General features: G+C 42.0%; 1 protein-coding gene and 1 pseudogene across 2 annotated transcripts; both read right to left on the bottom strand.

Annotated features, from left to right (window-relative positions):
- Window positions 1-3,551: 3,551 nt before the first annotated feature.
- Window positions 3,552-73,747, bottom strand: LOC308610220 (putative helicase senataxin; the record flags this gene model as incomplete). Its single annotated transcript, XM_081259442.1, has 25 exons — window positions 73,659-73,747; window positions 64,971-65,154; window positions 63,521-63,731; window positions 61,443-61,552; window positions 57,708-57,927; window positions 56,581-56,700; window positions 53,750-53,921; window positions 53,528-53,615; window positions 49,866-53,030; window positions 40,272-40,371; window positions 33,138-33,311; window positions 30,587-30,819; window positions 29,359-29,526; window positions 28,534-28,684; window positions 23,264-23,365; window positions 22,958-23,073; window positions 21,688-21,759; window positions 19,840-19,989; window positions 18,555-18,662; window positions 15,103-15,290; window positions 14,390-14,482; window positions 12,538-12,702; window positions 8,993-9,091; window positions 8,300-8,387; window positions 3,552-4,304 (listed from the first exon to the last, which is right to left on the bottom strand). The coding sequence occupies exons 2-25, from the start codon at window positions 65,145-65,147 to the stop codon at window positions 3,552-3,554; spliced, it is 7,023 nt and encodes a 2,340-aa protein (XP_081115568.1). The 5' UTR covers window positions 65,148-65,154; window positions 73,659-73,747.
- Window positions 73,748-81,116: 7,369 nt separating this feature from the next.
- LOC308610218 (transcription termination factor 1-like) lies at window positions 81,117-104,189 on the bottom strand (annotated as a pseudogene). The gene is made up of 11 exons: window positions 103,852-104,189; window positions 102,753-103,418; window positions 101,197-101,423; window positions 99,901-100,086; window positions 98,885-98,963; window positions 95,472-95,602; window positions 92,145-92,379; window positions 89,328-89,417; window positions 87,670-87,735; window positions 83,351-83,436; window positions 81,117-82,469 (listed from the first exon to the last, which is right to left on the bottom strand). The product of its transcript is annotated as a transcription termination factor 1-like (transcript).
- Window positions 104,190-111,905: the final 7,716 nt, after the last annotated feature.

The following is a 111,905-nucleotide window of genomic DNA, read 5'->3' as shown; positions in this document are numbered from 1 at the left end:
ACTGCAGACACCATTTATGCCATTTGACTTGGCAAATGCCTTCTGTACAGCAGGACAGGGTGACGATAACTCAGGTCCTTTCAGAGTTATGGAGGGACCCCCTGTGTACAGAACCAGCCTTCACGGTGCTGCAGAACATTGGGAATTCTATTTAAGCTGAAGCTAAATTTTAGTTTCCTCCCTGAATTATTTATTCCTCAAAAAATAAATGGTGAACCCCAGGAGATGGTGGTGACAGTGCGTGTTGCTCAGGAGGGACTTTAAAAATCACTGCTCCAGCTGCTGCAGTAACAAATTCCACAAATAAAATGGCCATCGCAGAGCACTCACCTCCCATCAGGTCACTTGGCAAGCTGATCTCGCCCCAGAACACGTATGTCACTTTACGCTCGTGGGTGGTTGGTGCCTCCATCTGGAATGAGTGGGAGGCACAGCGAAGCTGATGGTGCCCATGTCCTGGCGGAGCACAGCACATCTGACTGCACCCCCTGAAGCCACTGCTTTTATAACACGAGTTGTACTTTTGTAACCAGCAGTGGTGACCCCCAACTTGGCCATCTATTCCCTGCGCCCCCATTGGCGCCCCGGGAGCTCCTTTCGTGGGTCACTGTTCATCCATCCCTCCTCTCTCACCCACTCCCCAATCTTAGCCTGGAGGTGAGCGTGCGTTTCTGGACCAAACGTCAACGTGTAACTGACACCACAACTAGCCACAGTGCACCCTGCAACCTTACGGGTAAGATTCCAAGAACAGCTGAGAAGCAAGGAGAGCTGGGGTTGTGGACTGGATGAGAAACCTGAATAAAACAAATCCCCACCAGATAATTGTGGCATAAAATAAATCTAATGGCAGACTAAATGGAGTATCTGGGAAGTACCTTGAACCTTCATTCAAAAACACATAACTCCTAAACCACGTCAGTTTTCTTGTTTCCACTTTTAATTCTGCCATTTTCCCTTAATGTTCAGGTTTTAACAAAGACAACAGGGCTATTGCTTGCCAAATTCCAGCTAGGAATTCAGAGCATAGAACAAATCAAAACTACAGCCAAAAAATTATCAATCTCTACAACTAACTTTAGAAAATAGTTTAGTACAATTTTGTTGTAAAACTCATTTACAGGAGGTTAATCACATGTACTTATCAAATTTCCTCCTGATAATACATGAAAACAGAAACTCAATAAACTATGCATAGTAGATCCAAAGCAAATTATATGCAAAGAAGCAAAATAAATTTTTAAGTACAATATATGCATGTTCAAAGAACTAAGACTGAAAGAAGGCCACTTTCTTTAACGCCAGGGCAAGGACGAAACTAACAGCTGCATTTTTCACCTGCAGTAAGGTTAACCACCAATCAACAACACTGCTATGACAGCCACATCAGGAAAGGCCACACTGTACATATGAAATGCTTCATGCAAATACATACATCAACAGGAACCACCAATCGATTCCAATGCAATGTCAGGTATGACTGTTTCCTGCTGGGAGAGGCTGTCAGGACACAGGCTTGCTCATTACCAGAGATGATGCACTAATTCTCACGTTGCCAGACCAGGTGGAAGGTGGACCAAAAGTGAACACAACGTGTGAGAACAGGCACCAAACTTAACTGGAAATAACATCGTTTGGGTGGGGCAGCAAAGTACGTACGGTGGGGAGCACTTACTTCACGTGTTGTGTGAGCGGAGTGGGAGAAGTTCCTGACCCCAGCTCTTTCCAGCATGCCTCTTCTCTAAGCTTACAGGTTTTAGATTCTCTACATTGTCACTACAAGTGTCTGCTAAATGAAGCATTTTACCAAGATAGCAGGAAAGTAAACTTAAAGAAACAATGAGCTTTCTTGCCAAAGGCCAGGCAGGAAGCTTACGAAGCCCCTACCCAGAGTGGGGCTCAGCCCGCCTCTGTCAACAGGGAGCAGGGGCTAACTGTGGGGACAGAGCACGTGCTCCCCGAGTGACAGGACTGTTCAATCCCATCAGCAGAGGTCTGGAAACCAGAGGGAGGGACAAGGGTAACAAAGAAGTAGCATGCTTAAACCTTTGGCAACCAAATGTTTTTTTTTTGAAAGCTCTTAATAACCTGCTTCAGTAGAATTCCTGATGAACACAAAGCCCTTTTTGCTTAAAAAGCAGATGACTGAAAAAGTTTCAAATGGTGCACATTCGTCTTCAGGAATGCATGCTTTCTCCCCCAAATTAACTAGGGCTGCAAAGCATTCACTACAAACCGCTAGTTCAAACAATGGTCAACTGTTACTAACACAGATTCTCAGTCTGTGATACCTCAACATCAGTGTGTGTGCGCTTGGAAAACTGGACTTTGACATTAGGCAGCCCTGCCCTCCATCAAGTCTCTCAAATCACCACCCACCATGGCCACCTCCTTTCACAGAAGCACAACCCCTCTAACCAGATCTTCCACCACAGCGGTGTATTTGCGACACTTACGATGGTTTCCAAAGATGACAGGCAATCTGTCAACTCTCTCCCTGTTCTCAACTCCCAAGCATTTGCACTCCTCTCCCATCCTTCGCTTTTTAGAGGATGTTTCTCTCCTGCCTAAAATATTGTATCTGGTCTGCCCTAACTGGTTCTCAAGCTGCCTGGTGACCAGTATCCCTTGGGAAGATGTTAAACATCCAGATTTTCATGAGTTGGATTCTCTTGGTGATCCCCAGGCTTCCACAAGCCACCCCAGCACTGCTCCAATACTTGGCAACCACTGGATTTGTAACCCACCAGTTGCAGGAAATTCACAATATGCTGGGGGGATCTGAATGACATTTCAAGAATTATTCTTTCATTTCACATTCTTCTATCTCACGAAGAATGAGAATTTTAGCTAGAGAACTACGTGCTGACTACAATGGGCAGACAAACTCATCACAGAAATGTAACATCCTGTGCCAAGGTGCCTCGTCTAAAAAGGTGCAGGAGTGGAACTTCACCTAACAGAGCTCTGCTTCCCAGGGTCTTGCCCAGGACACTCCAGTTGGTTTAACAGGACTCTGACCCAACGCATTGACTCACTTCTCTCAGGCCACCTGGGCTGTTAAAAACGTCTGTTTGCTACAACAATCTCTGAAAGGAACTGCCCTGCTCCCATCTTTTTTTTTTTTAAATATAAGGTTGGTTCCGTTGAAAATGATTAACATTTTAAGCAGGGGAAAGAAAAGCTGTCTACCAGATTAAATTTTAAGAGGATTCTGTTATTTGCTATACAAATATACATTCCAACTTTTACAGCATCCTCTTAAAATCCTCCAGTCTGACCTTTCCTACAGAAGAACAAGAGATCAACATTTTAAGTCTTCGACTTCGAGGACATTATTACTGATACACAAATGCCTTCTGAAAGCTTTTGCAACTGACAAAATGTACTGAAGATGACCAAGAGGCCCATGTGTTAGGATACATTTTCTGTTTTCCAACAGCACACAAACTCCTTTAAGGAAAAAAAAATAATCTTATCTGGACAGTCCTACTAGCTGGTCATCTGAAATGTGCAGTAATGCTTGTGGCTGACAGTCTCATTTGGCTCCACTACAAAAGCTTCCTCTTCTTCAAGCTACTGTCCTCCTCCTCCAGTCCTCTCTCGTCCCAGCCTGAGTTCCTCTTTGTGTGGTGGCTCAGAGAGCCACGCCTCTCCTGATCCCCCTTGGTGAAGGCCCTGGTCTCCCTCCTGTGGCTGAGTGCCTCCCCTTCCTGGGCACATCTTCTCTCACTCGTGGAAGTATTGGTACTAGCAGCTGGAGGATCACACTGCATATGAGGTCTGTGGTTGTTCACAGCAGCTCCCTTGGCGGGGGCCTGCTGCCTGATACTGGTCAGATCCTGGTGACTTCCGGGGGAGCCTGGCTCTCCAGAGGGAGGCGTTGCTCCAGGATACCGGGGGCTCGAGGGCTGCAGCTCACAGAGGCACTTCCCTTTGGCTTCACAGCCCAAGCCCATCCTCCTAAGCAGTCGTGGGTCCTGAAGCCAGTCCTGAAGGGGTGGCCTTTCAGGGTCCTTTGCGGTAACAGTGACAGTGGCTTCTTTGGACTCAGAGGGTGAGGGGTACAGGGAAGAAGCAAGAGACATCTTGGCAAATTCACTGTCTACCTTGTTGCTGGGCACTCTGCCCTGGGGTCTGGACACCTCTGGGGTGATAGCAGGAGGGTGAGTCAGACTTCTCTGCAGTACGGGCCTGCGTTTCAGAATCTTCATTGCATCGTGTCTATAGTTTTTGTTGCAAGTCTTAATAATGGCACCCCGCTTCTGCGCATCCTGAATCAGGTGGTTCCAATGCTGGTTTTCCTTGAAACAAAGAGAAGGAAGAAAATTACATCCCAAAGAAACACTCATATGCTTGGGAAGCAGAGGTTCCAGCTTTCACTTCTGAACAAATAGTAAGTATACTTTCGTGAACAGATTCTCAAGAATCCATTACTTTTCAGACAAGGCTGAAAGGAAAAATAAGGTCAAATACAAAACTATAAAGCCATGCTGCTAGAACAGAACACTGGGAACCACCTCTAAGAAAGTACTTCCCTCATTTTACCACTGATACTCAGGCCACGTGGTGAATTAGCTGTCATGCAAATCTGTACCAACTGCCAGTAGCCTCATGTAGCTCTTTAATCTTCAATTAAATAAAATTAAAAATTCATTTCCTCAGTTGCACCAGCCACACTTCAAGTGCTCAGCAGACACATGTGACTAGGGTTAGTATCCTGGACAACACAGACACAGAAGGGCTCTGTCATCCCACCAAGTTCCCTTTGACACTGCTGACCCTAGAGTCTTGCCTATCTCCGGCCAAGGCTAACATTCTGGAAGAGGAAGGCTTGGTTTCAGAAAGCTCTAACTCTTGAGTGCATGCTGACTGTTCTAGAAAGAGGACCACAGCTTGCATCAAATTCCCAAAGGCTTCCCAAACTCCCAAGGGCTAAACCATCTTAATCTGCTGAGATAACTATTCCAAAGATGTCGTCTCACTTGTGTCTCTTTTCTAGAAGAGCTTAAATTATGAAAAGCACATCTAAACGGAAAAACAAAACAAAAACCCAACTCACGCATCTCTCCTCTCTTCCTTTTAGAGTTTCCTCAGCAATAAATTGCTTCTTTACAACCATCAGAACTTGGGCCTCTTTAGACAGAAGAAAGAGAGAGTATGAGGGAGGGAAAAAAGACAGAGACTGAAGGAAAGAGAAGGAAAGGATAGCTCCCCTCATGGGGGCTCCTGCACTATTCATGAAGGTGGGTAAGGGTATAGCAGTGAAGCTGCATACATAGTACTGACCTGCTGTGTGACCTTGGTCAAATCACTTGACCTCTCTGAGCCTGTTTCCTCACTGTAAGGTATGAATAGTATTTTATTTAAATGACTCTAAAATGTGCGTTGAAATAAAATAAAATAAATAAAATGCACTTTATTTTCACATTTTACCATTTCTGACTTTAGGGTGCCTCTAGGCCAGACAGCAGTTTCCATGTATGTAATCCTGGAGGAATTCATGGCTGGGCGACTACAACCGCTTGACTTTTACTCAACAAACCACTTCTAAAAGGAATGAGTCCTGGCTCTTGCCTGAAAAATCTTTCCACAGACATCCTCTGATAAGACAAGAAAGTACCAGCACTACAACTTGGAGAATGGAGATCAGAAGTTGGAAAAAACCCCGGGACCACAGTGGGGCCCTCTCATGACATGCCTCTGACTGCACAGGGAATGGTTCGAGCATCAGCAAGGGTACATGGGATGGTGAATGGGGACGACCAGAGTGTTAGTCTGAGAGTGAGATGCTTTCAGGGGTATCTTAGTCTACCTATTTTGCTGTTTTTCCTAGGTATGAACAAGAGTGATATGACACTGGGTTGGCCAAAAAGTTCATTCAGATGCTACAGAAAAGAAACAAATGAACCTTCTGGCCAACCCAATAAAAATCTGTCTAAAGTCTAAAAGAGTTCTTTCAGTCACTATAAGACAAAAATTCTAAGTGAAAATAAAGTGTCACAGTTCAATAGTGGAGCATAAAATAATGACGCACATTATATAACTATTGGCTTCTTGGATTTGATAAACTATGGTGGCAATGCAGACCTCACAGGGCCTTTTAAAGTAAGTCACGTAAATCAAGTGCACGGTACGGTGACCGCATGCATCAGGAAGGTGCATGTAAGCAGTACCAGGCTCAGATCTCCCTGACTCAGGAGAGCTCTTGAGAGTCCTACCCTGTGGCTGGAAAGCAGATGTAAAGCAGATGGCCTTGCTGCTATTTCTGCCAATTCTACTGCACCTAAACTTGCTGTTTAATCCAATCCCTAGATCACAAAAACAGTTCTGAGAAGGGGCTATTAGTCTTGATTTCTCAGAGGAAACCGAGTGCCTTAATCACTGATTCTATCTCCATAAGGGAAACTTGGCTGAAAAACCAAAAAAAAAAAAAAGAGGCTAGGGAAGGGGGAAGCCCAAGGACAAATACGCAAGTTGGATTGCGAAGTCCAAATGATAAACTGGAAGTTTTTCTACTCTGTTCTGTCGGTCTCTTTTTGCCACACTGGCTTCCCAGAGTGAAGATAATAACGTCTATACTGCAGCTAGACGTCAGTGGTCTTCAAATCTGCGTGACGGTGACTCTGGGGCTCACAGAGACTTACTCGGGGGGATGTGAGCACGTTTTCTAGGAATCAATTTCCAAACCTCAGCTTCCAAACCCCAGTTCCCTATGTCCTCCTGGGGCTTTTCTGCCCTTCCACTCCATCGTTCACAACCACAAGTCTCACCTGTCCCAAATCTGACCACAGGGCACACAGCTAGGGGAGGTAAACACGCCTGGGTGTCAAATAGAGGGGGTGGTAAACAGAGGGGTGCCCATGAAGGCTCCTGCAATCAGGGCATCTAAGAGACACAACTCTATAAACATTTTACTTTTCGGGTTTGAACATTATCAAAATTCAACTGTGTGAAAAGAGTAATTGTTAATATGTTACTCAACTGACAAGATATCATTTGTTAATACTCAGATCCTTATGGTCACAGGAAAAATATATTTTTTTAAAAAACTCTTCGAGGTAACTATACATTCATAGGAAGTTACCAAAACAGTCCAGAGGTTCCACACACCCTTCACACAGTTTCCCCAAATCGTTATGAAAACCAATTCTTTAAATTTTCAAATTTACATGTAAAGTTTTTGTGGCAGAAAAGCCTAATAGTCATATTAACAGAAAGCCTTTTAATTATGAAAATATATAAACTACCCCCACTGAATTTTATCCTAAACAGTATAAATGGCAATTCAATTTTAAAGAGCAGAAAGAATAGCACTGCTCTCTATTCCACTGGATATATTTAAGAGTGGCATAATGGATTTATTTTTAATAGCTTTCTTTTAAAATGTCAAATATTTACAGTACATTAGAAACAAAGTCTTTATCAACACTTAACGATGAAACATTTTCAATATAAACTTAAAAGCGGAGGATACACAGCTTTTAAACATTCTTTCAAGGGGGTACACAAACAACAAAGGTTGAAGACCACAAATCTAGGTAAGAGCTGAATGAGAAAGACTGTATTTGGGCGCCCTCTGGTGGAACTAACCAAAACAGGGGAAAATCCTACTGAGTTGGCACCTCTCCTGAGATAAAACAATGACTCTGTTATATACAGAAATTAGAGAAACTGAGTTATTACACCTAATGAGGCAGGCAAATACATGCTTTATCTAGCTGTGGTTCACCAAATTAAGCTGTACTATTACTATTTGTCGACTACACATGTAAACTTGCCCCTCCTTCTACAGGAGTATCTGTATGCATGGCTGAGCTCTGATGCCACTCACCCCTCAAGGGAAACAGCAAGCAGTGCTGCTCTAAGTGCCAAGACAGAAATGAAGATCCAAGCACTTTCCTGCAAATTCCCCCTCTCTCTGGCATTAAGCTAGGCTAATAGCCACATTTACTGAGTGTTTACTAAGTGCTAACCAATCTTCTAGCACTTTACATATATGGGTTTACATGTCTTCTTAACAATTCTACGATGTAGATACAATTTTTTTAAAGCTCATCTTGAGAGTACACTACAGATACCTGGGTCTTGGGCTAAGAAAGGGTGAGCGGTTTAGGCATTATAAAAGCTCCCAGGAAGAAGCTGCTGGAGGACAAAACAACCAGTGGGAAGAGGCTCATTATTGTTTGTAGCCTCAAAATCATTTCCACTTTGATGAAAAATAAAAACAAAACCTCAACCCGGTATCAGTCATCATGAGCAAACTCTGGAGTTCCCCGGTCCTCTAGAATGTACCTACCATCAGGGTCCTCAAATGTCCCAGGATGAAGAGGCTGTACTTGGCTCGTGTGATGGTGACATTCAATCTCTGCAAACTTGCCAGAAACCTAAGCAATAGAAGGAAAAAAAAAAGAGTTACTTCTTTCTTCAGAAAGACTCGGCATGTCAGTGTAGGTGAGACACAGGCATTTCAGACAGCTTTTCTTGGGCTCCTGCTTTAAGCTCGTGGTGCAGGACCCGACACAGAAGCAATTCCCATTAAGGACAGCAAACAAACAAGAGGCCCAGTGCTTTCCTTCAAAGTGATGCATCTGTCTGTCGATTTCCTATTTTGACTTGGATGAGATATTGGAAATTTTAATGGTATGATTTTTAAGCCTTCAAAGATCCTAAAAATATGATAGTAGATCAATTATGACACATACCATGGAGAGGAGCATGCCCCTGCAAAATATACTGGATTCAATAATCTGTTTCACTCTTATCAAGTGAAACAACAGATTCACACTGTGACATGGGTTAATACACAAGGTACCAAGAGAAGCAGACCTAACAGTGGATCAACTTCACAACTTAAAAAAGAAACCTTCATGATATTACTCAATTTTTTATATAAGAAAATAGAGCAAATGATGGTATTCTCTAACAGTGATTAAAAAGATCTAACTCTGGATCATAAACAAGCAAAGAATCAATGATGACAGTTACCCACCCAATTGAGCCTTGCATGGCATTTGCTCTGACACATGTAACAATAATACAGTCTTTCTCACGACCCTGGAAGGCATCCACGGTATCTACTTCTGCTGGCCTATTTACGAAGAGAGAAACATATTTGCTGAAAAAAGATAATTATTAAATATATATATTTATACAGTAGTATTTCTTACTTTTGTAGTGCTATCTTTTAAAACTGGAGTAGAATTCACATAACACAGAATTCACCATTTTAAAGCACACCATTTGGTGGTGTTGAGTCCATTCACTACAGTGTGCAGTCATCACCGCTATCTAATTTCATAGCATGTCCATCACCCAGGAGAGAAGCCCTGTGCCTATCAGCCATCAGTCTCTATCTCCCCCTCCCCAGGCCCTGGCAACCACTAATCTACTGTCTGTCTCTATGGACTTTTCTACATGGGAAATTTCATATAAATGGAATCATAAAATATGGGACCTTTTGTGTTGGGCTTCCTTCACCTAGCATAATGTTTTCAAGGTTCATCCGTGTCGTAGACTGGTAACAGTACTTCATTCCTTCCACGACTGACTATTCGCTTGTACAGATACACAATTTACTTCTTACCTAGGTACCATTTTGGGACATTTGGGTTGTTTCCACTTTTTGACTATCATGAATAATGCTGCTACGAACATTCATGTACAAGCTTTTGTGTGAACCCTTTCTCAATTCTTTCAGGTATGTACCTAGGAGTGGAATTGCTGGGTCACGTGGTAATTCTATGTTCAACTTTAGGAGGAACTGCCAAACTGTTTTCTGCAGTTTCTCATCAGCAATGTGTAAGTATTCTAATTTCTCCACATCCCTTCCAAAACTTGTTATTGTTTTTTTTTTTTTTTTTGTAATGATAGTCATCTTGGTGGGTGTGAAATGATATCTCCTCACTGTGGTTTTGATCTGCATTTCCCTCATGACAAATGATGTGGAGCAGCTTTTCATGTGCCTGTTCGATTTCTGTTTATCTTGAGAAATGCTCTTCACATCCGTTGCCCGCTTAAAAAGTTAGATTATCATTTTATTAAGTTGTATGAGTTCTTTATATATGCTGGATATGACTTGTCAGATAAATATTTTGCAAGTATTTTCTCCCACTCTGTGTGTTGTCTTTTCACTCTTTTGATAGTGTGTCCTTTGAAACACATAAGTTTTTAATTTTTATGAAGGCCGATTTACTTCTCCTTTGGTTACTGGTGCCTGGGTATCATATCTAAGAATCTGTTGCCTAATCTGAGGTCATATAAATTTACCTTTGTTTCCTTGTAAGTTTTATAGTTTTGTCTCTTAGACTCAGAGCACTCATTCATTTTGAGTTAATTACTCTATACAGTGTGAGACACGGGTCTAAATTCATTCTTTTGCGGGTGGATATCCAGTTATTCCAGCACCATTTGTTGAAAAACTATTATTTCCCCAATGAGTAGGCTTGGCACCCTTGTTGAGTATCAACTGGCCATGAATGTATGGACTGATTTCTGGAATCTCACTTCTATTCTATTGGTCTATATTTGTCTACCCTTATGACAGTACCAGTGTTGATAGCTTTGTAGTAAATTTTGAAAGAGGGAAGTGTGAGCCCTCCAACACTGTTCTCTGTCAAGCTATTTCGGGTCTCTTGCACTTCCATGTGAATTTTAGAATAAGCTTGTCCATTTCTGTAAAAGAAGGTAGCTGGAATTTTGACAGAGGTAACAATGAATCTGTAGATCAACCTGGGGAATGGTGCCATCTTAACAATATTAAGTCTTCCGATCCATGGACATGAAATGTCTTTACATTTATCTAGTACTTTAAATTCTTTCAACAACGTTTTGTCCTTCTGTGTATGAGCTCACACTTCTTTGGTTACATTTACTCCGAAGTATTTTGTTCTTTATGATGCTAGTGTAAATGGAATTTTAAGAAATTTTCCTTTTCAGACTTCTCTAGAGTGTAAAGAAATACAACTGATTTTTGTATACTGATCTCGTACCTTACAACTCTGCTGAACTTGTTTATAAGGACCAGTAGTTTGCATAGATTTTTTTTAGGTTTTTCTAGATGTAAGAGTATGCCATTTGTTTTATTTTGTAGTTGTTGTTAGTTTTTTGTGTTTTTTTTTTTTTTTGGTTTTTGGATTTTTTGTGGCCACACAGCATGCAGGATCTTAGTTCCCTGACCAGGGATCAAACCCATGCCCCCTGCGGTGGAAGCATGGTGTCTTAACCACTGGACCACCAGGCAAGTCCCAGATTATGCCATTTGTTAAGAGACACTTTTACTTCTTCTTTTCCAATATGGATGCCATTTATTTCCTTTTCTTGCTTAATTGCTCTGCATAGAACTTCTAATACAGTGCTGCACAGAAGTAGTGCAAGTAGAGAGAGTAGAGAGTGGCATCCTTCCTCATCATAGGGGGAAAGCTTTCAATCTTAGCATCAAGTATGATGTGTTAGCTGTGGGTTTTACATAGATGCTCTTTATTAGGTTGAGGAAGTTCCCTTCTCTTCCTAGTTTGTTGAGTATCTTTATCATGAAAGGTTGCTGCATTCAGTCACATGTCTTTTCCACATTTATTCAGATGATCACCATCATGTGGGGTTTCCCCCCTTTAATACGGTATATCACACTGACTGATTTTCATATGTTGAACCAACCTTGCATTCCTGAGATAAATTCCACTTGGCTGTGGTAAATAATCCTTTTAATATGCTGTTGAGTTCAGCTGCCATTATTTTGTTGAGAACTTCTGCATCCATATTCATAAAGGATATTGGTCCATAGTTTTCTTTTCTGGTGATGTCTCCATGGCTTTGGTATCAGGGTAATAATGGCCCCATAAAATGAGTTAGAAAGTGTTCCCTTCTATTTTTTGGAAGCATTTGCATAGGACTGGTGCTAATTCTTAATGTTGGACAGAATTCACCTGTGAAGCCTGATCCTCTGTTTTTCTCTGTTGGAAAGTGATTACTAACTCACTCTTTTTACATTTAATAGGTCTATCCAAAGTTTCTGGCTTTTCCTAGAGTCAATTTTGGTACTTTGTGTGTTTCTAGGTGCAGAAACTTTTGAGTTAATGGATTTCTAATATTTAATTTTTTTATTTTACTGTTGAGGCATAAAGGAGACAAAAACATGATCTTCACCCTATACATGAAGGCACTAAAAGGGTTAAATAATTTATTGTAAGTGAAAATGTGAATACATGATTCTCAGTAGAGTTAGAATTCAGATAACAAGTCATCCAACTAAAGGTAAAGGCCTGAAGAATTTCTCAGTCACTTCCATTGTCAAGTGTAACGGTGATGACATTTGAACTGGCAGTAGGCACTCCATCTGCAGGGGCTACACGTGTAACCACACTCCCTCCCAGCACAAGTCTATGGAGCCAGGGTCCTAGTCTCCTTGTTCTATACTACCAGGGTCTAAGACCACCCCCTAGAGTTAAGTTTCCTTTGCTTCTTTCCTTCTATCCCCTCTTTCTTCTTTTTAATTCAACAGAAAAACTCAAAATCTCTGTAAAAATAGAGATGCCTCACCCTTTTCTATCAAACTCTTTGTCCAAATCCTTCTGAATCATCGTCTTCTGAGCCTTGTAATGGGTTATTATGCCAATGTTTCGGAAAGTAACATCCCTTCTTCTGTCTTTCATAAGTTTAATTATTTCCATTACCAGTTTTATTTCTTGAACATTTACATATGAGCTAAATAAGATGAAAACAAAAAAATACAACACATCAAAACTAATAGCAGTCCAATTGCTAAGTTAAGTTCCACTTGGTTTTCCACTACAGTAAAGGGTACATAGGTAGGTTTCATCTTTATTCAGTCAGCAGTGATTCAAAGAGGCTGTTATAATGACCATTAATATTGTACATATGAATAAATATAAAAATAACTGCCCAGTGAAACACAAAGTTGTAGGAGAGAAAAGTGGTTCGAGTTACGTGATGTTAAGGCACCAGTTTCTTCACTTATTAAAACAGGGATAGCCACAGTGAGAACCAAAGTATTCATAATAATAATGAAGATATGACTAATGAATAGCTAACATTAAGGATTGACTATCTTCCCAACACTGAGAAAAGTGCTTCAGATGTACTACCTTCCTGCATTCCCCACCACAGGTCATGCAGATCATGCACCACATGACCGAGAGGATGGCAGCCACACGGACTAAATGTGACCCGGCTCCCAGAGATGAACAAACACGGGGCCCTACAGCAGGATCACGTCCTCTGTCCTTGCTGGCCTCATCCTGCACTCCCAACTCATCTCCTGAACTACAATGCGTTCCCTCGTCACCATACCAAATGCAACATGTGTGCACACTGGGGGATGCCCTGCACGCGCAACTTTATTCCCGAGGCTACCTTATCTGTCTCACTTTAAAGCCTTAAATATTCACTATTCTAATTTCAAGACTTACTATACGGACAAGCCAGTCAGCTAGCTTTCTTTTCCATACCTGAAAGCTTTATTTGGTCACCTCTCAGGCCAACTCTCTTCCCGTGAACATCCATCTCCATAATACTTATGCGGTAAACTCTCAATCCCCTGCTCCATTCCAACAGACCCTACTACAACTTCCACAGTCCCTCTGGAATAGCAACCCCCCAGCCAACTGCTCCGTATTTCTAACTTCTTCACTGAGGGGCCCCTCCTTCCACCACTATTAACTAATATCTTATTCTCATGGAGGACACCACTTGCTTTGCAGCTCTCTCTTGACACAGAGGTGGAATTTCTATTTCTTCATACGTCATGATGCAGGGGTGGCATTTCTATCTGTGCTAACAAATGCAGCCTCCGGGCTCCTCCTCCTTTATTCTCTCACAAGAAGCCCCGGCTCCTCTGAGGTGCTTGCTAATTAGCAACCACTGCTCCTTTTGTGCTGTCATTCACAAACCACCTGATTCACAATCCAACATGCTGGAAGTATTGTCCACCCTCTGCCTCACACCTTGATTCAACTGTATCTGTACTTATCCGTCACAATACTTAACCCAACTGGAACCATTAATCACCACGGTGATGGCCTGGTTAATGTCTGTCTCGCCTGTTGGACCACAGCAGCCTTGCACTGGGGCCACGTCTGTTTTACTCACAGCTGGGATCTCAGCATGGATCTACTGAAGTGCTGACCGCATTTTAGGTAACATAACCCCCATTACCCAGTTAAGAAAAAAAAAATCAAGACTGAAATATATAAAGACATCAGTAATTTATGATTGAAAAGGTGAAGTTATCAACCCAGCTAAAAGAAAATGATTGTGCACTGGCACTAGGCAGAGAGATTTATATGGAAAGTATTTTGAATTTAAATATGAACAGAAACAATACAAAAATTCTGGGACCATCAGTGGGGACTGAAGAAAAAGGAGAACTTACTCATTATCCCGCTTTTCTGAACCATCTTCAACATCAAACACGAGGTAGGGTTGAAATGGCCAGTCAGATGAACACCGAATGGTCTCTGTCATTCTACAAAAGAGCAGCCACCATTTAGAATGCAAGTCAAATTACAAGAGAAAATGTTTTAGAATTATTATTACTATTTGTTCTTTCTGTGGAAGAGAGCAAGGGAAAGTTAAGAGGACAAGAAGGACCTTCTTTTTAAATAAAATTCAATACTTGTAAATAACATATTTTAGTGAGAGGTAGCAGGTGAATTTCATTTCTATTCTAGTACTAGGGAGAATGACCCATGTAAATTAAAATATAACAATCATGATTGGAAAGTTACTCATAATACAGTAAGTGAAAAAAGCATGCTACAGTATACTATGTAGAGCATGGTGTGCTTTTTTCCTCCAAAAAAAGGAGAAAAAGTAAAAAAAAAAGATGTGCATAGTACAAGGACTGGAAGTAGATATAACAAAATGTTACCAGTGATTACTTCTGGGTAGTATCAATAGGGGTTGGGTTTATCCCTTTCTTTTCATTTATCTGCATTTGCTACAATCAATAGGACTTTTGTAATTAAAATTATTAAACCTTTGTGTTTTTAATAACAAGACCTAAAAGCACAACAAAAGAGCTATTCTTCCTAAGCAGCCAAACCTACAAATAAAACAGGTGAACATGCAATGAACAGAGCTCACCTATTTGTTTTCAAGTTCCTGTTATAAATGTAATTAGAAGGGAAGAGACATATGTCTGGGTGCATCCTGTACTGAATGGTGAGCTGTAAGACAGGCAGCCTGCCAATCACGTTGTGCTCCACGTTCTCTTCCAGAAGGTTGTAGAAGCGGGCCATCATCGACTGGTCATAGCCATACTCCTGGGCCTTCTGAAAGGAGGAAAACAAAACAATAATCTGCAAGAATTCATGTGTACTTTTCCCACTATTAAAAAAAAAACAAAACAATCACTGAGCTCTCAAATGTACAAGGTATTACCAACAACCAAAGATTCAGAGAGAGAAGATATTTCCGACTCCAGCCCTAGAAAAGCCATGTAGCTTGACTACAAAAGTTAAGGTATTTTCCCCTTATTTAGAAAACCCACATACTGCTTATGAACGAGATGTGATCTTGTGAATGACCACAACTCTCGCTATTTTATAGGTGCTAACAGGGGTCCCCTGAAAGAATCAATGATAAAAGCAGCAAAGAACTGTAACCCAGATTTTAACAATTATTTCTGGGCTATGCTATCACAACTAGAAATAATGAATGCCATTGTAAATAAGCCTCTGAAAGACCACTTTCTTCATCCATCCATCATATACCAAGCAGCTAAAATTTGGGGTGCTGACAGTCTACAGTGAAGATCAAATGTCACAGAGCTTACATTCTAGTGGAGGACACAGGCAACTAAGTTGATTTCATAAATCCAAGAAAGGGTTACAAACCTGTGATCTGAAACACAGTGACTTAATTGACAAACGAAGAAAACTGTCTTAATGTTATCACGGTCGTGCCTTGGGATATACTTTTCAATGGTAGCATCATATCAAGATTCAAAAAGTATTACGTCTTAAATAATCTAGAAGCAAAAAATGTGCTCTGGAAAACCCACTAGGATGATGCAATCTTTATGAGTGACGTTGACAATATGAGCGTTGAAGATGTATGTGCAAAGTTTTAATAAACCTGTTTCACAAACTAGCAGAGTGGAGAAAACAGGCGTTACTTCTTATTTATACTAGTTATATATGTGATTATTTACATATGTGATATTAAATAGGTTTGTATAATTAAAGAGAATATTTTTAGTAGACATTTGGCAATTTCATCTATACCCCCCAAAGTTTATCTATTCAAGTTAGCTAAAAAACCTCATTTATTTCACTCTGTGAAAAAAGAAAGAGGTTTATATGAGGTAACACATCTACTTCCAGAAAAAAAAACTGAGTCCTTCCTACAAAATGATGGAGATTTTTATGTTTTGACATGAACATATATCCCTGATCTATTTACTGACTGGAAAAAAAGGTAATTTGGTACAGACTGATTCTTCCACCTTTAAACAAGGTCAAAACCTACATACAGGGCTTCCCTGGTGGCACAGTGGTTGAGAGTCTGCTTGCCAATGCAGGACCCAAGGGTTCGAGCCCTGGTCTGGGAAGATCCCACATGCCACGGAGCAGCTGGCCCCATGAGCCACAATTACTGAGCCTGCGCGTCTGGAGCCTGTGCTCCGCAACAAGAGAGGCCGCGATAGTGAAAGGCCCTCGCACCGTGATGTGGAGTGGCCCACACTTGCCACAACTAGAGAAAGCCCTCACACAGAAACGAAGATCCAACACAGCCATAAATTAAAAAAAAAACCTACATACATATACACAAATTTATACATTCCCTATAGCCATCTGACATTCTGAATCTAGTAACTTATTTACTGTCTGTTACCCACTAGAATGTCAGCTTCATGAGGGCGAGGATTTTTTTTCTGTTTGTGGTATGCGGGCCTCTCACTGTTGTGGCCTCTCCCGCTGCGGAGCACAGGCTACGGACACGCAGCCTCAGCAGTCATGGCTCAGCCGCTCCGTGGCTTGTGGGATCTTCCCGGACTGGGACACGAACACGTGTCCCCTGCATCGGCAGGCGGACTCTCAACCACTGTGCCACCAGGGAAGCCAGAGGCCAGGGATTTTTGTCAATTTTCGTCACTGTCATGACGCCAGAACTTAAAAACAGTGCTTGAATTAGCCTGGCACTCAATGAACACAGACTGAAAAAAAGTCAACACACACATGCCCACAAACTGTTCAAATACTCACTAAACTGTTCATAGTACTTATCCCTAGGGTTAGAAAGGCATGCTGAGAAAATTAACTTTGTAATTATTTTCTGAATCTTCTCAATAAGCCTCTATTATTTTTGCAACAATAAGAAAAGCCCAAATGGATTTTTCTCATTTCTGCTGTTTTTAATCAATCACCAAAGGAGACAGTGAAGTTGAGGCCTATCGACAACCCTTTTCACTTACCACGTGCTAAGGCCCTTCAGGAAGTTAAATCAGTAGGTTTCTGAAATACTGCAACTATTCAAGGAATGCAGGGCAGAGCTGGCTCCTCCTAGGTCTCCACAAGCAGAACCTCCCACAGCAGCTCTGTCCTATGGACAAGGTTTTCACTCAGGGACATGGGCGCTCCTAGGCTACTCCCTTGAACAGTCATGCACGAGTGTTCAGACGTCAAAGAACTGCACTATCATTTTGATGATTCCAAAGTCAAAAACAATACTAACCAAAAAAACCTGCTTTCTTTCCATAACGTAACAGAAATGCTGTGAAAATGGTCTGTTCTCTGGGACAGTTTATGCAGCCACTACTCTATATTTGTACAAATAATCTATGTATCAGTAAAATGCTCAAATTTCATTAAACTTCAAAACCGTCATCTAGACCTATGAAGATTACCCAAAACATCTGAATCCTGATTCTGCTGTGCATTTCTAGGAGCCATCTTTAGTGAGATTTAAGAAACGAAGTGAAGGGAACCACAACTTTGGTGCTCATCTTCCCACAAGCACAGCCCACAACCTCTTTCCTTTCACCACCTTCCCTTTCAGAGGATGTGAGGGACACCGGCATTTTCCTGTGCTATAGGATACAGAATCCTAAAATTGAAAACGTTACTGTAAGAATAATTTCTCTTTATACTGTTTTCCTCAAATTTGCACATATTGAAAGATAAATCAGGAGGTTGGATTCTATTCCCTGCTTTTAAAGTTTTTCTTTTATTATTGTTTTGGTGTTTATGTTACTAAAATAAATCAGATACAGCCCTTAGAACAGCTGCACACTGCCTTTCCCAAAGGAGCAGCCCACTGCACATGGGATATCCTCCTCCTAAACTTCTGGTCTGTGACACTCACACTGCTCCTGTCACACACACATTAGCACATTATGAACAAAGGAGCATTTCCGGAGACTTTCACTATGAAGGCTCTCAACAGTGGTTCTCTTTTCTCAGCCATTCCCTATTTATCCTTGCAAATAAGAGATGATGATCCAAGAAAGACCGCCCCACCGCCCAAAACAAACAAACAAAAAAAACAAACAAGCCCCTTCCACTTTAAAGCAACACGAATGTGAAAAAACATACCATAGAAATGACTGTGGGAGGGAGCTGCTTAGGATCTCCTACAAGGATGAGCTTGTTGCAACGATGTATGAGTGGAGTAAGAGTTTCAACTTCACAAGACTGTCCGGCCTTGGTAAGAGAGTACAGAATGGAGACATAATCAGAATTATCTCTATTATTTATTTATCCATATACAGTCTATCCAATTCACAAGTGTCCTAACCATTCAGAAACATACACTTTCTCCTTCTGCACCAAAGATCAAAAATAAGAACTTCCTTTGGTTAGAAAACAAAACAACAAAAACATTCTAAACGCCGAAGCGGGGGAAAAAAACCCACACACGTTTTGAAGTCAGCCACCACTCAGGTGCCACTACCACCTGGGAAGCAGCCCATAAGCAAGAAGGGCCATGTCATGTCCCCAGTTTGTCTTCTTTGTCCCTGCTGGGCACATGCCTGGGGGGACTGTGTGTCTGTGTGCCCCACCCCCTCTCTCTTCCTTGCTCCTCAGTAGGCCGCTTCAGTTGCAAGACTCAAGCTTCTTTTCAATTCAATGACATTTCCTTCAATTATTTCATCACTTCCATCTTTTCTATTCCTTCGTTTTGGTGAATACTGGATCTTGGATCTCCTGGATGGGTTCTCTGTACCTCATTTTCCATCTCTTTTGTCTTCTGGCTCTACATTCTGGCAAACAGTAGGTACCCAATAAATGTTTGCTCAATGAATGAAGTAGAAATAAAGATGTTAGCTGAAAATACGGTGGCTCAGAGCTGTCCAGAGTTATATTAAAAATGCTTCAAAAGGTCACCAGAGGGCTTCCCTGGTGGCACAGTGGTTGAGAGTCCGCCTGCCGATGCAGGGGACACGGGCTCGTGCCCCGGTCCGGGAAGATCCCACATGCCGCGGAGCAGCTGGGCCCATGAGCCATGGCCGCTGAGCCTGTGCGTCCAGAGACTGTGCACCACAACGGGAGAGGACACAACAGTGAGAGGGCCACGTACCGCAAAAAAAAAAAAAAAAAAAAAGGTAACCAGAGATATCCCAAGCAGGAGCTAGAATAATCCTTGGGAGGGATTTTATGAAGAACAATCAGGAATCTCTAAGACTGCAGTCCCGATACTGAAAAAGAAATTTTCATCGTGGTGGGTCATTAGCAGCGTATTTCAACATAAGAGAATACATATGTAATGGCAGGTCAAAATCAGATGCAAAGACCACTTTGTCAACATCTCGGCAGCCACTCTTCATCTAAGACTTACTCCTTACTCCTAGCAAAGCTGTATGGCCGACTGCTTACTGACCTCATCAACAATGACACAACTAAAGGGGACACCCCCTTGCCCACGGAAAGCAGCCTCGAGCAGCAAACCACCACTCGTGCTCAGTGTGCAGCAGATGATGTGGGACTCTAAGATGATGATGTTCTGTGTCTTTTGTGGGCATCCTTGAACCTAAGAGAATAAAAGTTCATCAACATTCAGTTGTATATAAATTCTTAACTACACTTATTATGTGGCAGAATAATGTCTAGTAAATGTTAGGTAGGAACCTCAAGCCTAGAAAAGAGAAGAAACATTCAAGATAATCAGAAGCCACCAGAAAGAACACTTTGCAGTGGAGTCTAATCTCAGAACATGAGTTAATAATAAGCACATTAAGAAAAATTTATTCAGGTTTAATTTGGTCGAAGTGGATTACAATTCTTACAGCCTGACGTATGAGGGAAGGTATCAGAATAAGCAAAGATTAAGTAATTCTACTGAGTTGTGAAGCAATTATCTGAGTAAAACCAGGATCAGAACTAAGCCTGAACATACACTTTGCTGTTAGTTTTTAAGTATGTAATATTGTTCTTTTATAAGGGATAGTACCAACAAAAACGCCTGTGAAACTGACAAGCATTCTAGTTCCACAGTGGAATCCAACAACCTTGGTCCAGACTATAATGGAATAAACTGTGATGGAGACTAACAGTATGAATGACACCTCACAATGCATATCATTCAGTGTTCAAATTAATAAACTAGTACTCTCATCATAGATTCAGGTAGCCTATCTCCCCTCCTGAAAAAGCTGTCGTGAATCATCCCTGAACATGTGATAGATTCAACCATGGAGGCCAAGGCATGTATGTGAAGAGAGGGTGGCAACTGTGGCCTTCTGGTGCTCACATGTTAACTGTCACATACCTCTCCTCTCAGCTATCTAATGAGTAAAACTGCCAAGGACAATTAATTTAATGGCCCACAGAACAATGTGATCAGCGGCAAAAACCATAATACAGGTAAACATGGACTTCATCCTTAAATGTGGGAAGATTAATTTTGGGCTCAGCTTAAAGTTTTAATAAAAAGCTTTCCACATAACTTTTGATTTAAATAAACAAACTGCTAGTGGAAATACACATTAAGTTCAATTATATTTATTTAGCCACACAGAGAAGGTCAATAATACATTCAAGAGGAAAACCACAGCTCAAAAATACAAATACCATTACCGGTTGAGTATTACCCTCTCTTTCCCTGACCGCCAATTCATTTCATTAAGGGCTGCATGCTGGTGATGGGGTACACACCTGGCTCATTCTAGCTTTGACCAATATAAATGTTAGTTGATATTTTTATATCCAAAGAAAACTGGGAAAAGTTATACATGTTATAGAAGGATTTTTTGTGATCAGAAACAAGGAAAAGGAGTGTATGCTTTCAGCCAAAAACTGAGAAAAAAGGTGCTTATATTTCTTGGGCCACATCCCAGCCACTGTCACTCTACCTGAATTCAGATGTGTATTTTTTTTTTCCTGTATCTTCAAATAGTTACTTATTTATTTATTTATTTGGCTACGCTGGGTCTTAGTTGTGGCATGTGGGATCTTCCCGGCAGCGTGTGGGATCTTTTAGTTGCAGCATGAGGGATCTTTTAGTTGTAGCATGCGGGCTCTTAGTTGCAGCACATGGGATCTAGTTCCCTGACCAGGAATCACACCCACACCCCCTGCAATGGAAGCAGAGTCCTAACCACTGGACAGCCAGGGAATTCCCCCAAATTTTTAAATGTAATTGAGAAAAGACCACAGGTTGTCTGAACTATTTCATAATTTTAAAAAAGAAAAAGTAATACCAGTAAAGTGCTACAGGTGAACTACTTACCTCTTTAATTTTAGAAGAAAGCTCCTGCCTTTCTTGTGAAACTTTGGCCATTTTTTCATCTAATTCTTGCCTCTGGAAAAAATCAGAATGCCATCATTAAAATTAAATTAAGCATTTTAAAATGCTTTCCAATGGACTGCCTCACATTTCAAAAGGGTGAGCCAGTACTTTACCAATGAAAAACTGATTCACCCAGTGTGTTTTCTCTATACCAGTCTTTCTGTATTGCTGTGTGTCAGAGTTTAGCTAAGCTACTCCATGGTACTGATGCCCTGGCATCCATTTTGTTTGGCCAAGCAGCCTGCAGAGACCCCAAACTAACACTAGGCCCCTTCACACACATGCACGCCCTAGATGGCAGCCCGTGGAGTCACCGGCCCACCAGCCAACATAAGCTCTTGTGATCAACAGTCTCCTCTGCCATCCAGTGCCTTCCCCTTATATGCCCTTTAGATAAGAGACCCTCTAAGCTACTTACCAAAACCCTGCTCTTTCAGTTAAAATTGGCCAATCCAGCCCTAGCCTGGGAACCCCAAAGTACTCCACGCATGGACTCTGATAATGACATGTGTGCCAGGGCCTGTCTCTCTCTGTCTGCACTCTCCCTTGACCTGCCTGTCATGCCCCACGAGACATGCCTTATACCTTCCTCAAGACCTGTGAAAATAAACTTCTCTATTTCGCTTTCTCTTGTGGTCTGTTTTTAAACATCAGCTCATTGTCCAGCTACCCGACAACCAGCACCCCATGCTTCAATCAGTAGGTGCTAATTTGATAAATTATTTTATTTTTTGTGGCCCCCCTGTGCAGCATGAGGGATGCTCATGAGGAACTAGGGTTCCCTGAGCAGGGATCGAACCTGAGCTCCCTTCAGTGTAAGTGCAGATTCTTAACCACTGGACCACCAGGGAAGTCCAATAAATTCTTAATAGTGTGTATGATTCAGTTCTGTTCAGAGTACTGCAGGTACGCTTTCTGCTTAAGCAGGCCAACCCTTGGGGCATCACTTACGTGTTATCTACTCTGCCTTCATGCTATTAACAGTGGCGTTCAGTGGCTAAAACAGACTGCACGTGGCCTGCAAAGTCTGAAATACTTACTATCTTGTTCTTTTAAAAAAAGGTTAACCCCGAATGTAAGGCATACCATCTCTGTGTACATTTTTGTACACAAATTATGCTATTCCACAATGAAAGAATGGCATCAAATACTCACCAACTAGTTTATCTATGAGCTTTTAAAAAACACTGATCAAGACATGTTTAGATACCTGTAGTTCCCTTCCACCTCGGCATAAAGCACGCTGGCGAGAAAGTTCATCTAGTTGATGATCTAGAAATTCCTTTCTTCTGTGAATCTCATGAATATGAAAAGGTAAGTCTTTTTCTTTAAAAAAAAAGATAAAAAGCTGTTGATTCTAACAAATACACACATATGCATACAAATGAGAAGAAAAACTAGCTTTCAAAACTAGACTACTTCTAGGGTCTCCAAATTACCTTTAATGCCCATGCCATTTTCTACCATACAAAAAGAAACAGAAATCAATTTATATATACCTTTATTCAGTACTTACTCATTCTGTGGTTAACTTGGCTCTCCAAACTGAATTTTAGGACCTCAGTATTAATACACTTTTCTGGACCTAGACGTACTAAATTTATATCTCCACAGTTTCCTGTTGATAGAAGTCACACTTAGAGGTTAATAAGAATGCTGTCAATTTCTGTACATAATAATTATTTCTAAGCAAATATATTAACAATCAGAGAAAGGAGCTAACATGAACTATTAATCAACCAAATACCTGGAACTGCGCTAGAGGTTCCACACACATTCTTTTAGATTTGCTTCATAAGAATCCTATAAGGCAAGGATTTATTTCCACCTAATAAAAGCTACTGAGGTTGCACAAGCAGTACACTGCAGAGTTGAGATTCTATTACACTAATGCTTCTCAAACTATGTTCTATACATCACTCCATGGTAAAATGTATTTGGGAAATGGCGAGTGAAAATAAAACAAATTTCTTGACCATAGGATATTTCGAAGATGAAGACTTTTCTCTATTAATGCAGGTCTGAATTCCCCAAACAGAATCTTACAGGACCATCAAATGCTTTTCTGCAGAATACTGAGAACCACGGTTTTGAAACACTGTTCCACATCACAATGCCACTCCAGGATCTAAGGGACACAAGATGCTGGAAATTCTGGAATATGGTAATTCCAAAAACTGTCAGCATCATTTAACTGGTTTATTAACCACATTTTAATTTTAGGTTAGCACATTTCAGATATTATTTAATCTAAAAGTCTCCCACTGCTTCACTGAACTACTAAACTATAGCAATCATGCAGCGTTTATTAGCACTTATCCCAATCTGACACATCACATACTTGTTTGCTATCTCCTTCCACTGAATCCAAGTCCCATAAGAACCAGGTTTTGTTTTGGTCACAGCCTAGAAGCGCAGCTGGCACGTAAGTACAATAAACATACACTGAATGAATAAATGAACTCATTATACAGCTGTTCACACATATTTTTGTTCCTAGTTCAGCTCATTCTTCTAAAATTTGAAGCCATCTTCTCTGACCAACATTTACTTGAAGGTGTCAAAATTGCTAACTTGTGTTTCTACCAGAAAGGTGGATGAGATTTATAGCCACTATAAGCATCTAAAAATGCTCCAGAAATTAAAACAGACATCCTTTAAATTGCAGGGTGAGCTCAGAAGGATGTAAGAGAAATTCCTAGGGGCCAAAAACAAAGAGAAAGGTGAAAAACAGAGGTGAAAGCCCCTGAGCTGCTGTGGCTTCCCTGGAGGGAACAGGGTGAGGGCTGGTCACTCTCTAGATGCTTAGGTGTTTGTTTTTTCATTTACATACAATCAAATGCAGAGATTTAAAAATCCTTAGTTCTACAGAGTTTGACAAATATCTACATCAGCAAAACTACCATTCCAATCAACATATAGAAATTTTACAATGGGGGCTTGGATTTTAACGTCCACTAGAAAGCAAGAGGGCATGGAAGAGGTGGAGGGATGAAAACGACATGAATCTATCTTGGCCTGGGCTTAGCTGGGAAAAAAAACTCTCTTCTAGGACTTTCCAACTATAGGCCCATGCCACATGTGGACTTAGAGCCTAAACACATAATACAGAGAATGACAAAGGTGACCCAACCAAAATACAGTTGAGATTTTAAAAATGAGAATACAGTGAACAATGTTATACCAATATATTTGAAAACCTAAGGTGAAGTGGAGATTTTTCTTGAATAATATGAATTAGCAAAACTCACTCAAATGTAGAAAACTTGAATAAACCAACAATTAAAGACATTCAGCACACAGAAACTTACCCATCTGTCAAAAAACAGACAAAAAACAAACAAACAAGAAGCCCCCCAAAAAACAACACTAAAAACAAATTAACCTTCAAGTAACAGGTAATTCCCTGTCATATATGAAACATCCCAAATAAATGTCTGTATAAATTCTTTTTTTTTTTTTTTTTTTTGTGGTTCACGGGCCTCTTACTGCTCTGGCCTCTCCCATTGTGGAGCACAGGCTCCAGACGCACAGGCTCAGCCGCCATGGCTTATGGGCCCAGCCTCTCTGTGGCACGTGGGATCCTCCCGGACCAGGGCACGAACACATGTCCTCTGCATCGGCAGGCAGACTCTCAACCACTACGGCACCAGGGAAGCCCTGTATAACTTCATTTTTAAAGTCTGTATAACTTCAATACTAAAACCAAAGATATGACAAAGAAAAATTATAGGCTGCCGTCAGTTAAAAAAATCAATAGCAATCCAGCAATGTGGTAAAAAAATCATAGTACACAACCAAGCAGACCTTATTCTAGGAATCAAAGATATTTTCAAATTAGTAAAGCATTGTAGGGAATTCCCTGGCAGTCCAGTGGTTAGGACTCGGCACTTTCACTGCCATGGGCCTGGTTTCAAACCCTGGTCGGGGAACTCAGATCCCTTAAGCCTCGGGGTATGGAAAGAAAGAAGAAAAGAAAGAAAAGAAAAGGGGCTTCCCTGGTTGCGCAGTGGTTGAGAGTCTGCCTGCCGATGCAGGGGACAGAGGTTCGTGCCCCAGTCCGGGATGATCCCATATGCCGTGGAGCGGCTAGGCCCGGGAGCCATGGCCACTGAGCCTGCGCGTCCAGACCCTGTGCTCCGCAACGGGAGAGGCCACAACAGTGAGAGGCCAGCGTACCACACAAAAAAAAAAAAAAAAAAGGAAAGGAAAAGAAAGAAAAGAAAGAATGAAAGAAAGAAAGAAAAGAAAAGCAGAATTCCCTGGTTAGGACTCTGTGCTTGCACTGCCATATGGTGAGGGGGAGGGGTATATGAATGAAAAAAAACTGCATGCAGTAAAATTCAACACCCATTCATTAAAAAACTCTAATTAGGTGGGGACTTTTTTAACCTGATAAAAGCGTATATACCAAACCCCAGGAACAAACATCACACTTAATGGTGAGATGTCCAAGGTATTTCTGTAAAGGACACCCAGGACCACTGGACATAGTGAAAAGAAGCAAAAATGAAAGTACTGAATAAGAAGAAAAAAGCCGTCTTTACTGACAAGAGATGTCATTTTCTCTCTAACAAAAATATTAAAAATCCAACCTAGACACTACACTTGTGCCACCTTCGTCCCAGCCTTCTCGTGTTGTCAGCCCACACCTGAAAAAGGGCTTATTACCCTCCCTCAGTGAAAGGAAAGTGAAAACCACGCGGGAACTGTTCTCGGTTGTATAATTTGATACAACTACTTTGGAGCAGAACCGGGCACTATCTAGAATCAGCACAAATCCTTCAACCCAGCATTCTCATTTCTAGGTATATATACACTAGACCAGTGTTTTTATAAACTCTTTTGACCGTGATCTATAGTATGAGGTACACTTCACATTGAAAGCCAGCACACTCATACCTCACCAATAAAACAGGTTTCACAATACAATACTTTACCCCTCACTACCTACACTCTAATCTTTTCTGTTCTCTTCTGTTCTATCTTATCTTGTGTAAGTATGCTGGTTCTGATCTCCCTAAACTGATTTCACAATCCACTAACTGGTCACAAGCCACAGTGTGAAAGCACTGCCCTAGCAGCCTGTATGAATACTCAGGAGACGTGAGTAAGAACACAGTACTCCAGTGTACTCCCTTCAGCTGCTGTACAGTACAACACAATACAACTCAGTCACTGCAGTAAACGTTTTCATCCTGCACTGGAGAAACAGGCACAAGTACAGGAATTAAGTTTGAAATAACAAAAAAAAAAAAAGGGAAAGAACTTACATTTCTATCAATGGATAACGAATGAACTGTGCACTCATAGATGAGACACCCTATAGCAGTTAACATGAATGACCGTATCCATATACAGCGATACATAAAGTCATAGTTCTCACAAACATAATGGTGAGTAGAAAAGTTGCCGTTCACAATGCATTTTCAGTTTTAAAAGCAAATGACCTCTAGATGTAGCTAATACATGTGCAATAAAAGGGGAAATATGTGTGATCCCTGCGAAGACAGACGACACATCCTGGCTGCTCCTGCAGCTGGTGTGGCCACGGGACTAAGTTCTGGCCAAAAGGAAATAAGCAGAGGTGCTACTGGCAGCGTCTCAGAACTTTCCTTAAAGCACAGCTAGTATATCTGTCCCTTTTTCCTTGCACTTGCTAGATGGGACTACTGGTGCTGGAGCAGCTGTTTCTGACCATGAGGTGCACTAAGGAGTGGGGGGGTCCCACGTAGTGCAGCAACAAGGTAGAAAGACCCTAGGTCTCTGAAGACTCGGAAGTAGAGTCATCACGCCAGTATCATCCCTCAGCTGCCCATCTCTGGGCTTCTGAGTAAGAAGGAAATAAACTTCTATCATAGTTAAGCCACTGTAGTTGGAGTGTCTATTATTTGAAGCCTAATTGAATCTTAACTGATTTAGGTCACTGCCAGGTAACATCAAGGAAAATAAAATTTGCTTAGGGAAGATGAGATACATGTGCTTAGAAGAGCAGCCCGACCCAGAGCCATAACCACGCCACTCAGGATGGCTGGTGTGAGAGGAGGTGTTAAGGTTAAGTGCACAGAAATGACTTTACACATTCGCTCAAGCATTCCGAATCCTCGGTGGCAATGCTCTTCAATCTGTCAACTGTACTGAAAAGACTTGTCCCTGTGGTATACTTTACATCTCAACTCCTCAGCTTCTCCGCCTATAAAATGTAGATAGGTTATTTATTGCATGGCTCAGAGGATTACTCTGAGTACTGACACATAGTGAGCACTCGGTAACCATAAGTGATGACTGCTCTAGCTTTTGTGTCACTAAACATCTACTAAGTCCCAACTGAGTGCCAGGCACTGTTCCAGGCACGGGGGTTACTACAATGAACACATTTTTAAAAGCCCTTGCCTTGGTGGACCTCGTTATATTCTAGCTAGACTGAACCATCCACGGTTCTCTGGCTTCTGGTCCTTTTTATGTACAGTAAGTTCCACCAGAGTCCTCTCCCCACTTCACTTCCTCATTGCTCTTCCAAGTTTCATCTTAGATATCATTTCCTCTAAAAGTCTTCCCTAACCCCTACACAACTGAATCAAGGGCTGCTCTAAGGTGTTTCAAACGGCACAGGGCCTGGCACAGAATAAATGCTCCAAAATATTCAGTAAACAAAGCAGTAAGTACACATGGGCCACAGCCTCAAGTAGAAAAAATGACCAGAACTGGCTTGCTCTTTGTCATTCAAAGTTACCACACTAAACACTGAAAACAAAAACAAATGAAAAGCCCACATAAGTATCATACCTAAAGGATTCTTCTTGTCTTTACACTTCTCGTTGAATTCAAGCATAATTTTTTTCGTAAGTTCATCAACAGCTGTATTGGAAGGTGCACACACAAGGACACGGTTTTGTTTGATTTTGGCATTGGAGTTCTCATCTGAATGCCCCCTCCTCTGGTTCGACAATTTGCAACAAATAAACAAACAAACAAAAAAACAAACAATACTGATAAGCTCTATTGTGCAGTGTTATAGTTCTTCTCTACTGTCACATATATTTGAAAGTTCCCCTAATAAATAGTTAAAAGTAAATAAAAGCACCTACATCTTACACTGATGTTAAAAAATTACTCTGGCTGGGAATTCCCTGGCCAACGAGTGGTTAGGACGCAGTGCTCTTACTGCCAAGGGCCCAGGTTTGATCCCTGGTCGGGGAACTAAGATCCCACATGCCGCATGGTGTGCCCGAAAAAATAAATTACTCTGGCATAAAATCTAACTTCTCTGAGCCTTACCTTACTATCCACTTATTTTATTCAATGTTCAATCCAAAATGTAACCCAGGAATACATTCAAGATTGTCTCCTGGGATTAGCCGTGACCTATAATAAAGCCCGAAGACCACTATTCTAGCCCTTAGAATTAGTTTCACACAAGATAACATTTTCTGTTCCTTTTAGTTCTTATAACCTTCTCTATCTCTGCTAACGCTTTATCTGATATAGTTCCACACAGTATCAAAAAGATACACAGAAGTGAAGGGAAAAACACACTTTAGTACTTATTTACACGTTAAAGTAAAACAACATACTCAATTAAGGGCACAGATGCCCTCGTGCACACTCTACCTCTGTCAGTAGGCGGTACAGGAGGCCCACAATGGTTTTTGATTTTCCTGTCCCGGGTGGTCCATGAATCAGACAGATCTTGGCAACTGCTGGGGAGTGTTTCACCATGGCATATGCAGTTTCTATCGCTTTCTTTTGGTCTTCATTGAAATCTTTTAGGTAGGCGATCTATACAAAAGACACTAGTGAGAACGAGCGGTTCTTCCTGGGATGGCACAGGAGAGCGAGAGAGTGGAAGACATCTGTTTGAACTGCTGCTGACCTTTGTCAGACAGAAGCTTTGGTGGTGATCAGGCAAAACCCCAAAATGACCCTTAATCTAAGAACCACTTTCGCTACTGGAAAGAGCTACTGATGAGTCTACAGGCCTCAGTCCACCTACAACCACAACAACTATATTTTTATTTGTGATTCTTATAAAGATGATCACAATAAACTGTTTTGTACTTTTCTTCTTTTTATTCCGTGGTTCTTCCCATTTTAGTCAATCCTCTCTTTAGACAGTAAAAACATTCCAAGACTTCCTTTCCTAACACAAGTGATACAGTCAAAACAACAGGGATTTGGGGTCAGATCTGAGTCTACACCTCAGTTTCACTCAAACGCTAGGTCTCTAAACTCCTAACCTCTCTGGGCTTCAGGCTTTGACAATCATTAAATCTGGGATTCCTTAGAGGGTGGGAACTGACTGAGAAAATGCATATGAAAGTCCTAACACAAGACAGGGGTTCAAATAACATTCCTTTCCTTCCGCCTGTCTCTGTGTTAATTTCCTGGAACTTACACCCAACTCTTACAACAATGAGAAATATGTGTTCACACAAAAATCACAACTTCGTCGTCACACTGACAACAGTACCAGTCAATGCTCCACTGATCATTCAAATGCAAAAGTCATTCCATTAAACCTCCTCTTACTCCTGTATTTAATTACCTAACAAACACTTAAGTAGGATGTTCACCTCACATTTTAATGCTGCTCTGCAAGCATGTTTTCAATTCCTTTTTGGACTCTACCTTTTTTCCTGAGGTAAGCTGACTAACTTAACACAAAGAACTACTTTGCAATATTAAAGAAAACTAAGCACTAAAAACGTCACTGGGCACACATGGTGACTTTGTCTTTGTTGTAGACAACAGGGAATGTGTGACAGATAAAAATAACATGCTTTAACATCTTGACATGAAATGTTCTGACTTTCCCTGTTATCAAATGACTGTCACTCACAATTCTCTCAGATGCTGTAGTTAGTAAATCTTTTGTACAGAAGTCCATGGGGTTTGGATTCAGAACGGCTCTGGCCAGTTGGTTCCGACCACTCAGCAAAGACATGGCTTTCAACTTCCTCTGTGTAGTCACCAGAGAGCTGATTACAAGACATTTCACGAATTCATTTAAATTGACTGGTAAATTATGTTGAGTCTGGATGGAAAGGGAACACTCAGATTTCCCATTACGCACTATTATCAAGAAGGAGAAAAAGCAATTTCAGTTACCAGTGAATAACAGTGTCCAGTTAAAAAGGTTATTCAGAACAAGGTGTTTTGTAACATTTTTTTTTTGTGGTATGCAGCCCTCTCTCAATGTTGTGGCCTCTCCCGTTGCAGAGCACAGGCTCCGGACACGCAGGCTCAGCGGCCATGGCTCACGGGCCTAGCCACTCTGTGGCACGTGGGGTCTTCTCAGACCGGGGCACGAACCCATGTCCCCTGCATCGGCAGGCAGACTCTCAACCGCTGCGCCACCAGGGAAGCCCTGTAACATGTTTTTTATACATCATTTAAATAATTTTCTCAGTAAGTATCTACTGACTGCCTCCTAAGAACCAGGCAACATTCCTGTCCTCTGGAGGCTTATTTTTTAGAAGAAGGGGGCAGATAAGCAAATAAACATGTCAGGTGATGGTAAGTGCTAGGAAGAAAGCTGAGAAGGGGGATGAGGAAGTGATGAGGGTTGTGAGGGAGTGTTGTGGTAGACAGGAGAGTCAGGGGAGGTTTTCCTGATATGATATTTGAGCAGAGCCATGGCATTAAGTGAGTGAGCCATGCCCGTAACCAGGGAAAGTGGGTTACAGGCAGAGAATCAGCAACTGCAAAGACAATGGGGCAGCGAGGTGCCTGGATTAATTTCACAACAGGGAGAAGGCCAGAATGGCTAGAAGGAAAAGCAGGGAGAAGCGAGATAGAAGACCAAGACGGTAAATGCAGCTACACTTCAGAGGGCTCTGCAGTTAACCACTCTGAACATGACTCTGAGTCAGGTCAAGAGCACAGGACAGCTCCGCGCAGGTAAGTGACACACGCTAAGTCACACATTAAAAGAATCACTTATCGCGAATGAAGAATAAACTGCAATGGAAAAAGCACAAGAAGACAACTTAAGAGGCTAAAATCTAGGTAAAAGTGAATGGTCACGTGGGCCAGGAGGCAGCAGGAGAGGTGGCACTTGGATGTAGGATATATGGCCAAGGAAGATCCGACAGGACTTCCTGATGCATTAGATGGAGCGTGCGAGGGAAAGCAGGACTCGAGGATGACTCTGAGGTTTTGGGCTGAGCAACTGGAAGAATGGGATGGAGGTCCCACATGCTGAGTTGGGAAAAAACGGAGCAACAGCAGATGTCAGGCAGTAAATCAAGTGCTTCCTTTTGGAGTAGGTTTGAAATGTCTAATAATCTCCAAATGGAGACGTCAGGTAGTTGGATGCATGAGGAGTTCCGGGAAGGAGACAGAAACCATTGCTAAATCTTAGAAACAGAACTTTGGCAAATGTAACCACTTGTAAGAGTTGAAAGCACAGATGAAGCTAGATATCCCTGGTGCTCAATGCATCTTGCACAAAGAACTGAGCTCTGACCACACAATAGTGGACATGGCACACCAGTTATGATGCGGCACGATGTTAAACTCTAAGAGCTTTGTTGCTATTTTTAAGATATGATACAAAAAGGGGAAGGAATAATGATCACATATTCGCTTCCCGTAACAGAGACTAAGAGAGCAGCAATGTCAAAAAGGCAGCTTGGCATATATCAAGCATGTGGACTTCGTAGTCAAACAAAATTAGGTTTCAATTCTGGACCGAGTGTTTAATAGTAAGGATGCCTTTGGATATGTTACTTAACATCCCTGAACTCTGATTTCCCAATGAGCAGGGAGCAAACCATTCTGCTTTGCAGGGCTCTGGGAAAAGATGATAAATGTGTACAGGAAGGACAGGGCACACTGGCTGGCACACAGTCAGTAGTCCTTAAATTCAAGCTAACATAATTTTTGTTATGCTACCTTAGGGAGAGAAGTCCCTACACCACAGTGGATGGGAGTGATGAAACAGTAAACCCCTCCAGTTGCCTTACAATTAGTTCTGTGTTTGGTCTGCTCATCAATAATTAGCCCCCAAACCAAGGCTGGAATGTGATTTAACAAACAGATGGTTTGCAAACTGTCTGTTTTATAACAAACACACTGACAGATGAAGGAATTTACTAGAAGGAGAAGACATTACAAAAGAAAGCTTTAAAATCCTAAGTCTAAAGCAGTACGTGCTGGGCCTTTTCCAGCTGAGTCTAGAAAAACTAAAAGAGGACTCTGAATGGTAAGTAATCAACCTAGCAAATACAGTCTGGTAAACATAGAGCAAACATACATCTGGTAAATGGACAGCAAATAGAGGGCTGGTAAATGTATAGCAAATACATGGCTAGTAAAGCCTAATTTAGAGGGAGATGAAAAGATGAGCTGCTGACAGATTTCTCTTCCATGTCTCATTAGGTACTTACTGACTGAAGTGCGGCGGAACGTATGAACATAGCCACAGTAATGTTCACGGGGAACTTGCAGGCGATGTCTCTCTATATCCTTCTTCTCTCCATTTAGTCTTTCAGGAACCAAAAACACCAAATCATTTTCCTTTGGATGAAGCTGTTTAGCTAGTTCACATTCCTCAAGATAAACTATAACACAAGAAGAAGCCAGCATTTATTCTAACAGAATTAGTTTACATGAGATTAAAGGATATTAAACGCTTGTACTAAGTTCAAGCAAGTATACAGCACTAGCGGACTTTGTACATACTTCAAAATGATAGTCTAAGCTAGTCAGCATTGACAAATATTGATTACACAGCATTATAAAAGTCTTCTTAAAACCTGCTACAAAGCCAAAATAGATGAAGTCATAATATTCAAAAGTAGCTAATACATTTCTTTTCCTTGAAGTTTACCTTAGTTTTTAATCAAGGAATTTTCACTTTTGTGCCCTGCTTTCAAAATCCCGAGAGAAAATCTGGAAACAGATCCATGTACACGTAAGAATTTTGAGCCTACTAGTGGCATTTCAAACAAGGGGGAAAGGACAGTAGTAAAATAAATGGGGCTGGGAAAACAGAGCAAGCTCTAAAATTAAAAAAAGTTCAGTACCAACTGCCAAATCCAGCAGCAACATACTGAACCAAAGCACGAAGTACTAGGATTAAGTAGACTGAACTACTAAGTCTAAAAAGAATTTTAAAAATGCATCATGTAAGAAATGTCTATTTGAAGGCATCAGAGAGCAAATACAACAATGAAGAATCACTCTGTTGAGATCCAGAACAAGGTGGAGATCCGTAAGGGTCAGCCCAGTATTTTCCCTAGAAACATCTGAACTCTTCAGGGAGTGGCAGCCAGGAATTTGAGCAGTACCTGGGATAGCCTTGTACAAAAAAAAGAGACAAAAACTGGAGTCCAGGGCCTGCATAGATAAAGTAGGCATCCTGGTAGCCCTCAAGCTTCAGGTAGGGACCATGAAGGACTACACCCAACAATGAAGGCAGCTTCAATTCACCCGAGTACTTCAGGAAAGCTCAATCCTTTAAGCCGGATTAAGATGATCCCACATTGCTAGTACTCCCCGAATCCTGGCAGAAGCAAAGAAAAATCCTCTCTGGAAGAGGACATCCTATCATCCTAGGCCCCTGATTATTTTTTAAATAGCTTTCCAAAGACAATGACCAACATATTAGAAATAAGCAAAGCACCAGGAGAGAATACATGAACTACTAGAATCAACAAACAAACAAAAAAGGGCTGCACAAGGCACTACACAGAGTACATTCCTTGAATTGGTTCTAGGACTCCCGCAGGCACCAAAATCCTCAGATGCTCATGTCCCTTATGTAAAACGGCATAGTATTTGCATATAACCCACGCACATCCTCCAGTACACTTTAAATCATCTCTAGATTACTTATAATACCTAATACAATGCAAACGCTATGGACATAGTTGTAAATCCAACATAAGTGGTATGTAAATAGGTGCTGGTGCATAGCAAACATGTTTTTCTGGAATTTTTTTTCCCTGAATATTTTCAATCCACGCTTGAATCTGATGACGCAAATCCCGCAAATACAGAGGACCAACTGTATGTATAACACAGTTTAAAATATAGAGTTAAAATACGTAACAATAATAATATACAAAGTGGAACAGATAAACAGGGTTAAAGTTTTTTAAGATTTTGCCTTATCTATGGAGACACTTAAAGTATCGATGAAATCTGTAAACTTTGAATCATGTACGCTCTAAGTTTTCACCTAAACTACTAAATGGCAAAAGAGGTACAAGTTGACGTATAATTTCCAAACTAAAAGAAAAGAAAAAATGAATGGTTCAAAGGTCTCACATATATGTAAAGAGTACACTCTAGTTCTATCAGTTTTTTCTTTATATATTTTATTAGGTATTCAAAATGGTCCTATCTTCTGTTCACTGAACTTGCTATCATTGTGAAATACTCGCTTTTAATCTCAAATAATGCTCTTCTGCCGTAAAGTCTATTTAGTCTGGTATTAACAGAGCAAAACAAGTTTCTTTTAGTTGGGTTTGCATGAGTAGCTTTCTCCAATCTTCCTCTTCTAACCTTTCTGTATCCTTATGTTTACATGTATTACTTGTAAACAGCATGTAACATGCCAATACTGATCTTGAAATAACTTTTTCTACCCAAAGATACTACGGCTACTTAGAAAATTGAAAGCTCACATACAGGATAAAACATATAGATGGTATCGGTTACATCAGGTAGCAAGAAAGCTCTCAAAGACTAGCCTGTCTAAAGGGCTCAGGAGCCAACTTGAAGAAACCAATTACAAAGACTTGAAACAAGTGTATTTAAGTCCATGTGTTCATAACGAAAAAACATTTTTTTAAAGTTCACTGGTCAACCCAGCACTTGCAGAGAATTAAGTCATTATTTTGAAAACTGGTCAGGAGCCAAGTATCAATACTTATTCTACCCTTCTTTATAAAGTATACTACTGAGTAATCAAATAAAATAGAGCACTTTTTCTTTACAGAACTACAATAGCAAATAAATGAAGAAATGATCAAATAAAAATATCACCATTTTGTATCCTTTAGTAAAATAATTAATCTAGGCATTAAGGATCAACGGTTATAAGTATTACAAAAAGAGAAATTAGAGATCAAGCACCTCCTGATAAAGGAACACACCAACCTCAGCTATGAACTAGTTTTGCCAAAAATATTAGGTCAAATGAAACTGATCAAGCCTCTAGATCCAACTATCAATTTACAAAAAGTACAAAGGACTGAAAAACATACTAAACACCACCAGGGGGATGCTATCAGCAAGACACAGACACAGACCCTGTAATTCTACAGGGTCAACAACACAATTTCTTCAAAAAATAAATTACAAAGCGGGAGGGATCCATGAAGGAGACCATTGTAATTGAAGAAGACATATTAACAATGTCAGTGAGTGGACCTAACTTGGATCTTAATTCAAGCAGGCTGAAATAAATTGTTCTTTATGAGGAAACGGAAAACTTGAACACTGTCTAGCTATCTAATATTAAGAAATCATGGTTCATACTTTAGCAACAAAATAATGAATTATCAGCAAAAATACTATGAATTTTTAGGTCCATCTCTATTAGAGATAGTCACTTAAATAATTATGACACCAAAAGAAAAAAAATCTAACCAATGATGATCTGCAAAACCTCTCCCTAGAAAACTGTAAAACATTACTGAAAGTAAACCTAAATAACTGACAGTATGTATCGTTTTCAAATCAGTATTAGAAAGATGTCAATTCTTAACAAATGTCCACATCTTTTTTTTCTCTAAAACTTACATGGTAACGCAAAGGGACAAGAATAGCCAACGTACTCTTAAGGCCAAACAAGGTAAGCAGACTTGCTCATTAATGTTTATAATAAAGCTTAATTAAGTAAAATTAAGCAATGTGATATGGGCAGAAAGGTAGGCAAATGATCCAACAAAGAAGAAAGGAGTCCAGAAAAAGGCGAGTGCATTAAATGGACATTAGATTTGTAACAAATATGACACTGCAGACCATGGAGAAAGGATAATCTTTTCAATAAACACTACTGGGGTAATTACATCTCCATTAGGGAAAAAAAAATGAAACATGGCCCCTACATCTTACTCGTGTACAAAATCCATTCCAGGTCGGCAAAACAGCGAAGCCTCTAGAAAAGGGATTGGCAAACTTTCTGTAAAGAGCCAGATTTCTCTTTGCAGGCTACACATGGTGTCTGTTGCATATCCATCATCATGTTTTCTTCAAAAGCTTAAAAAAATGTAAGAACCTTACTCTTGGGCAGTATAAAAACAGGATACAGGGTAGATCTGCAAGCTGTGGTTTGCTGACACCTGTTCTAGATGTTAAGATAATATATTTATGACCTGCAGCAGGGAAAGGTTTCTTAAACCTTTGGCACAGACCATTAACCATAAAAAATACACAGATGCATTTGTTATGTTAAAAAATAAAGTCTAAACAAGAATAAAATAAGAATTTTAAAGACATCACTAAGAGAGACATAATGCAAGCCAAAGTGGGAGGATGGTTTATATCCAGATTGCATAAAGAACTTGCTACAAATCAGTAAGGAAAAGACAACTAACAGAAAATGAACAAGAGTCTTTAATAGGTGCTTCCCTAGAGAGGTTACTTGAGCATCTACTAAATATATGAGAAGGTGCTCAATCTCACTGATAGCCAGGATATTACAAAATAAAACCACAAATGGCCATCAATACACACACACTACAATGGCTAAAATGAACAGCACAATCAACACAAATGTGTTGGCAGACACATGGAGCAACGTGACTTCCATACGCTGGTGCGGTGTGTCATTCTGCATGACTAGCTTGGCATTATCTACTCATGTTAAGCTCATGCATAATACCCTGAGACTCTGAGACCCACTTCAGGAGACAGACTCCACAAAAATGCCCTCGCATGGGCTTCCCTGGTGGTGCAGTGGTTGAGAGACCGCCTGCCGAGGCAGGGGACACGGGTTCGTGCCCCGGTCTGGGAAGATCCCACATGCCGCAGAGCGGCTAGGCCCGTGAGCCATGGCTGCGGAGCCTGCGCATCCGGAGCCTGTGCTCTGCAAGGGGAGAGGCCACAACAGTGAGAGGCCCGCCTACCGCAAAAAAAAAAAAAAAAAAAAAAAATGCCCTCGCATAACACGAAGAGACACATGAATGACCATAGTAGCATTATTCATAAAATGCTGTGTGTAGAAGAAGGCCTGAGGCTGCTATCATTAGAAAGGCCTGCTTACAAGGTTGGCCCCCTTGGAATCTGGGAACTTGGTTTTCCAGACAGCTCTCATCATTTGCTGATGACAATAGCTCACTGTACCTTACCTGTTTGCCAAATTTTTTCTCTACAGCTTACGTCAAACACCCACTTTACTTGTGAAAGTCATGAATGTGGGTTAGGCAGAGGGTGTTTTAGACACTGGGTCTCTAAGCTTCCCTGGTAGATAATGTGTCACATGGGTTGTCGCAGCCCACTACTGGGAAAATTAAGTGTGTCCTGTGTGACTTCGCTGGGAAATGACTCTTGGAAACTTGCTCCTGGTTTCCTTTTTCCCTTTGCTGATTTTGCTTTGTATCCTTTTGCCATAGTAAGTCACAGCCATGAGCATGAATATAATTCCTGTGAGTCCTCCTAGCGAATCACTGAACATGGGCATGGACTTGGAGAGCCCTGACACACAGGCCTAAACTGCTGAAAAAATGTCCATTAACGGGAGTTCTCTGGCGATCCAGTGGTTAGGACTCGGCGCTTTCACTGCTGTGGCCCGGGTTCAATCCCTGGTCGGGGAACTAAGATCCCACAAGCTGCATGGCACTGACAAAAAAAACTTCTTTAAAATAATAATCATAAAAATGTCCATCAACAGTAAAATTGTGACACAGTCACATATTGAAATACCACCACAGCAATGAAAAAAATACCAAAGATGCACACAAAATTGATGAATTACGAAGACATGTTACGTGAAAGAAGTCAGACACAAGAGTAAATGCTATGTGATTCTATCATACCATCAAGATAAATGGATGATAAATCAGTGATTTAAATATTAGAAAGAAATATAAAACTACTACAAGAAAATATGGAAGTATTTATCTGATTTCTAAAACCAACTGAACAGTAAAGAAATAAATACGGTATTTTTGAACATGTGAAGATAAAAATTGTCTGCCTCAAAAAGTGCATGTGAAACTGAACAGCAAATAATGAAATTGAAAAAAAATTAACAATGCATACATGTAAGAAAATAACCTCCCTAAGAGAAAAAAAAAGGACAAAAGGCATGAACAGACAATTATCCGCCCCCCCCCCCAAGAATATAAAAGACCAATAAAGATTTGAGGACAAAAACTACAACTTCAAATGAGATACATGTTCCATATAAAACTGAGGGATAAGTTTAAACTAGCAAATGAGAAGAGATACATTCTTACATTCTTATGTCAGAAGTGAAAATGGTATTGTTTTTGGTAGACAGAGGCAATATGAACCGAAAGTCTTAAAATGCACACACTGTTTGATCTAGCAAAGGGATTTATTCAGTGTAACAGTAAAAAATCATAAGTAATGTACATGTCTAACTAGAAATTACTGGTTAAAGAGAACTATGGAATACACTTACAATGGAATAACTACAAACACTGAACATGCTATTATTATTTATCTCTGAAAAGACATTTATAATAGACTAAATGAAAATAAGTCAAATGTAAGCTTCACGAAGGTGGAATTTTATGTTTTCATCACAGCTACATACCTAGCATCTAGAATCATACACTATCAGGTAGTATAAAATCAGTAAATATTTGCTGAATAAATACATGAAAAAAGTCACTTAGGTAAAATAACCCTACCCACCCACCCTTCACTCAGATGAATAGGAAGTCTAGCAGTAAGATATACAATACTATGTTCATAAGATGATCTCTGAATGATGGGAACTGTGAGTGATGTTTATTTTACTATTGGCTAATATTATCTGAATAATCTACAGTGAACATATAATACCTTCCCCCCCAAATATATGTACACGCTTTTTTTCTTAAGTGAATCTATGGAGTGGGATGGACTGCAAGGGGGAAGGAGACAGACGGAGAATTTATACTTTTTATTTTAAAGGGTTCTAAATGCTTGGTTTATTTATAACTAAGACATAACTGTGACACCTGCTCCAGACAACTCATGAAGTGAGAGCAGAGATGGCAGAGAGATTTACTCAGAATCTGTACGCACGATCATGTCAACACCCCCTCCGCCCCCGCCAATCAAACTCCCTCACTCACCTTCTCTCTCCCTTGCCCAGCATCTAGGGACACTTTGGCCTGTGGTATTCTGCTAGCACAATGGTTAAAACCATGAATTTTATAACTGTCCCAGTAATTATCCTCATTAAGTAAAGACTTTAAACATACTCTTTGTAAGAGCTTACAAATTCACCTCAGGAAACCTATATCCCAGAAAATTCAAGCAATTATTATGTTCCCTCAAATAGCAATCTCCAATTATTATATGATAGAGCCCAAGTTACATAAGAAAGAACTTACCCACAAACTCCCAGTATTTTTTATAATCAGCAGGAAATTTTCGTAAATGCAACTGATGGAATTTCTCTTTGTTTGGAGAGCTGTTCCATTCCTGTGCCACCTACGCAAAGCAAAAAAAGCAACTTAAGAAAGCAAAAACATCTGAAAAGCCAATGTTAAACGGCAAAATTTTCCAAAGTAAGCAACCATAAAATCCAGAACCTAGAACTCCTGTGTGACACAAACATTAAAAATTAATTTGGGACTTCTGGTTTCCAGCTTGGCATGTAAGGAATTTAGAAGTCGCCACTCCATCCTAACAAGTAAAAAGAGACAAAAAGGTGGATACAGACAATCACAACTTGCCAGCGCAGAAAACTCTTAAGTAGAAACCTCCATGCCAGGAGGAAATCCTGAACTGGATGCGACAAACTGTTGGAGGCTCAGCATGACCTCTCTTAAAAACTCTAGGGGGACCCAGTCATAAAAGGGACTCCACACTTTGGTGAGTCTTACCTCTAGGAGCTCGAACAGGCCCTCACAGTGAACACTGGAGAAAATTCCCTGTGTGCTTCCAGCGGGGGTGGGGGGGTTGGTGGGGACTGGGGTAAAGGAACCATTGTGTAATACACCAGAGCATTCTTGACCTTCTTAACAAGGCCTGATCTATGAGATGCTATTTTACCGGAGTCAAAGTTGCTGGGATTTTATCAGAGCTTAAACTACTTGAGGGAAGAAAACCAGCTCCAGCCCATTCTAACCATCCTGTCTCACCCAAGGAGGTGGGGCGAAACTAAGAAGCATGTGGTGTAAAGTTCTTAGTCCAGAGGCAAAGGCTCACTAAAAGAGTGACACCTTATCATAGGACTATGGAATGGTCTTCCTTCCCCCATACCTCATTTATATATCACTAAAGGCCTATTTACTGCTGTTCCTTTTATTTAGTAGATTACGTCTGCCTTGCAACAAAAAATTACAAGGCATACTCAAAGGCAAAAAACACAGTTTGCACAGAATAAAGAAGCACTAAAACCTGTCAGATATGGCAGGAATACTGGAATTACCAGACCAGGATTTTTTTTTAAACTATAGTTAATATACTAAGAGTTTAATGAAAAAAGGAGGCCATGAAATAATAGATGGGTAATGTAATGAATGAGATGCAAAGTAGAAAGAATCAAAAGGTAATGCCAGAGATCAAAAACACTGTAACAGAAATGAAGGATGCCTCTGATGGCCTCATTACTACACTGGACATTGCTGAGGAAACAATCTCTGAGCTTGAGGCTACAGCAATAGAAGCTACCAAAGCTGAAAAGCAAGGAGAAAAAAATGGGTAAAAAGAAACCCACCCCAGAATATCCAAGACTGTGAGATAATGACAAAAGATGCAGCATACACATAATGGAGATACGAGAAGAAGAGAGAGCGAAAAAGAAGCAGTATTTGAGGTATAATGACTCAGAGTTTTCCAAAATTAACATCAGACACCAAACCACAGATCCAGGAAGCTCCAAGACCAAGCAGAATAAATGCCAGAAACTACACCTAGGCATATCATATTCAACCTTCAGGAATATGAAATATCAAAGATAAAGGAAAAAAAAATCATGAAAGAAGCCTGTGGGAATAAACACCGTATTTATAGAGGAGGAAGGATAAGAATTACATCTAACTTCTCCTCAGAAACCATGCAAGCAAGGAGAGAGTAGTGAAATATTTAGACTGTTGAAAGAAAAAATCCTACCAATCTAGAATTCGGAATCCTGAAAAATTATCCTTTAAAAGTGAAGGAGAAGGGCTTCTCTGGTGGCACAGTGGTTAAGAATCTGCCTGCCAACACAGGGGACACAGGTTCGATCCCTGGTCCAGGAAGATCTCACATGCCACAGAGCAACTAAGCCCGTGAGCCACAACTACTGAGCCCGCATGCCACAACCACTGAAGCCCACATGCCTAGAGCCCGTGCTCCATAACAAGAGAAGCCACTGCAATGAGAAGCCCGCACACCGCAAAGAGTAGCCCCTGCTCGCTGCAACTAGAGGAAGCCTGTGCACAGCAATGAAGACCCAATGCAGCCAAAAATAAATAAACTAAATTTATTTAAAAAAGAAAAAAATAACTCAACAGTAAGAAAACAGACAACCTGATGAAAAAGATGTGCAAAAGGCCTGGACAGACACCTCACCAAAGTAGATATACAGACCGTAAATTAGTATATGAAAAAATGCTCCATATCTTATGTCATCAAAGGAATGCAAATTAAAACAACAAGATACTATTACACACGTATTAGAATGGCCAAAATCTGGAGCACTGACAGGACCAAATGCTGACGGGGATGTGGAACAGTAGGAACTCTCATTTATTGCTCGTGGGAATGTAAAATAGCACCATTACCTTTTTTTTCTTTTTTTTTGCTGAGCCACGTGGCTTGTGGGATTTAGTTCCCTGACCGGGGATCGAACCTGTGCCCCCTGCAAGTGGAAGTGCAGAGTCCTAACCACTGGACCACCAGGAAATTCCCAAGATGGTACCACCACTTTGGAAGACTGTTCGGTGGTTTCCTATGAAACTAAACATATTCTTACTGTAGGATCCAGCAATAGTGCCCTCACTATTGATCCAAATGAACTGAAAACTTATATTTACGTTAAAAACCTGCACATGGATATTTATAGCAGCTTTATTCATAACTGCCTAAACTTGGAAGCAACCAAGATGCCCTTCAGTGGGTGAACGGATAAACCAACTATGGTACAACCAGACAATGGAATATTATTTAGTGCTAAAAAGAAATGAGCTATGAAGCCATGAAAAGACACAGAAGGACCTGAAATGCACATTACTAAGTGAAAGAAGCCAATCTGGAAAGGCTACATACTGTGTGATTCCAACTATTTGACATGCTGGAGAAAGCAAACTATGGAGACAGTAAAAGGATGAGTGATTGCCAGGGTTGAGACTGTGGAGGGGTGAACAGGCAGAGCAGAGAGGATTTTTAGGGCAGTGAAAGTACGCTGATATTAGAGGACTGCTACATGTCATTATACGTTTGTCCAAACCCTTAGAATATACAAATCAAGAGTGAACCCTAATGAAAACTATGGACTCTGGGTGGTAATGACGTGTCAATGTAGGTTCATCAGTTGTACAAATGTACTACATTGGTAGGGGATGTTGATAATGGGGGATGCTATGCAGAGTTTCTCTAGCTCGCTGCAACTAGAGAAAGCCTGTGTGCATCAACCAAGACCCAACCCAGCCAAAAATGAATCACATAAATTTCTATATATATTTAAAAAAGATAAGTACTGAGTACTATCTCCAAAATTTACGCCCAATGAATTCACTTCTCTTTATTTCCATAGCTACCACCTAGATCAAGCTACCATCATCTTTCTCCTGGGCTATTATAATAGCCCCCGACAGGTCTACTGCATCTATGCTTACCTTTCTACAGTTATTCTCTAATGAGCAACTAAGAATGTTTTCTTTAAAACAAAAAAGTAAACTATTACATATTGCTACTCCCCCAGCCTAAACACCAACCAACTAAAAATCCTCCAACATCTTCTCACTGTACTGAGAATGAAACCCCAACCTGCACTTACAGGGTTGTATACCATCCAGCTCTTGACTGATTTCTGCAATCTTACTTCATTTCCCTTTACCTCTAAGTTACCTCACTCCAGTCACATCAGCCTAATCTCTTTGCTCACATATGCTCAGTTAGGCCTACTTCAAAGCATTATAGTCTTGACCCTCCCCCCTCCTCTGCACAAAACCCTCCTCTCCTGGCTCTCAGCCCGATCTCAAAAGCAGCCTCCCAATGTCGCTCATAATATCAACCTGTTTTGTTTCCTTCACAGAACAAATTATAACAGGAAATTAGCTAAAAATGGTGCACTCTCCCTATAAGGGGTGTGGGCACTAAGAATCACAGCTGGTACTCCAGAAGGGTCCCCTTTCTGCCTGCTCCTTGTCTACACAACCTAAAAAGCAGCTGCCAATTACACTCTGCATACACGTGCATGCACACACAGGTAACTGAAGGGGACTGCAGACAGAGCCAGCAAACCAAAACTTTAAGAAAATAGAGTATTTGCCAAAACTGACCAAAAAAATTGGTCCCTGTCAAAATAGTGCACATTTATCTAATATTTTTGTGTGTTAAACGTAAGGATTAAAAACTAATATATCCTCTATCAGTCACATCAGTACACAAAAGACTCATATTTCTTTTTTCCCCACACACACTGTATTTTATTTTTACAAGAGATAAATAAACCGACACCAAGCATTGCAAATGGATGACCACAACAAAAGCAACAATGATTGCAATTACCAAACACGAAACAGACTCATACTATGTCATAATATTGACATTCAGTCCAGGAATCCTCCACTGTAACAGCTCCTTTACTTTGCTGTGAAAATTGACTTGTATACTTTTTGCCTCTGAGTCCTGTGGGATTTTTTTTTTTATTCAAGAGACTCATATTTCTAAAAGTTGAATTTGCTCGTTTGCCCTTTGGGGCAAGGGATAATTCTACGCAATGTCATTGCATTCCACCTGCAATAAGACATAAGAACTGGATAACCAAACACTGCGTTTCATGTCCTAAATAGGATACCAACCACATTTCTGTCAAAGGACTCTAAACACACTTCAGCATTCCATTAACAAACAATATTATGAAGTCAAATTACATCCAAATGAGGATAAGAAGCCTTGGCCCAAGACTGTGGTTGATGCCACAGTCTCTGGCTTATAAGAAAGAATAAACATTAAAAGTAATCAAGGTATCTGAGAATTCTCTGGCAGTTCAGTTGTTAGTGCTTTCACTGCTGAGGGCCCAGGTTCAATCCCTGGTCAGGCAACTAAGATCCCACAAGCCACACGTTACAGTGGGGAAAAAAAAAGGAATCAAGGTATATTAATAATACCATTAATAAATGTTGGCCTATATAAACTAGAAATGCTAAAACAATGCTGTTTCACTACATGGTTAAAGAAAAAGAACAAGATTGCAAAAATAAGAAAAAAAGAACAAGATAAAACTTCACGGTAAAGATGACAGATTGAACACAGGCATTTCCTTTCATTCCCCTGAAACCCCACTAAAACACCCAAGGGATTTTTCACAACAGGATTAATTCATTAGGATGAAGAGAACAGAAGACGAGGCAAGAGTATCAAAATCTGGGAAGCTGGTAAGCAGATGGATGAATGGTTAACTAACTCAGCAAGTCCAAGAAGCTGAACTCTAAGAAGGAAGTGTCTGACATACACCTCTAGGAGGAGGGCTGAAGGGAGACTGCCCATCCCTGTTCCTAGCAAAAAGCTAGAGTGGTTTCACTTCTATAAAGTGTGACCGTCTCTGCCTGTGGGGCAGCAGATAGAGAGGGGATACTGTACTTAAAAAAAAAGAGGTGGGGGGGCGTCCCTGGTGGTACAGTGGTTAGGCATCTGCCTGCCAATGCAGGGGCCACGGGTTCTATCCCTGGTCCAGGAAGATCTCACGTGCCATGGAGCAACTAAGCCCGTGTGCTACAACTACTGAGCCTGCGCTCTGGAGTCTTTGAGCCACAACTACTGAAGCCCTCGCCACAACTAGGGAAAAGCCCACGTGCAGCAACGAAGACCCAACACGGCCAAAAATAAATAAAATAATTTTAAAAATAAAATAAAATAATTTTTAAACAGGGAATTAAGCAAATATTTAGATACTGAATGCCTGGACCTTTCCCTCTGCCCCCACCCTCACCCCACAGTCAGCTCCCCATCAAGCCTATGCTTTCCAGGCAATCGATCTGAAGATTCTTCTTGGGGAAATCTGACCTCACTAAGAGGGGAAAAGAAAAGACTAAAAACAGTGACATGAGGGTGGGGATGAGGCTTCCCAATAAAATGCCAAATGGTCAACAAGCCTATCCCTTTCACTCAGAGCTTCTAATCTGTTTTAAAATCTTACATGTAACAAAATATAGATTATAACTATACCTAAGCATGTAATCTTAATATAAAGAATGAAACTAATTTGGATTTCACCATGTGATGGTGTCCTTCAGATCACATTTGACTTCCACAGTGCAAATAATAAAGGACCATTTTAGTAAAAGTATCTCTTTTCCTAAGCATCTCTTTTGACCTGTCATTATTTAAATGCATCCTCTTTTCTTATAGCATTAAAAAGTTGAGATATAGTTCACAATATAAAATTCACCACTTTAAAGTGTGCACACTACAGTGTGTTTTTAGTACATTCACTATTTTGTGTAACCATCACCATTATCTAATTCCAGAACATTCCCAACATCCCCAAACAAGCCTTATACCTATTAGCAGTCAGTCCTAATTCCCACACCCCTCCCTCACCCATCCCCTGGCGACTACTAATCCACTTTCTGTCTCTACGGATGTGCCTATTCTGGAAAATTCATATAAATGGAATTACACAATGTGTGGCCCTCTGTACCTGGCTTCTTTCACTTAGCATAATATTTTCCAGGCTCATCAAAGAACAGGTAAAAGTACATAGAACGGGTCATTCCTTTTAATAGTAGACTAATATTCCATTGTAGGCATATACCATGTTTTGTTTACCCATTCATCTCCTGATGGACATCTCGGCTGTTTACAACTTTTGGCTATTATGAACAATGCTCCAATCTGCTTGTTAGTATCCTGTTCTTAAATGTGAGTAAACCAACAAAAATCATTAGACATGTGAAGAAAGGAGTTAACATGAAAGGTCTGTAGACACTAAAATGAATAGGAAAAAAGCAACTGGGAAAACAGGGACAATGAAAAGAGAAGAAAACTTTCAACTAACTTTAAACTTATCATTAATTAACTTCAGGTAGTAAAAAATACTGTGCACATGAAGAAAGCACACAATCCTATAAAAAGGAATAATGAGAGGACAAGAGTACTGTGAAACTAAAAATATGCTCAAAAATTGTTTCAATAGACTTGGACGCTGAGAAAGTCTCCAAGAAAGGAGAATGACGATGACAACAACAAAGACAGAGATGGCAAAATAGAAAGAAATTTTAAGACATGCAAAGTTTCAAAATTTATCTCCTACGCATTCTTTTCTCAGGAAGCTTGAAGGATGTGCCTTACTAAAATGAGAGGGTGACAAAAACAGACAACCCTGGGTACAGGAGACAAAGATCCAACACAGGAAAGAAGGAAATGCAAGCCCTAGGATGAGGATGGTGAGCATTTCAGGTTAACCATCCTAAACCAAGAAGATGAAATTTATCAACTATCTGATGTGCCTGATCATACTGAGAGACCTAAACATCCAAGAGACAGCCTGAAGCTAAATTAGTAATAAGTACATAGAAAATTAAGTAAACAATAAATCCAGAGAAAGCAAAGAGTCGGAAACGAAAAGTAGTTACAACTACCACATGACTTAGTCGCGGACACTTTTGTTTTTAATTCAAAGACCTTATTCTCTTTTGTTTAAATTAATTTATTTTTGCTGTGTTGGGTCTTCGTTTCTGTGCGAGGGCTTTCTCTAGTTGCGGCAAGCGGGGGCTACTCTTCATCGCAGTGCGTGGGCCTCTCACTATCGCAGCCTCTCTAGTTGGGGAGCACAGGCTCCAGACACGCGGGCTCAGTACTTGTGGCTCACGGGCATAGCTGCTCCACGGCACGTGGGATCCTCCAAGACCAGGGCTCGAACCTGTGACCCCTGCATTAGCAGGCAGATTCTCAACCACTGCGCCACCAGGGAAGCCCAGTGGACACCTTTTATATCGTCAAAATAATAACAAATACTGACCTAAAAATTACAAGACTACTCCATAGTGAGGATGGGGAAACAGGAGAGGTGTGTGTGAACACAGGGCTGGGAAGAGAGGGTACTTCCTGTAGTGGGTAATTACAGAAAATGTCTAGTACTGAAAAATTAACAAGTCAAAATAGTGGCATGTTATTTAGAAATATGGAAGTAAATAACAAAAGGATCCCTCAAGGATCAAAAATAATTACTTGAGGAGGTGAGAGTGGCTGATTTTTTTTTTAATAATGGGCCTTCCACAAGTATTTGACTATCTTAAACTTTGTGTATATACAAACAGAACTTGTGCTCATTCTGTTTTGAAAAGGTTCTGGCTACAGAAATGTCCTGAAGGAAGAAATCTTAAAGATAAACATATAAATACTTCTGAACTAAGGGAAAAATAAAATCACAAATGTGTCCTAAATTTAAGGGCTATGAATGGCCTCTAAGCAATTTAGTGTTTTCTGGAAAGGATAAACGTTCAAGAAAAATATAAGCTCCAAGATGAAGAAAATCTCTGTATATTCCCCAGCTTATTTAACTGTATACAGTGTTCACTGAACTAACGATTTTGTAAGGTAAGAAAATCATTCTTGTAATACTATTTCACATTGTTCTTAAGGAGAGAGACTGAAGAGCCTTTATCAGTTAGTTGTTTCTAATGGTTCTGAAACACTAGTAAAATAATTCTTACGACAATGGCTGAAATTTAGGGCATAAATTGACACCAACTTGCCTCTTTGTGCAGTACATCTCCTTTGCCTTTAACAATTCTAAGCTGGATCTTTGCAGTCTCTCTGCCTGCGATATACTTCCTATGGCCAACTCCTTCTGCTCACTCTGGTCTCGGTGTGAATACCAACGCCACAGAGGCCGTCTCACCTTTCAGTCTCAAGTGCCTGCTCCCTTTTGTTCTAGATCATTCTAGAGCACTCTAGAGCCTTTTGTCCCGATCTGAAATGATCATTCCCAGAAGGCAGAGGCCTTGTCTGTCGTGTTCACCACTTTACCCCCGCCAGGTCTGTGATAGTACTGGGCAAGTATCAGGCACCCGAGGATCTGCTGACTGAATACGTGGGTATTTACCTCAGTGCTCTTGGTTTTGAAGAGTCTTGTTGCACACTCACCTTTTGGGTTTTTGTTTTTTAACCAATTTGAAAAAAAGGAAAAATCGACCTGCTGTGAGAACACCAAAAACATCCTTCAAAGTGCAGGTGGATGTTTACACTAAAGAATTACTGTTTTTCTGAGGTTCAAATTTAACTGGGAATCCTATATTTTTCTTGGCAATCCCAGTCAGGCAGTAAGAAAGTGAGAAGAACCAGAATGGGATGTGTTGGGGTAGGGGGGCAGCTAAAGGCTGCTATGAGGCCTAAGAAGATGGGAAGACAGATGAGAAATTTGGGATTTACTGCTTTGTGCTGACCAGTGTAACTTGCCCTTTGCTACCTCCTCAAGAAAACTTCAGTAAAGGTTTACACTACTTTTCAAAAAAATAAACGCAGATGAGAGACTATGTCCTCTGAGAAGTCTTCCCTTATTTTACACCGAAAAACGTTTCCTCCTCCTGTGCCACCTCTGGACTTGGTAAACTAGCACTCTGAATTGTGTCTGTAAGCTCCAGAAGGGCAGAGTTTAAGGGTTTCCTCTGTATCACCGGCATCTAGAACACTGTGGGGCACAATGTCTGTTCAACATGAAATCTACAAGCTACATCTAAATCAAAATGCGATCAGTTATTTCAGCCATACTCAGCATGGTAAAGAAACGTAATTTCAAAGTCTGAAGGTATACGATTAGAACATATACTTACAGTTTCAAAAGTATTCAGGATCATCAAAGGGAAAAACACATTAAAATAATCTCTACCATCTTGAAATCTCACAGGCACAGGTCTTGTGATGGACTGACAAAGAGTTGAAGGGGGTCCGCACTGATCAAAGTCCACAAACATTGCGTATTTCCATTTTAAGACCTCTTTAACGAAGGTGTCAGAGATGGACTGTGCTGACAAGAAAACGTTTACCGTAGAGGAAGGTGAAAAAGATCTGTTTTCACAAAATGGAACTTTGTAGCCTTGCCTGTTGGAATTATTTGGAGTATGAGACTGGAGAACGTTGCACAAACCCTTCATTTCAGCCACTGGCTTCTGAGACACCACAGAGACTGGCTGTGGTACTTTCAAAGCAGATTGTACCCCACTTGACTTATTTTGCAGAGTTGGTAAGAGCGCTGACGTATTTACCAAAGACTTGTAAAGACCAGCAATTCGTGAAGTACTACTGGAGGTAAATATCTTAGCAGTGGGAGGTCTCGAAGGTTTAGATGAAGAGAGAGGCAAGCCAGGTCTACGAAATGTATCTTCATCTGTTGCTTTAGCTTCAGAGTGTTTGGAACAGTATTCACCGTGGTTTTCCAGTGTTTCCACACAATCTTTGTATTTACATTTTGTGCTACTCCAAGATTCCAACTGAGGCCGACTCACAGAATCTTCTTCTACCTGGACTCTATCTTTTCCATGAACTACTTCAATGAGTTCATCATTCTCTTTCTCCATTTGTGAACATAAATCCATATCTTCTGGATCACATTGTGTTAAAAATATATTATCCTCCTCTATTTCACTGTTGCATTCAGATTCTCCCTCCTTCAAAGCTGCCTCTGCTGCTTTTTTAATGACCTCTTCAGGTACATAAGCTGGACCATAACCCCAATCATCTGTGATATCCTCTACATGAGTCAAGCACGAATTCTCTTCATTCTCTTGAACTGAATTCTTGTTGTCTGGTCTCTGATCTTGCCGAACTGAAAACACTTCACATGGACTTTCAAACTCAAAAAAATGAGAATCCGATTCCTCAAACCGCAAAAGGGACCTTGTATTTTCTTCCTTTATTACATTCTGTTCCACATTTGTCTTAGCTATTGAAGTATGATGCTCTGGACATCCTATCTCAATGCATGTCTTACCCTGTTTAATGTGTTTCTTAAAACCCACAATTCTTTCATCATCATCATTATCTTCATCAGATTCTGAAATAATAATGACGTGTCCAGAGCAGGTTTCCCTGACACTATTTTGGTTGGCTGTCAAACATCTTCTATCATCTTTAACTTTTCTTTGTAGCTGGGATAAACTTCTTTGGGTTGAACCTGATGGGAACTTAATAACACTGGCTTGAGCTATTAAAGATAGTATGTGGAGGTCTCTCTCTATCTGAGAATCTGTTAAAGGGTCAGACTTAGGACTGATGCTAAGGACCTGTTCTCTTAAATCAGAAGAAAACTCAACAGTACTCTTGCTAATTCCCATATCTCTTGATTCAAGTCCAGTCACAGGATCTTTAAAGGGAGGTGTTTTCTCCACAAAAATATTGGTCATTTCTGTGAATGAGACCAAATCTTTATTACCAACATGACATTCTAGTATTTGACAACTGATATCAGGGGTGGAGAAAATGCCCAACTCTTCTTCCTGTACTTGTTTCTTTTTCAGCAGTAAACTGTTTTCAGGTTTTTGTTGTCCATTTTTATCATCCAGAACACCACTAGGGCCTAAAGAGAGATTGTGTATGAAGCCATCTCCTTTCTGAGCTCCTGTATCTTTCTTTGAACAGAAACTTTCAATGCTAGATACAGTCAGGTTTTCCTCTAAAGTGGTACTTTTCCTGTCTTGCATTTTCATTACATGCAATAACTTAGCACAGATTTCATCTTTATGTGCCTTAGTGTTTGCTTTTGAGGTTTTGCCAAGAGCATCATCCTTTAAAGAGAAATCCTCATCTGATGTGGACACTTTTTCCAGAGAGTCATTGCTAGAATCAGTCAACAAACCTGTTGATGTGATTATTCCTCTGTCAAATACCTTTTCTGGACCATTTCTTGAAGTACAATTCTGTGGGGTATATGAGGAATTCTCTTTTACAGACTTATGCTTCCCTGTACTTACTTTAACTTGGCCTCGAGCTCTTTCATTCACAAGCCTTTTACTACTCGGCTTCAAGCACAACTCAGCTGAGAGATGGTCTTTGAGTTTCAAATCTTTTAGATAAGTTTGCTCATTATCCTCTTCTATGGCATTATGTGCCTTGCTGAAAATACTCTCTTTCACTTGACATGCATCAGCTTTCATCGGTTCTTTAGAGAATGTTGGGCTGGAGTTTTCCAGACAGTGCCTTTGTTTTTTAGACTTCTTCCCTGTTTGTTCACTTTCTTCTTTATTGTAAGATGCAGGAGGTGTTTTACATGGAGGAGTCAGATCCACAGAAGTGCTACACTGAGGCACTTTGAATTTTATGTTTCTAATAATTTGCTTTAAACAAGTTTGTAACTCATGGGTTTCCTGACTAGTCAACTGCCAACCTAAAGATATATTTCCTCGTAGGTATAAGTTGAGCTTATCCCAGAATCGCTTACAAAGAGTCTGCTGCCCAAGCTGATAGCCTTCTTTAAGGAGACTTCTGATCAGCTGCACACAAGCAAGTTGTACAGAGTTAGATGGCACTGAATGCAGTGACAGAGATATCATTGTTGTGCCTTTGGAGCAGTTTCCAGATGACTTCTCAGAACTCCGAGCAAACGCGGTGGTGGGAAGCTTGGCACATTTTACGATGGCTTCCACCCACTGCTGGGAACTAACCCACAGCAAATGCAAACACTTTTTATTTCTATGCAGTTCAATCACTGACACCAAAATCAGAAGGAAAAACTCAGTGACTGTGTCACACACGGCGTCCGTCTGGTTGAGGACGTCTTTGACTTCAGAATGCAGATGATGAATAACCTCCACTATATAAGCCACACCCAGATCCTTAAGATCCATGAGGGACTGCACAAAGGGGATGAACCACAGAAACGTGCTGTTATGAACACGCATGTCTTGACCGATATCTGACTGAAGCACATTAGCTAATGTTTCCATTTCTTCATACATGTTAGGACAATAATCTGGGCAAATGGCTGATCTCCAACCTGAATCCTAAAATGAAAGAGATACTGACATTCAGATAAACAAGCACCATTCATGACAGGTTTAACACAAAAGTTGCCAACAAGAAAATACACTGCTCAACTTTCCTGTGTTGATGTACATATATGGACCCCCAAGAAATTGAAAACAGTCCAATTTTGAGGTGAAGCTTTCATGAAAAGGTTAAATTTACAAAACCTCCATGTACTCTGGACCTCTTTCCTTCAGTTGGTTTTGATTTCTAGTCATGTGATTTATCTCCCTCATGCCATAAATGTTCTACCCTTCCAAAATGTACTTAAAAATTAATCTCCCAAACTGTGCATGCTCTCATTACAGACCATTTTTCCTCATGAGCTACTGTTCAATCAGAAACTGTTTTATGCAACAGTTGATTCAGAATAGCTACATATCATAAAATCAGCAATGCAACTAACCACATAAAACACTGACTATACAATATAAAGGCAATACAATATCATCTGAATTCTCAAAATGTTTTATACCTTTTTGGTCTTTTCAGGGTTATAATTGTATACCATCTGGCTGCAAGTCACCATATCATCTAAATATGACTCCGGTTCTGACTTGGTCCTTAAATATTAAGAACAAATAGAAATTACTGAAATGAAGGGTAAAAAGAAGAGAAAAATCCTACTGTTAAAGTCAATTATAGTAGACTTCCTCATACAGATTGTTGGAAATCCTGACACAGGAACTGAACGAACCTCACAGAGCTGTTCCGTATGTTCTGGATCTCTTTCCTGTAGCTCACATTGTTGATAATGGTTTGAAATGCCTCAATAGGATCAATCAGTTGACCCCAGACCTTAGATCCAAGACGATCCAGAATCACCATGAAACAGTGTAACGCTGGCCAGAAAGGATCCACACTATCATCTGAAACACAATGGAGTAATTTGCCAAATTACAACACAATTAGAGAAAGGGACTAAAATATATTGAGAATTAAGCATTCTTTACCTGGGTAGCAACAAAACTGAAAGCAAAGCAGGAAGTAATTTAAAGTAAAGTGTTGTCAACTACAGGTTTTAGAAACCTGGCAAACTTTTAAATAATGTCTGCATTTTTTTTTAAAGCAATACACCTCTGTTAAGAAATCTTGTTGTGTGGAACAAACTGAGATAGTCCAGATAAACTCAACTTTCTCACCCTATTTGCCAACCTGAAAGAATCGTTCCTCCTCTGCTTCTTCCAGACCTTTATACTCCCATCCTTCAATAAATAACAGAGGTAAAGTAGAAAAAAAAAAGGGAGAGAAAGAAAAACTTGGTATTTTCAGATCTAAACAAAGTCCATGATATGAGAAATCCTGAATTGTGTGTGTCATTCGGTTGGAATAAAGGACTGAACCCCTCATCCACTGGATAAGCAGAGATACATACTCTTTATCCATCCATTCTCAACATGGCTTTGTTGTTATCTCCATTCCATCCAACTGGCAGGAATTCCCATTACTCACACACTCTTATGCCCGGTCCTTCCCCTCTTCTCTACATGCAGGGGCAAAACACTGCCCTGCTCAAAGACCTTCACTTGCTCCTTAATGTCTTCTAAGGAAATTAGAAGCCCTCAGTCAAGCATCTGTAAGATCTTACTCTATTCTTTCTTTCCAGATGTATTTTTGACACTCACATAAAGATACACCACCTACAGAAAAAAACAGATAGCTGGCTTTTTCCAAGTGAGAACCAGAATGGCTTCACTGTTAGCACCACCTGTCATCTTCCGCAGTATTCTTAGGAGGCAAGTGCTCTAACTCACCCAATTACTGTCAACCTTAGAACTTTCTGCTTTATTTCCCTCAGGGCTCTTAGAGTCTACTTTTTTTTTTATCATAGTCGTTCGTGTAGAACTGCTCATATACTTTTTTATCCTCTACTGAAGCTGTCTTATGTCTAGGAAGCTCTCAAATAAGGAAGAAAGTCATTAGTTAGGTGAAGACAATTATGGAATGTTTCTTAAAGAGGGGACTTCCCTGGTGGTGAAGTGGTAAAGAATCCGCCTGCCACAACATAGGCAGAACACTCTATGACATAAAAGACCCTTTTTGACCCACCGCCTAGAGACATGGAAATAAAAACAAACAAATGGGACCTAATGAAACTTCAAAGCTTTTGCACAGCAAAGGAAAATATAAACAAGATGAAAAGACAACCCTCAGAATGGGAGAAAATATTTGCAAATGAAGCAACAGAGAAATGATTAATCTCCAAAATTTACAAGCAGCTCATGCAGCTCAATATCAAAAAAATAAACCCCATCCAAAAATGGGCAGAAGCCCTAAACAGACATTTCTCCAAAGAAGATATACAGTTTGCCAACAAACACATGAAAGGATGCTCAACACCACTAATCATTAGAGCAGTGCAAATCAAAACTACAATGAGGTGTCACCTCACACCAGTCAGAATGGCCATCATCAAAAAATCTACAAACAACAAATGCTGGCGACGGTGTGGAGAAAAGGGAGCCCTCTTGCACTATTGGTAGGAATGTAAATTGATACAGCCACTATGGAGAGCAGTATGGAGGTTCCTTAAGAAACTAAAAATAGAACTACCATACGACCCAGAAATTCCACTCCTGGGCATATACCCTGAGAAAACCATAATCCAAAAACAGTCATGTACCACAATGTTCACTGCAGCTTTATTTACAAGAGCCAGGACATGGAAGCAACCCAAGTGTCCATCGACAGATGAATAGATAAAGATGTGGCTATACATACAATGGAATATTACTCAGCCATAAAAAAGAAACGAAATCGAGTTATTTGTAGTGAGGCAGATGGACCTAGAGTCTGTGGTACAGAGTGAAGTAAGTCAGAAAGAGAAAAACAAATACTGTACGCTAACACTTACATATGGAATCTAAAAAAACAGGTTCTGAAGAACCTAGGGGCAGGACAGGAATAAAGATGCAGACATAGAGAATGGACGTGAGGACACGGGGAGAGGGAAGGGTAAGCTGGGACGAAGTGAGAGAGTGGCATGGACTACCACATGTAAAATAGCTAGTGGGAAGAAGCCACAGAGCACAGGGAGATCCGCTTGGTGCTCTGTGACCACCTAGATGGGTGGGATGGGGGTGTGGAAGGGAGACGCAAGAGGGAGGGGACATGGGGATATATGTATATGTGTAGCTGATTCACTTTGTTATACAGCAGAAACTAGCACACCATTGTAAAGAAATTATACTCCAATAAAGATGTTAAAGAAGGAATCTGTAGACCCCACTCGCTGCAACTAGAGAAAGCCCATGCACAGCAACAAAGACACAACACAGCCAAAAATTAATTAATTATTTTTTTCAAAAGTAAGTTAACTTCCTTGGGCTTCAGTTTCTTCTTTTATGAAAGTAACGTGCCGAGTTAAACTCTAAAGGTCCTTTCCAATTAAAAATTCTGACTCTGTGACCAAAACCATAAAACGGTCATTCTTTCTTTCCTCCACATCATACACCCAAGTTCTTACAGTGACACTAGTATTTTCAAAGTGCACCATCATCACAATAGTCAGCAAATAAAGTTTATTACCATCTGATTGCCTCTCCATGGCGTGAAGTATTGATTGCATAAAATCATTCTGTTTGTTTGAGCCCAACAACAGTGAATCCATGGTTTGCTCCTCAAGAATGGTCAGCAACATGCAGATACCTGTAAGATCACGTATAGTTTTCTTGAATTGATTAAATAAAGCTGTTCTAATGTCTTCTCCAGTTTAGTTGGCAAAAAGAATAACAAGGCAGTAAGATGAAACCAAACAGTATCCAGTGCCTCAGACATTGAAGTCTGAGATATTCATATACAACTCCTCCTCCTAAGAACAGAACTTTAGACTGAATAAAAAGGGAAACTGGCACGAACCTGGTTAGAAAACCATTTCCAAAATGACTACCACACAATTTGCATCTCATAATATCAAAGACCCCTTAAATTTTTTTTTTTTTTTTTTTTTTTTTTTTTTTGCGGTATGCGGGCCTCTCACTGTTGTTGCCTCTCCCGCTGCGGAGCACAGGCTCCGGACGCGCAGGCCCAGCGGCCATGGCTCACGGGCCCAGCCGCTCCGCGGCATGTGGGATCCTCCCGGACCGGGGCACGAACCCGTGTCCCCTGCATCGGCAGGCGGACTCCCAACCACTGCACCACCAGGGAAGCCCGACCCCTTAAATTTTAAGATCACTATATTTCAAGTACCAGTCACTGCCAAATATACACATGACTGTAAGACTCTGAATCAATGAAGTAGGACAGAACTACTTTAGGTCAATATACAACTTGATGAAAACCAAAGTTAGTATCGCTTTCTCCCAGGAAATATTTTACAGATGGGAAAAGAGGTATTAAACCTCTGTTTCAAGAGATCAAAACCCTATTAAGTTCAGCTGCTGTGCTAATACGGTAACATCTAATACTGCCTTAAATAAAAGATCTATTTGCCATACTTGAAAATGTACCTCTTACACAGATGATTTCTAGGATAAGAAATGTTTAAAGACAAGATGTTGTAATAGTCAATTTAATGACAGAACAAGAATTGTGAACTATGAAATCCTTTATTTAGCACTTTTGATCAGATTACCAGAAGAGATCCCTTCCCTTGCAGGATAATCATAAGAAATATTGGAAAATACTAATTATATGTGTGTAGGAACAATACTCACCTAACCAATAGTTTTTGTAGTTGGCAGTATCATACATGTGTGAAGGCAGAAGAATCAGTTTACCCTTCTCAAGGACAGAAGAAGTATCAATGTCTGGACTTTCGAAAAGCCCCAACTCAATAACTTTAAAAAGGCAAGTCAAAACCTCCTGTAAGTCATAATAATCATCTCTGTTCACTTTCCCCAAGTTTCTTGCTGTCAGGATAGCCCAACGTGAAACCTAAAAGTGTAACACATTCATTACTTCATTTAACACACAATTGTCTACAGAAAGAATACAGTTAAAATAAGATTCTCTACAGATTACAGAGGAAACAAGATACATCAAATACTTTAAAAAAATCATTGCACCGTATATCTTAAACTTATACAGTGCTGTATGTCAATTATACCTCAATAAAACTGGAAGAAAAAAACTATCATATAGAATAAAGTACTTTAGGAAAAATACATGATTTTCAGACATTTAAAGGAAATAAACCAAAAGGTCCATGATGACAGAAAAAAAAAAAAGACGGAAGATACTAATTACAATTGAACTTTGAACAACACACAAGGGTTAGGGGCACCTACCCTCTGCGTAGTTGAATACACTAATATAATTCGAATATAACATAGTTGGCAGCCCTCCATATCCTGGTTCTGCATCATGGATTCAACTAACCTCGAACTGTGTAGTACTATACTACATGCTATTAAAAAGAATCTGTGTATAAGAGGACCCATGCAGTTCAAAGCCCTGTTGCTCAAGGGTCAACTGGAATGCGACATGTGAACCTTACTTGATCCTGATTTGATCTAACCCTGATAAAGCATTTTTGAGAGAGTAACTTCCACTCAAATACTGACTAGAAATATATTATTATTATTATTATAAGTGTGTCGATGTAATTGTTCTTTTAAAAGAGCACTTACCTTTTTGATACACGAACTAAAGTATTTTATGGATGAAATGCTCTGATGTCTAAGATTTGCGGTAACTAAACAGGAGTAGAATACTGACCACATATTGATAACAGATGAAGCACAGTGATGGATATATGGGGGTTCACTACACCAATCTATTTTTGTATGTTTGTAATGTTCCATAATAGAAAGTTAAAAAAGGAAAAATGAAAAGAGAAACCTCAGAAGAAATCAAAGGTCACCTCTACATGGCGATATAGCATAGGGAAGTGATTTTAAATTTATTCTGCACTACAAACTGAATTTAGTGATCACAACCAACCTTAAAAACTAAATAAAATTTTAAAAAAAAATCAGTGGGCGTCCTTCATAGTAACAGTAAGTACTGTTTTGTGAAATGTTTAGGTCACGTATGTCTATATGTGTGTGAACTCGATGAAGAATATTTTTACTTAGGTTATGGGCAGAAAAGTTTGCAAAACATAGAACTAGTGGACAAAAGAATGGGCTCTATGCCAACATAATTAAGTAATGGATTTTAAGCTATCGAAAAAAAATACAAAGGAATCAATGAGTCTATAACTTATGATAAACAGATGAATAAATGAAGAGCAGGGAAAATGGCTCTTGATTATAGTATAATCAATGTCAAGTGCTGACTGGTAAACGTGTAAAGTGCTGGGGTTGAAACTATTTTGCAATCTTAGAAAAACTGGCTCAGGGAAGAACCATCAGGTAATGCTAAATTTAGGAGAACATTTTGGTGAGGAGTAAGGTATTTATGTGATCTTAGAGTACTTAAGAAATAGACATTGTACAGTGAAGAAACTGGACAACACCTCAACTAGATGATCAAAATTAACATCACCATGAGAGGCCGGATGATATGGCATGCCGTATATCTGACAGCCTGAGAAGGACATAGCATCCTTCACTTATGTAGTATTCCAGTTGGAACGTATAACCGAAGCCTAACCATGCGCAAGCATCAGACAAACCCAAAATGAAAAGCATTCTATTTTTTGTAAATGGGAGGGAGGCAGAAATGACTATTCTTCAGAAATGTAATTGTCATAAAAGACAAAGATAGGCTGCGGAAATGTTACAGATTAAGGGAGACTAATGTAACACAACTACATGTAAATCCTGATCCTGGTCTGGATACTGGAGTACAGGGGGAAAATGCTACAAAGTACACTGGATCACACGACACAACTGGAAAACAGACCTTACTGTGTCAATGTTAAAGTCACTGAAGTTTATAATATTGTGAGAATATACTTATTCTTAGGAAATATACACTGAAGTATTTAGGGGCAAAAGGCTATGATACATGCAACCTACTCTCAAATGGTCAGAAAACAAACAGCTTTGTAGTTAACTGAAAGCAAATGATAGAACAAATGGAGTGAAACATTAGTAATTGGTGAATACAGCTAAAGAATATACAGGTGTTTTCTACTTTTATTTATTTTTGAGAATTTTCTGAAAATTTTAAAGTATTTTCAAATAAAAACTTTAAAAAAAGCATTAGGGCTCTGGATCAGGCTGCCTATATACAAATCCCAGTCACCATACTAGCCTGTGTAACTGTGGTTAAGTCTCCTGACTCAGTTTCCTCACCTACAAAAACACATATATAATGAAGAATATAGTCATTCCTGGCCCTGCAGACCCAGTCACCCAGTCTGCAAGTGCTTGGCCCAGGTCCTGGTTGCTCAGCTGGACCTGCTTCCTCTACTGCTTTGCAGCTTTAAGAAAGCCAGTCCCGGAGAGCAGCTGGCTGTACTTTCTGTCAGTCTTCTTTCACAGGCAGGAAAGCCCCACCTTTATTTTAAGCACAGGCCTCGACTCTGGTTCTACCCTTGCCTGGAGTAGACTTGTAATTCTTATTATCATGCACAAACTCAGTCCCCTGCTACCTACAGCCACCCAGGCCGACATACAGGTTTCCACCATGTATCACTTTGTATTTCTGTTCCATTACTGGTCCAAAGAAACATTTACCCTTTAAAAAGTGGGACTATACCTTTTAGAATTCCACTTTTTGAATTCTTTTCTATCATTGTTTGGGTTTGGCACAAAGGAGACAGAAATTCACCACCATTCTGACTGGAAACCCCATTACCGTGTTCTTTCTTCGCCACTTAAAAAAAAAGCCTCTTTACTATCCTTCTATTGGCAGAGCAACCCTTCGTGGCTATTGTCTTAACGTTGTAACTCAGTTCTAGAGGCCAATGTGCACAGGTCCTACTGCACACGCTGCCTCGCCACATGATGTTAAGTCCTCAAACTCGAGCAATCAGCTCAAAGTCAGGTTCCAAGCCTCTGGTGTTGCTCTCTGCTTCTGTCTACCTACTGTTCTGATTCTCATGTTCCTCTTCCTGTTTGGCACCTAAGAACTGAATCTCCTTGTTCTCCCCTCTACCCCATCACCTGTTAAAAATCTCATCTATTAGCAAAATAATTATTTCAAGTGTTTTGACTGGTATTTCCATGTGCTTGGAGTGGGGCAGGCAAGCAAGAAAAGCAAGAGAGAACTCTCCTTCTTCGTTAGTTCAGGTCAACACACTGAAAGTTCAGGTTATTCCCTCATTTGTCTTTTAAACTGAAGCATCACCTGTCAGAACTGTTTCCCTACTCTTTTAACCCTCTTCTTTGAGCCCCCCAGCACCCCCTCCTGAACTACAGTAATGTTACAACAACAAGAGAATAACTTTGGCAAATATTTTAAACAAAGTACACATCAAAAACCTCTATTATAGTTATCTGTAATATAGGTGCAAAAATAAAATATCCCCTCTTCCACTGCCTAACACTCACACTCATCATTTCATTGGGATGGACCAAAAACAAATAGATCCCTGGATGTTTGTCAAAAACCTGAAAGGAGCAGTTAGCTTGTTCCATCCGGCAAAGTGCTTCAACGCATAATTCATCTAAATAGAAAAAATAAGGCAGTAAACATAAGACATAAATCTTATCAACGTATCAAGATTCCCTAAATTTGGCTCCTTCAGTTGCTCTGTAAGTAAATGAAAAGTTGCTCCTTTTTTTTTTAAACTGAGGCATAAAAATGCTGTAAATGTAGGAATGATATTTAGCTGCTGAAAGACCGGTAGGTTGATCATAGTGTGTGCCTATGAATTGCTCTGACTTTCCTAGTACAAACATCTTTTTTCACACTGGGCATAATTATCTCCAGAGAGCACCTTCTTAGAAGTATGGCTGTAGGTCCAATTCCATTAGCATTTTACATTTTGATCCATGAGGACTTTATCTTGTACCACAGGGATAAAATCAGCTTTGCCCCACAAATGGCTATTTTGTCCTACTCTCAGTTACTGAGTAATCCATTTTCTCCACTGGTTTGAAATGCTATCATCAGCAAAGAGTAAATTCCCCAAATATATTCGGTTTACTTCTGGAGTCTCTACACTGCTCCATGAGTCTATCTGTACCAGCACTATCTTAATCCCTGTTGCTTCATGGAAATTTCTTCATCACTCTTTCAAAAGTATACTGAATAGACTCATACGTTTACCATATCAGATGAATCAACTTTATTTTGTCAAGCTTCAAAGAATATTGTAGTGACAGTGGTTAGCTTTGGGAAGGAGGGACAATGACTGGAAAAGTAAGAGGAGAGCTTCTGGTGTGTTGATGATGATTTGTTTCTGACCTGGGTGCCAGCTACACAAGTATGCTTAGTTTATGAAAAATCAAGCTTATATAGTTTTCTGGATATGGTACTCTTTAATAAATGTTTGAAAAATGACTTGTTCGAATTTAAAAATCTAGTTATTTTGAATTTATTTAGAAAGAACTGATTTATCTAATAAATCTTTAGATATACTTTTCAATTTACTGAAAATACAGAGGATAGAGAAACAAGTCAAATAACATGACAAGGAAGAAATCAGAAAAGTCCAGGAAGCACATTATTCTTTAGGGCAACCATCTGGTCTCAGCAAGTCAAAGTTATGACAAAAAAATCTATCTATCTATCTATCCATCTATCTATTTATCTAACTATATCTATACCTGTGCACACATACGTAAAAGTAAACTATTCTGGATTAAAAGAGATGTAAGAAATATGGAACCAAATGGAACCAAATGCACAGTCCCTGATTGGACTCTAATTTAAATAAATCATCCAAAAAACACATTTTGCAACTACTGGGAAAATCTGAATGTGGACTAGATACAGTAGTGGGTGCCTTAAAGGTACTGTTATTTCGTTAGATTTGACAGATCAGGAAAATGTCTTCAAGAGATTCATATTAAGAAATGCAAATATAAATGGCCAAAATCTAGGCAGACATAATATGCTATGCCATTGTGATTACTGAAAACTACTACAGACCAGTGGTTCTCAACCTGGCGATTTTGTCCCCCACTGGCCCTGACCCCCAACTCCCAAGGGACGTTTGGCAATATCTGGAGACAATTTTGCTTGTCACAACTAGGGTAATGGGGAGAGCAAGTCACTACCAGCATCTAGTGGAGAGAGGCCAGGGATGCTGCTAAACATCCTACAATAAACAGCATGTCCCTCAGGAACCAAGATTTATCCAGTCCAAAATGTCAACAGTGCCAAGTATGAAAAACCCTGCTACAGACAAATTCCAAGAATGAAAATTAATTGAATGGATAGAAGAATAAATATGTGATAAAGCAAATACAGCAAGATATCAGCAGCTGTACAATCTATGTGGTGTGTATATGGTATTCACTGTGTAATTCACTTTTCTAGGTTTGGAAATGCTCAAAATAAAACGTTTGGAAAAAAAAGTATCCTAAGTATATGTTTAAGAAACAGATTTTCAATATAGATAAACCCAAATTCTTACAATTCTTAAAATATAAAAATGATACAACTGTGAAACACCCAAGATACTCACTAACACGCTCATGTAAAAGCAAATAAGGATATTTCAGTATTTCAAGAAGAGCAACTCGAAGCTTATTTTTAAAGTCTTCGCCAGTAAGGTCAAACAGCTGTGCCTCTCCATTGTTGTCTACTATATATAACTCGTCATCGTCTCCAATTTCTCCCTTCATGGCCTTTTCAAAGTGATTTATGAGACGTGAGGTTTCTAATTCCCATAAAACCTACAGGAAAAGAAAAACGGGCAGTGTGCTTTATATCTTATTAGCAACAAAATATACTGGATGTGACGATCCTTCTAGAAAGCCTTTTCCTAAGCATAAAAATTCAGAAGTTTAAAGAAGTACCAGGGCTTCCCTGGTGGCACAGTGGTTGAGAGTCCGCTTGCCGATGCAGGGGACACGGGTTCGTGCCCCGGTCCGGGATGATGCCACATGCCGCAAAGCTGCTGGGCCCGTGAGCCGTGTCTGCTGAGCCTGCGCGTCCGGAGCCTGTGCTCAGCAACGGGACAGGCCACAACAGTGAGAGGCCTGCGTACCAAAAAAAAAAAAAAAAAAAAAAATTATATTACATTTAAAGAAAACAGTCACTGAACATAAAAGTGGCTTTTATGATACATGAACATGAGTACATAGAGCATGAGATGTTTACAACATTGCTCTTGCAGAGTTTTGTTATCAACAGCACTGTCAACTATACTCTATTGAAAAGGAAATGAGAAGTTGGAGCTTCTTTACACAAGCTGGGCCTTCTCTGACTTCCCTCCTACGTTCCAGCCATAGGTAATTACCTTGAAACATCAGCTTTAGCATAAAGGCATTGGTTAGCTTCATCGCTAGGCAACTTTGTAAACGTAAAGTTTTCCTCAAAATGTTCATAACTTATCATCCCCTCCTCTCTTCTATATTATTATACGTAACTCTATGGTCTGTATTCCATTTCTCACCAGATAAATATAATAAACCAATATTCAAAGCCACATATTTAAAATTATATGTTTCACTTTGGTTCCTGTGAATGAAAAAAAATGTTTGTCTTTATTGATTTATAGCACTTAACATTAAAAAATGAAGAGAGGGGAAAAAAAGAACTATTAGCCAATAAAAGAATAACCCAAGCCATTCAGATACCTGGCTGTTAAGAAAGTCAAACACAACGACATTAAAACATGAACCCAAAAAAACCCCATACGTCACTTCATTTCATGAAACTGTTTCACATCAAAATGTCTAAAAGTGGAGGATTATAAAATTCTGCTTTAGATTTCAATTCAATTCCATCAATCAATAAGCATTTATTCAGCACCTACTATCTACCAGGCTATGAGTTACATACTACACGTATATTAGCATTCACAGTTTAAATCACGTTTTCAGTTCCCTGAATGCTTCCAACAGAGTTTAAATTTATTCTCTTCCTAGTTATCAAGCTCTGAAAAATACTGCCCAATTAATGTAAAGTACCTTATGTAAGAATGGCAATTCATCCCTTGCTTTGTGGTATTCCGCCACACATTCTAAGCAGTAGCAGAGGTCTTCATCAGCTGTTTGAAATTCACTGGAGTGGGTCTTGGATGCATAGCGTTGCAGGAAGTCAATGGTGGAAATACCACCTGGTGTACACCAACAACATGTGCTCATTCTGTACCTGTATCCAGAAAAGAAGACATGGAAAGACTAAAGAAAAAAAAAAAAAAACACAACACTTCAGGCCTATTCTGGTGGAGAATGGGTACATTTCCTACAAATGATCATGTCTTCAACTTACAATGTGCCTCGACCACATCCAGAACATTCTGCTGGCCAGCTTATCAATCACTGGCTAAACTCAATCTGAGCTTACTCGTAAAAACTTTACCTGTGACACATGAAAAATAATGAAATGAAAGCAGTTAGTAATAAACATCATAAGGCAACATACAGCTGTGTTATAAAGCCGGCTCAAAACTATACAGTACTGATGGGAAATTATATACAGAGACATAGAATTATCAATGTTTTCAAAGTACAGATTTTGGAGTGTTCTAATCATGTACTGGAGTCAAGTGAGAAGCTCAGGAAACCTTTCACATTCCCTGAGGCCCTGCTCCCGAAATCCCTGGAAACCTTAGAAATCCCCAAATATTAGTCCATACCAATAACAAAAACTCATATAGAGAAGAATTTTCTCTTGGTTTGGAAGTATATATACACATGACTTTGCACATGTGTGTATGAACTGCTGCCCATAACTCACTGCTCGTCATGGCAGTATAAACTGTAATGGCTGCAAATATAATAGCTACAAAACTATTCCTACTAAGTTTGAAACGTACAGTTTTCAACTGTCTCCAATTTGGGGTTTTATACTACCATCAGAGCCTCCACCATCCAAACTCAAGTAAAAAGGGTTAAATGAAATTAATTTCAGAGATTGGTTCAAGATGGCGGAGTACAGGATGTGCACTCACTCCCTCTTGCGAGAGCACCGGAACCACAACTAACTGCTGAACAATCATCAACCGGAAGACACTAGAACTCACCAAAAAAGATACCCCACATCCAAAGACAAAGGAGAAGCTGCAATGACGAGGGGCGCAATCACAATAAAATCAAATACCATAATTGCTGGGCTGGTGACTCACAAACTGGAGAACACTTATACCACAAAGTCCACCCACTAGAGTGAAGGTTCTGAGCCCAATGTCAGGCTTCACAACCTGGGGGTCCGGCAACGGGAGGAAGAATTCCTGAAGAATCAGACTTTGAAGGCTAGCAGGATTTGATTGCAGGAATTTGACAGGACTGGGGGAAACAGAGACTCCACTCTTGCAGGGCACACACAAAGTAGTGTGAGCACTGGGACCCAGGGGAAGGAGCAGTGACCCCATAGGAGACTGAACCAGACCTGCCTGCTAGTGTTGGAGCGTCTCCTGCAGAGGCAGGAGGGGAGGTGGCTGTGCCTCACCGTGGGGACAAGGACGCTGGTGGCAGAAGTTCTGGGAAGTACTCCTCGGTGGGAGCCCTTCCAGAGTCCGCCATTAGCCCCACCAAAGAGCCAGGTAGGCTCCAGTGCTAGGTCGCCTAAGGCCAAACAACCAGCAGGGAGGGAGCGCAACCCCACCCATCAGCAGATAAGCAGATTAAAGTTTGACTGAGCTCTGCCCACCAGAGCAACACCCAGCTCTACCCACCACCTGTCCCTCCCATCAGGAAGCCTGCACAAGACTCTTAGGTAGCCTCAGCCACCAGAGGGCAGACAGCAGAAGCAAGGAGAACTACAATTCTGCAGCCTGGGGAAGGAAAACCCTATTCACAGAAAGACAGACAAAATGAAAAGGCAGAGAGTGCTTTGTACCAGATGAAGGAACAAAATAAAACCCCAGAAAAACAACTAAATGAAGTGCAGATAGGCAACCTTCCAGAAAAAGAATTCAGGAAAATGACAGTGAAGATGACCCAGGACCTTGGAAAAAGAATGGAGGCAAAGATCGAGAAGATGCAAGGAAGGTTTAACAAAGCCCTACAAGAATTAAAAGAAAAAACACCTAGAAGAATTAAAGAACAAACAGAGATGAACAATACAATAACTGAAATGAAAAATACACTAGAAGGAATCAACAGCAGAGTAACTGAGTCAGAAGAACGGATAGGTGATCTGGAAGACAGAACGGTAGAATTCACCTGCTGTGGAACAGAATAAAGAAAAAAAGAATGAAAAGAAATGATGACAGCCTAAGAGACCTCTGGGACAACATTAAACGCAACACCATTCACATTATAGGGGTCCCAGAAGGAGAAGAGAGAGAGAAAGGACCCAAGGAAATATTTGAAGAGATGATGGACGAAAACTTCCCTAACATGGGAAAGGAAATAGCCACCCAAGTCCAGGAAGCGCAGAGAATCCCAGGCAGGATAAACCCAAGGACAAACACGCCAAGACACACAGTACTCAAATTGACAAAAAATTAAAGACAAAGAAACATTACTGAAAACAACAAGGGAAAAACGACACGTAACATACAAGGGAAGTCCCATAAGGTTAACAGCTGATTTCTCAGCAGAAACTCTACAAGCCAGAAGGGAGTGGCACGATATATTTAAAGTGATGAAAGGGAAGAACCTACAACCAAGATTACTCTACCTGGCAAGGAGCTCATTCACATTCAACGGAGAAATCAAAAGCTTTACATACAAGCAAAAGCAAAGAGAATTCAGCACCACCAAACCAGCTCTACAACAAATGCTAAAGAAACTTCTCTAAGTGGGAAACACAAAGGAAAACGACCTACAAAAACAAACCCATACCCATTAAGAAAATGGTAATAGGAACATACATATCAATAATTACCTTGAACATGAATGGATTAAATGCTCCAACCAAAAGACACAGGCTCGCTGAATGCATACAAAAACAAGACCCATATATATGCTGCCTACAAGAGACCCACTTCAGACCTAGGAACAGTTACAGACTGAAAGTGAGGGGATGGAAAAAGAGATTCCAGACAAATGGAAATCAAAAGAAAGCTGGAGTACCAATACTCATATCAGATAAAATAGACTTTAAAATAAAGAATGTTACAAGAGACAAGGAAGGATGCTACACAATGATCAAGGGATCAACCCAAGAAGAAGATATAACAATTATAAATATATATGCACCCAAAATAGGAGCACCTCAATATGTAAGGCAACTGCTAACAGCTATAAAAGCGGAAATCAACAGTAACACAATAATAGTGGGGGACTTTTTTTAATGTTAATTTATTTATTTTTGGCTGTGTTGGGTCTTCGTTGTTGCGTGCTGGCTTTCTCCAGCTGCAGCAAGCAGAGGCCACTCTTTGTTGTGGCGTGTGGGCTTCTCATTGCGGTGGCCTCTCTCGTGGAGTACGGGCTCTAGGTGCGTGGGCCTCAGTAGTTGTGGCATGCGGTCTCAGTAGTTGTGGCTCTCAGGCTCTAGAGCACAGGCTCAGTAGTTGTGGCCTGCAGGCTCTGTAGCGCAGGCTCAGTAGTTGTGGCGCACAGGCCCAGTTGCTCCACAGCATGTGGGATCTTCCAGGACCAGGGCTCGAACCCGTGTCCCCTGCACTGGCAGGCAGACTCTCAACCACTGAGCCACCAGGGAAGCCCGGAACAGAAACAACGTGCACAAAACACAAAAGGAAGGGGGCATGTCAAAGGGACATAATAGACACCAACCTGAAGAGCTCCCAGCGGCCAAAGCTGAAACAATCTGAGTAACAAAATAATGTAATATTGGATTATAACCCACAGTATAAATATACATGAATCCATACTGATACAAATGAATGAATAAACAAATGTGGGGGAAGGAACAAACTTTCCTTATGGAAGAATTGCAAATAATATATACAGATACTCCCCATTCCAGGAAGTGGAGCTTAATCCCACCCTATCTTGAGCGAGGGCTGGACTTGGTGAAACACTTCCAAATAAGAAAGGATGCAAAGTGAAAATCACACTTATGGTGGAGACACCTGGCAAACACAACCTCAAACCAAGTGATCAAGGTTAACATCACCAGTGGTTAAGTCGTGTTGGTAACCCCTGACACAATGTGATGAGGCAGGAACTTCAACTCTGCAGTATGCTTCCCCAAACCCACAACCCCAGTCTATTCATGCGAGAAACATCAGACAAACTCAATGTATTAGCCAAACAGCTATTAGCCAGTCTTTGACAAAAATGGAGAAAACCACACCCAAGGGAAATCAAACCAAGTGTTCTATCGTATGGAAACATTTTATTGGGAATTGGGCCAGGAAATTACCCAACAAAACCGGTCTTGAAAACTTGACCTTCATTATCTAATGAATGTATATCAGCCTGATGGGAAAAAAGTTACAAACCCAACTGTAAACCCAATGAAGTTCATTGCCTAACTGGATGATCCTAATCCATGCATTCTCATCAGGAGTGACATCATCCTCAAGGAGATGAAAACTGGTTAGTGGAACACATCCTACTCTTTATACATATAAAGCACAGGTATATGGACATTACGTAAAGAAGTATATAATATATATTGGTGGGATTAAAATTCACGGGAAATTCATAGGAAAGAAATGTCTTAAACGTTTCCTTTCAGAGAGGGAGAAGGGACAATAAAAGGTTAAGAAACATGACCCAAGTCATTGAATACTTGGGTACAGAAACTTGACAATGTTACATTTTTGAATGCATTACCACCCAAAAATTCAGAGTGCATAATAAGCTCTGCTAATGGGAAACTGATCACATCTTGACAGTATTTATAGTTTCTGTACAATCAAAAACATGGATTTGTCTTGTGAACTGATTTTTAAAATTTATTAAATATTAACTGTATACTTTCTTCAGGCTTCTGAAAAGAATGCAGGGCAGCTTTCAACATTAAAGTATAAAGAAAAAGACATTTTAGAAGGCAATTTAGAAAGGGAGAGAAATCAAAACTTATGTACAAGAAACTTAATTTCAATAAGGCCTAATTTAGGAGCTTCTTGTAAAGTAGAGCAGAAAAATAGCATGAGTTACACAGTCCTTGTGTGAAAAATTAAAAAAGTAATATGCTAGTTCAGCTGGAGAGTCCTGCCCTTTCCTAACACTAATTCTAATTCAATTACATTTTTTAAGGGTGCTGCAAACTAGGGAATATGAAGTAACAGAATAGACACTATGTTTCTGCAGAATATAAATTTCACTCAAAGAACTTCTCATACTTGAAAAACCAGTAATATAATACCAGGAAGTTAAAAGTCTGCAGAAGCTGTGTTTTTCCAGTGATGTAATCTAATTCAACAAGTTTCACCCTTCTAGACAATGCAAGGACAGAAAATGAAACTCAGGGAAGATTTCTCAAACATCAGTTGTTTCAAGCTTGACTTGAGCAGGAAACAAGACTGCAGTCAACTGCAACTTTGAAAAAATCAAGGTACTGAAGTACAAATAAAATGTTGTATACATTTTTTTTTTTTTTTTTTTTTTTGCGGTACACGGGCCTCTCACTGCTGTGGCCTCTCTCGTCGCAGAGCACAGGCTCCGGACGCGCAGGCTCAGCGGCCATGGCTCACGGGCCTAGCCGCTCCGTGCAGCATGTGGGATCTTCCAGGACTGGGGCACGAACCAGTGTCCCCTGCGTCGGCAGGTGGACTCTCAACCACTGCGCCTCCGGGGAAGCCCAAAATGTTGTATACTTTAAAATAATTATTAACAGAGAAGTTAGTTAGCAAAATAAACTTTCTAGTAAAAAAAAAAAATTATGGAGGCTGCTTTTTATTTCACTCACTCAGAGAGCTGGCTTACTTCCACATTCCAGAAAGCAAACTAAATGTTCTCAAAGTAGATAGGAGGTACTGCCATATAACAGATAAGTGCCATGGAATTTAGAAAACAGAGAGAACAGTGCTACAGCAAATCAACAATAGAAACATGTTTCCATACTTCCTCTCAAAGGCCATAAGTGGGTGTGGTTATGTTCCTAAAACTAAAATCATCATTGGCCTGATAGCTAAGCCCAAAAAAATCTGAACAGGGTATACTGAAATTTTTCTTTTAAGGGAAAACTGCTGGTAGATGACTATGAATCTTGCAAATTTTTGTACAATTCAGTTCTTCTGGAGGACAGTTTTGTTAAGTTCATCAGTGTTTTTACTGCTTGGAATCATTACTGAACTACAAATGGGGGAGTCCAGGGAATCCTCAAGCTGCATGACAGAAGTAAGAGCGGCTCCTGTGCATCAGAGAGACAGTATTTTTGCCAATAACATAGGATGCTTCACCAGAGGTATAACTGTAATTTTCTATTGACTTATCCAGGGGATATCATTTATCAATAATAGCTGGCCAGAAACTTCAAATAACAATCACTTTCTTCTATCCTTCCTAGCTAAACTTTTTGAAAATTTATTTATTTTAAACTTCTTCACAATTGCTTTTATTTATTTTTTTCCTCGGCCATGCTGAGCAGCTCGAGGGATCTTAGTTTAGATCCCTGACAAGGGATTGAACCCGGGCCAAGGCTGTGAAAGCGCCGAGTCCTAACCACTGGACCACCAGGGAACTCCCCTTGAAAAAATAATTTAGATTCACTTCTTTAGCTCCTTTGCACTCTGGCTTCTACCTTATATTTCACTGAATGTTTTCACAAAAGTCCCTAATAATCTCTTTAATACCAAATCCAGTAGGTTCTTTAATGGACTCCTCTAAAGCATATGAAACTGCTAAGCATGTATTCCTTAGCTACGACAACACACCATTCTTCTCTCACTTCCTCTACCCAGCCCCCATAATCATCTGTTCCTTTTCCCCCTGCTTCATATCAACATTTCCAAAGGTTTGTCCTCAGGACTCGAACCCTTCATTCAATATCCTCTTTGTGGGTGACAATTCAACCTATTTCTTCAACTACTATTTATAATGAAGCTTCCCCAAAGACTGAGAACGTAGGTAAAACTCAATGCCATGTTTGTGTTTCAGCTACTCAATAAATGATAGCCTAGCCTAGAATTCCACAAAGATATACAGCTGCCCTTCAGTTTCTGCAGGGGATTGGTTCCAGGAGTACCCCCCATGCACACCAAAATCTGCAGATGCTCAAGTCCCTTCCATAAAATAGTGGAGTACAGGGAACACAGTTGGCCCTCTATATCCACACATGGGAAACCCAAAGATATGGAAGGCTGACCGTACTCAATATCCAACTGTACAGTGAATCTATACTCACTTGACAGTTGCCTCAAAGTAAACAGGACCAGAACAGAACAAAGTCCTTCCCGTCAATGTGTTATCTGTCCTGTATTCTCTGTATCCACGGTATTACCATGACTTCACTTTTCAAACCAGTAACCTGTGAATTCTCCTATGCTATCCTCCCTTAGCCCCCATCTCTACAAGTTCTATAGAGTCTACCACCTTGATTACCTCTGTACTTTACTCTCAGTGAGACTGCCATTTCCTTAGTTCAATACATTTTCATTATTTGTCTGGATTACAGAAGAAACCTAAATGATCTGCCTCTTGTTTGATCCACCATCAATTCTTCCTCCAAAGTGCTGCCAAAGGCCAAAGCCAAAACCAGACTCTAAAAGCACAAATGACTCCTCTACCTTTGGCCGATAAAATTAAAATTTCTGACCTCACCACACAAGGCTCTCCATGACCTGGCTTCAGCATCATCTCTTGACATTCCCCCTCACTTGCACTTCCTAAAATGCTTCCTGGTGTTTGGCATTACCTGCCTTTATGGAAGCTCTTCCATCTGCCTTGGACACCTACTCTTCATACCTTTGCCTGCTTCTTAACCCTGGATGTGCCTCAGACTCACCAAAGGAACTTGGCAAAAAAAATTAGCAAAGGCACATGGTGAGATACCACTGAGAAAATTCAGATGCGTTCTAAAAAAGACTCCACCAGTACGTCTGATAAAAAGCCAGATTTGGGGGACATCCCTGGTGGTCCAGGGGGTAAGACTCTGCACTCCCAATGCAGTGGGCCGGGGTTCGAGCCCTGGACTGGGAACTAGATCCCACATGCATGCCGCCACTGAGAGTTCGCAAGCCACAACTAAGACCCAGCACAGCCAAAATAAATAAATAAGTAAATATTTCGGGGGCGGGGGTGGGAGGAGCCAGATTTGAGAACTACCTCTGAGCATCATCATGCCTGGAGGCTTGTCTGACTCATTCCCTCCCTTCCAATCTGTCTTTGATGACTTTTTTCTCTATCCCCTCAGGACTTTGTACATGGTCTCTATCACTGCATTTACCATGTTAGGCTGAGCTGTTTACTTATCTGTCTCCCACCTACAAGCTCCATCCTCAGCAATTCTGCGTGTGTTAGGGGGCAAGGATCCGTTCTGTATTTTTTTTTTCTTTTGTCTTACTCCTCAGTGCTTGGCACATAATAAGTGCCTGAAAAAAAAAGTCTTAAGTGTCTATTTAACAAATAACTGCCGACACTTCCCTGGTGGCACACTGGTTAAGACTCCGCGCTGCCAATGCAGGGGGCCCAGGTTCGATCCCTGGGTCTGGGAACTAGATCCAACATGCATGCCACAACTAAGAGTTCGCATGCCACAACTAAGGAGCCCGCCTGCTGCAACTAAGACCCAATGCAACCAAATAAATAATAAAACATGTAAACATTTAAAATTAAAAAAAACCAAATAATTACCTGGGGTAATGGCCTACAGCGAAGCCATCCTTTCAGTCGAGATTCCTGGGTTTATTTGAGAATGGGTGAGGATCTGCATTCATATATAACCAGACTCTGGGCCCCAACATTTCTGAAAAAGCAAAACAAAACAAAACTGAGGAAGTGGTTTTTAGACTCGCTCTCTCACCTGGGCTTCACATCAATCCTTATAAAGAACCACCAAATATTACCATTTGATGACAGGGCTCAAGCTCCCAGAGGTTAGACAACATGCCTGTGGATCTAACAAGGAATGAAGAAACAGTGCAACTGCCATTCTGACTCCACAGGGGGAGTGGCTCCACGGGGGACCTCGTCCCCACGCTGGGGACAGCGAGGCACTTTGTCATTAAGTCCCGCAATTAGCAGGTGAGTTCAGCCCTACGATCGTCAGTAGCTAACACCTCTGCCGCTTTGACTGACCAGCCAAGGGTTCTTCTTCCTTCGAGCCTCGGGCCCGATTCCTTCTGGGCCACACAGGTCTTGGCACATCGTCGCTCCTGGAAGGTGGGGAGGACGGCAAAGGGCCCTCTGGCTGGCTGTCAGCGCTCCATCGCCTTCAGGTGGGGCAGGGAGGGCTCAGGTGGCCACTCGGGAGGGGCACACTCTCCAAAGGCACGAACCCCAGCAGGAGAAAGCAGGGGGCGCCGAGCGGACAGAGACTTTCTGTAGTGAGACACCCCACTCACTCCCACAGAAACTACGCAGCGCCCAGACTCAGAAGAGCTCACACGGGACGGCACTGCAGACGACGCGAAGGGAGAGGACCGGAGGGCGCCCCAATGGGCGCCGCAACTGTCCTGAGGGACGCGGCCGAGCTCACGCCGCCCCTACCCCACCCGCCCGGGCCTCACACGCTGCGACGGTTACACCGTGCGCACTCCCACGCTCACCGGGCCAGCAGCCGTGAGTTCAACGCTCTCCTCACCCGTCTCGGCCTCCCCCCGGCCGCTAACCAGCCTCCGCCTCCGTGCCTCAACTCAACAGTCGGCCAAGAACGGAAGTGCGGGCCTGCGATCAGTCGCCAACATCCGTAACCGACCACCCAACCGAAGAAGCCCCGAGCGCAGGACCCGCCCTCTGCGTGGCGTCGGCCGTCCGCAGGCCCCGCCCCGGCCGCCGCTTTCTTGTTTTGGTGCCCCGAGGGGCGGGGCGTGGGAAGAGACACGCCCGGGCTCCGCCTGGAGGCCGGGAAGCCCGGCGTGGCGTCACTTCCGGGCTCCCAGGGCCGCCCAATCAGGAGCGTCCGTGAGGGGCGGGGTCTGGGGGAAAGCTTGAGGCCGAGGTTCCACCGCGGCCTTGACCCGGATTTCTCCGGGTAGCGGCCGCCCACCGATGCGCCCACCCCGGGCGACCTGGTCGCTTACCCTGCTGTCTTTTCCGCCCAGTCCTTTTTCTTCCCTTTTAGACGCCTCAGGAGTTTCAGCAGGGGTGTTACGGGTTGCGAAGGAATTGTTTTTCTCTTTCGATTTCCTTTAGAGACCTAAAATATAATATGTAATCAACACGTACTTTGGGGGAAGTATATACTTTGTATCATAGAAAAGGGATACATTAAGTATTGGAAAGAGGAAAAACAGTACAGAATATAACAGTAAAACCCCCTGGGAAGCCTACCCATTTTTTTTTTTTCTTTTAACGCTTACTGCTGACTTCGACGATGAGGCGTCACCACTAGCTTATACTCTAATAGAGGAGACAGAAAAACAAATAATTACTAGTTCTGATCAAGGCTCTAAAGGAAAGCAGAGGCTGAGTTAGGCCCGATCCAGACCGGTCAGCCAGCGACGATCTTACTGAGCAGAAAACCCTAACCAAAGAATGAGAAAGGGTGAGCCAGGGAAGAAGTGGGCAGGGTCCTGCTGAAGAACATTCCAGAAAGAGGGCGTGGCTTATCGGAAAGCCCCGATGCCTATTATGGAAATTTAACAATCCCAGCGGGAGGCAAAGACTGTTATTCTCGTTTCTAGATTTTTCTCTGTCAGGCGGACTGTGTTGGCCAAATTCAAATCCAGTGTTTAAATACGAAAGTTACAAAACTGTGCGGAACTATATTGCACTATAAATTGCGTAGGTATCCTTTTTAAAATAATATTAATACTTTTGTAAAATAGGGATCTGGCTGGCTATTAAAAAAAAAAAAAAAACTTTTTCTGAAAGAGAAGATGGAAAAAAAATCACCGGAATCTCTATTTCCCTGAGATAACCATTTTAATGTGTATCCTTGAAGAATGTATTACATACGTTTTTATTAAAGTAGCCATGAAAGGATATTTATAAAATGCTAAGCTACTCACCACAGTGTAAGAAACGGAATATTACCGTGAATCCTGAACAGAGGGGCTCCTCCATTTTACAGGGTAGCTTGGGCTAGGGACACACAGAAATGTTTTAACTTCTTATAAAATCAGAAAAACAAGTGGAATATTACGTTGAAGAAAATCTTTTAAATTTACCATTTATTTGTCTTTACACCAATACAGTCATAAAATATAAATTTTGGTATTTTTAAGGAGGAGAGTGCCCCTGAAGGCAAAAAGTGCCTAGGGCCACTGAAGCCATAATTTCATCCTGCTTTGGAGCCCGCTGTGGGTCTTTCCTTATAATATTACCACGTTTGTCTTTAATCTGTAAATATTTGAAGCTTAGCGTGTTTTTGAGCTTTATCAAATTAGACTGAATGCATTTTTCCGTGAATTGCTTTTTATACTCAGAGGTTCATTGACCCAAGGTATGCTCAGGAGTTGTAGAGCCCAAAGTTTACACAACTTGAGGGGTGTCTTTAATATTTATTTGAAATGAATAGCAAAAATCACAACTTTTTTAAATGGACAAACCCCACAAATACTAAAAATTCAGAAAAAAAATATTTAAGCTGCAAACACAACTCTATAAAAGTTATATATTTGGGCTTCATACACTTTTATCTCAGCAATGAGGTTGAAGATCATTTTCTATACAAGGAACACAAATGTAATTCAGTCTCTTTTCTAGTAAGATTGATGAAATTTTATTGTGTTTATGAACATTTCAAATTAATACTTCGTTTGATAATATGCACATTTTAGGATTGTCAAGTTTAAAAAATTTGGATCAAGCCTTTTTTCCAAGATAAGCTGTAAGAATTCAGAACACATAAAGTTTCTGGTGTAATGATTGAACCTAAGTACTTGGAATTGATAACACATTACTACTAAGTTGTCATAGATTTTCTCATTTTTAGATACAGATTGTGAGTTTTTTTTTTTTTTTTTTTTTGCGGTACGCGGGCCTCTCACTGTTGTGGCCTCTCCCGTTGCGGAGCCTGTGCTCTGGATGCGCAGGCTCAGCGGCCATGGCTCACAGGCCCAGCCGCTCCGCGGCATGTGGGATCTTCCTGGACTGGGGCACGAACCCGTGTCCCCTGCATCGGCAGGCGGACTCTCAACCACTGCACCACCAGGGAAGCCCAGATTGTGAGTTTTATATGTCAGTATTTTATGTCAAAATTTCAGTACTTTTTCCAGTTTGATCATTTGACTCATTACTCATCATTATTTGGATCATCAACAATCCAAGAACATGTTACACATTATTTCTATTTGAAATGGATCTGTTCTTAATGAATTACTAAATTATTTGTTATATTATAATTTCTATTGACTTCATCATCATTAACCTTCATTGTAGCCTCTTAGTCCATTATTCTGTCAACTTTATATAATTTATAGACAATTATACACAATAAGTACACATTTTAGGTGTATGGTTGAGAGATTTTAACAACTCCATAATTTCATGTAACCATCTCTAATCATGATATAAAACATTTTCTTCCTGCCAGAAAAGTGCCCTTGGGACACTTGGCAGAAAATCTTCTCCCCATTCACCCAATGGAAACATTGATTTGACTTCTATCAACATATCTATCATCATAGATTAATTTAGACTATTCTAGAACTCTATCAATGGAATTATACACTATGTATTCTTTTGACCATCTGCTTTTGTTCAACAGGAAGTGTATGAAGTCCACAGATGTTACTGTATGTATCAGCAATTCATTTTTATTGCAGAGAAGGGTATCATTCAATGAATACACCACAATTGGGTTTTTTTCTTTTAGTCATCTACTGATGAATATTGGGTGGTTTCAAGTTTTCCACTGTTAATAGATAAAGCTGTTGTGAACACTACTGTACAAGTCTTTTTATGCTCATATGTTTTCATTTAACATGGATAAATATGCAGGAGTGGAATTGCTGGGTTACAGGGTAGGTGTGCCTTTAACATTACAAGAATTTACAAGCCATTTCCAAAGTGATTTTACCATCTTCAATTACCATAAACAAAGTATAAGACTGCCATTTGCTCCACATCCTTGTCAATACTACCCCTATTGTAAGTATTTTAAATTTCAGTCATCCCAATGGGTTAAAATGGTGCCTCATTTGTATTTCCCTAATGAATAATGATGTAGAACATCTTTTCTTTTCTTTTCTTTTGTGGAATGCGGGCCTCTCACTGTTGCGGCCTCTCCTGTTGCGGAGCACAGGCTCAGCGGCCATGGCTCACGGGCCCAGCTGGTCCGCAGCATGTGGGATCTTCCAGGACTGGGGCACGAACCCGTGTCCCCTGAATCGGCAGAAGGACTCTCAACCACTGCGCCACCGGGGAAGCCCTAGAACATCTATTCATGTGCAGATTGAGAATTAGTGTATCTTCTTTGTGAACTGACTGAGCTTTCAGGCAGAGCACAGAGGATTTTTAGGGCAGTGAAAGTACTCTGATATTAAAGGACTGATACAGGTCAGTATACATTTGTCCAAATCCATAGAATGTACATATCAAGAGTGAACCCTAATGAAAACTATGGACTCTGGGTGATAATGACGTGTCACCGCAGGTTCCTCAGTCGTAACAAATGTACTACACTGGTAGGGAATGTTGGTAATGGGGGATACTATGCATATGGCGGGGGGCAGCAGCGGGTATATCAGAAATCTCTGTAGCTTCCTCTGAATTTTGCTGTGAACCTAAAACTGCTCTGAGAAACTAAAGTCCTTTTTAACCTTATGGTCAAACAGCTCAGACGTTTGAATGGAAATGGCAGGTAGGTAGATTAATATTTTAGCCTGGAGTTTGGGGGAGAATCTGACCTATAACTTCACATTTGGGAGCCATCAGCACATAGATGTTATTTCGAGGCACCGGGAGAATGTGAAGAGTCCAAAAAGTCTCGAGGAACATGAGCATTTAGAAGTTGGGGGCAGTTGGGGGAGTGTAGCAGAAAGTGGTAATTGATTCTACCTGTATAGAATGAAAGATAGCTAATACTGGGCTTCCCTGGTGGCACAGTGGTTGGGGGTCCGCTTCCCAATGCAGGGGGTGTGGGTCCGTGCCCCCGTCCGGGAGGATCCCGCATGCCGCGGAGCACCTGGGCCCGTGGGCCATGGCCGCTGGGCCTGCGCGTCCGCAGCCTGTGCTCTGCGGCGGGAGGGTCCGCAGCGTTGAGGGGCCCACATACCGCAAAAAAAATAAAATAAAAATAAAAAAGATAGCTAACACCATGGCTTGTTTGTATGGTGATAACAATGCAGAATAGAGATGACAATTGGGAACAATTGTCCACAGGGGTATTTACCCTTTCAGCCATTTAAGGCAGGTTGAGCTAAATCCGAGCTCCAGACATGAGCCCAGATGGGTTGAAGACCATCCTATTTTTTGTGGCTACAGTGATGGCTCAGAGTTGGGCACAAGCTCTAATTTGGGCACTGGGAACGAAACCCAGGACTTAAGCAAGAGCTATTGTTCTCTTCTCTGAATGGCATCCTCTATTTAAGTAATAATAAGGATGCGATAACATGGGGCTCTATAAAGGCACCCCTCAGGACCAAGGGGCCCCTTGTGTGGATTGAAGATGAAGTGGACTCTGGAGAAGGGAGAGCTGAGAATCAGCAAGAAAACACATTTTGGGGACTCCGAGTAGCTGGATCCATCCTCTCCCTCTGGATTTTCAGTCTGAGAGTCCCCGGATTCCTTTGAGCTATCTGAGTCTCATTTTCTGGCACTTGCAAGTCAAGACTTCTAACCTATAAACTCACAATCCCACTCCCCGGAGAGAACCACTGTCAACACTTTGGGTTTAATTCCTCCGTTACTCTGTAATGCAACTCTATTTACACATTTTTTTTTTCTTTTTTGGCTGCACCACGCGGCATGTGGGATATTAGTTCCCCCAACAGGGATCGAACCTGTGCCCCCTGAATTGGAAGCAAGGTGTCTTAACCACTGGACCACCAGGAAGTCCCTATTTTTTTTTACTGTTACAAAATTAAGAAGATAATATGTACACTTCTGAATGAAAAACAGTATATATTTTAGTTGATGATACTGTTTACCTTGTATGTTAAACAAATCTATCACTATCATTATTTTTTTTAATTTATCTATTTATTCATGGCTGTGTTGGGTCTTTGTTGTCATGCGTGGGCTTTCTCTAGCTGCTGCGAGCAGAGGCTGCTCTTTGTTGTGGTGCGTGGGCTTCTCATTGCAGTGGCTTCTCTTGTTGTGGAGCACGGGCTCTAGGAGCGTGGGCTTCGGTAGTTGTGACACACAGGCTCAGTAGTTGTGGCCTGCGGGCTCTAGAGCGCAGGCTCAGTAGTTGTGGTGCATGGGCTTAGTTGCTCTGTGGCATGTGGGATCTTCCCAGACTGGGGATTGAACCCATGTCCCCTGCATTGGCAGGCAGATTCTTAACCACTGCATCACCCGGGAAGTCCCTCATTATCATTCTTTAATTACTGCCTAATATTCCATTCTAGGAATACACCATCATATATAGTAAATTTCCTATGAAAGAACATTCATTTTTCTAGTTTCCATATTATAAATGTGCCATTCTTTTACACTAGTTCTATTATTTCTTTAGGTCCTAGAAGTGAAATTGCTGGACCTCAGAATATGTACATTCTTAAGGCTTTGATGTATTCTATCGGATTGTCCTCCAAAAGGAACATGTAATTTATATTCCCATCAGCCTGAAGATTGGTATGTTTGACAGATAGAAGGAGGTGACTAAAGGCAAGATGCTTATTAAAAAGAAAATATTCATTTGTTCTGGGACTTCCCTGGTGGCGCAGTGGTTAAGAGTCCGCCTGCCAATGCAGGGGACATGGGTTCACCTCCTGGTCCAGGAAGATCCCACATGCTGCGGAGCAGCTAAGCCTGTGCACCACAACTAATGAGCCCATGGGCCACAACTACTGAAGCCCACATACCTATAGCCCGTGCTCCACAACAAGAGAAGCAACCAGAGTGAGAAGCCCGTGCACTGCAATGAAGAGTAGCCCCTGCTCTCCGCAACCAGAGAAAGCCTCTGCAGCAACGGAGACCCAACACAGCCAAAAATAAAGTAATTAATTAACTTTTAAAAAGAAAATACTCATTTGTGCCCTGAATATTTATCGAGTGTCTATTATTTGCACAACACCATGATAGGTGCTGTGGATATACTGGTGAATGAGGACTCCTAAACTTGTTTCTCTCTATTCTTCCTTCTCTGATGACGGCAAGCTTGGAAACATGTCTAGCTTTGTGGATGAATTAACCAACATCACACAGCATGATGCTACACTCAGGAGACAAGGGTGCTGCACCTTGGCCCAGAGGGTGGCCTCACTGTATGGGATATTGCTCACCCACACCTTCCTTTCTATGTTCTCCCCTGTACAGATGAGGCTAGAAGCCTGGGCACTTTATTCCCCTTGCCAGCAAGGGAAGTCTAACAGAGGCAGTTTTTCCAGAAGCAATGGAAGAGACTGCTGGATTCTTTGTTTTTTCCAGTTAAACACCAGAAGAATTCTGTGACTGGCTTTGAGAGGGCATCTTGTATGAAAAATACTTATCTTTAAACACTAGAATCACACTCGGGAAGATGAGATACGCACACCATGACAGGCACATGGGAACCGAAACCAGCTTCCAGGAACACAAACGTCCCTGTACCACTTACCTAATACGCACACACACTAAAATATACATCTAAACAACTGAAACACAGAAAAAAATGGCATGCATTATTAAAATTGTTAACATTCTCTGTTTTGCTGAATGCACGTATAGTTGAATCCACACCATGAAAATGTTCATTGGGGAATTCCCTGGCGGTCCAGGGGTTAGGACTCTGCGTTTTCACTGCCGAGGGCCTGGGTTCAATCCCCGGTGGGGAACTAAGATCCCATAAGCTATGTGGCACAGCCATAAAAAAAAAAAAAAAAAAAAGAAAATGTTCCTTGGACATGACTACCCTCTGCTGCCATTAGAGGGACTTGGGATCCTGTTGTTGTATGAAAACCATTAGTTGTAAGTATTTTCAATATGATAATTTTCAATATAATAGCACAGAAAATATTAAATCAACTCATGTACTCGCCTTTCTTTTCACATTCAGACAAACTTGAATATGAAATGTGAATCAATTTTTAATGTTCCACGGTATGTTATTATTTTCATACCCTTCCTTTGGCTGTTGCACCTTCTTCAGTAAAATCAATAGTGGAAATAGCATTATTGACACGTACATAAACACAACCAGACCTAGAAAAATGGACAAGAGAGTATCAGCCGCTTAACATTGTTCATCTCCGTCTTCTCCCTCACTGTCATCGTCACAACAACAGATGTCTCGAAACAGGAAGACTGGCTTGGGGGTTGCCAGAGTCTGGATCTCAGTCCCGTTTTTCTCCATCTTCTTCTCTAATTTTTCTTTAAGCAACGGTAGACTAGTCTCATGAAGGTAGTCTATAATCTCTAAAGAAAAGAAACTGAATCTTGAGATGATCTGACAAAGCCTCTTCCCAAGGTCAAAGGACGGACGGCACAGATGATGACAATGCATTGTTACTGGCACTACTGTGTGCAAGACCTGGCTCTAACTGCTTTATTCATAGTCACTCATTCAATCCTCTCAAAAATGCTGTGAGGTAGGCACTATTGTTCACCTGTGTTTCAAATGAGGCATAAAGACATGAAGCTCATCCAAAGTCATAGAGTCAGGAGGGCGAAGCCAGGATTCAAACCCAGGAAGTGCTGTCCGCTGAAAGCAAGGAGCATTTTGTCACACACTGCAGGGTGCAGTGTTACCCGAACCAGTGGTTCCCAAACAATGATGCTGGGCAGGCCACTGGCGACTCATCTGTGAGCTTGTTAGAGAAAAATCTAGCCTCTGGACCCAGACTAGAGACTAGGATCGACTGGGTCTGGGATGAGACCCAGGTATGTATCTTTTTTCCCAAGTTCCCCACCTGACTCCGATAGTCCAGGTTTGGGAATTACATATGTAAACCACCTACAAATGGCTGCAGAGAAGAAACTGTACCTCTAGTTTTTTGTGCATCAGTGTGTGTGCAGGCATGTGGTGTGAGCATGTGTGCTGTGCAATCCAGAAGCACTCGCAGCTCCTCACCCAGTGCTTGCTAAACGCCCGGCGGCCTGGTGACCACACTTCTCAAGCTCATTATCTCATTTAGTACTTTTGAAAGTCCTGTCAGGTAGGGGTTATAATTTGCCAATTTTTACCATTTTCCATTTGAAGAATCTGAGGTTCCCAAAAGTCACTACCCAAGGTCACACTACCAGCGTGTGTCCCCATATGCTGCGTTTTTAACTATTCAGATATCGAAAATACTGACCTGGAAAAGTCTTCTTCTGCCAAAACGGAACACAGGAAGCTTTCAGCTTATAAAATTTACTTTGGACATAAGATGGTGGAACACCCCTTTAGAAAGGAAAAGGTGTCAAAAAGTTAGTGGCAGTTTAAAAATTAATCATTTCAGTCCTGTGTACTAAGTGCATTGATTGAGGGGTGGTCTACAGACCTAAGCAGCTTTCTTAATCCTCATGTCTACACATGTGAGAAAAATAAGACACGTATGAAAAGCTATTGCTCATCTGGTTAAACACACACACACAAAAGGAAGAAAAACAGAAGTACAACAACACGGATTCTGTCTAAACTAGAATAATCTAAACTACCAGTTGAGAAGACAAGGTGTAACACTAGCTCACAGGGGCTGATGCTAACATTGTCTTCAGCCCCACCCTGAGGGCTCTCCGCAGAGCAACAAATAACCCTCACGACCACTCTGTGTGGGGCCTCCTATGCTTATCCCTCGTTTTGGAGATGGGGAACCCAAGAGAAGATGCCCAAGATCTTACAGTGAATAGGGGGGAAGGGCTGGGACTTCAATTGGGTCCACTCCAAATTCTACTTTTTTCTTTCTTTTTTTTTGATATCAGTGTTTTTTAATGGAAGTATAGTTAATTTATAATGTGTTAGTTTCAAGGGTACAGCAGAAAGATTCAGTTGTACATATATATATATATATATATATATATATATATATATATATATATATAAAATATTTTCAGATTTTTTTCCATTATAGATTATTACAAGATATTGAGTATAGTTCCCTGTGCTATACAGTAGGTCCTTATTGTTTATGTATTTTACATACTGTAGTGTGTATATGTTAATCCAAGCCTCCTAAGTTATCCCCCTACCTCCCGCCCGCTAACCCTTTGGTAACCATAAGTCTGTTCTCTATGTCTGTGAGTCTATTTGTGTTTTGTAAGTAAGTTCATTTGTATCAGTTTTTTAAAGATTCCACATATAATTGATATCCTATGCTATTTGTCTTTCTCTGTGTGGCTTATTTCACTTAGTATGATCATCTCTAGGTCCATCCGTGTTGCTGCCAATGGCAACATTTCACAAATCCTACACTCTTAACCACTACCTTCAGGCTAACTATATATTTGTCACAATGCAAAAACAGGGGTCGGGATTTTTTACTTTACAAAGCTAAATAAAGTGGATGCTTACGATATTCTGGTGAGTCAAATCCACTTTTCATTTACAATAAGTAGGACAGAAACAACCACATCTTAAATATTTTTTTAAAGTGAAAATCACTAACTTCACTTCCTGGGCACTCATTTCCTAAGCCACAAAAGCGTGGCATATTTGTTTCAGTAATTAATTAATCTAGTTGTTATATGATTAGTGGGAATAACTGGATCTGCTAGGTATGTGGAAGTACAAGATGGCTGGGCTCTCTCTGCCTCTTCATGGCAGCAGCTGCCCGCCGCGTGTGCATGGCATGACACGCACTGTCTCCTTGCTGTCGTCCTCATCACGGTGCTGTTACAACGCTGCGCAGATGAGGAAACCGTGACGCAGAGGCAAGTGAGGGAATGACCTGCCCAAGGCTGGCTAAATTATGAGCAGAGTCCCAGGACTTGATGCCCGGTCCACCTGACTGCAAAGCCCAAGATCTAGGGCATCTATGCCTTCCCTCTTCCCACAGCACCCCACACACAGGTTGTTCTGCAGATCAAAGCTCAGGCTTCAAGAAGTAACAATAACTGACCTGGACATTTTCAAACGAAGTAGGTGTTACATCTCATTAGGTGGAGATGCTTTCTTTAAAATCCTGCCTAAACAATTCACAAGGGAGGCTTAACGAACCTGAAGAGATCGAACTTCTAATTTAATTATTTTCACTGTTTTAATTTGTTATTAAAACTTTGAGGATGTACTATTTCCAATGGTATTTGACTGGATGCCATGATGTCTGTTTTACAGCTTTGAGATTTCTAAACCTTAACCAGAACAATCAATATTTAAGTATATAATTCTACTTAAAATCATTAAAAACCCATTTTAATTTAAGAAATGTGATCTGAGGCAATGTCACAAGATACACAAACATTTATTGGAAAAGTCAGATTTTTCAAAAGGGGTTTGATATTACAAAGGGAGGGACCTGTCGACATGAATACTTCTTAGGATGGGAGTTGGTGGGGTACACAGCAGGACAGCCTTCCTTCAAAGCCCCTAACACCCTCCCCTCTCAGGGACCCACACCCAAGAGCTGGTGCCCCACCCCTGAGACGAGCTAGAAGAGGAAAGGGTTTGGAACCATGGGCATGTGTCTGTGACTCCCAACAGGGCCTGCCACGAAAAGATTCCAATTCTCCAAGTTAAAAAAAAAGGACTGATTGTTCTTTGTCCATAATCCCAAGGTGTAAATAACTAACCAGCAAAACCAGTTTACACCCTTCCTAATGGATCAGTGACAACCTCACGCCAGCAGCCACGTTTCTGAAAGGCAGCCAGGTTGTGGCAGCCCTGTTCCCCTCAGCACCCTTCCCGAACTAAAGGCCAGACAGTCCCTCAACATCCCCACCTCCCAAAGCCCACCAACCCCTGAGCCCTGTGATGCTCAACAGTTTGCATTGCTTAGAGGGACTGTGCTTTGCCAGCCAGCTCTCTGTTGCTTGGCCAGCAGTGAACTCAGGTCTTCAGAGTGATGGCCTCTCCTCCAGTGGCAGGAACTGATTGAAAATGCAAGGACCATAGCAATGAAGACAGACAGTGACAACCGATGAAATCTCACTCCTCGGAGGAGAAATGCAAAGGAACAGCACACCGAAACCACTGAGGCAAATCCGAAGAGGAACAGGAGCTTGATGTGGTCTCAAAATATCTCCCCGTGGCCGTTTCTTTTCACCAAGAGAAAAACTTACTTTTCTACAGTGGGGCAGTGTGGCAGAGGCCGCCAGAGCCAGGGGATCAAAATCAGAACCACATGCCTCATGATGGGATGTGACCTGGTGACACAAACACAGCCTCCCCCGTGACTGATTCCCGTGTAAAATACAAAACCCGAATCTAACAGTGAAGAAGCGTCTGACAAACTCCCCAGCTGAGGCAAGTTCTCCACAATGACTAGCCTGTATTTTCCCACAATTTCAACATCGTAGAAGACAAAGGCATTAACAGATACACACTACTGTATATAGAATAGATAAACAACAAGGACCTAGTGTATAGCACAGGGGACTATATTCAATATCTTGTAATAACCTATAACGGAGGGACTTCCCTGGTGGTGCAGTGGCTAAGAATCTGCCTGCCACTGCAGGGGACATGGGTTCGAGCCCTGGTCCAGGAAGATCCCACATGCCGCAGAGCAACTAAGCCTGTGCACCACAACTACTGAGCCTGTGCTCTAGAGCCCACGAGCCACAACTACTGAGCCCACGCGCCTAGAACCCGTGCTCCTCAACAAGAGAAGCCACCGTAATGAAAAGCCCACGAGCCGCAATGAAGAGTAGCCCCTGCTCGCCCCAACTAGAGAAAGCCCACGCGCAGCAATGAAGACCCATCACAGCCAAAATTAAATAAATAAGATAATAAATATATTTTAAAAAATCTATAACAGAAATCATTTTGCTGTACACCTGAAACATTGTAAATCAACTATACTCCAATAATTAAAAAAAAGAAAAGAAAAGGCAGAACAACTCTGCTGTTTAGAAGACTCTAAGGAGACAGATCCTGGACTGGATCTTAAATCAGGGGGAAAGTGTTATAAAGGACAGGACTGGGACGCTGGGTGAAATTTGCATGGGGGCTGTGTTTTAGACAATAGTAGTGCATCAGTGTCAGGTGCCCTCAGTACGATCACTGTGCTGATGCAGAATAACAGCCTTGCTGAGGACATGGCGTCCACCACTAACACTGAAACGGTTAAGGGAAAGAATTCTATTCCCTTGTAGAAGGGAGCGGGAAAGGGAGGGATGATAAAGTCAATGTGGCAAATGGTAAAAGGCTAATTATGGGCAAAGGGACCATGGGTTCTTCATCCCAGTCATAGCTGGTGTGCTCCATGAAGCTTTTAAGAGACTCTGCACACATTTCATTCACTCTTCTCAGGTGTCTTTGGGTGGAGGTGGTGGTTGGAGCGGAGGGAGGACTGGTCTGATTTACCTGGTCTGGTACGTAGACAGGGTGTTCCCAATACATATATACACAAATACAATTTATAGATGAGTTCCATAAGCAGCAGGAATTTCAGTCCTGTTCTTCAAATCTGAGAGGCATTTATTAGAACTCCTCTCTGATTTTTTCATTAGATTAATATTAAACAAATGGCCTTACCCTATGGTGCTAGCAAGATCTTCCCAGTCTATTTCATTAACATCTTCCACATTTATTTCATTCAACCTATGAGCAAAAATAAAAATTAAGTTTTCAAGCCAAAAATCAACAGGATCCACATCTTCATGGGCTCACAGAATATTAAGAGCTGGAAGGCCTCAGCGTGTTCACCCCTGCTCCAGCTCCCCTGTTACACAGGCCCAGTGTCACTGGCATGCTAACCCAAGGTCAGCCCAAGGTCTTGGGGTGAGCTACAGACCAAAAAATCACCCTTCCTCCTCCTGAGCCCTTTGCATCTCCCACCAAGCCTAGTAAAAAACACAACTTCACAAGGAACTATATTAAATATGCTGTGATAAACCATAATAGAAAAGAATGAAATATGAAAAAGAATATATATATGTATAACTGAGTCACTTTGCTGTATAGCAAAGGTTAAACACAACATTGTAAATCAACTATACTTCAATTAAAAAAAAAAAAACACAGGGACTTCCCTGGTGGCACAGTGGTTAAGACTCCACACTCCCAATGCAGGGCGCACGGGTTCGATCCCTGGTCAGGGAACTAGATCCCACATGTATGCCACAACTAAGAGTCTGCATGCCACAACTAATGAACCTGCCTGCTGCAACTAAGACACGGCACAACCAAATAAATAAATACAATATTAAAAACCAACCAAACAAACAAACCAAAACACAACTTCACCATTCAATGTAGACACACAAGAGTAGTATACATGTGTACTCAGCACTTACTAAGTGACAAACACTGGGTTAAGACCTTGATACCCACTAATCCATTTACCCTCAACACCACCTGATGAAGCTAGGGGATTATGTCCTTTCCACAGGCCAGGAATCAGGGTTGAGAGCTCGGGTCATTGGCTCAAGGTTTCATGACTCATAGGTGGTACCCACATTGGAACCCAGGCCTGCCTGACGTGAGATGCCCTCCTTGGCTCTGCTAGTCTCTGCTGTCTCTGGTAGAGGAGAAAAACCCCAGCCACGCCAGCGTGGAGAACGAGGAAGCGCACCAATGAAGGAGAAGCAGGCTTCCTGACAGAGCGCAAGAATAATGAAGCTGGACAGGGCGGCCAGAATCCAAAGGTTTCTTCTGCTCTTTGCTGTTCCTCATTGGACATGAGGCCAGGTCCACTAGACTCGCAGTCTTTGTAAAACAGTTCTGTGTCTCCCTGTCAATCAGGGGAGGGAGGACTCTGCACGGACCAGGAACTCAAAGACAAAACTAAAGACCAAGCAGCAGTGACGCCAACTAATGCATGCTAGAGAGCAGTAGGGCTCGGCCTGAAGTATTTACCTCCATTTTCCAATGGACAGAAGTAAGCAATGTCTATGTGAAAGCCTTAAAGACTCAAAGAGCTATGTTTATTGAGTGCATGCTACGTTTTGCATGCATTATTTCATTTCTTCGGCCAATAACACTAAGAGGCAGGTACTGTTATTATCATCCTCATTTAACATGAACAAACCAAGAACTAGAAAGGCAGGAAACACATCCAAGGTCATGCACGTAGAAAGTGCTGGAACAGGAATATGAACCGTGGTAATCTTACTGCAGATTCTGCTGTTTAACAATTACTCTTTGGCTAGAGAGGAAAACGGGTAAAATATCGTCACTTTCTATTTCTGTACCTTTCAATGAGGTTGATCTTGGCCTGTAGGGCATTAAGTCCCCGGTATACGTCCCGACCATTTGTCCTCTTCTTGGTTAGAATTTCCGTCCTACATTGAAAGAAAGAAAAACAGTTTATTTTCGGGGTAAAGTTTCCATTAAAATGTCCTTTGTTTTCCTCATTTAAATTGTCCTTATTCAGAACCACTTTATAACTTTTGCAACTCATCACAGCTAAGATTTACCACCATCAAGAATATACCTTTTTAAAAGTTTTTTAAAGTGGGAGAGGGTAAATAAAGAGATAGAAAGTTGATGGTTATTGAAAATGAGTGATGGATACAAGGAGTTCTAAGTTGGTGTGTGTTACACAATTTCCATAATAAACAGTATAATAAAAGGGAGGAAAAAAAAAGAATAAGCCTGCTTGCAGGTGCTAAAGGATGCTGTGTAGACTCAATTTATTTTTGCTTGTTTATCAAACAGAGAGATATTGCTCTTATTACCATTATAGCTGCTGAAACACCAAACTACACAGATTTACTAAAGTGATCAATGACTCCATGATTCCTCTAAGGCCCCAAGTTCAAGGCTGAGGGAAAGGGTTCCCTGAAGTTCCTAATGAGAGAAGCAGCCCAATTAAAAATATTTAAAAAGTGCTTCTCTTGAAGAGTGAAATCTGTCACAATCTGATGGACAGATCATGAGCTGTGACATTTACTTTCTTGAGCAGGGAGGTACATGAGGCACACACAGAGAAACTGAGAGTTTTTACTAATAGCCGCCCATGTTCACTGGTTTGAAATGTACCCGCTGATGCCATTTCAATGTTTCATGAAGTAAACCTATGCTCAGCATTCAAGTTTCCTACTTTTTTCTTCAAATTAAAAAAGAACCCTTGCATGTTATTTAATTATGCTGATTCTGAAGCACGGCTCCCCTTCATCATTTCCTTTTTAAGACACTGACATATCATCTTCCAACCGAGGCTTTATAACCCACTCCTTTTTTAAAAGTAATTAATTAATTAATTAATTATTTTTGGCTGTGTTGGGTCTTCATTGCTGAACGTGGGCTTTCTTTAGTTGTGGCGAGCAGGGGCTACTCTTCATTGCAGTGCATGGGCTTCTCATTGCAGTGGCCTCTCTTGTCGCAGAGCACGGGCTCTAGGCAGGTGGGCTTCAGTAGTTGTGGCACACAGGCTCAGTAGTTATGGCTCACAGGCTCTAGAGTGCAGGCTCAGTAGTTGTGGCACACGGGCTTAGTTGCTCCACGGCATGTGGGATCTTACCAGGCCAGGGATCGAACCCGTGTCCCCTCCATTGGCAGGCGGATTCTTAACCACTGCACCACCAGGGAAGCCCCCCACTACTTTTTTTTTTTTTTTTTTTTCGGTACGCAGGCCTCTCACTGTTGTGGCCTCTCCCGTTGCAGAGCACAGGTTCTGGATGCACAGGCTCAGCAGCCATGGCTCACAGGCCTAGCCGCTCCGCGGCATGTGGGATCTTCCTGGACCAGGGCACGAACCCATGTCCCCTGCATCGGCAGGCAAACTCTCAACCACTGCACCACCAGAGAAGTCCCCACTCCTTTTTTTAAGCCTAAGATATAGGGGTAGAAAGGGCTCTGGTTCCTCCATACTACACACTTCCCCCCCAAAACATTATCTGTCCTTATTTCCTGAGGGTAGTCTTCTAGTAAGATAAATATTCTACAGCAGAACTGTAAGGTATATAAACAATACTCAGTATAATCTAGCAGTTTGCTTTTAACGTACAACATGCCCACTCTGGATTTCATTCTTCTTTAATGGTCAAGATGACGGAGCCCCCTTTATGCAGGATGATGGAGCCCCGTTTATACAGGAGACCTGGGTCGTGGGCTGTAGAACCACTGCTTCAAGCTGTCATGTTGCAGCTGAAAGTTAGCTCGGAATCCCTCCAGGGCTGGGAAAAGCTACGTTGGGCAAAGAACATGCAGCAACATCTGGACCGAAACTACTTCTTCATGATGGATGTACCTAAAGATGTTCTAGGATGAAAGAGTATGACTGCCCTGCTTTGGATGAAGACAGAGGAACTGCTGAATTAGAAAGCACAAGTAAAAAGGTGGAGGTATTACTGATCACTACACTTGTGATTTCCCTCCTAAATATCCAGACGTTAATTTTGTATTTCTTTCATGCTATAAATAGGTAACAATCTTGTTTTATGAAGAAAGGGACAGAGTGAAGAAATCAGAAGTCAATATTCAATATTAAAAAGATTCAAGTTCTGTTTACAAAACAGAAACAGACTCACAGATACAGAAAACAAACTTATGGTTACCAAAGGGGAAAGGGGGCAGGAATAAATTTGAAATTGCAGATTAGCAGATACAAACTACTATATATAAAATAGATAAACAACAAGGTCCTACTGTACAGCACAGGAAACTGTATTCACTATCTTGTAATAAGTTACATTGGAAAAGAATCAAAAAAAATAATATATATGCACAACTGAATCACTTAGTACACCAGAAACTAACACAACATTGTAAATCAACTCTACTTCAATTAAATAAATAAATAAATAGAATAAAAAGGTCCAAGTTCTTTATGAAGAAGCCACACAATGAATCAGGGGTGGTTAAATGCTAACTTAAATCAGCTTTCGATATTGAAGTGGTTGGAGCAGCGGATTAGAGAGGATCATTCTTGACCTACTGTAAGGCTTTCCACGTGGTCGTTACAGATATTCTTAGTAACCTCAGCAGTCCACCCCTCTCCGGAAGTTGCTGAGAGAGGGGCAGGGAATGCTTCTTGTTGAAATTTATGTAAGAAGCCTCAAACTTACCACTTACTTTGACACTGCATCCAATTCCTGGTTTCCACTTTTGCCTCCACTTCTACCCAGGATATGCCTTTGTACAGTTTTTCCCAAACAACTGACAGGCGACCTTCAGGATTCTCTTGGAGTTTAGAATCCATCTCGTTTAGCTCCTGGGGAGACATTTCCTTTAGAATCACTTCTTCAACAGCCTTGATTAGTTTCTGGGTGTCCGTCTTGCTCCAAGCACCATGAGTTCTTTCTGTTGACATAAAAGGATGGTCTTGAAGTTGCTCATCTATTTGCTTTCAAACACAATATTAACAACAAAATGATGATGAGGGGTATCTGTCATTTGACATCTCTCCAAACCCACAGAAGCTACAACACCAAGAGTGAACCCTAATGTGGACTGTGGACTCTGGGGGGTTAAGATGTGTCAAGGTAGCTTCACGGATTGTAACAAATGGACCACTCTGCTGGGGGTTGTTGAGAATGGGGGTGTGCCGTGCATGTGTAGGGCAGGAGATAAGTAGGAAGTCTTTGTACCTTCCTCTCACTTTACCTGTGAACCCAAAACTGCTCTAGAAAAATAGTCTTTTTTTCCCTTAATTTATTTATTTTCTTTATTTTTTTGGCTGTGTTGGGTCTTAGTTGCAGCACATGAGATCTTTGTTGAAGCACGTGGGATCTTTTGTTGCAGCGCAGGCTCTTTGTTATGGTGCACGGACTTCTCTCTAGTTGTGGCGTGTGAATTTTCTCCCTCTAGTTGTGGTGCATGGCCCCTGTAGTTTGTGGCATATGGGCTACAGGGTGCGTGAGCTCAGCAGCTGTGGAACACGGGCTTAGCTGCCCCGCGGTATGTGGGATCTTAGTTCCCTGACCAGCGTCCCCTGCATCTGAAGGAGGATTCTTTACCACTGGACCACCAGGGAAGTCCCAAAATAAAGCCTTTATAAACAAAAAGGTAAATCAGACACTTTTCAGAAGACAATGGGCAACATCTCAATTACACAAACATAAAACTATCAGTTATGCACTTCCCTGGTGGTGCAGTGGTTAAGAATCCGCCTGCCAGTTCAGGGGACACAGGTTCGAGCCCTGGTCCAGGAGGTTCCCACATGCCGGGGAGCAACTAAGCCCACGCGCCGCAACTATTAAGTCTGTGCTCTAGAGTCCGCGTGTCAGAACTACTGAGCCCTTATGCCACAACTACTGAAGCCTGCGCACCTAGAGCCCGTGCTCTGCAACAAGAGAAGCCACGGCAATGAGAAGTCCGTACGCCACAACAAAGAGTAACTCCCGCTCGCCACAACTAGAACAAGCTCGCGCGCAGCAATGAAGCCCCAACGCAGCCAAACAAAACAAAACAAAACCAAAAAAACTATCAGTTACATGCAAATCAAAATGAAACTACGAAAGTGGCCATAGTTTCCTTTTAAGGACCAATCACACTCACACACACATACACACACACACACACATACACAACCAACTGCAAAGAAAAAAAATCCTTTCTTAATGCAATCTTTTTTTTATCTTCGAGAAAGCTGTTCTTCCTGTTTCTAAGAGTAATACCTACTGCAAGAAATTGTGAGGTTCCCAAACATTTAGTGGAAAGAGAATAACCAAACGACTTTCATGTTATATAAATAACTCTCCCCAAGAGTTTCTGGAGTGAAATTAACAGCTACAATGGCGTCACCACAGTACTTGATGAAGGCACCTGTGAATTTCTTTTTTTCTTTCTTTTTTTTACATATTGCACTCATTAAGCTATTTTTTTTAATTAAAAAAAATTATTTGGCTGTGTTCGGCCTTAGCTGCAGCACGTAGGACCTTCGTTGTGGCACACAGGTTTCTCTCTAGATGCAGAGTGTGGGCTTAGTTGCTCTGCAGCATGTGGGATCCTAGTTCCCTGACCAGGGATCAAACTCATGCCCTCTGAAGTGGAAAAGTGGATTCTTAACCACTGCACCACCAGGGAAGTCCCAGCACCTGTAAATTCCTAAAGCCAGTCCTTGGTGCAGGGCATCAAAAGCTTCTATGATTCGCTCTTCTTGTCTACATGCTCACAGTCATGCTAAGGAAGAGGCCGCAAGCTGGAAGGCTACAGATATCTTCGATCTGGCCTACAGAATGTTATTGTTACTATTTCCCCAATAACAATTTGGATGAATATTTAAAAATCAAGAGAATCCCAAGAGGGTTTTCCCTGGTAGGGCAGTGGTTAAGAATCCGCCTGCCAACGCAGGGGACACGGGCTCAATCCTTGGTCTGGGAAGATCCCACATGCCATGGAGCAACTAAGCCCATGCACCACAACTACTGAGCCTGCGCTCTAGAGCCCACGAGCCACAACTACTGAGCCCATGTGCCACATCTACTGAGCTTGCGCTCTAGAGTCTGTGCGCCACAACTACTGAAGCCAGCGCGCCTAGAGCCCATGCTCCACAGCAAGAGAAGCCACCACACTGAGAAGCCCGCACACTGCAACAAAGAGTAGCCCCTGCTCACCGCAACTAGAGAAAGCCCGCTCACAGCAACGAAGACCCAACACAGCCATAAATAAATAAATAAATAAATAAATAAATAAATAAATAAATAAATTTATTTATTTATTTATTTATTTATTTTAAAAAAGAGAGTCCCAAGAAAAAAAAGATCTTGATTTCACACACACGTGCAAATCCAGATGTTTGCTTTACTTCTTGGAAACTGGCAGAATTGGCTGTGCTGAGTCTTCGCGTGGCACCGGTGGCCAGAGTTGGTGGCACAAAAGGCGTGGTCTCCACCACCTCAGAGTTTACCACGTGCGGACATGCAGACGCCTTGCTGGGACCCGCTGCACGGCTCTGCCTGCAGGGCCGGAGCATGTGAGCCTCTGGGCTGAAGCTAACACCCACTAAGGACTGTCTTCTGAAAGCAACTGGGGACTTTTTAAGGTGAAGAATATAACCAAGGAAGCTTTTTATGAAAGAAGAGAACAGACAAGAGATGACTGACACTGGCTTTGGGAAACGTCCCTGACTAACAGGCCCTCCCTTTGATGGTTTCCCTGGTCACCTGGGGGAAAGGACCTTGGTGGCCCAGGTTCTCCTGCCCACCGGCTGAGTGGGTTTCAGTTTACCTGGCAGTTGGAGTCACACTGAAAGCTACTGACATAACGTGTGGCAGAAATCAGTCTGGTGAATAAAGGCTGCATCAATATGCATGAAGAAATAAATGAATCAGTAAGAGAATGGCTGAAAGAGTGATGACTCTCTCAGAAGACAGGCCTGCAGTGATGCCTGGGCCCTGGGCCACTGTGGGCTGATTTGTTCACCAAAGTGGGCTCTAGAGACCACGACTTACAACTGCTGATCTGGGAGAACTTCAGGGCCACAGAGAGGCTACTTCCAGACATCATCTTGCCAATCTTTCTCCAGTCGTTTCCATGGAGGGACTGGTATATCTTTAGCTTCTCGGTATCTCCTTTGCTATACCTTAGAGGAAGGGAAAACAGATCACAGCTAAGCGTTAACCACAAGCTTAAAACCACTATTCTCACTGCAGCACGCTGCGACGCTGGGAGAAGCCGTATAGGGCGGGCTGTCAGGAAACCTGCTCAGCGCAGTCCTACTAAGGTCCTGAGCCCAGATACTTCCTGTCTCGGCATCGCAACCATGAGCACCCTGTAAGTCAGTCACCGCAGTCCCTGGCTCACTTACACAGAGGCCAGGGCAAATAATCTGATCATGCTATTCCCCAGCCAAATCCATAAAGGCTTCACACAATAAAACCCAAACTTCTGACTGTGCCTGCAAAGCTCGGTGCTCCCTAAGTTCAACCCTATTGGCCTTATCGGCCTTTCTCACCTCGAAGCCTCTGGACCTGTGTTGGGAATGGCCTCCCTCCACCGCTGGAAAGCTCCTGCAAGCTCTTCAGAAGCAGCTTAAATGGTGCATCTTCAGAGAGGGCTTCCCTGACCACCTGGTTGGAGGTGTCCTGCTGTCCTCTCCCACAGGACACTCTGCTGCTCTCTCACTGCCCCCGTCACCACTGGCAACTGTACGCTCGTGGCTTCCCTGGTTTATCTGACCCTTCGTCTAGGCCACCACTGGCCAATGGAAATATGAGCCACAGATGTCATTTAGAATTTTCTAGTGGTCAGGTGAAAATTAATTTTATTAATTTTTTTAAAGATAATTTATTGGCTCAGGCAATTGAAAAGTCCAGATACAAGTGGGCCCTAGGGTGAGCTTAATCCAGGAGCTCAGTCAAATCACCAAGGACCACTTTCCACCATTCCACTCTGCCTTCCATGTGTTTGGGGGTTTTATTTAGCGGCAGCATGCGGCATGTGGGATCTTAGTTCCCCAACCAAGGATCAAACCCACACCCCCTGCAGTGGAAGCACGGAGTCTTAACCACTGGACAACCAAGGAAGTCCCTAATTTTATTTAGTTTTAATGAATTAATAACATATCTTATTTAACTCAATATACTAAAAATGCAGCCATTTCAACATGTAATCAGAACCTAAAAGTATGAATGAGATACTTTACACTCTCTTCTCCACACCAAGCCTTCTAAGTCCATTGTATACTTCACTCTTCAGCGCATGTCAGCTTGGACTAACCACAGTTCAAGTGCTCCATGGCCACATGAGGCTGGTGGTCACATGGATGGACAGCACAGCTCTGGAGGGGAAGTCCTCGGAGGGTGGGGTCCCTGTCAGTTTTCTACACTTTGGAACCCGGTAATGCTTGACAGACAACAGGTGCTCAATAAAGATGAGACAGGGACTTCCCTGGTGGCGCGGTGGTTAAGAACCTGCCTGCGAATGCAGGGGACATGGGTTCGATCCCTGGTCTGGGAATATCCCACATGCTGTGGAGCAACTAAGCCTGTGCGCCACAACTACTGAGCCTGAGAGCCACAACTACTGAAGCCCGTGCGCCTAGAGCCCATGCTCCACAACAAGAGAAGCCACCGCCATGACAAGCCCACAAACTGCAATGAAGAGTAGGCCCTGCTCGCCACCACCAGAAAAAGCCCGTGCGCAACAACAAAGACCGAACACAGACAAAAATAAAAGATGTGACAGATGCCTTAGCACAAATCGGTCACAGTTTAAGGAAGTTAAGAGGCAGCAATCCCACATAAAAGCAAATACATTAAAAGAAAAGAACTAAAGTGCACTATAATATATGCAGATTTTGAGATTAAACATCTTAAATGTTTAAGGGGAAAAAAGCCATCATTATGACATTTTATAATTCCTTTCTGGTGGGAAGGAAGAGGGGTCAGAAGTGGTAGTTTATGTTATTACTAATGCAACACAAAAGCAGCCCTAATAAAATACTAACCATTTCTATTGAGGATGATCCACAACTACCGGGGGACAGTAAGATCCTAGCATTCTCAGAAATGGATCTAAAATGCAGAGCATGGTGAACAGAGATGCGAAATCCTTCAACATTAAGAATCAAGCTTTTTAGCAGTTTCCTTTATAAGGCAAGCAGGGTCTTCCTGAGATTTAAAACAAGACTTAAAAGTACCCTTGAAGCAACAAAAAAGAGGACATGAGAGAAAAACAGAGTGTACGAAAATGAGGAAACAGGTGTACTGACCTCCATGGCCCCTTGGAGCCTTACAATTCTTTGATTTTTGACTTTCTATGGCTTTTTCACTTAAGAGTTCCTTAAGTTGGAAACATACTTTAAGGGTAAATGGTCAGCACAACACAAGTAATATGGTACCAGTGAATGAACTTTATTATCAGAATGACAGACCTTCATTATTTGAAAAATGCCATTTCCCACAGTGATGTAACAGGTAGAAAAACAGGTTACCTCATTCATTTACCAAAAGCATCATTTTGGTCCCACTTAAAATGTCACCCTTAGTGAATTTCCTTAAAGTACATGGCGGGGGCTTGGGAAAAAGAGAGGGCAGGTTTCAGTCTGTGTGGAGGCGCCTTTCTTCTACTTCCGGTTTATTTCTTTTGGTAAAATTTTTAAAAAGAAGCCGAGGTCATATCAATGTTACGTTCTGATAGTACCTATGTCCTGATTCAAGATCACGGCGCTCAGTAGGACCCAACTGGCCGTGACAGATTCACTCCATCTGCCTCCTGGAAGTGAGATCAGTAGTTGAGCCCTAGGTGGCTGTCTGGGCCCTCAAGGGTAGGAGCTGATGCTTTCTCCCTCATCCCTTTGTCCTTAAGCAGAGTGCTTACCCACCACTGACGCTCAGTCTACATTTGATTTATTTGGAATGTTGGAAACAGAACATAATTGGGTATTTTATTTAGGAAAAAAGGGAGGACAGAAAGGCTACCGCCACATGAAGCTCTGCATTGATGTTACCGAATCACACTTAAATGACCTCACACAAATGCTCACCCCCACCTTCAAATATTTACTGAAAACCCAAAGCACTGGGCTCAGTGCTGAAGGGCACACATCACACTGAGAAGGAACGTCTGGGTTCGCAAGGAGCTTACAACTTAGGAGACTGCCGAGAAAACTGCACAGGTGACGCTAAGAGGCAGCGCGTGGAGAATGCTACAATTGACAGCATAAAGTAAAAGCCAGGGATTTAGAAAGGGGAAGATGACAGAAGATTTATTCAAGAGGTGGAAACTGAAAGGGACTTTGGAGACATACACCTGACGGCACATCTGGTTTCACACACAAAACTCTTCACGATTTTGTTGTGTACGTTTTGATTTACAGTATCAGCAAAGACTAGAGAAATGCTCTGCTCAAGTTTTTTCTTACCTGCCTTTGTAATTGTTGACATCAAACATCTTCTTTGCTCGACAGTATATGAGTTTCCAGGGCCAGGCAATGCCCTTACCTAAAGTCGGAAGAGAGGTGGTCAGAGGGACAACCGGAGCGTGGCATGAAACACAGTCGCAATTATAAAAGAAACCCAGAAGGGCCCCTTTTTACAGCACACGCTATCCTAGACCCCAGGTGGAGGGTGCGGTTTCCTATGTCCTGCAGAAAGCCGTCTTGGGGAGCAGATATACAAAATCCCCAGTTTCCGTGGCCATCTCTGGAAACTAGATGCTTAGTAGGTAGGGGCTCTAGCTTCTGTTCTGCTAAATTCACGGAAAAGACCCTTATTAGGCAAAGAGCTTTTACCGTAATCTGGAGGTGGAGGACACACTCCAGCAGCTCCCCATAAGATAAACAAAAAAACTTTGCAATTGAATAAGCTTCTTCCTGCTTTGCCACTCTAAAGATGAAAGGATCCCCCAGCAGGGGCTCACTGTTCTGTTTTCCTTTGTGCATTTCACCTAAGAAATTATTCTCTTTAAATTCAAGAGAGATTTTTTTTTCCAGTCCAAACCTACATTGCTTCGTGACCTTCTAACTTCCCCAGGATACCTCCAAGAGGAGGGTTCCAGCTCAAAGCGCAAAAATGGCTCTACTTAAAAAAACGTCTGAGACTCTGGTGTATACCAGAGTACTTTGTGCAGTGTATGCAAAAAATACACAATAGACGTCAAGAAGAGAAACCAAAACCGTAATTGTTACCAAGTAGGAAAGCTGGAAGCTGATCATCTAATTTGTTAGAAAATCTGTAAAAGCACTATCCTTGGGAGACGTGAACACATTCCAAATCCCTGAATGTATAGGCTGGCAATAAAAATACTATTAACGTAGCAGCGGCTAACATGCACTGCATGTACTGGACGGGCCAGGCATTGTGTTCAATACTCACCATGGTTATCTGTGCAAGGCTGGAAGGCTGCAGATGGTCAAAGGGGCCACAGTTCTAAACTTACCAACGTGCAATCTAAACGAGTACTTTCTTTTTAAGTCGGTGATTAGAGATTTCTCCTCTGGGTATCTGTCTGTGTACAGCAGCTTGTCTGCATTCTCGATTCCTGTCAGAGACAGAAATTCTCGCACATTTTTCTCTAACTGCTTATTTTCCTTCACGGAAATCTTGCCAAATTTAATAGCGACACCTAGGATTTGGGGAAGGAGAAAAAGGTACACAACTGTCAACAATGAATGAAAGCGAACCACCGTTTTGTCTTTAGCAATCACAACAGCACCCGTCAGCTCCTCCCCACCTATCGGGGAGCAGCCCCTGCTTGTGCCCTTGACATTCGCTCTCCTGCAGAGTTCGGCCAAAGCCACACTGTCCTCCCAAAGTCTTCCCTGGCCATCCTACTCCAATGTGACCTTTCTTGTGTCATCAATTCCTTTTTACACAGTTATTTAAGAAATAAATTAACAGTAATAGATATTCATTAAAAATTCAAACAGTGTTGAAATAAAAGTTTAAAAGAAGCGCCCCCCCCACTTCACTATCCTCTGCCCCTCCTCCCCCCAAGGCAGTGCTGGGAACTGGGTGGCACAAACATGAACATGTATATTCTCTACGAATATATGTTGGGGGGAGGTGGGGACAATGTCACTGCAATTTACGTTCTATTCCTCGTCATAACTCAAAGCACTCAAGTCTCATTATTATTGACTGCATTACACAGTACATTTTCCTAATCTTAAACTTATTTTAAAAATCTTTTATCACTTGCAGTACACAACCTTACATTTGTAGTTCATTCTGAAACCCAATAAGCTTTCTGGGAGGTTCTTGTAACACAGTGAAATCAAGAAGGAGACCAAGCTGGGTGTTGCCTGAAGCCATGCCCACTACAACCAGCTCACCCTCAAATTAATATCCTTGAAATTACACCTCATCAAAGCTGATGATGTTGATATGCGTGTTTTAATTTGATTTCACTTGTGCCCCCCTCCCAGTGTCTCAACCACTTAACCTCCTCCCCCTCTTCTTCCGGGCTTGATCTTCTAGTCTGTGGATCACCTGGATCCATTAGTCCCGTTTTTCCTCGCCTCCCCTACCAGAAGTTGGGCACAGAGGAGGAAAACTAGTGCACTTCAGTTTGGTACTTTTACAGTGCAGATAATGATTCTGGAAGGAGATAAAGCTGAAAGTAGCTAAGGGATGCTCTTTGTGAATCTATAAATATGAACCACTCACAAAAGAAAGTCAGGGCTAGTTACGCATATAGAAAAGTTCAACAAATATTCAAGTCCCACAAGCTTACCCTGGGCTTTAAATTCTTTAAAGCGTCCCAAGTCATCCCGATATATTCACTTAATTGTAGTGGCAGCCCTCTCCTTGATATCAGGGAGGAACTCCTGGAGCTGCCTCACAGTGGAATCCAAATCCACGTCTGAATTATCTGAATCTCTCGAATCTTCAGATAAATATTTCGTTTCAGGATCTTTAGCCGACTCCAAATTGCTTTCTTCTTCATTTGTGGGTTCTAATCTAAGGAGAAAAACTGGATTGATTAACACTGACAGGTCACGTGCCCTAATGGCTTTCAGATTCTTTCCTTACAGTGACTCTCCCTTTGATTACGACAGCATTAAAGCTGGAAGGGATCTTGGAGTTGATTCCGTCTGTGATGTCTGAACTCTTTAATGTAGCTTTACTAACTTGGATACACCTCAGAGGCTGCCTGGAAGGTAAACATGTCGCCTTAAGCCCTATTTCCACCAGGCATTGCTTATGTTACTATTTCTCAACTGTATTGTTTCAGATATTGACTTCCTCATAAGCTCAGCCCTCTTCTACACCCATGGATACTCAAGACACCTCCCCCCCACCAATGAGTTGTTTTATAATAATGGTTACTAATTAGTTAAGTCAATATTCAGGGTTTACATCGTTACAATTGCTTCCTTGCAGTTAACAATGGCCACATATTTTCCCCTTGGCAGTATAAAGAAAACATAGTCTTCTATGTATCTATCACTAATTCATTCCCACAGACTTTCTGCCAGATGTGCAAAGGTGTTCTTAGCCAAGGGCATCAGCTAACCACCCAGACAGGAAACTGAAACAAAACAAAAACAAAAACAAAACTGTACGTATTTGTCTGAGCAAAGGGTCAACAGCTTTCACAGGTCCACAGCCCCATACAAGTTAAGAACCACAGGCCGAGAACATTCCTGCATCATTATCAGTGATCTAAAAATGTCCCCAAAGAGAGGGCACAGAGGATGATGTGAGTTGGGCCCTCTGCCATTTAACTTCTATGTGAAACTATTTTAAGCCAGGACAATCTAGCAAATGTAAGAACGTCACAGAGTAGAAAAGGGGAGAAAACCTGTCCCAACTCCCAGGAACTGAAATAAAGTGCTTCAAAAAAATTCCTGCATCTACTCATCGGCCAGGATACTTAAATGATAATTATATAAAGAACGATATCTAAGTTTCTTTTATTAGGGAGAACCCTAAGTCAAGTTTTTTTCCTGTTCTGTAGCATTCTAAGTTCTCTGATCCTTTCTCCTCTCTCTGTACATATAGACAAGGTAATTGTGGGGTCTTAAAATTCTTTTTAAACTTATACATAGAATTTCAGGGCTGCAATAATTCTTAGTGAAAACAGACTGTAACTGCCTTATTTTGTACATGAAGAACGCAAAGTACCTGCCAAGTTACTCAGTTAAATGTGCACGACATCCTATACATTCGATGGTCTATCTCTTTATGATTTCTGCCACTTCCTATGGCCGTGCTGAACAAAGAGGTAACGGGCAGACTTCACACCCAAGACGCACACCATCAGAAGGCTCTACACCCACACGTTACCTCTGCACCTCTTCCGAACAGGCCTGGGGTTTCTCCTCTTGTGGCCTGGGTTTCACACTTTCTTCAATCAAGGTACCAGTACCTTCCACTGAATCAAAGCGCGTGTCCTCAGAGCTCGTCCTGAGCACTGAAAACTCACCAGCAGGTGCCACGGCAGTATCAACAGAAGATCTTCTCTTCCTTTTCTTAGACTTTTTCTTAAGGCCACTGGACTCCTGATTGCCCCCTGCAGTCCCGACCGCACCAATCACTTGAGATCCCTCTGAGTATATGTTCTCAGCGCTCTCAGGCGCAGGCAAGGCCTCGAATTCCTGGTCACTTGGACGCTTCCTCTTTCTTGTCTTAGACTTGCTTTGATCTACAGACACTGGTAGTTGTGCGATTTCACCTTCTTGGCCCATGGGAGGCTGGGGTTCCTGCTCTTGGGATTCTGATCTGGGCAGGGTGATGCTTGCACCCAGACTCTCCTGGACAGCATCACAGGACCTGACTTTCCTCCGATGTTTTTTTATGCTTTTTCCCCCGAACTTTATCATGCAGTTCTGACTCATTTTCACGTGACTTAGTAACTAAATGTGCTTCAGGCCCTTTTGTTGACTTTTGCCGCTTGCTTACATCAATGTAAATGACATTGACATGCTTTCTAAAATTCTTGGGTGTGTTCACAATGTTTTCTTTTTTTTTTTAATTCTGTCTCAATTATCCTTTATTTTTAGTTTACCTTGAATTACTCTGGTAACCTATTGAAGTTTTTTTTTTTCTCCAATTCGTGCTGTCTCGGCGCACGTACGTGTCACCAGCTCTTTTTTTTTTTTTTTTTTAATTTATGGCTGTGTTGGGTTGGGTCTTCGTTTCTGTGAGAGGGCTTTCTCCAGTTGTGGCAAGTGGGGGCCACTCCTCATCGCGGTGCGCGGGCCTCTCACTATCGCGGCCTCTCCCGTTGTGGAGCACAGGCTCCAGACGCGCAGGCTCAGCAATTGCGGCTCACGGGGCCAGCCGCTCCGCGGCATGTGGGATCCTCCCAGACCAGGGCTCGAACCCATGTGTCCGGCATTGGCAGGCGGACGCTCAACCACTGCGCCACCAGGGAAGCCCCCACAATGTTCTCTTTATCCACCAGGATGTACACAATACCTGTTTCCTTATAGACTCCCAAAGCACCTTTTCTTCTCTTTTTATTCTTTTTCGGTATAGAAGTGGTCTTTTCAGGATCATCACACATTTCTGATTGTTTCAAAGCAGAAGAAACAAGATGCTGGGCATCCTTTCTCTTTTTTTTTTACCCTTAGTTATGTCAGCCGGTTTCTTTGCCAGGGAGGAGTCTCTGAATCTTTCATGGGGATGCCTCCCATGTCTCTCCTTATGTACAGAATGCTTGATCTTTTTCTAGACGAAAACTGGAGTGTGGGTTTCCAATCTGCTTGATCCTCCTTCCATTTTACTCCTATAGGGAAACAGAACCACATGGTTTCTTTTTGCAGAGCATTTTAAACATTAGCCTCAGGAGGAAAAAAAAAATCACACAAAAACGAAACTGCAGGACAAATGGCAAGCCTGGAGTCATGATTATAAGTTTTCCATTATTCTAAATGTGTAGCAAGCTCACTGTAATTCACTTGTCTGGTTCCATTGCCTTTATGATATGGAAAAAATATAGTTAATTGAGAACAGTGCTCTGCCATGATCGGGCCCTTGTTCCCCCACGGCCTCATCTTCTACCTCTCCTCTCAAACTCTGTTGCTCCAGCTACACGGGACTATTTTTTTTTTTCGGTTCCCCAAACATGCTCCAATCCTTTCCTTGGCTTGAGGTCTTATAAATCACGACTCCCTCACTCTGGGCCGCTCTCCGCTGTCTCCTACCCCTCCCTGCCTCCTTTCATCCTTCAGAGCTTGGCTTGAGCATCGCTTCTTCCAGAAAGCTTTAAAAGAATATAAACATTATGATACCATGCATCCTGAGTTAAGACAATATAAATGTTATGATGACGTGTATATTGAGTTAAGAGAATACATACATTATGATGCCATGTATGTTACATTCAAAACACAAAATCGTTTCATGTATCTTTTCTGAATGGATACATATGTAGTAAAACTATGAATAGAGCATGGGGAATATAACTGGTAAATTCAGGGATTAGGGACAAGTAGAGAGCCAGTTACTCTTATATCTTCAATCTTTTATTTCTTAACTGGAGTAATGAGTACAGGGGTATTTGTTATATTTTTGTCTACTCTTATTTGTCTACTCTTTTAAAGTGAACTGAAATAGTTCACTTTCTAAAAAGCAAGGGGCAGAACAAGAATACAGACTCCTTTCACTGAAAAATAAGCATTAAGGACTTCCCTGGTGGCGCAGTGGTTAAGAATCCACCTGCCAGTGCAGGGGACACGGTTTCGAGCCCTAGTCCAGGAAGATCCCACATGCCACAGAGCAACTAAGCCCTTGCACTACAACTACTGAGCCTCTGCTTTAGAGCCCATGCTCCACAACAAAGAGTAACCCCCCGCTCGCTGCAACTAGAGAAAGCCTGCGGGCAGCAACGTAGACCCCACACAGCCATAAATGGATCAATAAATTTATTTTTAAAAAATACAAGCGTAAAAACAAGCAACTGAAGGATGTAAACATACTGTTTCAAGTATTTACCAAAAAGAGAGAGAGAGAGAGAAAAGAAAGAAACCTTTCCTGACCCTTTGAGCTTGGTCCCTTCCCCAAATGCTATACTTTCATAGCAAACTATTTTTCTTTTGTAGCATTTAGCCCAGCTGTGGTTCAGAGCGGGAACATCAAGTATCCACTGACCTCAAACTAGTAGATCGCATCTTTGAGAAAGAGGCTGAATGGGCCTTGTTAGTGTCCAACAAAATGTCCAAGTTCTGCAATAAGTTGGAATGAAGTTTAATAAGGCTCCAATGTCAATTCTTATACAGAGCACGTGCATCCTGGAGTTTAAGTACAGGAATAGAAATGTACTTCACAAAAGACATGGTTAAAAATATAATTTTACAAACACATCTTACAACTCTCCTTGCTCCGTATTGCTTCTGGGTTTCAATTTTTAAGATTTTATTTCTCTGCGACTAAAAGTAATACTAAAGGTAATACGTTTACATGGTTCAAACATCAAAATAATCTGTCCTTATTTTCCCTCCTTTCTCACAGAGAAGGCAGCATCTGTATATTCTGATCTGCATTTTGCTATTTTCACTTAACAACAGATCCTGGAGACCTCTCTGTGTCAGTGGTCTTTCAAGTCTGAATGCTTAAGCACCTTTTCTACCAGAAGGTACCTACTTTCTCCTCGGTAGTCAAGAAGCTATAAGAATTGTCTAGCTGGAAGGATGGGGAATAACAAACATATGGACTGATACCTATAAGCCAAAACTACCAGCCTCAGGATCTCACCTCCAACGGAGGCAACAGGAGCTTTGGTTAAGGCCTTCCTCCCTGGTGTCACCCAGAGATGCACAGAAACCCCTTCTTAACCCACTTCTTTGCAGCTTCCATCTCCAAGACACGCCCCCTGAGACTGCTCCAGTTAGAGTGCCTATGACCTTAGAGCCACTAAATTCAAGAGATACTTTCCTGGCCCATCTTTCAGGATCTCTCTCTCTCTCTCTCTCTCTCTCTCTCTTTGGCTGAACCACGTGGCTTGGCGGAATCTTAGTTCCCTGACCAGGGATCGAACCCGTGCCCCCTGCAGTGGAAGCACAGAGTCCTAACCAATGGACCACCAGGGAATTCCCTCAGGATCTCTCAATAACAATGAACAGAGCAGATAATTCCTTTTAGTATTTTTACCTTCCATTAGTTTCTTTCTTTCTTTTTGTAAATACCTTCTATGCTTCTCCTTCTGGTCTCTTGAACTCAGCACCACGTTTTAAATATATAGTCACGTCCCACTAAAACCTTCTTATGGCTTCTCCATTATTCTTTGTAAGTTTATTTATTTTATTTTATTTATTTTTGGCTGTGCTGGGGCTTCGTTGCTGTGTGTGGGCTTTCTCTAGTTGCCGCGAGCGGGGGCTACTCTTCATTGTGGTGTGCAGGCTTCTCATTGCCATGGCTTCTCCTGTTGCAGAGCACGGGCTCTAGGAGCGCAGGCTTCAGTAGTTGTGGCGCACAGGCGTAGCTGTTCTGAGGCATGTGGGATCTTCCTGGGCCAGGGCTCGGACCCGTGTCCCCTACACCGGCAGGTGGATTCTTAACCATTGCACCACCAGGGAAGTCCCTCCATTATTCTTAAAATAAAGTTCCAAATCCTTACAGACCTACCATGCCCTTCATGAGCTAGTCTAGTCCATGCCTACCCCTCCACCGCTCATTTCTCCCTGGGTTTCAGACATCCTGTCTTCTTTCCGTTCCCAGAATACACCGTGATCCTTCTCGTTATCAGGGACTTTACAAAAGCATCTCATTTCCCCAGGAATGCCTTTCCTCCGTTACCTTTCTGCGCTATAGCTGGTGTAAGTTTGAAACTCACTTTCTCTCATCACTTCTGGGTCCCGCCTTCTCGTTACAATGTTTCTCAACAATCCAGCTGCTTGCCTACTGCACTTCGCTCCGTTGGGACAGAACCGGCCTCCTAAGGGCTGGGATCTTCTCGTCCGTCTGGCTCCCAAATGATTCCCCGGCATTCGATATGTATGGATATACATTTACTCACACTTATTCGGAACATACCACTTCCCGCCTTTCAGGGACGTGCCCAAGCCTGGTCCCGATCCCCTCCCCACTTTGGGGTGCCCTGGAGACCCTGCTCTGCCCCGAGGTGGGCGTTCCGGGGCTGAGAGGGAGGAACGAACGAGAGGTTCCCGAGTGGAGGGGCCTGGAGCGGCTGCGGAGAAAACAGGCGCCACCCTCATCCCTGGGGACCTGGGCCAAAGGCGGGCCTCCGGGGAGGTGAAGACAGCAGCCACACACCTCTCGGCTCAGACACGCCAACTGGGAAAAAAGCCGGAGCAACTATAAGGCGCTTTCACTTACCTTCCGAACGCGTGGCCACCTGCCTTCCAATCCGGAAGTGCTGGTGTGGCGAAAGAGGAAGTGGGTGTGTCACTTCCGGCCCGCCCCCTTCGGCATCGCCCTGCCGTAGCAGCTCGCTGGCTGTGGGGCTGTGACTCGCGTCGTTTTCTGCCCAATTTGCTCCCGGGCTTGTGGCGAGTGGGGTGGGACAGGGTAGAGCGGGATCCTAAAACTAAGAAAGTGGGACAGAGCCCTTCCGCCGACTTGCTTTTTCGTGCATGCATGCCATTTATTCAACAGTTTTTTTTGCTGAGGTCCGTCTGCAGTCTAGGAGTGAACAAGATGCTGAGGGCTAACCTGAGGAAGACAGAAAACAAACTAATCAACCAAGATAATTTCAGATTATCCTCTAAGGAAAATAGATCAGAGTAATGTGATAGGGAGCGACTAGGGACAGTGAGAGCTAGGTTAGATAGTAAGGAAGGCCCTTGGACGAGTGACAGTTGAGTTCTAAATGAAAAGGGTGAACAAAAATCGATGGAAGAGTGTTCCAGGCTGGGAGCAAATCCAGGGGCCCTGAACTTGGTTGCTGCAGGAACTGAAAGAAGGCCAGGGTAGCGGGAGCACCGTGAGTGACGGGGACAGAGGTAAGGGGTGAAGTCAGGGGATGGCAGGGGGTCAGCGGTGTGGAGTCTAATGCATATTGAACTTAGGTGGAGGTTAGAGGTAGAAGAAACCTTGAAGATCTATTCCGATTCTCCCATTTCCACTGAGTCCTGAAGAAACTTAGCTTATGATTAAAAGTAAAGCTTTAAGCAGGCCATCAAGTCGAGGCCAGTATACATGCCACCCAAACTTTTAGTCTTACTGCATAGTGAAGACAATCACACCAGCAAAGAGATTTCTCATGGAATCCTATAACAACCCCCTGTTTTAGGAAATCTTTATTAGGTAATATCAGCCTTACTTTGTGGATGAGAAAACTAGGGCTTCATGTAACTTGTCACAGGGGAACTTATGTGGCCCCAGCTAGGATTCAAACCTGTGATCTTCCTACTACTGCAGTATCCTGCGCCTTGCTGCACCACCTGACTTCCTCTGTGTGAGCTGCCAAGCAGCTTTGATTAAAAAGTGCACAACACGCACTTATGTGAAAGTCTGAAAGTGAAGCAGACTAGAGAAACCATAAAGCGTACATCATACACCTGTCACCACCCAAGGGCCTCTTCAGGCCTTGGATGGACAGTCAGAAGTCTGTCTGATTTGCTCTGGAAAGGCAGTGCTGGTGTTGTCCACTGTTGCTGTGCAAGGCCGTGCAGTGAAGGTTTGTTGTCTGTGCAACTTCTCTGTGGTGAACCCTTTACCCAGAGCCTTGTGGATATTTGCACATTTAATGAAGATGATAATGATGGGTGAATGACGGCACTAAAGGCTGGAACTAGAAGGCAGACTAGGGATCATCCAGGCTAGTGGTTCCCAAAACACTGCACCAATCACTCGGGAAGCTCTTAAAAAGTGCAGATTTCCCACTTTGCATACAGACTGCATACCAGGCACCATTATTGTGACATTGAAATCCATAGACATAATAGCATTGTAGTTCTGTGTGAGACTGTCCTTGTTCTTGGCAGGTACATGTATTTAGGGTCAGATATGATGCTGTCTGCAGATCTTTTCAAAATGGTTTAGCAGTGTGTGTGTGTGCATGTTCACACACACACACAGAAAGTAAACGTGGCAAATACTAAGGACCAGTCAATCTAGGTGAAGTCTATATGGGTTTTCCTTGTACTCTTCTTTCAAAGTTTCCATAGCTTTGAACTTAAAAAAAAAAAAATCCAAAGGGGAAGAAGGATTAAAATACAGATTCTCAGATCCCATTTCCAGATATTCTGATTCAGTGAATCTGTATTTTTCAACTTCCCTTTTTTCTGTTGCACAAAGTTGGGTACCATTGATTTCATTCAACTCTAGACTTTCCCCCCCTACACATTTCACAGAAGAAAATACCGAGGACCCAAAAGGTGACTAATTTGAGATCACACAGTGGTTTAGCAGTAACATCAGGCTTGGCATGCGGATTTCTATTTCATTCTGAAACACGTAACGCTCTGCCCCGGTGTGTGTGTGTGTGTGTGTGTGTGTGTGTGTGTGTGTGTGTGTGTGTGTGTGTGTGTGTGTGTGTGTCGCTGGGAGAAGTGGGAAGGGGCGGCGAGAGGGGTCGTGGTGAGTGGGGGGGTGTATGTGTCTTTGACTTGGAAGTCAAGTGTAGCTGGCCTTCTAGAACTCCGTCGCTTTTAACACAGCCCAGTGGTGATTCTTGGGTTTTTCTCAGGTCTACTTAAGAAAACTCAAAACACGTCCACTTAGGTGGCCGCCAAAAAGTTTCCTGAAAGTAAATCGACCAGCCCTGTTCCAGTGCCATTGGTCTCCTGTCACCATGGAAACGGACGGTTCCATTCTTCCTCAAGGGGTGGTCGTGATTTTCTCTCCTTTTCGAATCCACAGCGCAGAGCCCAGAAGGCGCTCTCAGGAGCCAGAGGGGCTTTTGTAGGTCTTAGTGCTCCTTGCAACGAGGGGGCGGCGCGAGGTGGGCGTGCCTCGCTCCGGAGGGAGCCCGGCGTCTGGTGTCCACCCCGGCGTCCGGGTGGTATGTCCCGGGACCGGCGGAGGGCCCCTCCGAGTTCCGCACCAGCCCCCCACCTGGGAAGGCCGCTCGATCCAGCCGGCTGGTCGACTCGCCACGATCCCCAGGATGCCAGAGGCCAGGACCTCCTGCCACGACCTCACGCGACGGAAGAAGAAGCAGCCGGTGCGCCACACCGTCAGCCAGATCTGCCTGCCCCCGCGGCGGCCCCTGACCGTGGCCGACATCCAACCGGCCATGGAGAATGAGAGGCTGGGGGTCGTGCGGGATTCCATGTTTCAGAACCCGCTCGCTCATCGTCAAGGTGAGCCGCCCCCACGCCCTTCACCCTCTTGCACTCGTCCCCTCACTGGGCACCCACGCGGCCGGGGGTTTCCACCCATCCTGCCCCAGCCCCACCGCCCCGCTCCAAGCCTGGCACTGGGAGCTCCAGCTGTGGTCCAGACAGACCTGGACCCCCAGGCGGTCATGGGCAGGCCGCATCACCTCGCTGAGCCTCAGTTTCCTCATCCTCAAAGTGGGAGGATAATGGCACTCATTAAAGGGAGTGACTGGGAAGATTGTATAAGGTAATCCCTGCGAGATCCCTGACACGTGGTAAGTGCTCCACGTTGGCGGCTATTTGCATATGTATTCACGCAGGGTGAACCCCCAGGGTGACAGACAGGTAGCAGCACCCTTACCACCAGCTTCCTTACCACCAGCCAGCCCTCGCAGGGTGCAGGCCGCCTGTCCCGATTCCCCTGCATGCCTGGGCTGCTGTTATGTAGCCAGTGTTCTGTACGTCCCTTGGAAGCATCACATCACACGCTAATTTCCACCCAATCATACTCTTAACCAGAATTACGACCCTAAGAGACAAAAAGCGCGAATCTCTGCCCCAGGGGTCCCACAGACACAAACGAGCTTGGGAGCCGCCCTTTCCAACTAGGTCGCCGCCTCTTTGATCGCACGCTCCCTTACATTAGTCACGTTTCGGGAATGGTGATCACCCAACGCTGGCGTGGCATCAACGCCCCTTTCCGGGGCCTCAGGGAAGGTCAAGTTGAAGTTTGGCGCTTGGGAAGCTGGTCATGGAGCAATTTTACCTTGCGCCACTGGAGGGCAGTGTGCCTTTAAAAATGTGCGCAGTTCCCCAGATTCCGGGGGTGGACGGCGCAGGTGATAACCGTGGATTCAGTAACAATTATTTATCTGAACGCCAGGAGCTGTTTAGAGCCCAGAGGTTTTGGTTGTTGTTAGTTTTTTGTTTGTTTCGTACAGGGAACCTGGGCTTTCTTAACATCGTGGTAGAATTAGCTGAGTTAACTGGCTCCTGTGAAAACATGGATTCTCTGCTCTTGCCCTACCCAAACTGTTTCCTGGACCAGCAGCTGGGAGAAGCTGGCTTATCACACTAAGCACCCTTCCATCTAACACCTCCCCTTCCTAGGCCTCCCAAAGTGGAGCAAAATCCTTCACTTATTTATAGGTGAGAAGAGCCACTCTCAGAGGACAGATGGCACAGACAGATGGGGTTCACCACTCTGGGATTA

Source organism: Mesoplodon bidens (assembly GCF_964165515.1).
Source record: "Mesoplodon bidens genome assembly, contig: HAP1_SCAFFOLD_97, whole genome shotgun sequence".
NCBI lineage: Eukaryota > Metazoa > Chordata > Mammalia > Artiodactyla > Ziphiidae > Mesoplodon > Mesoplodon bidens.
Note: the sequence above shows the minus strand (reverse complement) of the source record. Positions and strands in the feature narration are given on the sequence as shown.